The sequence below is a fragment of the Moschus berezovskii genome, chromosome 15 (assembly GCF_049115385.1).
Source record: "Moschus berezovskii isolate FMDL1 chromosome 15, NW_MosBer_1.0, whole genome shotgun sequence".
Classification (NCBI taxonomy): domain Eukaryota; kingdom Metazoa; phylum Chordata; class Mammalia; order Artiodactyla; family Moschidae; genus Moschus; species Moschus berezovskii.
Genome location: NC_142474.1, coordinates 17,237,842 through 17,378,970, shown reverse-complemented (window position 1 = coordinate 17,378,970; position 141,129 = coordinate 17,237,842). Strand labels below are relative to the sequence as shown.

The following is a 141,129-nucleotide window of genomic DNA, read 5'->3' as shown; positions in this document are numbered from 1 at the left end:
ATCTGGCACATCTCTGGTGCTCTACAGATATTTGTTGAATGTACAAAAAATCCTGAATTTGGAGGGACCTGTCACTAAAATTGCATTCTGCCCCAGCCAGGAGCTTTTTCACTCGGGATGCTGTGTGCACTAAATGGGGTTGGGTGTTTGGACTTGTCTGCCTGCTCCCATTTCTGTGGGGCATCAGAATCCCACCGCAGGAAATTATAGCACCTGAAGATTTGGCTTCTGTCAGTTTCAAATTTTCTCCCACCAGCCCTGGCCCTAGCTCAGTCACAGTCTTGACTGGCAGCCGCCTTTCCTCTGGCCCCATGACACCTGTTGGCCATCACACCCAGTTAATTGGCCCCAGGAGAGAGTTCTGGCAAAGGCAACTGGTATGCCGGCCAATCTTCCCAGGCAATTGCTTGTATGAGGCATTGGCCTTGGCTTTGAACACTGCCCTCGAAGGCCTTGGTCCACCAGGTGTTTTGGGCTACCTTACAACCCATGCTGGGTGCTGTGGCTCCTTAGTTAACAGAGGAGCTGATGGAGGGGATGGACGTGCTTTACCCCGAAAGACTGAAGCATTATTTCCAGTTTCAGGACGAGCCGGGGGTGGAGCCCAAAGCTCATGGAATCCTGAGTACCAGAGGCCTTTTGAGATGGTTAGGATGGTGGTCTCCAAGCCTCAGTTTCTGTACCTCCTGGGAACCTGTTAGAAACGCTCCACCTCATACCTATTGAACCTGAATCTCTTGGGATGGGTACAGCAATCTGTGTGTGTGTGTTTTAAATCATTATTATTATTATCTTTTAATTAAATTTTTTTTCAGCGGCACTAGGTCTGCGCTGTGGTCACGGTTCTCGCATAGCGGCGCACGGGCTCTAGAGAGTGCAGGTTCCGTAGTTGTGGCTCTCAGCTCCTTTAGCTGTGGTGCGCAGGCTCAGTTGCCCTGTGGTGTGCGGGATCCCAGTTTCCCTACCAGGGATCGAACCCGTGTCCCCTGTATTGGAAGACGGATTCCCAACCACTGGATCAACCGGGAAGTCCCACAATCTGTGTTTTCGATCCCTGGGTTGGAAAGATTCTCCTGGAGGAGGGCGTGGCAACCCATTCCAGTGTTCTTGGCTGGAGAATCCCCGTGGACAGAGGAGTCTGGTGGGCTACAGTCCATGCGGTCTCAAAGAGTCGAACACGACCGAGCGACTAAGCACAGCACAGCACAGCACACCAGGTGATTTGGCTACATGCTCAGGTTTGTGACCCTCTGCTCTAGGCTGACCCCACCAGTTTTCAAGGGAGGACCTCAATCTTCAGGAAGGTCACCTTGACGCCTCCTTTCATGCGGGCACCTTCTCTGCTCATTGCAGCATATCTGCAGCTTGCTGGTGGGTTTTTTGTTTTTTTTTTTTAATGTTTTCAGAATCATAAATAAGCTTATCACAGGCTATTACATTACCATGGCAACCTGGCAGCTGGTTAGAAAGAAACAGGTAGCACAGCTGCCTTGGGGTCTCAGTGGCACTAAAGTAATTGCGGATTTTTTCTCTGCCAGTCTCTGCCTGGCCTCTTTGTTTTTCTCCTCTTTTCCTCCTCCTTTCTTCTCTGTTTGGCCCTTATTCCTCTCGCATCTCATTAGGAGCAACATGTGTTCTAATTGTTTTAGATTTTCCAAGGGCTGCCAAATCTAACCTCTCCTTTGAAACTAACAATAACACCATGAAATGGGCCAATGTGAGCAGGGCTATTTTACTGCTTTTTTATACCCATCAAAATGCTGTATTAAAATGTTCTTGAATTGATTAACTTATATTTTGATAAGGTACCTGCATAGAGTGCAAAATTCAAAAGGTACAAAATGGCACACACTAAGAGTAAGTCGTGGACTTCCCTGGTGGCCCAGCGGTTAAAAATCTGGCCGCTAATGCAGGGGACATGGGTTTGATCCCTGATCCAGGAAGATTCCACATGTGGTGGGTGCAACTAAACCTGTGCACTGTGACTAGCGAGCCTACGTGACCTAGAGCCTGTGCTCTGCAACAAGAGAAGCCACCACGATGAGAAGTCCGCTCACCACAACTAGAGAAAACCTGTGTGCATCAACAAAGACCCAGTGCAGCCAAAAAAATAAAATAATTTTTTAAAAAGGATCCAGATCTTAGTGATCCTTCTCTAGAATTTAGAGTTGCCTCATGCTTTTTAATAACTGCATATTCCATGGCTGTAGATGTACCATCACTTATTTAAGTGGTTCCCTGTTGATAGATATTTGGGTTACTTCCAGTCTTTTGCTATTTTCATCCCCATTTTAAAGCCTGGGAACTCCATGATTCAGAGAAGGAAGTGTGGTCTGTGGAAACTCCCAAAGCAGTTGTGTGCATCTGCAGGCATTGCTTAGCTACTGAATCTAAGAAAAAAGGAAGAGTTGACTGACTCCTGAATTGCAGACAAGAAAGAGCTACCCAGAGACCTGATTTCTTGTCTTGCCCTGCTAGTGTCTTACCTAGTTCAATTAAATTCTGCTAACATTGCCTGATGCCTGATATGTAATTAAATAATTGTTTGTGAGAGTGTTTCATATCTGTCTTCCCTGCTAGGTGATAATCTTTGTTAGGGCAGGGACTGTGTTTTCTTCCCTACTGCATCCCTAGCAAGTACTATACTCCTAGCAAACACTGGGTGTACAGTAGATGCTCAACACATAGTTGTTGAATGAATGAATGGGCGGGCCAGGATTCTGTGTGGTTAAGACAAAGGGCTTGAAGGCCTGGGCTTGAATCCTGACTTGAACACTTATTAGCTGTATAATCGAAGACCCATCACTCAGCATCTCTGTGCCTCAGTTTCCTTGACGTGAAATGGGAACACACTTCCCTGGCTGTTGGGAGGATCAAGGGAGTGATTGCAGATCAAGTATCCAACACAAGGTCTGTAGAAAGTGAAGCTCAGCCATTTCTCTCAGCTTCTTCCAGGGTCATGTACGGCAGGGGAATTCTGATGGGGGAAACAAAAAAATCTTCTAAGACAATGTAATTTGAGCTGGGTCCTGGGGAGGAGTTAAGATTCCGGTTTGTGTGGCTAGGGCCAGATCTCTTTACTGAGTTCATCCAACTACAAAATGGAGATGATACACCTAGTTTCTGGCTTCCTCTGGGGAGATGGTCCCACTTAAAGCCCCAGAGAAGGAAGATAGTGCACAATTAAAAGGCACCATCATTATTCAGCTGGAAAAGTGCCTTCACAGAACAAGTGAACTGATCTCCACCAAATATGACTCTGCTTGTGTTGTGCATAATTGAACATTTAGTGTGGATTTAACCTAGGGAGCTACCTATGCTGTTTGGTTAGAGTCAAGTTTTTCTTTAAAAAAATTTTCTTTTAAATTTTGTATTGGGGTATAGTTGATTAACAAAGAGTGTTGTGATAGTTTCAGGTGAGCATTGAAGGGACATTCATATACATGTATCCATTCTCCCCCAAGGGCTTCCCAGGTGGTGACAGTGGTAAAGAATCCGCCTGCCAATGTAGGAGACACAAGAGACATGGGTTTGATCCCTGGATCAGGAAGATCCTCTGGAGGAAGAAATGACAACCTGTTCCAGTATTCTTGCCTGGAAAAACTCCATGAACAGGGGAGCCTGGGGGCCTCCATGCAGTCCATGGGGCTGCAAATAGTCAGATATGATGGAGCGACTAAACATACATTCTCCCCCAAACTCTGGTCCCATCCAGGCTGCTGCGTAACATTGAGCAGAGTTCCATGTGCTATACAGTAGGTCCTTGTTAGCTATCCATTTTAAATATAACAGAGTGTACATCTCCATCCCAAACTCCCTAACTATCCCTACCCCTCATTCTTCCCCATGGCAGCCATAATCTCCTTCATGAAGTCTGTGAGTCTGCTTTCATTTTGTATTTAAGTTCATTTGTATCATTTCCTTTTATATTGCACACATAAGGGATGTCATATGATATTTCTCCTTCTCTGTTCACCTGAAACTATCACAACACTGTTTGTTAATCAACTATACCCCAATACAAAATTAAAAAAAAATTTTTTTTAAAGAAAAACTTGACTAACCAAACAGCATAGGTAGCTCCCTAGGTTAAATCCACACTAAATATTCAATTATGCAAAACACAAGCAGAGTCATATTTGGTGGAGATCAGTTCACTTGTCTCCTTCTCCTTCTCCTTCTCTGATATTTACTTCACTCAGTATGACACTCTCTAGGTACTTTCATGTTGCCACAAATGGCATTATTTCATTCTTTTTAACGACTGAGTAATATTCCATTGTATATATGTACCGCCTATTCTTTATCCATTTCTCTGCTGATGGACATTTAGGTTGCTTCCATGTCTTGACTACTGTAAACAGTGCTGCTATGAACATTGGCGTGCATGGATCTTTTTGGATTATGTTTTTCTCCAGATATATACCCAGGAGTGGGATTGCAGGGTCATATGGTAGCTCCAGTTTTAGTTTTTTAAGCAACCTCCATTCTGTTCTCCATAAAGGCTGTTCCAATCTACGTTCCTACCCAACAGTGTGGAGGGTTCCCAGATGCTCTCCAGCATTTATCGTTTGTGGGTTTTTTGATGATAGCCATCCTGGCTGGTGTGAGGTGGTATCTTATTGTAGTTTTGATTTGCATTTCTCTGATAATGAGCGATGCAGAACATCTTTTCATATGCCTAGTTTAATGCAGCACTTCATAAAGGTGGAGGTAATTAGCACCATCCAGATGCTGGATTCCTGTGAAGTTTTTGCTGCTTCCATGGCTGAAGGATTTTCAAGGAGATGAAGCTCTGGACTCTTTCCAGACCTTGAGTACTCTGGAAGTATGAGCCCTGACCTGGCCTTTGCTTCAGCTGTAACCTCCTCCTGGAGATTGAATGTCACCTACTCTAGGATGTCCTCCATGATCAGTGAAAGCAAAGTCTGTTGCTTCTTCTGGGTTCTTATGTCATTCTACACACACTTCTTTTGTAGAAACTCAAAATATCCTATTGTGTTAGTTTGTGTCTATGTCTGTCTCTCTCACCAGAGCCTAAGATCTTATTCCCAGTGTTTCTCTGACATATAGTTGACTCTCAGTGAATGTCTGCTGGATAAAACTTTTCAGGTTTCAAAACTGTGGGAAACCTGGGGGTCTCCCAGGTTATAGCATTTGGATTAGCATTTGGATTTTCCTGGGAAGGGCAAACCCTCTGTGGTGTTGATGTGTACTCTACCTTCTGATGGAAGTTCTGTGTGATGACTTAATGAGCCCATGGGTGAACCTCTCCTCCTCTAAAGCAGACATGCTCCTGGAATATCCTAGAGCACAGTATTAGGGTCTGAGTTTACTGATGCTGAAGCTGGCGCTCCAATACTTTGACCACCTGATGCGAGGAGCTGACCTTGATGACCAATGACCATCATTGGAACAGACGTTGATGCTGGGAAAGATTGAAAGCAAAAGAAGTTGCAGAGGTTGAGATAGTTAGATAACATCACTGACTCAATGGACATGATTCTGAGCAAACTCTGGGAGACAGTGAAGGACAAGGAAGCCTGGTGTGCTGCAGTCCATGGGACTGCAGAGAGTTGGACATGATTTAGTGACTGGACAACAACAACAAACATGGTTTTATAATTTTTTAATGAATTAATTTATTTTTGGCTGTACTGGGTCTTGATTGATGTGTGTGGGCCTTCTTTAGTTGCCATGAGTGGGGGCTACTCTCTAGTTGTGAAACATGAGCTTCTCATCACAGTGGCTCCTCTTTTGTGGAGCACAGGCTCTAGAGCACAGGCTTAGTTGCTGTGGAGCGTGGGCCCAGTTGCCCCACAGCATATGGAATCTTCCTGGACTAGAGATCAAATCCATGTCCCCTGCACTGACAGGTGATTCTTAACCACCAGACCACCAGGGAAGTCCACCATGGGTTTATAGACACTCAAGTGTGAAATCTAGCTTTTAGTTCAAGTTCACACCTTGTAGAAAGCAAGAGAGCAGGCCATGAACTATCAGAGTTGGTTATCTGCTAGAAGGCTCCTGGAGGCCCCGAGAAAGAGTCCAGAATATGATGAGCCTCCACTATTGTTTAGGCTCTGCTGGCTCCAAGATGAATGTGTCCCTTGCCTTTCTGGCACATAAAGTATGTCCTCCCCATTTGGAGGAAAATACATAAAATATGCCTCCTCACCAATGGATACATTCTGGATACCAGGATGCACCACACTCAACATTCCTCGTTTCTTGCTGGAGCCAAACCTAAGGGCAGAGAAGGAGTTAATGGAACACAGCAGGACTGAAGGAGCTCAGGCAGGAACCACCCAAGGCCAGGTGTGGCCAAGATCCACTTGCTCTGAACAAGGCCCTAGACTTGGGACCCTTTGAGCTGGCACTCCTGCCTCCAGGTTCAGAAGCTGGAGTGGGAGCTTCTGATGGGTCGTGGTTAAGTTCAGCATCTTTGCTCCAGCAGGGACTGAGGAGAGGGTGTGTCCATCCCATCCATCTGCCATAGTGAGGGGGGCCTGTCTCCTCCTACTTCTTGGGATTCCCACAAATGGGGGTTCAGATTTTGGGCAGCCCAAGAGACAAATAGCAGTTTCCCCCTGACTCTGTGAACTCCATATTCTCTTCTAGTACTTTCAGAAGAGCTCCATGTCCTGCTCATTCAACAAACATTCATTTAAACCTACACGTACCCCAGGCAGGATGCTAGGTGCTGGGAGGTAGGAGTGAACAAAGGAGTTAGAAAAAAAAAAAAAAAAACAAAGGAGTTAGAGTCTATATCCTAGAAGGGACGAGACTGATGACAAGTGCACAAGACAACTTGTGATAAATGCTGTAAAGGAAATAGGCAAGAAGCTGTGATAGAAAGTAAAAGAGATCTGCTTAGAGAAGTTTTGTAATCTATTCCCCAAAACTTGGTGGCTTAAAATATCCATCCATGATTTTGTGGGTCAGGAATTCGGGAAAGGCTGGGCTGAGAGGTTCACCTCTGCTCCAAGTGGGATCAGTTGAGGTGTTTGGGGCTGAGGTGTCCCATTCCAAGATGGTTTCTTTTTTGCTCACAACTTTGTAGTGAAAAATTTCAAATATACAAAAAAAAAAAGAAGAAGTTGAAAGAATTGTATAGCACATGCTGTGCCTACCACTTAGATTCTACACTTAACATTCTCCCATCTTTGCTTTATCACACATTTATCCATCTTTCTACCTCGCCAAATGGCTTCTTCACTTCTAGGTCTGGTTCAGCTCAGATTCCCTTCCTCCCCATGTGGCTTGGAATTCTCACAGCTCACTGGTCTAGGGCTGGTCATACCTCTTAGCTGATGGCTGACTTTCAGGCCAGTTGGATGCCACGTCTGAAATGGACAACAGCATCTCTTCCATTGTACGCAGTTGGTCCAAGCAATCATAGGGCAGAAAAGACCCTGTGGGATGAACAACACTGCTGGAGCCATTTCTAGAAAAAATAACTAGCTAGAAAAGGTGATCATGGGAGACGTTTCTGAAAAGGTAGTGTTTGGGATGAGCCCTGAGTGCTGCGAATGAACCTGTCTTGTGAAGAGCAGGGAGAAGAGTTGAGGACAGCAACAAAGACAAAGGTTTGGAGGTGGAAAAGCAAGTCTTGTGCCTCACTTTTCTTTGTGTATGTGTTAACTGCTCAGTCGTTTCTGACTCTTTGTGACTTGGTGGACTGTAGCCCGCCAGGCTCCTCTGTCCAGGGAATTCTCCAGGTAAGAATACTGGAGTGGGTAGCCATACCCTTCTCCAGGGGATCTTCCCAACCCAGGGACTGAACCCGGGTCTCTTGCATTGCAGGTAGATTCTTTACTGTCTGAGCCACTGGGAAAACCCCACTTTCCTTTGCCCATATCCAAATCCAGCCCATCATCCGGGACCCACATCGTGCCACCTTCCTCATGAAGCCCTCCTGGATACCTTGTTCCCTGTTGATGCTTCCCTTCGTCCTGGAGCACTCAAGCCTGGAATGCCCACCTGGCTTGAACAGCTTGGTTAGGTAGCTCGGTGGTTATGCACACCATCTCTGTGGGGCCTTGGGGAAGTTGCTTAACTTCTCCGGTCCTACTTTCTTCACCTGTAGATGAGAATAATAATACCTGCCTTAGAGGGAAGCTGCTGGGAGAATATTGATATATGTAAAACACTGGGCACCTGGTGAATACTCAATAAATAGCAGCTATAATTAATCATTTCAAACTGGTTCACCCCGTCGTGTTCATCTAGTTTAGAAATGTTTCTCAGAGCAGACACCATGCTTTTTTGCAACTTTTTCTCTTTCATCGTGTAAGCAGTGTGCCTTGCAGAGATGTTATGGATAAGAACGAGCACGCCACAGAGTTCTCCACCGTGCTGTGGTGCTAATGAAGCCAGGTGGGGCGCAGAGATGAGTAAGACTCAGCTGGATCCCTCCAGAAGCTTCCAGAGAGTAAGGAAGTAGCTGTGCTTGCAGCGGCCGTGCTGGGAATATTTCACATTTGGATACTGATACTAACAGGTTTCAAAGCACCTGCACATCTGTATTAGTTTGCTGGGGCTGCCATAATGCAGTACCACAAACTGTGTGGTTTCAACAAGAGATAATTATTTTCTCACAGTTGTGCCGGCTAGGAATCAGGAATCAAGGGTGAGGGCTGTGGGGCGGAATCCCCTCCACAACTCTCCCATGGTGTCCAGTAGTTTTCTGGCAATCCTTGTCATTCCTAGGCTTGTAAAAGCATCACCCTGGTCTCTGCTTCCATCTTCACATGGCATTCTCCCTAAGCGTGCATGGTATCCAAATTTCTCCCTTTAATAAAGACACCAGTCATATTGGGTTAGGGTTCATCCTAATAACCTCAGTTTAATTTGATTACCTCTGCAAAGACCATGTCTCTGCATACCATCACATTCTGAAATACTGGGGTTCGTTCTCCACCAAATAATTTTTGGAGGACACAATTCAACATGTAAGACATCTCCGTCTCCTATGACCCTCCTCATCCACACCCCACCATGAGCCCCTCCAGGACAAACACCAAGTCTTATCTTAAATATCTGTACATTACTTTCTCTTTATTTTAGCCATGCTGTGTAGCTTGCAGGATCTTAGTTCCCCTACCAGGGATCGAACCTGGGCTCTGAAAGTGCTAAGGCCTAACCACTGGATCACCAGGGAATTCCCCTAAATATCTGTACCTTTCGGGCTTCTCCCCACTCTTATGCGCCAAGCCTTTTCAACAGCCTTTCCGCCTCCTACCATCCTTATGCCTCTTTAGCCTGGCAAATTCCTATTCATCCTTTGTTTCTTAGTTTAAATATTACCTCCACAGAGAGACCTTTCCTGATCACCCTTTCTTGATTGCATTTCCCATGTTATTTATTCTCTCGTGGTTTCCTCTTCTTTCTTCCTTACACATCTCATGGTTAATAATATACATTTCTTTGCAATTGATTAATGAAGGTGTCAGATAACCCCTAACCTCTAAACACAGTGAGGGTAGGGACCAACCTACTCACTGTTGCCTTCCTGATTCCATAATGTATGATTCAGAGTAGAAACAATAGATATCTGTTGAATGAATGAAGAAACAACACATCCTTGGATCCTCCATATCATCTCACACAGTAAGGGTGATAGTGGATATTGAATGAATTATAATCATTTCTGTCTCTGTGTCCTCTAGGAGAAAGTGAACTCCTTAAGGAAAAGATCAGGTCTCATTCTTGTTTTTGAATCTCTGGCATCCCCCTTCTCCTCCTTGATCTTCTCTGTACTAGTTCTATATGCTGAAAGCAAATTACCCTGGAACTTAGAAGCTTAAAATCTTTTCTATGGGTCAGGAATTAAAGAGTGATTTTGCTGTTTTTAGCTCAAGGTCTCTCAATTATATTCAAGATTTCTGCCAGGGATGCAGTCATCTAAAGGCTCGGCTGGGGCTGGAGGATCTACTCCTAAGATGACTCACACATATGGCTGGCGAGTTGGAGGTGGTTGTTGGCAAGAGACTCAGTTATCATTCATGCAAGCCTCTCCCCAGGGCTGCTTGAGTATCCTCATAATATGGATCCCTCATGAATGATGAAGAGAGGACAAAGAGGAAGAACAATATCTTTCATGTCTTAATCTTGGAACTCATACTCCATGATTTCCATAATATCCTATTAACTATATCTGTTAGCCCTAATCAGTGTGAGAAGGGGCTATACAAGGGCATGGATCCCATGATAAAGAATCATTCAGGTCCAAAGTGGAGGCTGATTACCATGTCCAACTGCACCCTTCCCCCCTCATCATTTGCCCAACCCATTCTCAATCAGGAGCTGTACCGCCATCCGAACACTTGTCACATTATATGACAGCGTGTTCAAATTGTAAGCTTTGTGAGGGTAGAGACTCCATCTGTCTAGTTCGACAGCCAGCACAAGCCATAGAGTAGGTGAATTTTTTAAATGAATTTTAATAATTTGCTTCTGTCTGAATTACAAAACTGTGCTTTTTTGTCTCCTTTCCACATTGCAGGCTCCTAGCTCAGGGCCTCACATAAAATTAAGGCATCTATACAATGTAACAGAGAAGGCAATGGCAAGCCACTCCAGTACTCTTGCCTAGAGAATCCCATGGATGGAGGAGCCTGGTAGGCTGCAGTCCATGGGGTCGCTAGGGGTCAGACACGACTGAGCGACTTCACTTTCACTTTTCACTTTCACACATTGGAGAAGGAAATGGCAACCCACTCCAGTGTTCTTGCCTGGAGAATCCCAGGGACGGGGGACCCTGGTGGGCTTCTGGCTATGGGGTCACACAGAGTCGGACACGACTGAAGTGACACAGCAGCAGCAACAGCAGCATACAATGTAAATCAACTACAATGACGTATCACCTCACAATGGTCAGAAGGCCATCATTAAAAAGTCTACAAAGAACAAATGCTAGAGAGGATGTGGAGAAAAGGGAACCCTCCTATACTGTTGGTGGGAATGTAAATTTGCTGCAGTCACTATGGAGAAAAGTATGGAAATTCCTTAAAAAAAACCAGAGTTACCAAATGATCTAGCAGTCCCACTCCTGGGCATATATTCCAAGAAAACTCTAATTCAAAAGATGCACTCCAATGTTCACAGCGCACTATTTACAATAGCAAAGACATGGAAGCAACCTAAATGTCCATCAACTGATGAATGGATAAAGAAGATGTGGTATGTATATACAATGGAATAGTACTCAGTCATAAAAAGAAAAACATTGCCATTTGCAGCAATATGGATGGACCTAGAGATCTTTATACTAAGTGAAGTAAGTCAGAGAAAGCCAAATACCATGTGTCCCATGCTTAGTTGCTCAGTTGTGTCTGACTCTCTGTGACCCCATGGACTGTGGTCCACCAGGTTCCTCTGTCCATGGGGATTCTCCAGGCAAGTATACTAGAGTGGGTTGCCATGCCCTCCTCCAGGGGAATCTTCCCAACCCAGGGATTGAACCCAGGTCTCCAGCATTGCAGGCAGATTCTTTACCATCTGAGCCACCAGGGGAGCCCAAATACCATGTGATATCACCTCCATGTGGAATCTTTTAAAAAATGATACAAATGAACTTATTTATAAAACAGACTCACAGACATAGAAATCAAACTTATGGTTACCGAACAGGATGAGGGGAAGGGATAAATTAGGAGTCTGGGATTAACAGATACACTATGTGTAAAATGGGCTTCTCTAGAGGTTCAGTGGTAAAGAATCCACCTGTCAAAGCAGGAGATGCAGAACATGCAGGCTTGATCCCTGGGTTGGGAGGATCCCTTGGAGAAGCAAAGGGCAACCCACTCCAGTATTCTTGCCTGGGAAATCCCATGGACAGAGGAGCCTGGAAGGCTACAGTCCATGGGGTCGCAAAAGATCAGACATGGCTCAGCGACCCAACAACAACAAACGTATAAAATAGATAAACAATAAGAGCACAGGAAACTATATTCAATATCTTACAACAACCTATGATAGAAAAGAATCTGGAAAAAAAATATATATATATAGCTGAATCACTTTGCTGTACACCTAAAACTTACACATCACTACAAACACACCTAAAACTTACAAACTAGTTTGTAAATCAAACTTAAAAAAAAAAATTAAGGCGTCTATAAACGTGTATAAATGTTTGCTGAAATGGGCTGTGATACAGCGCCTTAGAGAATCGAGAGAGCCTGGCTTTCACCTCCGCAGGCCTCTCTCTCCAGCTCCAAACCACAGGGTTGGGACAAAAGACTAACAACACCCGGCAGCCTGGATCCGCCAACCCTAGCAACGCTGAGGGGCGGAACCGAGCCCGCTGGTTGCTCAGGAGCGTCACTTCCGGGACCCAAGGTCACAAGAAACCACTTCCGGGGACGCGGCGCGGCGGCGCGGGAGGTGAGTACCAAAGGTCCCGCGGTCGGTCCGGGCTTCGGGGCGGGGCGCAGTCGCCTAGACTGTGGGACAGGAGCGGGGATTAGGCTCCGGCGCCTCTGCCCCTGTCCCGGAGGCGCTGTTCTGCTGGCCCGGGGACCGCTCCGTGTTTGGCGCAAATAACTTCCTGGGTCGCTTGTTCGGAAGTTACTTGAGGAAGGGAGTTTGACTCCCAGGGAGGCGGAGGGCCTTGCTTTGCTCGTGTCCAGCGCCTTAGCTCTGAGCTGGGACCAGACCCGGTGCTCCTCACAGTTGTGACCTGGCCTCTCTTTCCAAGGGCGGAGCAATCGGAGGAGCCAGAGCTCCGGAGTCAGTCTGGCTGGGGTTTGACTCTTTAGTGTACCGTATTACTCGGTAACTGTGGGCGACCCTGGTTGCTTTTCTGGTTCTCAGTTTTCTCCTCTGTAAAATGGGTGCCTAGAGTTGATTGGATGGAGAAGGCAGTGGCAACCCACTCCAGTATTCTTGCCTGGAAACTCCCATGGACAGAGGAACCTGGTAGACTGCAGTCCATGGGGTCGCTAAGGGTCGGACACGACTGAGCGACTTCACTTTCACTTTTCACTTTAATGCATTGGAGAAGAAAATGGCAACCCACTCCAGTGTTCTTGCCCGGAGAATCCCAGGCACGGAGGAGCCTGGTGGGTTGCCGTCTGTGGGGTCGCACAGAGTCGGACACTGAGGTGACTTAGCAGCAGCAGAAGCAGAGTTGATTGGAGGATTAAATAAGATGGTGAATGCAAAAGGCTTAGTAAGTGTACAATGCGTGTTTGCTGAATTTTTTCTTTTTGGAGAGGTGAGTAATGACTCTGTGAAACCACAGTTTTTCTTGTGGCAACTACACTTGCCACATGAGAATGACATTTTACAGGACATCTGCCTGTCTTTTTCAGCCCACTCACTGACTGCCAGCTTTTACTGCTCTGGGAGATGGCTTATCTTTGCATAGGACAAAATTCGAACTCAGTTTTGAGCAGTTCTTGGGAATTCGTTGTAATGGGAGGGGTCTGGGTAGACAGCCCAGGGTAGTAATTCCTGACACCGATGTTCTATTACCCATTGTGTTCCAGTTGACGTCTCAGAGCAGAATTTTAAAATCATTTCATTAGAAGCCAAGGATACCCTACCAAGATACTTGGAATCTGTGTTTTTCTGTGTTAGACAAGACTTAGTTTCTGTTTGCTAAGTCTGGACATCTATACATGTCTGAAGGGTTATTTATTTTGCAATGTCGACTTTTTTCCAAGAAACTTAATTTTAGAATAATTTTAGATTTTCGAAATTACTGTGAAGATACTGCAGTGAGTTCCCATATGTACTCCCCACAATTTTCCCTGTTATTAACATTTTACATTAGTATAATACTTATGTCACAATTAATGAACCAGGATTGGAAACAAGTCAATGCTTTCTTCAGATTTGCTCAATTTTCTCTTTGCTCAGTCTCTTTGCTCTGTCCTTTTTCTGTTCCAGGATCTCACATTACGTTTAGTCATGTCTCCTTAGGTTTTTAGGACTGGTTTCTCCGACTTTTCTTGTAGATAAACTTGACAATTTTGAGTATTACTAGTCAGATATCTTATAAAATGACTCTCGTTTGGGATTTGTCTGATGTTTTTCTTACGATGACATTGGAGTTACAGGTTTGGGAGAGGAAGACGCTGGAGGTAAAGTGCCATTCTCATCACCTCACAGGGTGTATACTGCCCTGTAGATACCTCACACCGTCACAGTAGGATCCAGACTATCAGTATACATCATCACTGTTGATTTAACCCAGACCACTAGCTTGAAGTAGTCAAGTTCTTCCACTGAAAGTTACTCTTCTCCCACCACTTTTCCATATTGTACTCCTGGAAGGAGGTCATTATGCATAGCCCATCCTTAAGGAGTGTGGAGTTAGACTTCACACTTTAAGACAGGTTATCTATGTAAATTATTTTAAATTATCCTTGGGAAGTTTGTTTGCTTATTAAATAATATCAGTACAGCCTTGAATAATTCTTTTCATACTTTGAATTATAATCCAGGGCTACTTAATTTGTTTTGCTGTGCAGATTGTTCTGGCTTTGGCAGTTGAAGTGGGTCTTGTATCCCTTTGACATACCCTGATTAATATGTTTTGTTTTTTTGAACAGTTTCTTGCTTTCTGTTACAGGCTTATCTTATATATTTCCTGCTTCAGTCCTAGAGTTAACCATTTCTCTAAGGAGCCCCTGGTTCATTTTATTGGAGAATCGTATTAGACACCAAGGTCTGGGTGCTAGGTGTGCTTATTGCTACTGTTTGGGATGCCCATGTTTCTAGGCCTTCTCAGTAATGTGTAGCAAGAGATGTATGTGTGTAGACTAGCCTCCCCCCGCCCATATATATCGCTGTCTGTATCTATAATAACCTAAATATGACTTTTACTGATATCCACAACGCTTATCCATCCACGTGGATCATCTAGCCTCCTGTGGCTAATCTATAATCTTCTACTCCCAACTGTAACAAACCTGGCTCCCACCATCTACCATCTATTTACTTAATTGTGCAATTCCAGTGTATGTGTATAGTTTCAGAATTGTTAACCTGTATCCCATGTGGAAAACAGCAGTGCCCATGTACAGTTCCTCTTGCTTTTAGTCTTCTAAATTCTATTTCCACAGTTACTGAGGTCAGCACCTCATTCCCCGTACCCCTTCCATGAAATTACCTCATCCATTTGTAATATATTTAGACTCAGAATGTCGCATTCTACATTCCATCCTGGATACCTAAATGATTTTTTAAAAAACATTTGTGTACATTCAAGTTTACTCTTTGTGCTGTAAAGTTCTGTGGGTTTTGACAAATTCCTATCTTAACTCACCATTACAGTATCATACAGAATAATTTCACTTTCAGGTCTCATTGTTAATTTCTCTCTTTTAGATTTCATCCTAGAAATCCTGTTGGCCCTCTCTTTAAAATGTATCTTTAACCTGAGAATTTACCGCCTCCACTACTGCCTGGTGCAAATGTGTCTTTTTGACTAATAACTGTTGTTTAGTCACGAAGTCGTGTCCGACTCTTTTGCGACTCCATGGACTAGCCTACCAGGCTTCTCTGTCTGTGGGATTTCCTAGGCTAGAATACTGGAGTGGATTGCCATTTCCTTCTCCAGCAGATCTTCCCTACTCAAGGATTGGTCCCGGGACTCCTGAATTGCAGGTAAAGGACTCAGTTCTTTACCACTGAGCCATCTGGGAATCCCTTTGACTAGTATAGTAACCTCTTAACTGGTCTCCTTGTTTCAGATTCTTGTCCCTCTGCGATCTGTTCTCAATACAGCAGCCACAGGGACCCTTCAAAAATGAGTCAGATGATGTTGTTTCTTTGCTAAGAACCTCCCAGTGGCTCCCCTTTGACCCAGAGTCCTACTGGTCTTACACAGACGTTCACTTTATGCCCCTCTGATCATAAAGTTCGTTTCTGCCTCAGACCTTATCCCTTGCTCTTCTCCATCTTGGGGTACCTAACAGATGTGGAAGTAACTTGTTCTTTCGCTTTCTTCTTTGCCTCTGCTAAAATGTCGCCTTCTCAGGGTGGCCTTTCCCTGACCACCTCATATAAAATAGCACCCCTTACCTCCCTCTCTGTATTTTCTCATACTACTCACTGCCAACATTATGTTATATCTTTATGTGTTTGGGTGCCTCTGATTGGATGGAAACTCCATGGCAGGGACTCCGTAACTCTGTTCAGTGAATGAATGTCTCAGACCACTGGTGTCTGACATTCACGGATGAGCCTCAAGAGGTCTGATGACCTTATGAAATTCTTTTCCATGTTCGATAATAAATGGGTCTGTGTGTGTGTGTTAGTTGCTCAGTCATGTCCGACTCTTTGCGATCCCATGGACTATAGCCCACCAGACTCCTTTGTCCATGGGATTCTCCAGGCAAGAATACTGGAGTGGGTTGCCATTTCCTTCTCCAAAATGGGTCTGTACTTTTTATTAAATTCCAGTGGGGGTATGAGTTTCCCCATGTGTAAAAAAAAAACAAAAAACTTTGCTCTTAAGCAAATCTGGAGCACCACAGGGTTAGAGACATAGCAGGTTGTTCAGCTTTGCCCTGATTCAGTGGGCGAGCCTACGTAAGTCCCATGCCTCTCAGCTCCCCCTCCTTGTTAAATGAGGCTGCTCTTTAAAGATGAGAAACAAGCATAGGTTTGATCAGTTACTAGATGTTTGTGTCAGTCCCTGGAACAAACTCAAAATAGACCCTGGGTTCCAGCTACCTCAGGAGCTTATAGTGGAACAATAAGAACATTAGATTGTGTGGTATTTCTCAAACAATGAGAAATGAATTTTGACCCAGAACATGCATGCTGGGATGTAGATGGATATAACTGGAAAAAAAAAAAAAAAAACGCTTCAAGATATAATGCTCACCCTTACTAATGTGGTATTTTCTATTGTACTGGTTAATAAAATTTGAAAGTGCCAGCAGCAGCCCCCTTAATGGTTTCCATGGCTCTCTACTGGAAACTTACATTTTTGCGAACCATTGACCCCCAGGTAAGTTTCAGTCTTACCCACCAGCTAGTTTGAATCCTGACTTTGCTACTTGTCAGCCAAGTAATCCCTGGGTAGGCCACATAATCTCTTTGAGCCTCGGTTTCCTCATCCTCATTAGTAATACCCCCTGTCCATAATGGTTGTGAATTGAATGAGTTAGACTGTAAAGCACTGTGCTCATCTGGCAAATGATCTGCAGCGACAGTGGAGGGGGTGGGGGAGCAAAGCCTGTCACCTAGTCTGAGGGTTAAGAGCCTCTTCACTGGGAGCCGAAGGATGAGTAGCACTCTTGTGACTTCTGTAGTCAGGAAAGGAAAACCCAGAAATCCAGGCAGGCGAGGAAGTAAAGCACGGGTGCAGAGAAAACTCGACAGGAATTCTAAAGCAGACACAAGACGCATAGAGCAGTTTATGTTTTCTCAAACTTTACTGCAGCCATCCTCTGGTTATACTTGTGCTGTCCAGTCTGGTAGTCCTCTAACCACTTGTGATGATTTATAAATTAAATGAAGTTAAAATGAAAAATTCAGTTCCTCAATCCTCCTTAAAGTGCTTACTAGCCACATGTGGCTACCGTATTGGAGAGCAGACGTATAGAACATTTCGGTCATTGTAGAAAGTTCTCCCGGAGAAGGCAATGGCAGGCCACTCCAGTACTCTTGCCTAGAAAATCCCATGGATGGAGGAGCCTGGTAGGCTGCAGTCCGTGGGGTCACTACGAGTCAGACATGACCGAGTGACTTCACTTTCACACATTGAAGAAGGAAATGGCAACCCACTCCAGTGTTCTTGCCTGGAGAATCCCAGGGACGGGGGAGCCTGGTGGGCTTCCGTCTGTGGGGTCACACAGAGTCGGACACGACTGAAGTGACTTAGCAGCAGCAGAAAGTTCTCCTGGGCAACATTTCATTAGACATTATAAAGTCTTACTAAGAGAGCAGATAGGGCATGGATTTTTCTTTTAGGTTATATTAATTTTTTCAATAAGATTCTCCCCTGAATTAAAACGTGTGCCCCCTTCACTTTTAATAGCAACTATTTACATTTTCTTATGGCCTCTTTTCGGAGAAGGCAGCGGCACCCCACTCCAGTACTCTTGCCTGGAAAATCCCATGGATGGAGGAGCCTGGTAGGCTGCGGCCCATGGGGTCGCTAAGCGTCGGACACGATTGAGCAACTTCACTTTCACTTTTCATTTTCATACATTGGAGAAGGAAATGGCAACCCACTCTAGTGTTCTTGCCTGGAGAATCCCAGGGACGGGGGAGCCTGGTGGGCTGTCGTCTATGGGTTCGCACAGAGTGGGACAAAACTGAAGCAACTTAGTAGCAGCATGGCCTCTTTTGATCTTTAACCAGTGAAATCACGATTTACACATGATTGCAGTGATAGTGTTTATGTAATTGTTTTCTTTTTTCATGTAATATAAATTTGCAAAGACTTTCCGCTGGCCTGATACGCAACATCTGTATTTGCTATTTAAGCCAAGGGGCAATATGCCATGATGTACCATAATTGGGTTAACGGCTTCTTTATTGTTGGACACTTGAGTTGCTTCCTGGTTTTCAGTATTATGAATAGCACTGCCATGAACTCTTCTGTACCCTAAGCCTTTTTCTTCTTTTGAATTGTTTCCTTGCTGTAAATTCTAGGAAGTGAGTTACTCAGTCAAAGGATATAATAATCACTTTTATGACTCTTGTTAGGTGTTGCCTAATTGCTATTTAAAAAAAAAGCCTAAATGCATTATAGCTTTGAATGCATTATTGTTGTTTGGCTCCTGAGAACATCAAGTCTCTAGATTGGTCCAAAGTGTAGCTAATTGGTAATAGAAGCAGTCTGTGCCCCTAGCCTGACTCTTGGCCCCATGTTTTTATTGTATTAGAAATAGTCTTAACAATGTTGCTGTTAGTAGCACTAATAAATCTAAGTATTGATAAGCCCCCTAGGCTGGTTACAGCCATAAAGGTAAAGTGTAGGGCCAAGGGCATTTTTTAAAAGTGTGTATTTATGAGGTGTAACTGAAGAAATGAGAGAATTTTATATCTTACTAGTCACACAGCATGAGGCTACAATGCCCTGTCTGGGTTGTACGTTTCCTCTAGTGAAGCTGTTCTTGCAGCAGCCTTGGAATTCACTTCAGAGCCAGTGTCTGAGCCACTACAAACAATCTGCCGAGGGTCTGGGCGTCATACCTTGTATTTGACCAAAAATGGTATTCCTGAGCTTGAGGCTTCACCTGATTCACCACCCTGGGATCCAGATGATGTTGGGTTCTTTCCAGAAGTCAGATCTTTTCTGGGAGGATAAGATCTGCCAGCTCTGAGGGTTTGGGGGTGGGGGAGTGAACCTCAGACTTTGAAAACCATTCCCAAGGGAGACAGGAGTGGTGTGGAACAATGGCCACCTTGTTGGCACAGGCGTGTGACCTTCCTAAGAGACTAGGTTAAAAGGTAGACCATGTGTATTTGCATAAATCCCCGAGCCTGTTCACTTCAAAGATCATTTTTGTCATCCTTTAGTCACTCTGCGTTCATGTTGGAAAAATGTTGCAGAGCAGTGAAGTGTCAGAGCCAAAGTGGAGGAAGCTTTTCAGGCAAATGCAGAGCCATCCATAGGGTATAATGCAGGCCATGTGTTTAGTTTAGTTTTCTAGTAGCCATATTTAAAAAGTAAGAAGAAATAGGTACAGTTTTTTGTGTGTGGTAAAGTATCCATAGCGTAAAACTTACCATTTTAACCACTTCTAAGTGTACAGTGTGTGTAACCATCACCACTATTTCCAGAACTTTTTCATAATGCCAAACTGAAACTCTGTACCCATGAAACAGTAACTCTCCATTCCCCCTCCTCAGGTCTCTGTAACCTTATAGTCCAGTTTCTGTCTCTGTGAGTTTGCCTTTCCTAGGTACCTAGCAAGTGGAATCGTACAATATTGTCCTTTTATGTCTGGCTTATTTCACTTACTGTGTTTTCACGATTCATTCATGTAGTAGCATGTGTCAGAATTTTCTTCATCTCAATATTAATAGCCAAGTAAACATATGTGTATGTGTATAATATATATAATATACCACATTTCCGCTTATCGATTCATCTGTTGATTGATACTTGGTTGTTTCTGTCTTATTGTTGTGTATAGTGTAGCTGTGAGCATTGGTGTACAAGTGTCTGAGTCCATGCTTTCAATTCTATTGGGTATATGTACTTAGGAGTGGAACTGCTGGATCATATGGTAATTTTAGGTTTAAGTTGTTTAGAATTTGCCAAACTGTTTTCCAGTTTGTCTTTCACTCTCTTGATAATGCCCTTTGATGCACAAAAACTTCCGATGCTGATGAAGTCCAGTTTATTTTTTCTTTCGTTGCCTGTGGTTTGGCATCTAAGAAGTCGTTGCCAAATCCAATGCCATAAAGATTCCTCCTATGTTTTCTTCAAGAAGTTTAATAGTTTTAGCTCTTAAGTTTAGTTCTTTGAAACATTTTGGGTTAACTTCCATTCATTCTTCTGCATGTGGATATCTAGTTTTCCTAGCACTATTTGTTAACAAAACTATCCTTCCCCATTGGATGGTCTTGGCACCTTTGTTCAGAGATCAGTTGACTGTATATGTGAGGATTTACTTCTGAGCTCTTTATTCTGCCATTGGCCTAGATTCTCATGCCAGTATCACACTCTTGATTATTGTAGCTTTATAATACATTTTGAAATCAGAACGTGAATCCTCCAACTTTGTTCTTTTTCAAGATAGATGAAATTAATAATTTATTTAGCTTAGTGTATCTTTTCAACATGCCATCAATATGGATTCAATATAAAACATTGCTAGTGAGATATTTTGCATCTTATGATCATCCTCGCTTATAAATTGAGTGTGTATGTAACTTAACAGCCATCTCAGTTTGGACTAGCTGTGTTTCAACTCTCAATAGCCGCATGATATCATGACTATGGTATCAGACAGCTTAGATTTAGCAGAAAGTTGCCTGTGGCATAGATCCCTGAAAATACAAAGGGCTGTGGAGTCAGATGGGTCTGGTTCCCCAAAATTTTCCCCTTTCTTGAGAAAATTGGAGTGGGCCAAAGGAAGCCACTCACGGGTGCTGTGGTAGAGGGGGAGCAGTTCAGTCCTACAGGATAGGAGGAGGGCGGTAAGAAAAGCATGCTGGGGAGGTGACATGAGTTCAGCCTTAGAGGTGGAGTGGGGACTTGGCCAAGTGGTTAGAGTGGGAAAGGGCATTCTTGGCAGAGTATGCAATTTGGGTAAAGGCCCAGGATTTGAAAGAGCTCAGTGCTCTTGGAGAATTACAGGCAGGTCTTTCAGCTTGATCACGGTGTTAGGAGTTGGGGGCTCTGGTGAAAGGAGGGTCTGGAGCGGTGGATTGTGACTGGACCTGCCACCACTGACCGCCGCTGCCACTGTCATCCGTGTCCCCAGCATCTCTTGTTTGGATTACTGATAGTAGCCTTCTCACGGTCTCCCCATGTCTCCTCTTGCCCCACTTAAAATGTCACTTTTCTGCTCAGAACCCTTCTGTGGCTTACATTTGACTTCATAAAGTCAGAGTGTCAGGGTGCTTCCAGGTCAGTCCCACGCCTCTCTATCTTACCTCCTCCTTCTCCCTGCTGTACTCGTCTCTGGCCATTTTGGCCTCATGTCCTTGACGAGCGGCCTCTACACTTGCTTTTCTCTCTGCTTGGGACACACTTCGCGGAGATGCTGCCCTGCCTCACTCTCAAGCTTCCTGTCTCTGCCACTTCGCCCCTGTCTTGTCTTCAGAGAGGCCTTTCCTGTCACGCTATACAAAATAAAATGATGCCCTTCTGAAGCTTTTTTTCAAAACAGTGACCACCAGCTGGCACGTTCCATCTGGATGAGTTCTTTGTCTTCCTCTGTCCTTCTGTCCTTAGAGGTCGGCCTCGAGAGAAGGGAAGACTGTTTTGCTCACCCTTCAGTGCTTGGTGTTCAGTAAGTATTTGTTGAATGAATGACTGGATGTATAAATGAATAAGTAAAGAAAATCTGAAACAGAGCAGACCTTCAGCAAATGTATGTTGATTTGAGATTTTTGTTGAAGTGTTTGCATTTATTTTCTCTAACTTCATATTTGGAAAAGGTTTAAAACATACAAGAAAATTGAAAGAATGGTTCAGTGGCTCTCCACATATCCTCCATTTAGATTCAAGAGCTGTTAACATTTCACCACAGTTGCTTTGCATATTCTTGCATGTATGTGGGCGTGTTTGTGTAAGTGGAACCGTTTAAACATCAGTTGTAGAAACGTGACATTAACTCTTTGAATTTAGAAGTTGGCGCTGGAAAGCGGTGAGTTGGAGGGGACCTCAGGCAGCAGGCAGCTGGGGCCATGGCTTCCGACCTGGACTTCTCCCCTCCCGAGGTGCCTGAGCCCACATTCCTGGAGAACCTGCTGCGGTATGGACTCTTCTTGGGGGCCATCTTCCAGCTCATCTGCGTGCTGGCCATCATCATTCCCGTTCCCAAGTCCCATGAGGCGGTGAGTCCTTTCCCCTGAGCTTCGGCTCCTCAGGCTGGGTTCTGGGTCCTAAAAATTACAGACTTCACAGCAGTGAAGACTAGCCGGGATTATGCGGGGCTTGATTGATTTAAAGTGTCTCCAAATACCCACCTGGTGGCATTGGGCCATGTGGTTCATACCTTATTTGTCTGCCTGTGTGTGAAACCGATTTTTATTTAGTACCTACTTACTGTGTGTCAGACTCTGCTGAAAGATGTGGTGTCTGCCATCAGGTAACTTCTAGTCTTTGGGAGAAGGGCAGATATGAAACAAATACACATGTTTCCCTGTGAAGTACAGGGTACTGAGAAGGTGTGTAACGGGGGAGGACCTGAACTTACACTCCCCCCCAGGAAGAAGGAACTGCATGTGTAAGGACCCAAGGAATGAAGGAATGGGCTCACCCCTGAATGCAGGTGACTGTGGCCAGAGCACAGAGGGGACGTGCTGAGAGGTACAGCCAGAAGAGTCGGGGTGGGGGCCCAGGGGTTTTAAAGAAGAGAGTGATGTAATCAGATTGACTTTCTTGTTATTTCGACTTTTATTCATTAGGTCTGTTTATTCTGTAGCTTTACAGCCTCCTTCCTCCACCCTACCTTCACTTTTCTCATGACGTTGATTTGTTGGAGAAGGTAGGTCGTCATCTACCACATCCAGGATTTGGCTGATTGCTTCTGTGTGGTGTCATTTGACATGTTCAACTTGTTCCTCGTATATTCTGTCAATGAGAAATGCAGTCTAGAGTCCTGATTCAATTCAGATCCAGTTATTTAGTGAGAACACCTCATAGCTAGTGCTGTGAATGTCTTGTTCTTTGAAATCAACAGGCACTTAATGTTTGTCTGTCATATAGAGATTCTAAGATACCTGTGGGTTCAGGCGGTTATAGTTGATCCCTCTCTTATAAAATCTTCATCCCTCTTTCACCTAAATGGTTTTAGCATCCACTGATCATTGCTTAGAGCCATTCTTTTCTTCTGCATTTTATTAGCTGGAATTCTTCAGTGAAGATCTTTTCATCATGCCTATATGATTAGTCTGAAATGCTGTTCATAGTAAAAGGCAGGATAAATGCTTGATTCTTTCCCTCTATTAGTTTTCAGAGTTGTGAGTTTGGACTCTCGCAGCCTCCAGTCTTAACCAATAAAGCTTTCATTTTTCAATGGGAACCCCATCCAGTTGTGTGAAAGACTGTCTACCAAGGGAACCCATTAGAGTGTCATTGCCTAGGGTTTTGCTGGGGACAGGTCACATAAGTACTCTCTGCCTAACACAAACCAAAATTCCAGACTTCAGCAGGAAGACAGGTTTTCAGCATAAACCATATTGTTTCCACACACAGGTTTGGCATAGTGAGCCATTCTTACCAGTTCTGGGAATTGTGGGAACCACCCAAAATCCAGTTTCCCAAATGTCAGTCAAGGGTCAGCTTTGCAAGCTGGGTTTTCTAAGGACAGCAGTTTACTTTTTTTTTTTAATGTAAACTTTGTTTAGCACACCTGAAACATACTTATTATAGCTTTCAAATAACTATGTTATTTTTCTCTATTAACAGTAAGATTTAGAATGAAATTTACGATTTCTTTATGTTTCTTTCTGGGCCCCAAAATATGTCCCAGTAGGGATGTATATTCAGAGTACTGTGTTTATAAGCCTTTTCTTCACATTGGTATACTCTCACCATGACATAACATTGATTTGCTTCATTTTGTTTTTTACTTTTAGAGGTTTTTCCTTTTGATTTAATTTAAAAATTATGTAAAGCTTTTATATTACAAACTTTCCCAAAGTCAAAACTATGTAACAGGATACAGTTACAGAAATTCCCTTGAATCTATATATCTTCCACCCTTTCCCCTTCCTCCCCTAGTAGGCACCCATTTTTATTTGATTTATCCCCCTTTTGTTTCTTTTTTCTGAAGATGTATGCAAATGGATATGTGTGTGTAATATTTGTTTATTCATTTATTTTCTCCCTTTGATGTACAAACGATACTAAACACAGTTTTACGTGTTTCCTTATTTAGCAATATATTTTGGAGATATATATCTTGGAGATGACTGTGTCTCAGAGATCCTGCTGGTATAACTGGGAGGGCCTCTGGCAAAGGTGGGTTTGGGTGAGGATGGGGAAGGCTCATTCTGGGTTCAGTTTTTAACAAAGGCCTGTAAAATGTCCAGGTGATTCCATCAAGTAGGCATTTGCGTCTACTGGTCTGTATGAGGAGGAGGGTCTGTGCTGAGTGTTGATCAACATTTGAGAGTCAGCCTGGTAGGCTGCTGTCTATGGGGTCGCACACAGTCGGACACGACTGAAGTGACCTAGCAGCAGCAGCAAGATATAATTAAACCATGAGAGAGGATGAGGTCTCTTAGGAGGGAATGTGGAGCAGAGGCAGGAGCTAGATGGGCCTCTGGGCGAACAGCTTGTTCTCCCCTCTGGACAGCTCCTCCAAAACAGCAGGAGAGAGAAGGGCTGAGCCTGCCCAGATAAGAGATAAAAGACCATATATTTCTCATTCTCAAAGTCAAGGAGACCTTCTCAACTACACATGCCCAGAAAGGCTCCTTGGAGGTAACAAGAGAGGAGATGTCAGCTTGTAGTAAGTGATGTCAGCCTACCCAAAGGCCCCTTCACTAGAATCCGTCTTGGCTAAGAGAGGCGTGGGCACACATGGAAGGGCCCTGAAATACAATGATGCCAAGTACAGACTCAGAACCAGGCAAAGTAAGATTATTGGCTGAAGGAAACCTAGAAGAAATGCCCCATAAAAGTGAGTATAATAAAACCACTGCTGCTGCTGCTGCTGCTGCTAAGTCACTTCAGTCGTGTCCGACTCTGTGTGACCCCATAGACGGAAGCCCACCAGGCTCCCCCATCCCTGGGATTCTCCAGGCAAGAACACTGGAGTGGACTGCCATTTCCTTCTCCAATGTGTGAAAGTGGAAAGTGAAAATGAAGTCGCTCAGTCGTGTCCGACCCTTAACGACCCCACGGACTGCAGCCCACCAGGCTCTTCCATCCATGGGATTTTCTAGGCAATAGTACTGCTATGAGGGTGAAATTCTCTGAGCCTACCTGTGTGTCTGTCCATACTTACTCTTTTTCCTCCTAATAAACACTTTACTTGTTTCACTTTCAGTTTTCCCAGCACCATTTATTGAAGACATTGTCTTTTCACCACTATATATTCTTGTCTCTTCCGTTGTAAATTAATTGACCATAAGAGCATGGGTTTGTTTCTGAGCTCTGTTCTGTCCATTGATCTATGTGTCATTACAATACTGATTTGATTACTGTAGCCTTATATAGTCTGAAGTCAGAGTGCATAATTGCTCCAGCTCTGTTCTTCTTTCTCAAGGTTGTTTTGGCTATTTGGGGCCATACAAGTTTTAAAATTATTTGCTCTAGTTCTGTGAAAAATACCCTTCGTATTTTGACAGGATTGCATTGATTCTGTAGATTGCCTTGGGTAGTATGGTCATTTTAACAATATTGATTCTTCCAGTCCAAGAGCATGGGATTTCTTTCCATCAGTTTGTGTCATCTTCCGTCTCTTTTGTCATTGTCTTATAGTTTTCCAAGTATAGGTCTTTTACCTCCTTAGGTATTAGTTGGTTTATTTTTAGGTACTTTATTCTTTTTGACATGATGGTAAATGGGATTGTTTCCTTAATTGCTCTTTCTGATAGTTCATTGTTGATGTATAGAAATACAACAGATTTCTGTATCATTAATGACCTCTTGCAGTTCTCTGGTGACCTCTTTAGGATTTTCTGTGTATGGTAGACAGTATCATCTGCAGACAGGAAAATTTTACTTTTCTAATTTGGATTCCTTTTATTTCTTTTTCTTATCTGATTGCTGTGGCTGGGACTTCCAGTGTTGTGTTGGATTAAAGTGGTGAGAGTAGCATCTTTGTCTTTTTCTTGATCTTAGAGGAAGTGCTTTCAGCTTTTCACCATTGAGTATGACATTAGCTGTGTGTTTGTCATATATGGCCTTTATTTAATGTTGAAGTAAGTCCTCTCTGTGCCTACTTTCTGGAAAGTTTTTATCATGAATGTTGAATTTTGTCAAAAGCTTTTTCTGCATCTATTGGGTTTCTGCTCATATGGTTTTTATTCTTTAGTTTGTTAATGTGGTATATCATGTTGATTGATTTGTGGATTTTGAAAAATCCTTGCCTCTGGGATAATCTCTCTTAATCATGATGTATGAACCTTTTAATATACTGTTGGATTTGGTTTGCTAATACTTTGTTGAGGATTTTTGTGTCACTGTGTTCATCAGTGATATTACCCTTTAATTTTCTTTATTTATGATATCTTTGGTTTTGGTATCAGCAACCTCATCTTTTTTAAAAAATTAGAATATAATTGCTTTACAATGTTGTGTTAGTTTCTGCTGTACAGCACTGTGGTCAGCCAAGTGTACACATGAATCTGCTTCCTCCTGAGCCTCCCTCCCATCCCCCCATCTCACCCCTCTAGGTCATCACAGAGCACTGAGCTGAGCTCCCTGTGCTATATGCAGCTTCCCACCAGCTCTCTGTTTCACCCATGGGAGTGTGTGTATGTCCACGCTGTTCTCAGCCCGTCCCGCCATATCCTCCCCTCTCTCCCCTCCCTATATACGCAAGTCCATTCTCTCTGTCAGTATGTCTATTTCTGCCCTGCAGATAGGCTCATCAGTACCATTTTTCTAGATTCTGTATATATACCTTAATAATGGTATTTGTTTTCTCTTTCTGACTTACTTTACTCTGTAACAACCTCATGTTTTAAAATACAAATGTGGTGCAAAACATCTCATTTTCTTTTATCTTCAAGTTTAGGGGAGTAAGGAACACAAATGAATTGTCTTTGTAACTGAAGGTTCCTGTGTTACATTTTTTGTTTCTGTTTGTTTTTTGGTTTTTCAGTGGATCAGTAGCAGAAAATATAGTACCATTAATTTGACTTTTTATTAATGCGTGATGCTCGAAAATGGTCCTCAGTTATGCAGGGATTCTATTGCTAGCTTTCCTTTACATGCCCCCATAAGGCAGGCTTTTCCCAAACTCTTAAGTAAATGGAAAGGAAACACCAAATTCTATGTGTATAAACAGCCTTACAGAGAGAGAATGAGTGCTAAGACTGTAGCTAGAGATTGTGCTCAGCAGCTAGCTGTGACTGGAATTTGGATAGGAAGGGAAAAAGAAAGGGGTTTTAACTTGGGGCTGGGGAGCTCTTGTGGAGGAAAGGAGCCTGTGTGAATGGGGACAGCTGTGGGGACTCTAGGCAGCTTGAGAGCAGGAGCGAGGTACCTGGAAGCGGAAGGTGACAAGTTGGGAGAGGGGGGATGTGGGGTGGGGGGCCCAGAGAACAGTCTTGTTCTCAGCCACATTGCTTAGGGGGAAATCATGCCTCTTGCTTAGCCTATAGAAGCAAGGTTTATTAGTGGCTTTTTGGGTCAGAAGATAATATTTTTGGCTCTAGATGATGGGAAAGGCTTTGAAAGGCAAAAGAATGTCTTTCCTGTTGTTCCAGTAAGCTGATTTTCTGCAACTAGTTTATGACTTCAGTATTTCAATACTTAGCAGATTATTTGAAAGCTCTTTTGGGGGTAATCAGGGAAGGAAAAAAGGAACACAGAAATGCTTCCCACCCCACCCCCCTTTCTTTTCTATCGTAGGAGCGAGAACTAATTTGTAAAATTAAAACCAAAGCCCCTAGAATCCTAAGCCAGATGAGAACGTTTTTCTCATTGACACCTCATTAAACTAAGACCCGAGAAAACAAACATTTATTTGAGCCTGATTGAGTTCTGGGCCACATTTAATCCAAGCATTTTCTTGTAGGCCAGGTTCTAAACTCTAAGAAGGTAGATCCTTGTACTGTTGCTGTCAGTTCCAGGATACAGCTGTGTTTCATCTCTCATGCTCAGTCTGATTGTATGGTGGCCATGGTGGAAAGGATTCTGGGGCTGCGTTTAGGCTCCAAAGTAAAGAAATTGTTGATGTCTGCCTTGAGCAAGGGACTGGCAAGCATTATCGTGAATTGCCTTTCCTTGGTCTGGTCTGCAATTCTCTATCTGGCTGTTTCCACCTGGGGGATTTTCAAAGGCCTCGGCTGCACCCGTGGAGATTCTGGTTCAGTTGTTCTCTGAAGCCTTGGATCAGAAATTTCTTCAAGTGCCCAGGTGATTCTGTTATGCAGCCACTGGTCCTTAGACTGTTTCCGTGAAGCACAAACCAATTTGGGGCACACAGGAGGTGTTCAGTTCTATGTGTGTCAAGTTTGTAATAACAGATGACATCCAAGCAGGAAGGGAAAAGCTGGGAAGAAGTTGGGGATGGAGACCTGGGGATTATTTTAACCAACATAGTATTACTTCTCGAAACCCTAAGAATGAGTTGTTAAGCTTTTCAAGGGAAATGAAGATTCAGGGAAGGCCTGGACTTGGGGCGTGCCTGACTTGCTTGAGGCAGTTCTTGTGTAGTGTAGAGATACTGAAAAGGTATGTGGTCTTCCGGAGCAGGGATGCAGCTGGGCCTCTGGAAGGGGTGGGACCCCATCACTCACATTCCCTCTGCCTCCCCTCCTGTGCGTCTCCTGTCTCTCACTTCTCTTGCCCTCCTTCCGCTGCTCGCTGTCCCTGTGATAAGATAAAACATGGCCACTAACAGATTCCCAAGTGTGCATCTTTCACCTGCGGCCTCTGGAGGCTGCCTTCCTGCTTGGTCCCAGTTCCAGAATCCCCAGAGAAGGAGCTGTACCTAGGACCCAGCTTGGGACCGCTGTGGCCAGTGTAGGGGAGGGGAGCATCCTGCAGTGTGAACTCTGGTGGGGAGTGGGAAGTCAGTTCCCAAGGGAGCAGGAGTGCCATGCAGACAAAACTGGGGTTTCCATTCCTTTCACTCTCTTGGAGATGGACAGACTAATGGGCAGAGGACTAGAAGACTGGTGGTCTTGCTGCAAACCCCTGTGTGGTTCAAGGAGGACACAGAGACTAGGCTGAGTGATGGAGGAAAGGCTGCTCCCCCTGATGATGACATATTCAGACTGCCCTCCTTCAGAGCTGGGTTTCAGTAGAACTAAATTCTTAGCTGAGTTCTGGAACCCTAGGGCGCCCCTAGATAGAGACTGCAGAAGCCTGTGCTCTTCCTGCAGTTCTGTGCAAAAACGTGATGCTTCCATGCTTAGTCACATTTTCTGGGAAGATAGCTTATCGCTTTTCTCCAAGTGGAGAGCAGTAGTTTGAATGAGGTGGGAACCACGTTCCAGGAATGAAGGAGTAGGTAATGAGGAAGTGAAGGTCGGGAGTCCTCTCCATGTTCCCCACAGCCTACCTGAGCATCCTCCCCAAGCCTCTTGGATCCGTTTCTGCTCAGAATGTTGATCGTGTCCATCCTGGGCAAGCAGGTATTGACTTTTTGTTCAGTGACTCATGTCATAGGTAGTAATAGTTCATCTGCTAGTCACAAACTCTCCTAGTAGTTTAAATGCTGACTGTTGTTGGGTCTTCATATGTTTATGTCACATGTGTCTAGCTAGCCGCCAGCCCCTTGACAGGTGCCTTCACTCCCACCCTGCCATCTTTGCGGGCTTGCTTCAGTCTCTTCTGATAATGGGGACTCTTTCAGTTGAAAACTGAGAAACTCAACTCCAGCAGTTTCCTTAGAAAGAGGCTGTAGGGGACTCCTTAGGTGGTCCAGTGGCTCAGACTTCACGCTCCCAATGTAGGGAGCTTGGGAAGATACCACATGCTGCACCTATGGAAAATCCTGCAAGTGGCAACAAAGATCCCCATGCCATCATTAAGACCCAGGAGAGCCAAATAAATAAGTAAAAGAATTTTTGAGGAGGATAGAAAGAGACTGTATTGGCTTTTAGAACTGGGAATGTCAAGGCACAGCTGGATCCAGAAGTCATCAGGGCTCCCTTTGTCTCTCCGTCTCCTGCCTTCCCGCGCGTGTTGGCTTCATTCTCGGAGCCCGCCACACATCAGCGGAATGGCTGCCGCAGCCCCGGTCTGTGTCCTTATTGCCCACGCTTTGTAAGCAAAGAAAGCCCCGTTTCTCTGCCTCTGCTCGCTTTCCAGGTCTCGTGGAAGGCCTCTGCTTGGCCCTGGCCTGGCCACATGTCTGTACTTTGCCTCATAGGTGGGAAGGGTCGTTGGGTACCATTTCTGGCCAGGCCACGTTTAACTGGCCGTGGCTGTGGTCACAGTGACTGAGAGGCCCCACAGTCACATGGACAAGGAAAGAGCATGGCCTTGATGGAGGAGGGGGTGGGGGGCAGACAAAGACAGCTGGTGCCCAGCACTGTGATCCAGCGGAGGAGAGCTCCCCAGATTGATGGCAGGAGTGGCATTCCATGCGATGTCCACGTAGACCTCACTGTCAACCAGAAGCCCCGAGATGGATGGAGCCTTCCTGAGGTAGTGGGGGCGTGGCCTGGAAGTTCCTGTTGGGATATCCAGCATGGAGGTGTTGATTTGATTTCATTTTGTTATCTTGGCCATGCTGTGTAGCAAACTCGATCTTAGTTACTCAGCCAGGGATCAAACCCGTGCCCCGACCATTGGGAGCTCAAAGTCTTAACCACTGGACTGCCAGGGAAGTCCCAGGTCTTGATTTTAAACTCAGCCCCCAATTGCCAGTGAAGGCTGCTGTAATAAATAATTAACTTGGGCAAGGTGTATACCTATTCTCAACACCTCAGGAGGTAGTCTCACAGAACTACCTCTGCAGTTCTGCCCTCTGTTTTTTTAAGCTTGGGAGGGGTTTGCACTTGAATTGGGCTGCTGCTGCTGCTGCTAAGTCGCTTCAGTCGTGTCCGACTCTGTGCGACCCCATAGATGGCAGCCCACCAGTCTCCGCCGTCCCTGGGATTCTCCAGGCAAGAACACTGGAGTGGGTTGCCATTTCAGCAGAGTGTTTTTTACTTAATGAGCTGTTCTCAAGAGATTGCCACGCAGTGGATAGGGCAAAGGTCTAAACACAGTCTTGAGATGCTTACCAACTCATGGGAGAGATGGCCGGACATGCATGAAGCCACAGACCAGCTGGTGGGCGGGGCCTGCAGGGGTGCTGAATAGTGTCTGGGGTAAGCTCCATGAAAGCTTACTCCATTCTCTCTAATCATAGCTCTCCTTGGCTGCCAAGCGCATCCTGGATTCTGTCTCTGTTCGCCTGTGGAACTCACATGAACAGCTTCCCCTGCTTGATTTCAGCTAGTCCTGTCCTCCGCTGAATACCAGTGATAGTCCCAGCCCCTCAAGGTGTCCCAGGCCCGCAAGGTGTCCCAGCCCCGCAAGGTGTCCCAGCCACCACCCTGCCCAGGGCCTCAGGCAAGAGTGCGCAGCAGGGCAGGCTGGAGCTTCAGCCCCGGGCGCCTTCCCCTTTCCGAGCCCGTGTCCTGAGCTAGAAAAGGAGGTCATCAATGCCCGACCCATGTGGTTCTTTCTTTTTTTTTTTAATAATTAAAAAAAAAAATTAGAGTATAGGTGCTTTACAGTGTTGTGTTCTGCTGTACAGAAAGTCAATCAGCCATACGTATACATATATCCCCTCTTTTTTGGATTTCCTTCCTGTTTAGGTCACCATAGAGCATTGAGTGGGATTCCCTGGTGACTCAGACAGTAAAGAGTCTGCCTGCAATGCAGGAGACTTGGGTTCAATCCTTGGGTGGGGAAGATCTAGAGGAGGGCATGGCAACGCACTCCAGTATTCTTGCCTGGAGAATCCCATGGACAGAGGAGCCTGGTGGGCTGCAGTCCATGGGGTCACAAAGAGTCAGACACCACTGAGCGACTAAGCACAGCACGGAACATTGAGAAGAGTTCCCTGAGCTATACAGTAGGTTCTCATTAGTTATCGATTTTATACGTGATCGTGTATATATGTCTGTCCCACACCATCCTTGAGGATCGGGTGAGAGCCATGGGGCTGCCTGCGCACAGCACAGGGTCTCCTTTGCCAGGATCATTTCAGAGGAGAGAAGAGCTTCAGTCTGTGTAGAATGACATTTTGTTCTGATTTATTGGACTCAGTCCACCCTGAACTGTATAATGAAAATTATAAAAATTCTGTGTGCTCTCCCTGCTGGAAGAGATTGGATGCACTGTGGCACAGATTCGATTATTTGAAGCTGATGAATAGCAGCAATTTCCTGGTCTCATAAGTGGCTGTGGAGCTGCTTCATTATTGATGAGGTCTGTGTCACGGAGGACGCCTCCGCAGACCCAGGAACTCCCCGGGTGGAGGGGTTCTTTCACTCCCTAACGTGAGATTGCGGGGGGAACTTGCTGCAGAGGAGGCGCGACTGAAAGGTGGGGCTGTCGTGTTCGGAGTCTGCTGTCTGCCTGGCTTGTACCAGCAACGCGCATTTGAAGAGAAATGAAAAGTCAGCCATTTATTCGGAGTCATTTTTGCCAGCTAAGAATTTGGAACTTGCTCTGTGTGGCTAGGACCCCAGCAGCCGAATCACGGGTATAACAGCTGCCTTCGTTTCCCTCCCTGTTTCGGGGAAGGGGCTCTTCCCCACTGGCTGAGTTGCTAAGTCTTGGTGAGCCTCTTGGTGAGGCCTGTAAAATGGGGCTCCCAGGGATGGGCTCACCAGGGTGATGGCAGGCGCAGCGGCTGATGTTTGTGAGGCAGTCACATGGCACACTTCACGAAGTGCGCCGCCTCTTGGTTTCCCTGCGCTGCCTGCCCCAGAACCTGCATGCACAGGGTGCAGATGGATGGGTTACGGGTGCGGAGCACCTGTGCAGAGTGGGAAAGACACAGAGCATCTGGGAGATACTGGCTGGCCAGCCGCCCAGAAGTGACAGAGTGGGCTGCATGAGGGGGCGTGCCCGGGGACAGGGCCAAAGCTGCAGTTGGAATAGCTCTGGAGGCCACTTGGGGGTTCTTGGAATCTGCCTTATACGACACATTTAAAGCAGTAAACAGGCTGGTCAGGATGGTTGTTTTAGGAGAATAGACTGAAAGCAGTGTGGCGGATGGTGAGGAAAACCTTGAGGTGGGCAGGCAGGAGACCGGGGCGTTGGGGTGGGCGGTGCAGGGGTCATCTGAGCCGACTCAATAGTGTGTCCAGAGGGGACCGGGCAGAGCTGAGAGTTCTGTGGAAAACCGAATGGACTGGCTATGGTGACAGATTGGATGTGGGGGCACGCCAGGGAATGGCGAGAACTCAGAAATGGCTCAGTGGTTTGTAGCTTGGGGAATTGGGTGAGTGAGCTGGAGAAGAGAGGAGGAGGCCTGGGGTGAGGAGGAGACAGATGAGGCGTTTGGATGACTCAATGACTGTGTCCACGTGCCGTGAAGAGCTGCTCTCAACTGCAGGAGCAAAGCCTGACTTGAGGAGCACTAAACCACTTTCCTGACTCCTGCCACAAGCAGGGGGTCCTGAACCACCAGTCGGCAGGATCCTGAACAAGCTGGTTTTGTCAGTCCACCATCACCCGTGCTTCCAGATTTGGCTAAACAGAAAGTAGATTCACAGTTCACTCCGATTCTTGATCTCCATCAGCCCAAGGCCCCGAGGAAACCCGAAAGAGGCTATATACCATTCAGCTTAGGTTCATCCTGGCCTTGCTGCTTACCAGTGGAGGCAGGTCACATAACCTTTCTGAATGTCTCTTCTTTAAAATGGGGCATGTTACGGCACTTTGTGAAGGAAAAATAAGACATGTCCAGACCACAGAACATGGAGCCTGGCGTGTTGTGAATATTGGCAGCTGTTGTGGCTCTTACTGTTCTTATTGATGGCTATGTCTAGATGTTGACTTAGGGTGCATATATTGGGTTTAAAATCTGCTGTGTCCTCTGTCCCTATGCAAAAAGTGAGGCCTAGTCTTTTTTAATTACTGTATTTACATTATGTTTTGGCGGTGGTGGGCTTCACTACTGTGCACCACCTTCCTTTAGTCGTGGTGAGCAGGGCCTGCTCTTCATTGGGGCTTCTCTCGTTGCGGAGCACAGGCTCTAGGGCACATGGCCTTCAGTAGTTGTGGGTACACAGGCTTCATTCCTCCACCGCATGTGGGATCTTCCCGAAGGAGGGATCGAACCCATGTCCCCTGCATTGGCAGGCGGATATTTACCGACTGAGCCACTCAGGGAAGCCCAAGATCTAGTCTTAAGTGCTGTATTTTCATGATGATAAAGCAGGAGAGAAGTTCCCATGGTTATATTGTGTGTTCTCTCATTTCATTCATTCTTTCAGGAACAGTTGAAGCCGTCTAAGGGGCTCACAGGCTGGGAGGGGAGACCATCATGAGCACGTGTAACTGGTAAAATGAGTAGCATTGTTGAGCTTCCTGGGTGCCTGGGGCGTCAGGGTGGAGGAGAGCATGCACCTGCTGGAAGAAGAGTGGAGGAAGAAGGCTAGACAGGGAGGAGCGGTGTGTTCCTGGGGGGGGGGGGCAAACCATGGGGAGGGGTTTGCTGGGCGGCCACGGAAAGAAGGGTGCTCCTCTTGCTTAGGACTGAGCAGTGGAAGCCCTGGGGCCTGGCCTGGTGTGGGGGATGGAGGAGAGGCTGGAGAGGTGGCCTCCTTAGCTGCCATCCCAGGTATGGGACATAAGACTGTGCATGATAGAAGCCACTGGAAGGTTTAAGGTGGAAAGGATCTGCATTTTAGAAAAGTTCTTTTGGCAGATACACAAGTCATGGCATAAAGAATTAGGGCCTTTGATGCTCAAGATGGTGGCCAAGTCAAGGTGGCGGAGGTCAAGTCAGCAGGATTTGGTGACTGTTGGACAGAGGGGAGCAAAGGGACAGTGGAGTCGCTGGTGGTACTCTGGTTGTTCTGCCTACTGGACGGGGTAGGGTGGAGGAAGAAGGCCAGGCCAGCTGCAGAGGGGCCATGCTCTGTCTGCGGCGCATGAGCTGGAGGTGCCTGGGAGGTGCCCGTTCCACGCTGGGCCAGGAGAGAGATCTGGGAGGTGACAGACAGGATGAGGTGCCAGGGAGAAGGTCTGTGGAGAAAAGGAAGTGCAAGGGATGACAGCTGGGTGTCCTCGTCTCTGGGTTCTGAACCGGCCCCCCTGAAATCAGAGGAGACCCCACTCTTTGCATTGAGAGTGGGGCTCCATCCCTGGAGATCCTGGCAGGCCTGGCAAGTCCCTTGTGCAGAAACCCTTTTGTTTAATCAGATCTTGTTTGCTCGGGGCACGCAGGGACTAACTGGTTTCCTCTGGCCACACAAGTACTGGACTGGGGACTGTTTCCAGTTTCCAAAGTCTCCAGAGGCGTTGTGCTTGTGAGGTTGGCCTTAAACCATTGCCCTCCTGCTGGCTCTGCAGCTGTCAGCCTGTGCACTTGACGCAGAGTCTCCTCTGAGGTTTTGTTCTCTTTGTTTTTTTAATGGGGTAGCTTTTTTTCCCCTTTTTTCTTCTTCCTTCCTTCTTCCCTTCCACCCTCCCTCCTTCTCTTTCATAAACAGCATTACTGCAAGGGGACTGGTTGAGCTCAATCAGAGATCTGGCCAGCCAGGGGCCGGCCCCCCGGTTATCTAGGGAGGGTCACCCATGGGTGCTTGGAACTGGGCTGGGCCTTTACGCCTGGTTTCCCTGCTGGCCAGCGAGCAGGGTGGAGACCTAGTGAAGGCTGATAAGAGGGAGCTGGTGCACCTTTGGACTGGGCCTTAGATGGGGACCGCCCGTCTGCAGCCACAGTCCAGCCTCTTCTGTCTGACTGCAGCTCGAGGCTGGGGCCAGAAGCCGACAGTGAGCAGAGAAGGACCGAGAGTGAAGCGAGCAGGGAGCCGGCCAGTTAGACACGAAGAAATGCTTTTCTAGAAACACCGTGCTACCTCCTTGTCTTCTGAGTCTGCTTTTTGTTTTCCCATTTTTAAACAAAAGAACACGAGTACTGAAAACTCGTTTCTTTACTACAGTGCTGGGGCCAGTGGAGTAGCGGGAGCCAGGGCAGGGGGAGGGGGCCACTGAATAAAGGGACAGCCACTGCTCAGCCCATTTCTTCCATGAGGCCAGTGTCACCGGATGTTTAAAGTTTTCAAGAAAAGCAGGGACTCCACATTGAATGGGAAATCTCCCAACTGGCTCGAATTCCTAAAAATAAACACTGCAGGCCAAGTGAGGTCTGCCTGTGGGCCCGACCAGGCCTGCGGACCGTGGCTCGTGTTCTCTGTGCTGAATGGGAACTCTAGCATCCTTCCTGCCTGAGTGTGGTTTATCACCAAGGAGGAGAAGACTCCCGACAGGACAGGGCCCACTCCAGACTCACCTCTGACATGAGCCTGTGAGGCTGGGGCAGGCCAGTTCACCTCCCCAGAGTCCATTTTCTTTATCAGCCCCTTGAAGGCCAGGGCTGGCTTTGTGGTTTTAAACCTTTTTTCAGCAGCAGAACCTTTGTTTAAACCAGATCGTACAGGGAACAAATCACAGTGTACATGACACATAAAAACCAGAGCTGCCCCGGACGTAGGGAGAATTTGGAGTTGTGCCCCGAGGCTGCTCTCTGCCCTTTCCAACAGGGCACCCCTGCCAGGCGCCGCAGAATCCTATGTAGCAGCTGCACTCTCCACCCTTCCCTGTCCCCGCCTCTGTGGCTTGAATGGGAGGAGGGGATGGCAGGGCTAGAAGGAGAGCAAGCCTCAGAAAGTCTGCCCACCGCCGCCTCCCCACCCGCACTCTGCCCAGGCCCTGCTCACTGTGTCCCACTGGCTCCTGGGTGCATTTGCATTTCCCGGATTCTTCCCAAGCATTTTTGCCTCCTCACAGCAGCCCTGCAAGGTGCTCATCACTGTTTCCATCCCACAGGTGGGTGAGCCGAGATGCAGAAAGGGAAGGGAGTTGCCCACAAGGTCACTTGACTGGACTTGGGGGAGCCTCAGTGCCCCCCAGGCCTGTGAGACTCCACAGGCCGCCCCTCCCCTCAGGCCTCCTCCTTTATCCTTCACCTGCTCCCCGGGGACAGTCCCGGGACACACAACTCCCAGGTCCCCTGGTGATGGTTTGATCCCTGGTTTCTCTGCTTCCATTTGCAGAATCCTTTCAGATGTGGTCTCATTTCGCTGGTGTCAGGCTTGATTTGTCTAAGCCGGACTCTCCTCTCTGTCACCACACAGGAGGCAGAACCATCTGAGCCCCGAAGTGCAGAGGTGACGAGGAAACCCAAGGCCACTGCTCCTTCTGCAAACAAGAGACCCAAGAAGGAGGCCAAGAAGAAGCGGTAGAAGAGGCAGCCTTAACAGCCTGGCACAAGGGCCTTGAGGGCAGCCCTCCTGGGGCACAAGGTCTCAGGTGGCTGGGATGCCCCGTGACCACAGAGATCTGGACAATCATGACAGTGCCCAGGCCCCGGAGGGCAGACCACCACTTCTTCCTTCTACCTTCCTGAGGGGTTCGGGCCAAGGGGGCTGAAATACCCTGTGAACAGAGACTGTCCTGGAAGCCTCTTGAAAAGTTGGGTCAGCTCACAGAATTCCATTTTCTGACTTAATCCCCGTGTCCTACTTTTAGTCACCCACCTTGTAGGTTTACATTATGTTTTAGAGTCCTTATCTACTGCCGCAAGCATCACCCTCTGCCATTATCCATGCCCTGAAGATCAGATCTCCTGCTAATGAGTCACCTTTGTCTCTGCTTGTGCAGAGGGAACCAGGCCAGGCCTCCCTTGTTTGTTTAGGTTAAGGCGCCAAGGCCATTAGCACAGTGGTCCCACTGGTGCAGCAACCAGACCTTAAAGAGGCCTGGTCCTCCGGCTGACGGAAGGGATTTGACTTGAATGAGTGTGTATTCTTGAGCCCAGACTTCCTGAGCATCTTAAATAGGGGGTAGGGACAGGGACTTGTCAGTGGCAGACGAACCTTTCTTCAGCCCATCACAGCACATTGAGGGTGTAGCTTTTTGCTTCTGTCTGTATCCCCTCCTCTCCCTCCAGTTCCTTCAACCCTTGACCATAGTCATTTGGGGAAGTAAAGGTCAATGAATTGCCCCGCACGCTGAGCCTCCTGTGTGTTGTCTGCGCTCAGGGGGAGCCTGGTCCCTGCCCTGGAGGGTAAGGCAGGGCACACTGCTGGAGAAGAGGGTGGCCTGAGTGGGGGACATCTGGTCAGAGCAGATCTGGGGTGAGTTTCAGGATGGGTCCGCCAACTGCTTCATGTAGCCCTTAGTCACTGTCACTGGAAAAGCTGTGAACATCCACGTGTGTGTTAGAGTTTCCGTGGGCCAGGTCCCACTCCGTCCCCGGACCGGCTGCCTGAGGAGGATGCCACTTATCCTCAGAGTGGCCTGAGGAGAACCCACTCGGAGGCCTCACGTGGCCTGGGGTGGGTCACACAGTTCTAGTCACGTGCCCTGAATCAGCCACCAGGGAGAATCCTTGACTGTGGTACCTCCAAACGCCCAGCTGATTTACAGTTTGCCAAACACTCTCCCAAAGGTCACAGCTGAGGAGGAGGAGCTTAAGGGATGAGCGCGCGTTCCTTCCTTTTCAGAGATGGGAGGCTGAAGTCCTGATGACTTGGGAGTGCCAGGACTTGAACTTGGACCCAGTACTTGGCCCCTTTCCTGATATTTAACAGCTCTTCAGTGAGCGTCAGCAGGTGGGTGCTGTGATGGCCAGTCTGCCGCGAGGGCCCAGGAGGATCCCAGTACCCCAAGTTTCAGGGGACAGAAGTGTCTGCACAACAAAGCACTGGACACAGCCATATCCCAGGGGAAGGGGCTTCTGCTGAGTGTGTTCTCTCAGACGTTTACTGAGGGTCTGACACCTCATGCCACACTAGGCCAGGGGATGCCCAAACAGGAAGCTTCCAAGAAGCCCAGTGTGCTCCTGGCCCAGTGGGAGACCAAGATGTGTACACAGGCTGGGTATGGAGATCTGTCCAGTGGGGAGCTGTGGGAGCTGGGCAGGGGCCCCCAGCTCATCCTTGGGGTGCAGCACAGCCACGTGACAGAGGGGAATCACTGAGCTGAGTCTTAAAAGACCAACTGGAGCTGAGACCAGAGGGAAATGATGCTGGGAGAGCAGGGGTCAGACCTCTCGAGTAGATCCATTCAGCTGCCTGGAGGGGAGACAGCTCTGGAATCGCAGGGCTGCCTCGGTAGGTCCAGCTCCCATAAACTGTCCCGTAGAGGCTGTTTGCCAGAGAATGGCCCTCTGCTCCCCCGTCCTCGCTCCGCACTCGCTTTGGACGGTGCTGGCGGGGTTTGGCTCTCGTGAGGCTCCCAGGACCCTGCCCGGCCCTGGTTGTCTTCCTGCATCACTGGCTCCTCCTCAGCAAAGGGACCCAGGTCTCAGTCCTTGGTCGCTCTGCCTGTACTTCCTGGGAGATCTCATCCAGGCTCATGACTAAATACCAACGTGCCGATATCTCGCCAGCAGATCCCTCCAGACCCCTTGCCCAAACTCCAGACTCATAAATCTGACTTTTTACTCAGTATCTCCCTCCGGATACCCAGCAGGCATCTCAAAGTCCTGACACCAGCTGCCCCAGGCCTGACTTTCTGTGGTCTTCCCCATCTTGGAGAGCATCTCAATCCTTTCAGTTGTTGATCCTTGACTCCTCTCTTTCCGTGACACCTCACTTTTGATTCTTAAGTGGTTCCTTGCAACTTGACCTTCAAAATCCAGAATTAGACTCATCTCACTGCTTCCCTCTACTGCTGTGGTCCAGCTGGCATCATCTCCTGCAATATCCCACAGACTCTCCAATGGAGAGTCTGTTCTTGACACAGCAGCCAGAAGCATCCTGTTAAAACCCATAAGGTCGTGTCCCTCACCTGCTCCCAACTTGTTTGGGTAAAGGTCACAGTCCTCACTGGGACCCAGAAGGATCTGCAAGAGCCAGTGAACCTTCTTCCCCTCTCTGACCTCAAGAGAGACCACTCCCCTCCATCTTTACCAGTCTCCACCTTCCTCAGACATGCCTGGCAAGCCCTGCCTCAGGGCCTTTGCACTTGCTGTCCCCTAGATACTATGCCTCATATGGTGGACAGAACGGCTCCCTTGAAGATATCCCCATCCTAATCCCTAGGACCTGTGACTATGTCACCTTACATGGCAAAAGGGACTTTGCAGGTGTGATTAAGGATTTTGAAATGGGGAGAGCATTTTGAATTATCCAGGTGGGCCCAGTATAATCACAAGAGTCTTTCTATATATATGTACACACATACGTATATATGTGTATATGCGTATGCATGTATACATATGTATAAAATTTTGGTTTGGCTATGCTGGGTCTTCGCTGCTGCTCAGGCTTTTCTCGCTGCAGCGAGTGGGTCTGCACCTCTGTAGTGCTCAGGCCTCTCACTGCAGTGGCTTCTCTTGTGGAGCACAGGCTCTAGGTGCGCGGGCTTCAGCAGTTGTGACTCTCGGGCTCCAGAGCGCAGGCTCAGTAGTTGTGACACATGGGCTTAGTTGCTCCACAGCGTGTGGGATCTTCCTGCATCAGGGATCGAGCTGTGTCTCCTGCACTGACAGGCAGGTTCTCTACCATTGAGCCACCAGTGAAGCCCCACAAAGGTCTTTATAAGGAAAAGAGGGAGGTAGGAAAAGTCAAAGAGAAGATAGATGTGATGACAGAGGTGGATGCTGGGATGATTTCGGCCTATGACCCAAGGAATGCGGGCAGCCTCTAGAAGCTCACAAAGGCAAGGTACGAATTCTCCCCGGAACCTCTGGAAGGAACACAGCTCCCCCAATACCTTGATTTCAGCCCCATGAGACCCATTTTGAACTAACTCAAGAAATGTAAAATACTACATTTGTGTTGTTTTGAGCCACTAAGTTTGTGTTAACTCGCTATAGCAGCAAGAAGAGATGAAAACACTTCACTGCCCTCAGAACATTCCTCAGGGAAACCTCTGGCCACCCAATTAAAAAATTCTAATGTTTCCTCAAAACTTCCTATCCACACCCTTTATTTACCTTTTCCTCTTTAGTATGGGTTGGGGAGAGCCCCTGGAGAAGGAAATGACAGCCTACTCTAGTATTCCTGCCTGGAGAATTTCATGGACAGAGGAGCCTGGCTGGCTTCAGCCCATGGGGTCGCAAATGACTGAACAACAGAACACACACACACGCAACGTACTGTGTATTTTACTTCCTTTGTCTATTTATTGTCTTATGCCCCAATTGGAGTGTGAACTCCAGAAAGAAAGGAATTTTATTGCTCTTGCTTAGAGATGAATCCCCAAGGCCTGCAAGAGTGCCTGGCACGTAGCAGGTGCTCATTTAATGTTTGCAGCACGGGTGACGGTAGAAGCAGGGGGTCTGCCCTAACAGGACAGCTTAGTGAAGAAACGTTACCTCTAAACATTCCCTGTGCCCGAACACCGCATTCCTGATACTGGTCCACCCTCAAAACAACCCCACAAGCCCGGTAGCATTAGCAGCCCCATTTTACAGGTGAGAACATGGAGGTGCCTGCACTTGAACTCAGGCAGGCTGACTCTCGGGCCCATTCTCTGGGTCACACTGCCATTTCCTCCCTGAAATTCTCAAGCAAGCTGGGGATTCTCTGGGAGAGAAAAGATTGGGACCAGGTGCTGGGGAACTTTACTACCTCAAGGACTTAAATCATTCATGGTAAGATTATGCTCATTAATGAGGAAAAGACGGCAGGGTGAAGTGTTTGGTTTTTAAAAAAAATTTATTGAGGTGAAAGTCATGTAACATAAAATTAACCATTTTAGGGACTTCCCTCGCAGTCCAGTGGCTCAGACTGCACTCCCAATGCAGAAGGCTCGGGTTCAATCTCTGGTCAGGGAACTAGATCCCCCGTGCTGCAACTAAAGATTTCGCATGCCACAATGAAGATCGAAGATCCCACACACTGCAACTAAGACCCGGTGCCAACAAATTTAAAAAAAATTTTATTCAGTTCAGTGACATTTATTGCATTTACTGTGTTGTGTAACCACCATCTCCATCTAGTTGCAAACCATCTTTGTCACCCCAAGAGAAAAGCCCACAGCCATTAAACAATTTCTCCGGTTCTCCTCTCCCCACAACCTCAGGCAACCACCCACTCGCTATCCGTCTAAAGGCAGATTTACCCTTTCTGGATATGTGGCATAAATGGAATCACACGCTGGGTGACCATGTATGTCTGCCGCCTTTCGCTTAGCCCAATATTTTTGAGGTTCATCGATGTTGCTGCATGTATCAGCACTTCGTTCCTTTTCATAGATGAATAAAAAGCAACTTGAGTGAGATTTTGGAGCCACAGTTGCGTTTTGAATCTAGATCCGATGGAGATGTAGCTGTGTGGTGTTAGGCAAAGAAATGCTTATCTTTGGACTTAGCTGGTTCTGTGGAAAAGAATCTGCCTGCAAATGCAGGAGACATGGGTTTGATCCCCAGTCCAGGAAGATTCCACATGCCATGGAGCAACAAAAGCCCGTGCGCCACAACCACTGAGCCTGCACCCTCGAGCCTGTGAGCTGCGACCACTGAAGCCCGTGTACCTGGAACCTGTGCTGCTTAAGCCGCAGCAGTGAAGCCCATGGCCTGCGATGAAGACTAGCCCCTGATCACTGGAGAAAGCCCGTGTGTGGCAAGGAAGACCTAGTGCAGCCAAAAATAAATGAAATTCATACCTGATGTTTAGAGACCACCAAATAGAGATCGTGTAACAACCTTGAGGGTTATTGTAAAAATACATGTACCATGCTACTAATGGAACAGAGTAGGCAGTTTATAAATGGCAGCAGTGAACATGATTATTCAATCAGGGACAAGTTTATCATTAAAACATTCTGGAAACTTCCCTGGTGGTCCCGTGGTTGACTCCCTGCTTCCTATCCAAAAAAACATTGACAGTACCAACAAGCAACAAAAAGAAAAAAAAAGTATCTAAAGATACTACAAAAGAACAAAATAAGGAGGCAACTGCTAAACTGTCTAAAAAGATTTTCACATCCTCTGTCTGATAATGAATCAATATCCAAAATATGTAAGGAAAGCCTTCAACTCAATAACAAAGCACAAATAATCCAATTAGAAAATAAACAGAAGATCTGAATAGGCATTTTCCACACACAAAAGATATATATATACAAATGGCTAGTAGGTACATGAAAGGATGCTCAACATGGCTAATCATTAGGGAAATGTAAATTAAAATCACTATGAGATATCTCTTTACATCTTTTAGTTTGCCTGTTATCAAAAATAGATAAATAGGGTTCGCTAGGATGTGGAGAAAAGTGAACCCTTGTGCACTATTGATGGGAATATAAATTGGTACAGTCACTGTGTGAAATGAGCTTCCTTAAAAAATTAAAAATAGTACTTGTTTAGCGGCTAAGTTGTCTCCGACTCTTTGCGACCCCCTGGACTGTAGCCCGCCAAGCTCCTTTGTCCCTGGGATTTCAAGAATACTGGAGTGGGTTGTCATTTCCTTCTCCAGGGGATCTTCATGACTCAGGGAGTGAATCTGCATTGCAGGCAGATTCTTTACCACAGGCTACCTGGGAAACCTCAAAATAATACTACAATGTATTAAAAAAAAAAAAATAAGACTCTGCACTTCCACTGTAGGGGGCAGGGATTTAATCCCTGGTCGAGAAACTAAAAATCACGCGTGCTACACGGTGCAGCCAAAAAAAAAATAATTCTGACTTCAAGTCAACCATGATCTCGTCCCCCAATTCATTCAAGAAGAACAAGTCCTTAGCTCCCCAGTCCTGGGAAACCCAAGTCAGCGGAGGGGTTCCAGGACTGAGCTTATGTTTGATTTTGTATTTGTAGAGCTCTTTACATTTTCAGTAGATTTGGTCATTAGTTTTCCCCTTCCTTATTTGTTCATCAGTCCTTCTGATCATAGACGGTGAAAGCTACATGGCAGCAAAGGGGAGAGGAACTACCTTGGAAAATCTTCTAAGTAAGCACATGACGGGAATTCATTAGTCATTTGGGAAATGCAAGTTAAAACCATGATGTGATACCAGAATGACCAAAATCCATAAGACTGAACACACCAAATGTTGGCAAGGGTTTTAAGTGACTAGAATGCCCATACATCACTGATGGAAATGTGAAATGATACAACCCCTTTAGAAGATCATTTGGGAGTTTCTTTCAAAGGTGCAACATACATCTACCCTATGATCTGACATTCCACTCCCAGGTGTGGAATTTCTCCCAAGAGAAATGAAAATATCAGTCCATGAAAGTCTTCTACTAAATTCTAACGAGAAGATTTATAGCAGCTTTTCTCATAATAGGCAAAAACGGGGAATAGCCGAGAGGCTCATCACCAGTACAATAGAAAAGCTGTACTGCATTTATGTGATGAAATACTACACTCCATAAAGGAAGCATCCTACTCATTCACACAGTAATAGGAATGACCCTCAAAACTGTCACGCTGAAGAAGCTAAGCGTCCCCACAAACACACAAATACAATATATACTGCCTAGTTCTATTTCTAAGGAATTGTAAAACAGATGAAACTAACCTGTGGTGTTAGAAATCAGATCTGTTTCCCCCCGACCCCACCCCACCTGGGAGAAGGGTTGCCTAGGAAGGGGCACGAGAAAACTTTCTGCGGTGAATGAAATGTTCTGTATCTTGCTATGCAATCATCAAAGTTGAACGCTGAAGATATGAGCATTTCACTATGTGTAAACCACACCTTCATAAAAAAAAAAATTCACATGGGCCAAACACTAAGCTATGTGCTTTGTACACATTATGTTATTTAACCTGTCAGCAAATCCCATGGGTAGATGTTATTGTTTCTGCTTTACAGATGAGACAATTGAGGCTCAGAAAATTTAGCAACTTTCCTCAGGACACACAGCTAGAAAAATGAGATTAGAATCCAGGTAGTGTGATTTCAAAGCCCATGCCTCGGGGGTCCTCTCTTTACACTCTATCCATTCTTTTCCCTATGATTTTACAGGTGGGGAAACTTGAGTCCCAGTGAGGAGACTTAGCTTCTTGGCATCAGAGTCAAATTAGAAGCCATATCTCTGGAAATTTCTTACTGTTATCACACAACCTCACTTGGGCAAAGAGGTCAAGTTCACTCCTGCTTCTGCCCTGTCGGGGCATGGGAGTGTGAAGGACAATTAAAAAAAAATGTTTTTAACCCACGTCAGCATTGTTGCCTGGAAAATCTCACGAACAGAGGAGCCTCGCAGTCTACAGTCTATGAGATCGCAAGAGTCGCACACGACTCGTTGACTAAACCACCACCATTGTTGTAATCTGTCGGTCAGTACTTATTAAGCGTTTCTGTGATGTGAACTTTTAATTCTGATGGTTTGGAGTTAGTTTTAATCCTTCAATTCTGTGTTTCTAGAGACAAAGGTCTTTTAAATGTTTGCCTTTTATTACAATTTTAAAACGCTTTCATGTCAATTTGTATTAGAAATACCATTCCTTTAAAGTATTTGGTTTTGAATCATGAGAATATGCATTCTTAATAAAGATCACTTATGACCCCCCTCAATTTTTGTTTTTATTAAGGTAAAAGTCACATAATGTAAAACATACTATTTTAACCATATTCCCATGGTCATGTATGGATGTGAGAGTTGGACTGTGAAGAAAGCTGATCGCCGAAGAATTGATGCTTTTGAACTGTGGTGTTGGAGAAGACTCTTGAGAGTCCCTTGGACTGCAAGGAGATCCAACCAGTCCATTCTAGAGGAGATCAATCCTGGGTGTTCATTGGAGGGACTGATGCTAAAGCTGAAACTCCAATACTTTGGCCACCTCATGCGACGAGTTGACTCACTAGAAAAGACTCTGATGCTGGGAGGGACTGGGGGCGGGAGGAGATGGGGACGACAGAGAATAAGATGGCTGGATGGCATCACCAGCTCGATGGACATGAGTTTGAGTGAACTCTGGGAGTTGGTGATGGACAGGGAGGCCTGGCGTGCTGTGATTCATGGGGTCGCGGAGACTCGGACACGACTGAGCGACTGAACTGAACTGAACTGTATAGCTCAGTGGCACTAAGTGCATTTATACTGTGCAATGCTTACCACCATCTATTTTCCGAATTTTTCACCTTCCTAAACTGAAACTCTGTCCCCATTTAAACACTAACTCCCCATCTCCCCTCCCACTCCCTATCCTGACCCCTGGCATTTACCAACGTACAAAAAGTACCATTTTTTAAAGAGTTGAATTTAACAGTTGTATTGTAAGAGACGTAAACTCAGGGCATAGATACCCAGTGACTTCGAAATAAGAGATGGGGTTATCCATCTGTCCCTGCACTGTTGGAGCAGTTCCGGTGGTTTTCTGTGAATGGTGGAAGCTCACCATTCAAGTTCACTGCAGTTAAACCATGCTTCCCCCTAGCTCCCCCAACCAGACTCACCTGTTACCTCCCTCCATGTCTTCTTGAGTTACAAGATGTCCAAACCATCCAGCAAGCTCTCCTTTGCTTGATTTAAGTGGAGCAAGCAAGGTAAGTTTCTGATCTTCCTTTTGACCATCAGAGTTCTAGAATGGATTAGTGCCAAGAACAACAAAAGCAGCCAACCTAATTTGGTTTTAACTCACATCCAATCAGTCAGCCTTCACAGTGGCTGTTGTCAGGTTCAGTCCATCACGCTGTTTAAAAAGCAATGTTGTCCTTGGTGTTCACTGAGGATGCCACCTTGCATTTTGGGACAATATGGCTCATGATAGTTTCCTTCCCTCAAAGCCTGAATCTCTGGGAGGAAAAACAAAAAGTATATATATATATCCCAATTCTGTCTCTGTCCGCTAAAGAGAAACTTAATCTTAAAATTTCTTTGTCTCCTGTTTAACAGTTGCAGAATGTATTTCATGGTCTGTCTTTTCTCTGGAACTGGCAAATGGTGCTGTGATGAATCACCCTGCTCCTTGGGAATGTTTTGCTCCAAGAGCTCAAGGGGGTACGACAAGATGATAAACAGCCTCTGGAATGATCCCTCCTCCCCTACCGTGGCGCCTGGAGTCTGTGAGTTCACAGAACTGGACTGTGGCTGAGCTTCCAGAGGCTGCTGCGTCTAGCCCAGTTTTGCAGATGAGGAAACCTAGGCTTTAACATTTCTGGGAGGAGAGCCATGGAATAGGGCCAAGACCATCTGAGCATGATTCATGTTATGCCCATGGACTGTGCCTTTTGTCACTCGGAGCTTCAGCTTCCTCCCCTGGAACATGAGCACGAGAAGCCTGATGTCACTTTCAGTTTCCTATCTTTCAGGGCCTCTGTGCCTCTGCACGTCCACTTGGTAGGGATGCTAAACCCGAAATGTGGAACTCTGCCTGGGAGCCAGAGAAGGATCAAAGTCTGTGGCCCTTCACAAGGCACCGTCAGTTCGGTTCAGATGAGATCCGTTCAACAAACATACCCACACCTCAGCTCTGTGCAGACCCTGAGCTGGGCACTGCTGTGGATCAGTTGTGGCCTCTGCCTTCAATCTGTGGAGCCAAGTGGACATGCAGACAGTCAGATAGACAATCGGATAGCAAGTCTGGTGATGTTATACCTGAGGGGCTTTGGAAATGCAAGGGAAGTCCCCCACCCAGCCTGGAAGAGAATCAGGGAAGGCTTCCAGGAGGAGGTGACAATGCCAGAGAAATAGCATCTGGTGGCACTGATGAGGGAGGGGTTGACCAATGAAATGAGGTGTTGGGCAAGACCCTTCCCCACTCTGGGCCTAAAACTCCCCGGAGCACACTTCCAGGGGGATGGCTAACTCAGCTGAGAGCTGTGGTCACTCTGGACTTTCTGAAGTGGGGAAAGTGTTTGCTAATTTCTTTCTTTTTCTTTTTTTTAAATAAAATTTTTTGGAATATAGTTGCTTTAGAATGTGTTAGTTTCTGTTGCTGCTGCTGCTAAGTCGCTTCAGTCGTGTCCAACTCTATGCGACCCCATAGACGGCAGCCCACCAGGCTCCTCTGTCCTTGGGATTCCACTGTACAGCAAAGTGTATCAGTCACGCATGTACATATATCCCCTCCCTTTTGGACTTCTTCCCATTCAGGTCACCACAGTAGATTAAGTAGAGTTCCCTGTGCTATAGAGTAGGTTCTCATTAGTCATCTATTTTATACATAGTATCAATAGTATGCATGTGTCAATCCCAATCTCCCCATCACCCCACTTTCTCTTGATGCTAAGTTTCTGAGCGTGGAGGGCGCCTAGTCCAGCAGCCAGGAGAGGCTCCTTGTTCTGGCATTTGAGCACCCTGGTCCCCTACGGGCCCACAGTCCCCGGGAAGCACCAGGGCGCCCCACAGACCTCTTGGCTCTGACAAAGCCCTGGTTTGTGTGGGAAAGCCCCGTACCCTGTCCTTGGTCCCCTGAAGAAAACCCGCGGGCGGGAGGGAGCACTCCGTGCTAACACAAGACTGGGGCACCACCGGCTGGACCATATCAGAAAGGAAGTTATTCTGAAGTGTCCATCCCTCTGGCAAATGGCGGGCGTCCCTGCCCCCAGATGGGCAGGGTGGCAGCCCAGGACTCCCAGCCCCTCTCCTGCCCTCCCCAGTCAAACTTAGATGTTGGAAAATGTGAGGCCGCTCTCTGTCCTCCTCTCCCCTTCCCGTTCCTTCCGGACCTCTTGTGATCCAGCTTGCGGCCCCTACTCCTCTGCACCCACACGGTGTCTCTATCCCCTGGACACTCTGTCATCCCAGCCTTCTCTCACGTGACCCTTGGCAACATCAGGCTGATCCAGAAGAGCCACCTTCTGGGAAGCCCAGGACTCCCTTCAGAGGCACCCCCTGCCCGTGGTCTTTTAGACATGAGGGCTTCTTGAGACTGCCTGGCTTTCTTCTCATCCTATACGCTACATCCTACTCCAAGCCTCAGTTTCCTCATCAAGGAAATGGGCATAATAACGGTACCTATTCCTAGGGGTTGATGAAGGGATTAAATTGCTTGATGCAGAATGCATACAATGAGTGTTGGCTGAAGTATTCATTTTTTTCACATCACCATGGATACTTAAAAGGTTTCTCCAACATAATTTGGCCAACGCTGAACTTGTGACTTTTTGCCCTCAGCTGGCTCCTACCCAGGCTTCCCCATCTCAGCTATCGGCAACTCCATCCACTCAAACCAAAAGCCTGGGGATTCATCTCGATTCCGCTCTCTGGGTGCGCCCACGCTCCCGATGCAAGCAAGGACTGTGGGTGCTTCCTCCACATGCAATTGAATCATGCTCTTCCCCACCTCCCCTGCCATCTCCCCTGCCCCCGCCCCCTGGGCTGAGCCACCTTCACCACCCCCCAGAGGGCGTCCCAGCCTCCTCACCCGCCTCTCTGCTCCTACCTGCCCCCCTGTAATCCCCCTCCGAGCAGCTGCCAGGGGGATATTTCAAAAACATACATTGAATCATGTCACTCCCTCTTGCTTAACATCTATAGGCTTTCCAGTGCATTTAAATAAAGTTCAAGGCTGTCACTACAGCCCAGGAAACTCCAGGCCTTTTCCAGGCTCCAGCGTCACCTTGCTGCCTGCACCCCTCAACCCCAACTGCTCCACCCAGACTAACACAAGCCCATTCTCACCTCAAGGCCTTTGCCTGAACTCTCTTCCTCCCAAATCCTTGTATGGCCACTCTGTTTATCTTTCAAACTTCAAAGCTAAAATTCATCTCCTCTGAGAAGCCCGCCCAGACCTCCTGTCGTCAGTGCTCCCCACTCTTCCCCATCACACTCTGGGCTTCCTCTCACCCTAGTAGGTAGCATGATCCGCCTTTCTATAGGTTTGTGCTCTGGCTTTTTTATCCATCACCCCTCACACCAACCAGTGAACTTCACACAGGCAGGAGCTGTGTGTATTTTATCAACCATTGTGTACCCACAAGATGATAAAGTAAATATTTCATCAACTCCCAAGTCCTTAACCAGCTCTCTGCTCCTGGGCTCTGTGACCTTGGGGAAGTTTCTCACCCTCTCTGGGCCTTGGGTTTCCTGTGCCTGGCAGGTAGATGGACCCCTTCTCCTTGTCCTGGCCCCAGGTGCAGCGGGGAGGGAGGCAGCCTGGCTGGCACCATCACCTGCTGCAGACAGGCTCCACAGTGTTTACTGAGCTGAACTGAGTCAAATAGCCCTGCCCCCAAGGTCCTGAAAACACAGATGCCAGAACCTCCAGGAATGAGAAGCCGGAAGGGAAGCTAGGCTCAAGGCCCCGGGAGCTCTCTTACCTGTTGGATGATTGTGAGTACTCAGTTGCTCAGTGGTGTCTGACTCTTTGTGACCCCATGGACTGTAGCCCGCCAGACTCCTCTGTCCATGGAAGTCCCCAGGCAAGAGTACTGGAGTGGGTAGCCATGCCCTCCTCCAGGGAATCTTCCTGACTCAGAGATCGAACCCGCGTCTCTTTCATCGCAGGTGACTTCTTTACTGTCTGAGCCACCGGGGATGATTAAATATGTTTAATTATTGGGAGGTAGATGCGGTAGAAGTTGAGGACAGACCACAGCAGCAGGAGGCGGCAAGAGACCTGGTTCAAACTGGGGTTGTGGGGAGGGGTGTCCCCAGATCCCGTCACTGGGCTGGGAGTGGTCCCAGTCAGGGAAGGGCTGGGTTCCTTTCTGGCTCCTGCTGGGATCCCCAACCCCCCGGAGCCCCTCCCTGAGCCGGCAGGAGTACGGGGAGAAGGTGAGGCCAGACTTGGAGTGTGACCTGAGTGGCTGGCCCAGTTCCTGGTATGGAAGCCTGAGTGAATGTGTTAGCCTCAGGCAGGGGCCGAGACAGGCCTGGCAGTGTTTCTGTGGAGCTGGGAAATCCAGGCCTGAGATTCCTGTCCTGACAAGCCTGGGGCCTGTTCAGTGTCAAGCCCTGCGGGTGAGGGGGGGCAGTGCTGGGGTGCAAGGATGACCCTGGCCCAAACTCTACCCGCTCGGAGCTCTTGGCCCGTGGTGGGGGAAATGGTCAACTGAACATTCCTTGTGAGACAGACAGATGAGGTTTGTGTAACTGTGACCCAGACTGGGGGAGTCACTGTATGTGTGTTTGTCGCTCAGTCGTGTCCCACTGTTTGCAACCCCATGACTATAGCCCACCAGGCTCCTCTGTCCATGGGATTCTCCAGGCAAGAATACTGAAGTGGGTTGCCATGCCCTTCTCCAGGGGATCTTCCCGACCCAGGGATCCAACTCCGGTCTCTGGCATTACCATCTGAACCACCAGGGAAGCCTAGGGGAGGTCAGGGGAGGGGCCAAAACATGAAGAGGGTTAACCTGGGAGGAGAGGCGGGGAAAGGCTCATCCCTTGTGGAATAGAGAGCAAAGGTGAGACAGAGCTGCTGGTTCAGTTCAGCCCCGGGGAGGATGCAGACCGGACTGGAGAGGCTGTCCGGCCCTGTGTGGGCTCCTTTATGGGCTGTGGCCTGAAGCCACAGGGGAGCCACTGAAGGACAGATTGTGTCCTGAAAATAGGAAGGTGAGGGCTGTTAGAGGAAGAGTGGGGGATGGGGAGACCAGAGGCCGGGAGATCATGAAGAGGCCCGGATGCTATCTGGATGCTCCAAGCCCACCTGAGCGCCGGGGGTGGGGGAGTATCCAGGATGCCAGAGTTGGGGAGGGGAGCGGGTCCTGGGGAAAGGTCTGAAGGGTGATGGACAGAAGGGTCCAAAGCTCTAGAGAGAGACACTGGGGTGAAGCTGGGTGGGTGCTCCCTTCTGGGCTCTTCTCCCTCTGGCTCTCTGGAGGCAGGGAGCAGGCTTAGTCTTGGAATGTGAGGGGGTTAACAGCCCGGGGGCTATCCCGAAGCCAAAGGGAGTCAGAAGTGAGGGACAGAATCTCCATAGGATGGACAGTAGTGGAGGCGTGTTGAGACTCATTTGAGGTCTCAGAGCAGCTGGAGCGCCTGTGGCCTCCGGCAGTGACCTGGGTCAGCCTCCTTTATTGGCCTGTCCTCTGCTGTGTCTCTCCCTGTCCCCTCCCTGTGGCTTCTGTGATCCCTTCCCAGAGGAGTGTGGCCTCAGGCTCTACTTTGGGAGAACTGGACCAAGATGGAGATGAGTGGGAGCCTGCAGACTGTGGGCTCCTCCTGGGCTACTATGGGCTGTGCCCTCAGCCGCAAACCCAGGCCCCGGGCCAAAGAGCCCCCTCCTCATTACCTGTCTCCGCACTATCCTGGAACAGCTTGTGGACATACACAGGGTGAGCCAAGGTCTAGGGAAAGGGAAAGAGCAGGGCCCCAGAACATCATGGAAGAGAACCAGGCACTTCCCCTGGGAGCCTGGCTGTTCCTCATCAGGTGGGGCCAGGAGCAAAATGAGCCACAGGATCCCAGGTGGAGGCACCTGGGGGTGGAGGGTGGGGGTGGGTCACCCAGAGTGGGTGGGGAGAGGCCAGGTGCAGGGCCAGCTCACCCTCATGGACCTTGGCCCCCAGGAGCCCTGAGCTGTGGAGTCTATGACCAGGCCTGGCCCTGGGCGTCCAGACCAGTGAGGCAGCCGATCGAGTCACAGATAATCTCTATCACTTTCTATTGCCCCTGTATCACAACCTCCACCAGTCCTGAATGTTCATTGGAAGGACTGATGTTGAAGCTGATGTGCCAATACTTTGGCCACCTGGTGCAAGAGCCGACTTATTAGAAAAGATCCTGACTCTGGGAAAGATTGGAGGCAGGAGGAGAAGGGGACAACAGAGAATGAGATGGTTGGATGGCATCACCGACTCAATGAACATGAGTTTGAACAAGCTCTGGGGGATGGGGAAGGACAGGGAAGCCTCACGTGCTACAGTGCAGGGGGTTGCAGAGCCTGACACGACTGAGCAACTGAACAACAAAAATCATGACCTCATTTTAGAAAATTTAAAACATAAAGATAAGCACAGAAGAAAAAATTATTAAGCTCGTCTGTGAGTTGCCCCCTCACCCCCTATCCCCGGGACAACTGCTCGAAACATTGTAGTGTTTATTCCTTTTATTTTCCCTACTCCCACATTTCTTTCAAAACAGAAATGGGGTTATATTGTTAATACTGTAACATTTAAATGTACTAGTAGAGTATGAACTCTTTCCTGGGCAAAATATATAGATGCACACTGCTAATTTTAAGACTGTCACAGCTGTCCACTTTTCTAATGGAACCGTAAACTGGATACACCAGAAATAATAATAACAATAGTAATAATATCCATTTGCTGAGCATCAAGCATGTGTCATGGTCCCAAAAAGAAGGCTAAGTGCCAAAGAATTGATGCTTTTGAATTGTGGTGCTGGAGAAGACTCTTCAGAGTCCCTTGGAGAGCCAGGAGATCAGACTAGTCAATCCTAAAGGAAATTAACCCTGAATATTCAATAAGGGCTGATGTTGAAGCTGAATCTCCAATACTCTGGCCACCTGATTGATGTGAAGAGCCTACTCATTAGAAAAGACCCCGATGCTGGGAAAGATGGCGGGCAGGAGGAGAAGAGGACGACAGAGGATGAGGTTGTTGGATGGCATCGTTGACTCAATCGACATGAGTTTGAGCAAGCTTCAGGAGATGCTGAAGGACAGGGGAGCCTGGTGTGCTGCGGTCCATGGGGTCACAAAGAGTTGGACATGGCTGAGTGACTGAACAACAAAAAGAAGCAGCAGCATGTGTCATGCTAATCACTAAGAACCAAAGGAAATGTGTACAGTTATCCTTGTTTACAAATGATACCAGTGAGGATGACAGGGTCAGGCGCCTTGCCCAAGGCCACGGAACTATCCAGGGAGGATTCAAAGCTCTGTCTTCATAGTTGCTCTTAATCATGATGTCTGGCCACCTCATAGGCCCCTTTCCCAGGCCCCCATGTCTGTTTCCACCCAGAAATTCCAATGAACTGAAGCCCTGAGTCTGCCTTTTACCCATTCCCCTCAGAGGGAAGATTTGTATTGGGGTCGACAGAATGGGGGGTGGTGGGGCAACCCTTTCCATCTCCCCTGCCTGTGCCCTTAATTAAGGCTCCCTGGACGTGGCATTGAACCTTCCCCTCAGCAGCTATGAAAACAACGCTGGCCAGACAAGGGAAGGGACTTGCCCAAGATCACACAGTGCAGAGGCTGTACCAGACTTCTGATTCTCCACCCCGGGTGTGGACAGAGCCTGCAGGATGCATGGGATGTAGAGCCTAGAGGCCCCCGCTGCAAAGACAGGGCTCGTGCCAGTCTTGCTCGCTGCTGATCTGCCTGCCAGGCAGGAGGCATGAATGGGTAGAGAGGATAGAGGGACCAGGAGGGGTCTCTGCAGAAGGCCTCCGGGAGAAGCTTAGGATGGGCTGAGGAGGGCAACTGGGGTTCGGACCAGCGGAGGGGAGAGGGCGGGCAATCACGGGCAGATGAATGGAGAGAGGAAGGAGAAGGTGTACTTTGGAGGGCAGGGGCGGGACACGAGACCAAGTGTCTGAGTCTTTGAGTGACCAGAGCAGATCCCAGGAGGCTCTGGGCCCAGACTTTGGGGCAGTCCCCCCAGCCAGCAGAGCCTGGCCCCGGGTAATTCCTGAACAAGAACAGAAGGAGGAAGTTGTATAAGCGACACTCAGCTGGTGAGTGGGAGGCAGGGCTGGGTTTCATTTCCACAGTCCTGGAGTTGTTCAGCTATGGCGGCCGCCCCCGCCCTCGCCCATCCCTGCTGCCTCTGCCCTTGACTCAAGGCAGTGGTGAACCTGAAAGCCCAGGGGAGGCCAGGAAGGAGTCATCAAGGCCAAGAAATGGGGAAGTCCCGTCCCATGGGAATGCCCTCAGAGAGCGGCTCGATGCGTTTCCTTCTCTGCCAGACCAGGCGGTGAACTCTGGCGGCTGGGGCTGCAGTTTCCACATCCTATCTCCCTGGCAGACTCCTTCCCATCCTTCAAGACCCAATCGAAAGGTCCTTCACCTAGGAAGCCCCCCCCAAGAAAGCCCCACCAAAGCAACTTGACAAATTGCTCCCTCTCTGAGCTCTCCAGCACTCAGACTACACTTGAAAATAAGGAATCATTGTTTATTGAGAAATTTCAGTGCCCAAAGTGCTGTATTAGATCTCCCACAGCTCTAACACCTTATTGCCTCCTCTTAGCATCACTGAGCATCAGGCAGAGAAGGTTCCATTACCAACTCCTTTCCATGAAGCAGCATCGTGAGGCTTAGCAAGGTCACGTGGGTTGCAGACGGTGGAGCTGAATCTTCCGGACATGGAAGTTCATGGCTCTCTGACTTTCCTGCTCAGGGTATTTCAGTATCTGTTTCCCCTTCTGGTTTGAGAGCCCTCAATGGGCAGGGTCTGTGTCCCTGCACACCTGGCCCAGGGGAGGTGCTGACCTATGGACAAAACTCTGAAACTCTCAAGGACCTAGGCTGGTGTCCTGTGTACAGTAGGCATTTGATAAATACCTGTGCCATCCAGAACCTTTGATCCTAGTTCAGGCTGTCATGAACTTGCATATGACCTGGGGAAAATCTCTCCCATTCCCCAGTCCTTGGTTTTCCAAGTTTTAAAAGGAAATGTTTAGTGACAGCTCTCTTGGCTTCCTGTCTTTCCTACACTTCTGTCCTTTGTTATAGAACATAACATGGCACATGGTGGCAGTGGTTTAGTCACTAAATCATGTCTGACTCTTGGGACCCCATGGACTGTAGCCCAGCAGGCTCCTCTGTCCATGGGATTTCCCAGGCAAGACTACTGGAATGGGTTGCTATTTCCTTCTCCAGGGGATTTCCCCACCCAGGGATCGAACCCTCATCTCCTGCATTGCAGGCAGATTATTTTTTACCACTGAGCCACCAGGGAAGCCCAACATGGCAAATACTCCCCAACTGGCTTCCCCTAAAACTTCCATCTTCCATCAGGATGGTAGATTTGTTCCAATGAATGAGCCAATCTCAGTGTACTATCATTAACATAGTTCATTCAGAGTGCTAAATTTTCCCCTAATGTCTTTTTCTGTTCTGGAATCCCAACCAGGATGCCATATTACATTTAATCATCATGTCTCCATAGGCTCCTCTTGGCTGTGAAAATTTCTTGGACTTTCCTTGTTTTCTATGACCTTGACAGTTTCAAGGAGAACTGGTCTGCTGTTTTGTAGAATGTCTTTGGACTGTGTCTGATGTCTTTCTCATGATTACATTGGGATTGTGGATTAGGGGGAGGAAGACCACAGAGGTGAAGTGCTATGTTCATCATATCATATCAAGGGTACATATTATCTTCGTGGCCTACCTTGTTGATATAGATCTTGACCACCTGGCTGAGGGAGTGTTTGTCAGGTCTCTCCAAGGTAATGTTACTGCCTCCAACCCCATGCCGTCCTCTCTCGGAGGAAGGAAGTCACTGTGAGCAGCCCCCACCTAATGCACTGGGAGTTATGCACCCCTCCTTGAGTTACCATTTTTTTCTTCTTTGGTATCTACTTTTCAAAGCACTCCCACAGAACCTTGCTATGTTCCATCTATCCAACAGAAATGTGAAATGTGAGAGATGGAGGCGTTCCATGAGATGGAAGCGGAGGCTCAGGGTAGGAGGGGTCAGGGGTGGTGTCCAGCTCTGTGGGTCTCGCCTTTTCCCTACTGGACGTGAAATACGCCCAAGGTCTGGGTGGGACAGAACCACAGAGCCTGAGTTTCAGACTCAGGAGGGCTTGAGATCGAGGTCCTGCCCTCCCTCCCTGGAGCACATCACCTTGCCTCGCCTCAGTTTTCTCCTCTGTACAATAGGAATAACAATAGCTCCTACCCTGTAGTGCCATGAAGAACAAACACATTGCAATGCATAGACCCCAGAACAGGGCACTGCCCAGGGAGCTCCGGACACGGTCACTGTGGGCTGTTGCGACGCTGATTATTTTCACAAGCATTCTTTGAAGCCCTCCTGTTGCAGACTGTCTCCTCTCAGCTCAGCAGGATTCTCACCCCCTCTGATGTCTGGGGGTCACAGCTCTGGCTGCAGATTTCCGCCCTGCCCTCTGCCCTCCTGTCAGGTCAGGCAGATCAAGGGCCCTGGTTCCTTTTATCTTTTCTCACAAACATTCTGAGATTATGGCGGAAGGAGGCTTGGGGTGGAGGAGGGCTGGTTCTGCTGGCCAGTGACTCTCTGTGTGACCTTGGGAGAGTGTCTGTCCCTCTCTGGGCCTCAATTGAGGGTAGTGATGTGATGAATAGCTGAGTTTCTTAGTAGGGGGGCAAGAGTCTCCCCTATTTTCACATGGGCAGCCTCTGTTCTGTCTGCAGACTCCAGGCTGAGAATAGAAGTTGGAATCACACATTTCCATCTGTGAAGTGGCCGTACAGACCCAGAAGGTGGGCCGCAAGGATTCTAAGTGTGCGGAGTGGCATTCTAAGTGTGCGGGGTGACAGCCAGCATTCGGTGGCTGTCACTTGTTGGTCTTCTCTTGGGCTCTGTCTGCTCAGGTGCTCCCTGTCTCCATCCCTCCCTGGAGGTGGGCAGATGCTGTAGGAGCCTGCAGTTGGCTGACCACCCCTCCAGAGGCCGGCCTCTGAGGACACATACGCTCACTTGCTCCCAGCTCCTTCCGGCTCTCATGGGATTGGGGACACTCCCCTGGTGTCCTGGGTCTTAGGCCTTTGGGCCAGTTTGGCCTCACTCCTTGGAATACAGGTTTGCGTCCCCCCCCCACCACACACACCCTGTAAGCCAGGGGCTCCACCTCCGCTGGTCCTCAGCTATAGTTGCCATCAGCCCAGAGGCCCCTAGACTGCTCCTCCCACCCCTCCATCTGCCCCCTGCTCAGGGCAGCACCTCTCCACCAACCCTCCATGGCTCCCCATTGCCTCTAGGACAGAAGCCAAGCCTGACATTCAAGCATCTTCAGGGCTCCCCCCAGACTCCCTTCCCCCAGCCCAGACGCCCACTGCTCATTGCACTGTGCTCCTTTAGCACCGCCTGCTCCTGATTCCAAACAGGGTTTTTAGCCACTGTGTCTTTGCTCATGCTCGTCCCTTTGCCCGGAACGCCTTCTCTGCTCATCTTTCACCTGCAACTACTTCCTTCGGCTTCTATATTCTCCATAGACAGCCTCCTTCCTTCACCCGGACTCCATCACACATGCAGAGTGAGAGCCCCTTCCTTCCAACCCCCAATGCTTGCCCATCATTGTGCCAAGCACCACACCATCACTCTTCCCTGCTCCTCCAGACTGTGAGCATCTCCAAGGCAGAGACCAGACCTGGCTTGTTCACTACTGAATCCCAGAGGTGAATGTGCAGAGCACAGATCTGAGCACATAGTAGATGCTCGGTAAATATGCACTTAGCCAGAGGCTGGCAGGTAGAGGGCATTCCAGGCAGACGGAACAGAGCAGACGCTTCAGGGTGGAACAAGCTGCTGTGATAACAGGGAGGCAGGCTTCCCACAGTCAAAGTCATGCTTCCCATAGTCAAAGCTATGGTTTTTCCAGTGGTCATGTATAGATGTGAGAGTTGGACTCTAAAGGAAGCTGAGCGCTGAAGAATTGATGCTTTTGAACTGTGGTGTTGGAGGAGACTCTTGAGAGTCCCTTGGACTGCAAGGAGATCCAACCAGTCCATCCTAAAGGAGATCAGTCCTGAATATTCATTGGAAGGACTGATGCTGAAGCTGAAACTCCAATACTTTGGTCACCTCATGTGAAGAACTGACTCACTGGGAAAGACTGAAGGCAGGAAGAGAGGGGGATGACAGAGGATGAGATGGTTGGATGGCATCAGTGACTCAATGGACATGAGTTTGAGTAAACTCCAGGAGTTGGTGATGGACAGGGAGACCTGGTGTGCTGCAGTCCATGGGGTCGCAAAGAGTCAGACGCATCTGAGAGACCGAACTGAACTGAACTGATTGAGGCTTCCCAAGCGAGGCCCGAGCAGTTGGCAAGGCTGATGCACTGGACATCTCTGTGTAAACTGTAAATTGTAGTGCCACAAGAGGTGCCAAACCCATTTCACAGCCTCAGGCCAGAGTTTGTCTTCTTTTCCACCTTGTCCTGTAGCCCTGAGCCTGGTTCTTTGAATCGCAGCAGACTATCGAGGGAATGAGAGGGCAGGTCTGGAATTTCCCACCCAGCGCCTGGAATGGGTCAGCTTCCCAGTGGCTTTCCAAGGATGTGCTGGGCTCAGGGTGGGTGAGGCGAATAGCCTGGGAGAGGTGCAGGCAGTGCTCTGATCCCATGGTATGGGAAAACTCTTGCCACGGGTCTGCTGCCAGCTGAGGAGCCAGGCCTCACCCCATATGCTCCATCCTGCCCTCAGTTGTGGCTTTGACCCAGGTTGGGGGGAGGAAAAGAGAGGAGGTTTCCAGAGACAGAGAAGTGTATACAGCTGGTGCTCACCGTCTCCACAGTGTTGACATCAGTAACATCTGTCATCTGCTGGGTGCTTGGGGTTGGGAAATTAGCCCTCTTGGCGTTCCAGGCCTGGCATGGGGCTGGGTATATTATCGGTGACCAGTGTTTGCTGTCCATGGACAAAGATGAATGATTGGCAGGTATGAAGCAATGAGCTGCTGTTTTACTAACAACCTTTTAAGCAAAATAATGTACAAAGAGTCACTTACCAGTTCCCCAGGCTAGACCAGCAAGCAACTCTTGCACCTGCATAACCCTGGTAAGGTTATTGCTCCCAATTTATTGATGAGTAAATTGAGGCTCAGAGAGGGCAGGATCACACAGTCAATGAATGGAAGAGTTAGAACTCTTGTATGTATATCCCTAATCCCAGGGCTCTCTTGGCCAGAGAGCATCGCTTGGCAGTGCCTACTCTGTGCCAGGGAACAGGCCAGAGTCCCTGCCCTCTGGGTGGGGACAGACACTGCCAAATGGCTCGGGGTGTGCCTCCAGCAGAGGATTTGTCAGGAAACTTATCCTGGAGGAGGCCACACTTACTTAGGACTGTGATGGACAGGGAGGGTCGGGAAGCTAGAGAGGTGGGGCGAGCGTTCCTGGTGGGGATCACAGCCTGAGTGAAGACCCAGAGGGGCGGTTGAAAATAACGAACTCTTCCAACGCTCAATCACGAAACCACGGTGCTGGCCACATCCTCCCGAAAGACCTCCTGAGAGCCTCAGTGGCTGAGCCGAGCCACTGGCGGCTCCAGGTGGAAGGCCACAGATGTGCTCACAGAGCCACGCGGGGTCCCAGCTGCCCCCTCTCCTCCAGGCCAGCGGCAGGCTGTGAAAGGGGCTGAGACACACTGAGGGGACATTGCTTCATGTCACGTCCACTGAAATGAGTCTTCTGAGGGGAGCACTCTCTTTAGCTCCTTTTACAGGTTGGGATAGTGAAGCTCAGAGAAACTCTGCTCCCATCAAGGAGACGTAACCATGAAGTGGCAGAGATGGGACTTGAACCAAGGTCTGTGGGTCCGAAGTCTATGCTTTTAAGCAAGCCCAGAACTTTCAACTGAACTCCTGGGGATGAATCTAGTGATGGACTGGTAAATATTTAACAACTAGCTCTCTGGAATTTAGAAAAAAAAAAAAAGCCTTGATTTGTCCTGTCTGCTGGTTTCTGCGGTGTTAAAACTTCCACTTCTGCTGACGTCAAGCTACCAGCATGATATCATTGAGTGTGGAGTTGGGAAGAGATGAACCCAGTCTGCTCCTGCATGAGAGAAGAGCCAGCTTCAGCACAGCCCTGGATGAACATCCCACCCTCCGCCCAGGCCCCCCAGTAAAGGCCTGCAGGCCTGTCTGAGGAGTGAATGAGGGCTGAGAAACCTGCTCCTCCAGCTAGGGCCCCGCCCAGTATATCCTAGGAAGCTGTGGTTAATCTTTAAGCCAGCCTTGCAAATACCTGCAGCCATTTCACCAGCCCGGGGTTGGCTTCTGGTGCTGGCTCTATTGCCGACTTGCTGTGGGACTTCAAGCAGCCCCTTCCCCTTCTGGCCTCAGTTTACCAACCATAAGCGCTTTACCTTTGTTGAGCACAACCTCTGCCACCTTCACTCTTGTCAGTTCTAACCTTCCCGGAAGTCGTCTGTGGACATGTTTACTCCTATTTCACAGGCAAGGGGACCTGGGCTGGGGAAGGTGATGGACTCGTAGAAGGTACAGCAGCTGGGCAACCAGTCTAGATCTGAACCCAGATCAGTCTCGCTTAGGGCCTTGCTCATTTCTGGTCTCCCAGATACTGTATTGTACCCTGAGGGCCTTGCTTCCCATAGTCTTGAGTTTCCCTCCCTGTGCCTCTCAGGAGAAGTCCAGGCTTCTACCATTTGACCTGGACTGGGCTTTACTTTCCCATCTGTGAAACGGGAAAACTTTCAGAGAAGGAAAATAGAGGCAGAGAGTGACATTTAAAGCTGGATTCAGGCCTACCTTCCCCTGTGCAGTAATCCCAGGAGGACCTGTGAAAAGCCAAGGGCAGGACTAGCACACATGCTCAGTTGTGTTTGACTCTTTGCGATCCCATGAACTGAATCCTGCCACCAGGCTCCTCTGTTCATGGAATTTTCCAGGCAAGAATACTGGAGTGGGTTGCCATTCCCTTCTCCAGGGGATCTTCCCAAGCCAGGGATCGAACCCACGTCTCCTGCACTGGCAGGCAGTTTCTTTACCACTGAGTATAATTGCCACTAAATACCTGCTTTGGCCTAAGGGGCTTATTCCTTGGAAGGAAAGTTATGACCAACCTAGATACCATATTAAAAAGCAGAGACATTACTTTGCCAACAAAGGTCCATTTAGTCAAGGCTAGGTTTTTCCAGTGGTCATGTATGGATATGAGAGTTGGACTGTGAAGAAAGCTGATCGCCGAAGAATTGATGCTTTCGAACTGTGGTGCTGGAGAAGACTCTTGAGAGTCCCTTGGACTGCAAGGAGATCCAACCAGTCCATTCTGGAGATCAGTCCTGGGCACGCATTGGAAGGACCGATGCTGAAGCTGAAACTCCAATACTTTGGCCACCTCATGTGAAGAGTTGACTCACTGGAAAAGACTCTGATGCTGGGAGGAATTGGGGGCAGGAGGAGAAGGGGACGACAGAGAATGAGGTGGCTGGATGGTATCACCGACTTGATGGACGTGAGTTTGAATGAACTCCGGGAGTTGGTGATGGACAGGGAGGCCTGGCGTGCTGTGATTCATGGGGTCGCAAAGAGTTGGACACGACTGAGCAACTGAACTGAACTGAACTGAAGGGGCTTACTGGAAGCCCCTTGTAAGTTCCTTATCTGGAACTTACTACATTCTTACAGTTTTTTTTTTTTTGTCTTCTGATGTACATTAAAATGAAGGCATATCTGTTAAGATAAAATGAAGGCACACTGTCCTTCCAGCAGTCCCCAGTTTGGGAAATTCAGGTCAAAGTCAGGGTCCAAGACCTGGTTCTTGTCAGGTGAGTCCCTTCTCTGTGCCTCAGTTTCTTCATCTGTAAAATGGGGGTGATCATTGGTCTACCCAGCCCACTTGGTTGGTAGGAATAGATCCTAAAGTTGACCTGAACAGCTTAGCATGGCACCAGGTAAGGAATGAGTGCTCCATCAGTGCTGCTGTTACTAATTATTAGTAATAATTTCATGAGAGGTAGATTTGGGGTCAGCTGGGTACGGGTAGGATCGGAGGAGTTGGGGAGGGTATTTTGGCTTGAGAGCTGATGGGTGGGTGCCCCATGTAGGGAGCACTCTCAGGGCGGGGTGGGGGGCGGGGCTTCCGTGGCCGGTGCCCCTGCCCTTCCATTCCCTGGCCGCCGGACCCCGGGCGTGGGGAGGCCGCGCGCGGGACTCTCCCAGGTCACCGGCGGGGACCCGTCCCGGCACGCTTCCTCCTTCCTCCCGCTCCCGGCGGCCTGCCGGGCCCCTCCTCCCTGCTCGCGCGCTCCCTCCCTCCTCCTCCCCTCCCCGGGCCGCCGCCTCCTCCTCCTCCGCCTCCCTTTCTCTCTCGATCTGTCTCTCCCGGCCCGGAATCCATTCCGGCCCGGGAGCCGGAGCGGCCAGGCCGCCGTGTGCCCGAACCCCTGGCCGTCCGGCGGTCCGTCCTCCAGTTCGTCTGTCTGCCCGGTGCGTCCGCCTGCCCGCTGGTCCAGGTGAGCGCCCCCCGCCCCTCCGCCGGCCCCGGCTCCCGGCCCGCGTGAGGGAGCCCCCCGGCCGGGGACCACCCTGGCGCCCGATCGCTGGGCCGCGGGGCTCCTGCCCCCGCTGCAACCCTCACCCTTCGAGCCGAGCGGCGATCCCGGAGCGCAGGGCGGGCGCACCGGGACTTGTCTGGCGCGGCCTTTTGTTGTGATGCCGCGGGGGGGAGGGGGCAGGGTGGAGGGCGTAGGGGTCTTGTCCGTGCGAGGACCACCCCCCTCCCGCTCACCCTCCCTCTGCGGGCCCCCTGAGAGCAGCGAGCCGGGCCTGAGCCCCCAGGCCAGGTCTAGGCCAAATCTGAAATCTGAACCAGTCGGCGCCGCCTCTGGCCGCCGCTACCCAGCCTGGCGCCCCCGACCCGGGATGGGAGGTGGAGAGGGGCCGGCAGGGTGGGCCTGGGGGCACCCGGCAGAGGGTGCCGGGCCAGGACACTAGGATCTCCTTGTCCTCGTGGGGCCTCGGGTAGGGCCTGGTGCTGCCGGCCTGGAAAGGACTGGGCCAAAATGTGGTTGGTCCCAGCTGCCCACAGCCCCCAGCCTCCTCTCTGGGCAGGCCCTACCTCCTGTCTGCTCAGAAGTTGGCAAAAGTTTAAGATTTCGCCACCAGGCCGGGTCCGTCTGCCTGCCTGAGCTGGGGATGGTAGTGGGTTTGAGTCCCAACGGGGGCTACCACTTTCTTGCTTTGCTGTGTTTCCTCAAGCAACTGCCTACCCTCTCTGAGCTGGGGGCCCTCATCAGGTCCAGCTGTGAGCCTGACTGGGCTTACTGGGCTGGTGGAAGGACAGGGTGAGCAGAAGGGGCTCACCTGTGGGGTAGCAGTTCAACCTCTGGGGCCTTCAGGCAGACTTGAGGGTGGACAGAGCCTGTGTGACCCTGGGTGAGGCGTCCCTGGCTTCAGAGACTCTGTCCAGTTGGGGCAGTGGTCTCTGGATCACCTGGGGTGACTCCAGGCCTGGCTTCAGTAAGCTGAGATCAGACTTGATTTCAAGAATGGAGCAGGCTGATGCTGTTGCTGACCCTCATCTTGGCTTTCTGGCTGGAGAGACAAGACCTAGGCTTCTGGTCACACTGGGTTACCTGGGCCAAAGGACCGCCCCTCTGAGTCTGCTTGTATGAGGTGGGGATCCCCAGGGGAAACCTGTAGGCACTTCTGTAGGTAGGGCCTTGGCATGTAGTAGGTGTTCAATAAATGAGCACGGCACTGGATGAATGGCCTGAAAAAGACGGGCATGAGATGAGATGGCTGGCTCTTGTGGGGCTTATCCCCAAAGAGGGTGGATTGGTGTCCCCAAAGCCACCTCCTAACCCCTTGAAGAGGAACCAGCCTCAGTGCAGTCTTGCCACCCAGTACTTAAGACAATTCGCTTCTCCTTCTGGCTTCAGTTTTGTTCAGTATAAAATGGGCCTATGAGAATGATAGCTGCTAACATCTATCGAGTACCTCCTAGGAGGTAGGGACTTTTGTGTATATCTCCTTTTTGCTGGGGAAGAGACAGGCTCTGAGAGCGGAAGTGACTTGACCGAGCCACACAGTTTGAAGCTGGTATCAGAGCCTACAGCTCAGAGTCCCGGGTCTGGCTGCCCTTGTTCCCTTCCTGTGATGGAGGAATGGGTGTTTCTCAGTATGGGACCAGGTACACAACAGTGTTGGAAAAGACTCCGATGAGTGATTGTGTGGAAGCCACGAGGCCCTTTGGGTGAGGTGGTGTGCCATGGTGATGTGGTCTTTCCACCCAAGGAAATGATTTACAGTGTGTCACCTCTCTCAGCTGACTGCCTGCCTAGGCCCTCCTGTGTGACCCCCTGGGCCTTTGCTCCTGAAGGTTTCCCCACGGGGAGTGCCCTCTCCTGTAAGAGCTGCTTGTCTGCTTTTGCTCTGTAAGGCTTCGTTTAAGGCCCACCTTTTCCAGGAAGGCCTCCCAGCTTTCTCCTCCTCTCCCCTAGCCTCTTCCCAGGCGTGAAGTATCCCCAGCTCATAGCCAGTTCCTGCTTTGGCTTCTACCCTGATTGTGACCTGGGAGTGGTGGGGTGGTGGGTGAGGGGAGGTTGTCTGGCTCCCTCAAACCCCAGGAGCCAGGAAGGAGATGGCTCAGTGGCCTGTGACCAACCACCCATTCCCTGAACCTCAACTGACCCCGTTTTCCCAAACCTGCCAAGATACAAGCATCCTTGGCCCTGTGTTGAGTACCTGTGATGTTCTAGGAGCTTTGATCTTGAGCTGAGCAGTGTGTGATGGGTTAGCAGTGGGAGCTGTAGGAGACCTTGGGAGGCTTCCAGGAGGTGGTGACGGGGCGGGGGTGGGGAGCAGCATTTTCCTCAACAAAGAAGGGGACACAGTACTCTTTCTTCCTTTCAGCTCAGACATGTCCCAGGGCCCCTGGGGGAGGCTCTGGGACGTGTGTGGGAGTGGTCAGCTTGGGTGGGTCCTTGCTGGGGAATTGTGAACAGTCCTGGCTGCCCAGAAATGTAAGTCTAGAGGCTGAGCCAAGTATAATAGCAAACAAGTTACCAAGTAAATGAATATATAATCACAGATGTGATAAGGGTTGAGAGAGAGGTGTGGGGTGCAGAAGAGTTGTGAGAGAAGCATGGAGGAGTCCACCAGGCATGGAGCTGGGGATAGGGCTTACCAGGCAGAGGGAACTCATGTGCAAAGGCCCTGAGGCATGGAGTGTGCACTGTTCTGGAGAAACAATGGGAAAGCCTGTGAGTTTGGAGCACAGAAAATTAAGGCCAGCAGGTGAGAGGTGAAATGAGGGGATGTTATCAGCAGGGCTGGGCCATGTGGGGCCACATGGGCCTTGGGAAAGAGTTTGGCCTCCATCTTCGCACAAGGCGCTGATTGGTGTCCCCTGTGTGAACAGCTCCAACTTGGAGACCAGGGAGGTCAGAGCTGACCAAGTCACCTGGGAGAAGTCAGCCTGTGGGCTGGACTCCACATATTCTGTGGGGGCCTAGATCAGGTGTCAAGAGGAGGAGGCACTGGAGGCTGGACTTTGCAAGTAGAGTAGGAGTTCGGTAGCAGGAAAGCAGGAGAGGGTGATAGCCTGGGGTAGGAGCAGTGCCACGCAGAGTGGCTGGAGGCTGGGAGCAGGAAGTGGTCAGCTGGGGAGATGGAGACTAAGGTACAGTAAGGGCTCAGGAGGCAGACAGGCCTGCGTTCAAGTTCTGACCATGCCTGCTTGCCATGTGTCCTTGGCTCACTCATCCTATCTTTCTGAGACTTAGCTTCCTTGTCTTGAAAATGGGAAAAGTGAATATCTCCCTATGGGATGAGGGTTCAAGGAGGGCTGTAAGCCTAGTGCCTGGAACCAGCAGGTGCTCAGGGGAGTGGGACCTGCCCTGTGCGGTGTGAACGTGGGCGCGTCAGTTGCCTCGATGAGTTGACCCTTCCCCAGCTGTCCCATGAAGGCTTCAAGGGGATGAGCTCACTAACTCTGAAGGTGCTGGCCTCAGAAAGGATGTTGGTGGCCAAGGCCATCTGTACACTGGGTGACCGGAGTCCTGCCTTGCCCTGTGTGTGTGAGGAGGCTGAGTTGGGGAGAGCTCTGTGGGTCCAGCCTGTCCCAGCTTTTGGAAAGCTTGCCTTCAGTGATATTAGCCCATTTTCCACCTGTGAATACTGAGACCTGGAGGGGAAAGACACTTGGTAGGGTCTCCCAGTTGCCAAGTGACAGGGCTGAACCTAGGCTTGGGGCTCTGGGCTCCTAGTCCAGGGCAGGGCCTCCCATGCCTCTGCAGGCCTAAGAGATCCTTCAGAGGCCTCCGCCCCCTGCCCTGGGCCTTTTGACCAGAGCCTCATTTCCTGCCTTAGCTGAGTGGCCACCCAGCCTCTATCTCTCTTGGGTTCCCCCAGCCCTTTACTTCCTCTCCGTTGCTCCTCCTCACTTATCTCCATAGTAAACCACTCTGGTCTCCACTTGAGCCCCTAGAGGGTTGGGGGCCTCTTCCTTTGGGGGCACCTCAATTTCCTCATCTGTGAAGTGGGATGGTATGAGTCATGGCTCCTGGGGTGTCCCAAGGGGACTGAAATAAAGCATTTAGCACACGTTAGCTGGATGAATGGGGCGGGAACAGCTAGATACGTGGTCAAGTCCATCGTTTTCTGGCAGCTGACACCCCCTTCCTGTGACTCAGTTTCTGAAGCTGTAAAATGGGTATGGGGCTTGCACTTAGTAGGGCCAAAAGGAGGACGAGGTGAGGCCATAACCTAGGTTCTCACCTAGTGGCTGGCTCTGTATCACTATTCCTGGGGAGGGGAGGTACCTCCCCTGTGTTCAAGGCCCCGTTCCCCGCTGTCTGTCCAAAGGCAGATCACTCAGCCTCTCTGAACCTCAGCTTGTGCACACCTCCCTCCTTAGGATTAAATCAACAAATGTCTCCCAGCGCTTGAAACTACTGGATGTCCAGTAACAATACATCTTTCTTTCTCCCTTCTCCTCCCTTGTGTGCATGGTAAGTCATTTTAGTCGTGTCTGCGTCTTTGCAACCCTATGGCTGTAGCCTGCTAGGCTCCTCTGTCCGTGGGATTCTCCAGGCAAGAATACGGGAGTGGGTTGCCATGCCCTCCTCCAGGGGATCTTTCTGACCCAGGGATCGAACCCATGTCTCTTATGTCTCCTGCACTGGCAGGTGGGTTCTTTACCACTAGCGCCACCTGGGAAGTCCTCCCCTCCCTTGGGGAGGACTCAGATGTTACCCAATCTAGGGATGGCCCTAGGACTCAATCCCCCAGACCTGGACTGCTCTGTTAAAAAGCAATGCTGAGGCCCAGTCTGAGGCTTCATGGGAAAGAGTGCTGTGATGGATTAGTAATGTTAGATATCACTGTGTATGTCCATGAGTTTGTCATTCCTGATCTATTCTGAGCTTCTCTTTTCACAGATGGGGGAATTGAGGCCAGAAAGACCCAGGACATAGTATTCAAGCAGGGTGAAAAATGCACATCTCCTATCTTTTCATCCAGGGCTGTCCCCACCCAGCCAGCTTATTCACAATACAGCCCCACAATACAATGCAGGGGTTGGGGAGGCGGAGTTAAGGAGTAGATGCTTGGGGAAGATCCCAGAGCTGGAAGTCAGAACCCCAATTTCCCCACTCCTTGCTGCAAGACCTTGAGCAAGTGACTTCCCCTCCAACCTGGGCCTCAGCTCCTCTCCTCCGCTTGAAACTGTCCAGCAGAGTTCCAGAACAAAATGAGAAGTCAGAGAGGAGAAGTAGTCCAGTGATCTTGTCCCAGCCTCTTTGAGCTCCGTTCCTGAGGTTCCTCATCTGTCTGGTGAGGGCTCTTCCCTCCTGAGGTTCTGAGACAGGGATCCTAGCAGGGGTTCTCCAGGGGCTGGCTCCGGCTGCGTCCTTATTGATGCCGGTGGGCCTGGGGTTGTCAGTGGGGCTGGGGGCTGTTGAGAGACTGTGGGGATGGGTCTTTGGGATCCTCAGACCTGCTGGGCCGTGAGGCTGGCGCAGGTGGACTCCTGCTGCTATGGGATGGAAATCGGGCTTGGAGTGGCATCCGGAAGCTTGGTCTACTCTGTCAAGGTCTGCTTATCTTCTCTCTGGGGCTTGTTTCGTTGTTTAGTCGCTCAGTTGTGTCCGACTCTTTGTAACCCTACGCTCCGCCAGGCTCCGCTCTCTGTGGAATTCTTCAGGCAAAAATACTGGAGTGGGTGGCCATTTCCTTCTCCAGGGGATCTTCCCGACCCAGGTATCGAAACCATGTCTCCTGCATTGGCAGCAAGCAGATTGTTTACCACTGAACCACCTGGGGAGCTCCTCTTTCCGGCTGCTTTATCCAAATTCTCGGTCTTGACTTTTACTCTATCTGATGTCAGTGACCAGGTCACAGCAAGGTGACTCATTCCATCCTTTGTGTCATCTGGGGGTGGGAGGAATTTTTGTTTTTATTACACAGAAGAGGAAACTGAGGCTCAGAGAGGCTAAGAGCTGGAGCCACAGTCACCCATCAGAGTGTGAGCCCAGATTTCTGGCTTCTGGTTGATGTGTAGCATCTGAGTCCCACTGAATGAGAGCTCAGCTTAGCTGAGGTCTTGCCCTGGGAATAGTGTGGATGTGTGGCTGGGCTGACAGGCAGTCCTGCCTCCCTGGGCTTCCAGCCCTGGCTGGTGGATCTCCACTCAGATCTGGAATCCTGGGACTTTCAGGGATCTCCCAGCTCCCAGGATCAGCATAGCATGGGTGCTCCATGGACGCTACTTCCACTCAGATTTTTGGAGCGAATAGATTCTGGGTTCAAGTCCTACCTGTGCCCCTTGTTTGCTGTGTGTAATTGCGGGGAAATGGTGGCTCTGAGCATGAGTCTCCCCATCTCTGAAGTGGGAATGGCAGGGCCAGTGCAACTTTGACCAGGTGGCGTGAAGGTAAGGCAAGCGAATGTGTGTCTGCTCTGGCTCCGGGCCCCCACGCAGTCCGTGCTTAGGATTTCTGAGTGCCCGTGATTATGAAGGTGATTCCCTGATGAGGCGGGAATTCTGGGTCTCTGCAGGCCGGCGAATCCAGGAACCCTGAGGCCTGAGACTGGACGCCCGTGTCCAGGCTTGTCCACTGGGGCGGGGATGGGGGCGGGGAGGTTAACTATAGACAGACAGGTTTGGTGGCCAGACCAATTGCAAGCCGCCAGCTCCCTCCAGCCTCCCTGAGCCCACCTCCCGCCTCAGCGCCTTCCCTCCTGTGGCTTGTGAAGGCCTTTGAGTGTCCTGAGCCCTGGCATTCAAGGACTCCCTTACTGAATGGGTCCATTTCTCCAAAAGTGGCTGCTGTTTGAGCACTGCGTGCTTTGCATCTTTGCCCGCTGGGCCTGGAGTCAGGGACTGTCGCCGCTCTTGTGTTTTGGGGGAGGCGCAGCTGAAGCTGAGGGAGGCTGGAGGGGCCCAGGGCCCACAGCAAGGGCTCCTGGACGCGGCGGTGGTCTGGACTGCTCTTCCCTCCACTCCACCCTGTCACCTCCCACTTTCCCCTTTCACTCAGGTGACCCGTTAGCCTTTCTGAATCATCGGCTGCCTTCCTGCCGGCCCTGGGCAGTCTAGCGTCTGAGCTTTGACTCTGCGGGTCCCGCTGCCAGGCGTTCCCGCCCTCTCCCGCCATCTCCATGTGGCTGAGATGTCTCTGCCTCTGGAAAGGCACCCTTCTGGCTGACCACCCTCTGCCCCAACCCAAGTCTACACTTTCCAAGCTCCTCTGTCCCCCCACCCCTATTCTCTGCCTTCCCTCATGGCTCTAGCACATTCTACCTTAGATGATAAGTCACAGGATTCTTCTTGCCTCTACGGGAGTACATTGATCGTCATCACTCTCAAGGAGGGTGCCACGCTTTGCAGTTTACCAAGGACTTTTCACCATCACCTTTAATCATCCCCAGCAGGGCTGGGAGGGAGACAGACCATCTATTAATCTTCATTTGGGGAATTCCCTGGTGATCCAGTGGTTCGGACTCTGTCCTTCCATTGCAGAGGTTCAATCTCTGGTCAGGAGCTTAAGATTCTATAAGCCTCGCAGCCAAAATAAAAAAACCCAGCAGATTTCATTTGGCAGGATGAAGACATGGAGGTCTCAAGGCAGCATCATGCCAGGCACTGCTCTCTCCGCGTAGGCAGGCTGAACTGAGCTGCCCTCCCTGCATACGCTCTCAGTCCTTCCAGGGAGGAGCTCCTCCCTCTGGGCCCTGTGAAAGCCTTGATTTAGTAGCAAAAGGAGGAGCCAGAAGTTCAGAGAGGTGAAGTGATTTGTCCGAGGTCACACAGCCTGGAAAGCTGGAAGAGCTCGGAGGGTTCTCTCCAGGAATTAGAGAAGAGGTAGGCTGTACCCCTTTCCTGCCCCTGCAGAGCATAGAATCAGATTCCACCCAGATCCTGGAGGAGCAGTGAGCTGTCGACCCAGCCCTGAGGCTTTTTTCCTGAGCACACAGTTGAGCCCTCGCTCAGTGGCAGACGAATGTCCATGTCCCGTCCCCACGCCGTCCCTGCAAGGCAGCAGTGCTGGCCCCATTTTACCAAATAGAGGCTCAGAGGAGCAAAAGGACAGTGGCTTGGGTGCGGACCCAGGGCCTCCTGAATACCACAGGCCTGCCCTGCCCTGTCCTCCGTTCCTCCTGCCTGACCCCTGACCTCTCCTCCAGCCCTCTCCCCACTTTCCTCTCGGGGCAGCGTGAAGGCCAGGAGACTCTTCTGGGAAGCACCCCCACACCCCCACCGCTGTCCCCAGCCCCACAGGCTTCTCTTCTGCCTCCATGCTAGCGATGTGACTTTGTGAGTCAGCTCACTGCTCCGTGCCTCAGTTTCCCCATTTGAAAAACAGGCCTGATAGGAATATCTGTATCACAGACTTGTTCTAGGGATCAAGTGAGGCATTATGCGTGATGCTTTGAGCAATGCCAGCATTTAGGAAACACTCAATATGTGTTGGCTGTTACTTTATTCTAATTGTATCAAGGCTTTCCAGGTAGCGCTGGAAAAGTGATAAAGAACCTGCCTGTCAGTGCAGGAGACATAAGAAATGCAGATTTGATCCCTGGGTCAGGAAGATCCCCTGGAGGAAGGCAAGGGAACCCCCTTCAGTATTCTTGCTTGGAAAATCCCACGGACAGAGGAGCTTGGCAGGCTATGGCCCATAGGGTTGCAAAGAGTCGGACATGACTGAAGCAACTTGGCACACATGGGGAGGAATCACAGCTCCAGTCTCCAAATAGGAAACCTGAGACTCAGAGAAAGGAAATAGTATCCACCAGGTCAATCCATAGAGGAATGTCACAGCTAGGGCGTTCCTGGGGCACATCGCACTTTCCAGATGGGGAAACTGTCCCCTTGTAGGACTCAGTTTTCTCATCTGTGCGGTGGGTCTGTACATATTTGAGGGGAGACAGTTGTATCACATTGCCCCAGGTTGGCTCCTCAGTCCTCAACCACCCTAAGGGGAAGGTCAGAAGGATGTAGGGGCTCTTGTTCTATCTGGGCCAGTGAGGTTCTCTGGCCCTGAGCTATGCCAAGTCCCCAAGGCTGGGCTGACATAGAAAGGTGAACCAGGCCCTGTCAGGCCTCTTGGGTGGTTCTCTGGCTGCCACCACCCAGGTCCCACCACCTTCCATCTGGTCCACCTGCCTCCTCTGCTCTGTGTCCTAAGCCAATGGCTTTTCTTTTTGAGCCTCAGTTTTCGTATCTGTGAGATGGGGGCAGGAGTCTTTTCCTCATATGACTTTTGGGAAGATTTGATAAGCTCATTCCCCCAGGTGCCCACCTGTGTCAGGCTTATACAAAGTGCCCAGTCGGTGGCCACGATGCCAAGGAGGGGCAGGATTCTGACTGACAGCCAGGGCAACAGCATTCTGGGCAGAGGATGCAAGTGGGCAAAGGCTGGGAGGTGGGTCAGTTTAGGGAGCACCCAGTGGGTAGGTGGGGGCAAGTGGGATTGGATTGGGACTAACCCTGAGGGAGGTGGGCGGGGTGTCTGCATCACCATCTCCAGCTGCAGTGGTGTTGACCTCCCCATTCTCCAAACTTCAGATCTCCCTTTGCAGCCTTGGGAGCAGCCACCTGCCCTCCCCACCCCCACCCCCGCCAGGTGTTCCCAGAGGCCCTGGAACCAGATGAGCCACCGTTCTATTTGGGGACAAATCTGCTGTTCCCATTTCTCTCCTGTGCCCTAGTTTTAGAAACAACGTGGGTTTGGTTACCAGTTGGCTGTTGGTGGAAAGCCCCCCTCCCCCACTCCACCCCTACCTTAGATCTGTGGGCAGTGTGGGTAAAATAGGAGGCAGTTCTGCCTCTGGGAGTTGCTCCTGGCTTTTGCCTGTGGGTTCTCCAGGCAGGGGGTTGGCAGCTGGCCTTTGGACTATCTGCCGGTGAGATCTGGGCCTTATTCTGGGTGCCGGGGCCCCCAAAGAGGCACTCTGGGAGCAGCCTACACCCCAGGGGAGCCAGACACAGACCCTGATCATGGCCCCACCACCGGGTAGATGCCATATGAACTGGGGCAGCTGTTATGATGCCAGAAAGGCTTTACAGGGGAGGTGATACCCGGCCTGAAGCTTAAAGGGTGAGCAGGAGCTCATGAGGGAGAGAAAGGGTGAGGTCCTGCCAGCAAGAAGAGACAGGGTGAGCAAAGATCCAGGGAAGTGGGGAGGTCAGATCCAGGGCAGTTAGATGGTGATGAGGTTGGTCAGGCAAGGCTTTGGACTGCGACTTCTGGGAGCAGGGCCGGCCTCTTGCTGAAGGTGTGAAGGGAGGGCGGAGAGAAGGATCAGGCTGGGCTCAGGTGCTCAGTTACTGTTGCCAAGTGAAGGAAGCCCACAGAGGCTGGGGTTCAAGATAGGGATCAAGAGCCCCTAGCTGGGACAGAAGGGAGGGGCTGGTCTGGGGTCTTGGAGAAGTGAGTCAGGGAAGACTTCCTAGAGGAAGCAGTACATATGACATCCTTGGTAGAATGGAACGGTTCTCTGGGAGCAGGTAGAACTTGTGAAAGGCCTGAAGGTACAGTGTGAGTAGCTCTACTCTTGTTGGAGTTCAGAGGAACCGCAGAGTTTTCTCCTGGCAGGTGGCTGGTGCCAATCAGTGGGGGGCTGGGAGTCCCTCCCTGGGGAGTCTACACACTACCCTTGTGCAGCAAGGAGAAGCCACAGAGGTGGGGGTGGTGGTGGTGATGGGCAGGACTGATTTGCCTGGCCCTGTGGTTAGTGCCCACTGAGGGTAGGTGTCCCGTTGGCACTGTGGCCTTGGTGAAGTGGCCCTGGTGACTGCCCTGAGAGCAGATGGGCCTGGAGAGAAGGTGGGTGCCAGGCATTGACAGGGGAGCTGCGGGTGAGGGGTGGGGGAAGACTACCCCCTGGTCTGTCTGCCCTCCCAGCCTTTCCCTGTGGATGCCTACCTGGCAGGAAGTGGTGGAAACGTGTTGGGGCCTGGCCGGCAGATTGCGAAGACACCTGGGCCATGGGCTGGGCATGGAGCAAGGGCTCTGGGTCCAGAGCCTGACCCCCTCCCTTGCTGGGTAAAGCTCCAAAGGGCAGTGGTCTTCTGCTACAGGTGAACGGCCAGGTGTGGTTGCCCACTTGTGCCTCCAAAAAAGGCGCCTCCACCCTTCTGAACCCAGAGACAGGGCGAGTTGAGAGCAGGGGCTGAAGATGCTAGTGCCAGGCGGGCTTGGGTCTGAATCCCGGCTTTGCTCTTTGCTGGCTGGGAGACCTTGGCCAAGTGACTTTGCCTCAGTTTCCCCATATGTAAAAATGGGGGTCATCCTAGAACCTCCGTCCTACGGCTCCCAGGGAGGATTAATGAGATTTTAGAAGGCTGTGCTCAGTACCATGCCAGCCCCTGGGATCCGGTTTTGGAGCTGTTAGCTCAGCTGACCGGGGGTGCTGGGACCTGCTGGGTGGCTGAGGGGCAGCTTCCGGTCTGCCCCGGGCTCTCAGCACTGAGGACAAAGCCCCTTTGTGGTGGGACAGATGGAGCCTGGGAGCGCCCCCCTCTTTGGGAACCAGGGGGCCATCTGCCCCTCCTCCTCACTCATTCCCCGGGGTGGGGGGTACGGAGCTTCCTTAGACCGAGAGGATGGGAAATGAAAGTCGGGCTGTGCAGGAGCAGAGACTCCAGCTGCAGAGCCTGACTGGTGGGCTAGGGTGGACCCTTCCCTTCTCTGAGCCACCTTCTCAGAGCCCTGGGCATCTCTGGTAAGTCCCAGGCCCATGGTGTGTTCACTTATTCATCCATCCGTCCATCCATCTATCATCCACCATCCCTCCATCTGTCCATCATCCCTCCATCCATCCATTTGTTCATTCATCCAGTAACTACCAAGTACCGACTCCATGCTAGGCCCTGTACTTTGTCCATTCCGACCGGACGGCCCAAGCATCCCGGCTGTGAACTGTTATGACTGTTACACCCACTGCCGAGTATTTGGCTGGGAGTGAGACGGAAGTGGCCCCGGTCCTCCTCCTCAGACATAGACTCATCCAGTGTGTTATGTCATCACAGCTACGGTCCCCGCTAGGAAGGAGAAGTTGAAGGTTCTCACTTGGGGGAGGTCAGAGAGGCCTCCTGTGAGGAGGTGGCTTTTGAAATGAGACTCAAAGAGAGAGCGGAATTGGCTGAGTGTGTTGCTGTTTAAACTGGTGTTTGGGACAGGCCTCTTTGAGCAGGAGACGTCTGAGTAAGGCCCCTGAAGGAAGTAGGTGCTGGTGGAGGGAATAGCAAGTGCCAAGGCTCCGAGGCAATTGTGTATCGGGTTCTTAGGGAAAGGGGAAGTGGCCAGTGTGGGCGGAGCAGGAGGAGGGAAGGGGCGTGGGGTGGGAGTGTCCACTGGGGGACCTTGGAGGCCCCCGTGAGGACTTTGTCTTTTGTCTTGGAGTGTGGGCTGTGAGGGGCGTTAGGCAGGAGTGATGGGTTCAGATGGACATTTCAGAGACACTCTCTGTAGGGAACCGGCCAGCCTGGGGGGTTGACCTGAGGGGTGACTCTGGTGGGAGGGAAGGAGGTGGATTCAGGCTGTGTTTGGAGGTGGGAGTGACAGGCTTGGAACTGGGTTTCGTGAAGCGCAGGAAGAATCATCCTTCCTCTTGGGCTGCTGGTGATGCGGGGCTGAGTCTACATCGCACACCACTGGGCTTCCTGTTCTCGTTCACTCCCCTCCCCCCGATCCATCTGAAGGCACGGAGGCCAAGCAGCTTCTCCACCTTGTTCTGAGGGCTGGACTGAGTCTTCCGGCTCCAAGCTTTATTTATTTTTATTTGTTAGAAGAGGGAATTTATTTATTTTTAAATTTTATTTTAGTTTTGAAAATATTTGGGCCATACCATGCGGCATCTTAGTTCCCAGACCAGGGATCGAACCCGTGCTACCTGCAGTGGAAGTCTGAAGTCTTAACCACTAGACTGCCAGGAAAGTGCCTCCTTTCTGTGGCTTTCTTTAAACAATGGTATACCTTAGGCTAACCTGGCAGGATCCTACCCATTTTATAGATGTGAAAACTGAGGCTCAGAATGGTACACCCATGACCTGGGTGACACAAAAGGGGCAGGGTTAGGGTTTGGCCTCTCAGGACTCAGGAAGGCCTATGGATTTCGGAAATATGGACCCTGCCCACCTCCTCCAATTCCAGTTATAGATTTCAGGAGTACCTGAGATTTCTTTCCTATTTTGATCTCTCTTGGGGAGAGAGAGGCTGCCCGTGTGACCTCGGGGTGGGGTTGGGGACCTGGACTCCAACTTGCCATGTGATCTGGGCCTCAGTTTCCTCTGCTGGGAAATGGGCACAGTAACGGTCCCTACCTCACAGTGTTGTCGGGAGGACCAGATGAAACAGGGCCTGTAAAGCCGGCATGGCAGGCACAGAGTAAAGTGTTCAGTAACTAGCAGGTCTGTTTATTACTGTTGTTTCTGTGAGGAGTAGGGACGTGAGTGCAAGTCTAGGCTCTGGCCACGTCCACCCCAGGGGTGGGCTCTGGGAGAGGGCTGGAGTCTCCAAGGTGGCCTCTTCTAGATAACTCTGCAGGTTGGGATGGCAGAAAGTCCCTGGAACCCATGCCCAGCGCAGCTTTCCCCCTGGGGAAATGGTCTGGACCCACCTGTATTGGCCCAGGGCCGTGCTGCACCTGAGTGCAGAGCGGGGCTTTACACCAGGTTGCCTGCTGCCTTGTCGAGCTCTGATATTGCCTCCTTCCCCATTTCAGGCTTCCTGGCTGAGGACAGGTCCTAGGGCTTGGAACTGGGTTTCATGGGGCACAGGAAGAATCGTCCTTATGGGCTGTTAGTGATTCAAGAAGGGACCCCGCCCTTTACAGAGCAGGTCAGGACCTAGGATCTGGAAAGGGGGTCTCCTTCCTGTCCAGAAAGAGACCTGAAAGCCACCTGGACTGGAACAGTTCCATTTCCACAGGGCCGAGGTTAGTGGGAGCAGCACGATCCGCTTGCTGAACCATCATCCTCCCGGGGCAGTGGGTTCCCGCTCAGGCAGCGCCCCTTGATCTGCCCGCCATGCCAGCCTGAGCCTGCAGTGCCCACCCCGCCCCGGCCGCACTGGCGGAGCCGGTTTGAGGTCTGACAGCTGTGCGTGTGCTTGCTCCGGGAACACAGGACCAGACTTGTCCTGGCTGCCCTGGCCCATGGATGGCCCCTGGCTCACGCTTCAGTAACCCCTGGCTCATGCAACAAGCATCCCTGGTACCCAGTCCGTGCCTGAGCCATGTGGGGTGGGGCTCGGGGCTTAGAGCTGTCTCACCCTTGCACACTGTCCCGTGTAACCAGGGAGGTCAGAGGCTCTGCCCCGGGGACAGGCCAGGCAGTGGCAGGAGAGTGCTGTAGTTGGGGCATAGGTTGTGGGGCTGGGCAGACCTGGGACGGAGGCCTGTATCTCTTTATCTTAGGGGGCCCTGGATAGGACCCATTCATCCCTCCCTCCCTCTGTTTCTCCCTTCTTCCATCCCTCCCTCCATCTACCCCTCCCTCCCACAAATATTTACTGAGCACTACTGGGTGCCGGGGGGCTTCCGTGGTGGCTCAGATAGTGAAGGATCTGCCTGCAGTGCAGGAGACACAGGTTCGATCCCTCGGTTGGGAAGATTCCCCTGGAGGAGGAAATGGCAACCCACTCCAGTATTCTTGCCTGGAGAATCCCATGGACAGAGGAGCCTGGCAGGCTACAGCCCATGGGGTCACAAAGAGCTGGACACGACTGAGTGACTAACACACACTATATGCCAGACAATGTTCTAGAGGTTGGAGATTCAGCAAAGAAGCAACGAGGCAAAAATCTGTGCTCTCACAAAGCTGACCTTCCAGTTGGGGAGATAAAAGCAGAGCAAATAAGGAAAATATGCACATGGTCTGTAAAAACTTGATAGGCTCAGTTGTGTCCGACTCTCCGTGACCCCAGGGACTGCAGCACACCAGGCTTCCTTGTCCTTTACTATCTCCCAGAGTTTGCTCAAACTCATGTCCATTGAGTCGCTGATGCCATCCAACCATCTCGTCCTCTGTCATCCCCTTCTCCTGCTTTCAGTCTTCCCCAGCATGTCATGGGTCAAACATAAAGCTGGGAAGACTGGCTGGGATGGAGAATGGGTTGTGATTAGCTGATTAGATAGGATGGTGAGGGATGGGAACACGTGGGGAAGACTTCTCCCAGAAGTCTGTGTGGGAAGCAGACTGTGGGGACTGAGGATGGAGCCCCCAGACCAGAGCGACGACTTCTGCATTGGTCTAGTGAGTGGAGAGTGTGACAGTGGTTGGCCTAGCCTGGGGGCAGTTCACGGCAAGGGGTAGGGGCTCAAACTTTGTTTTGTATTATTTTCTTTCATCTTCCTGTTTGTTTTTTTCTTTTGGCCATGCCGCATAGCATGTGGAATCTTAGTTCCCTGACCAGGGATCGAGCCCATGTACCCTGCATTGCAAGACACATTCTTAACTACTGGACCGCCAGGGAAGTCCCGACAACGATTCTTTTTAATATCTACTTTATAAGTGAGGAAATGGAGGCACAGAGAGGTAGAGTGACTTTCCCAAGGCCACACAGCTAGGAAGGGTCAGAGCTGGGTTTTGAACCCAGGCAGTCCAACTCTTAATCTCTATGTGATGGAGGCTATGTGAGCCCAGAAAAAGAGGGGTACCTCTCTCAGTTGAGGGCAGGCGGGGTCAAGTATGGCCTGTGGTCAGGCTCAAAGAGGGCACTGGAGTCCCTGGAGTTGGCTGGGGTCGGGGATGTGCTGCTTCAGGAGGAAACAGCAGTGTGCAAAGGTCTGGAGGCTGGAGCGTAATTCTGAGTTCAGGGAGGGTCAAGGGGGTGGGGAGGAGGGAGCTTGCAGCAGCCACCCGCCCGCCTCCACTCCATTCTTGGCCTTGATCCCGTGAACAAATTGTAGGAGCTTTAAAGGTTTTGGCCATCTTGCTACCTCTGTCCTTGGCCTCAGGCTCAGACTCCCTCTCCCTCAGAGACCTCCCAGAGGTCCCCATTTCATTGATGAGTAAAGGGAGGCCTGGACCTTCTGGAGGTTACACGTCCAGAGTGGCACCTGCGGGCTCTGAGTGTGGAGGGTTGAGTTCAGGGCCGGCCGTGTGGAGGGGCCTGGCCACCAGCTGCTCCTGCCCACCCGTGTCCCTGCGGGGGCTGGGGCGGGGGTGGGGAGGAAGGGACACTGTGTGTTCCCAGAGCAGGGACGCAGCCAGAGCTGCTGGCAGGAGTAGCGGGCGCCGTGGGCAGGGGCCGGCTGGCAGCTGTCTCCCCCGAAACCTGTCAGCCATCAGCCAGTGGGGCTGGGGTGCCCTGGGAGGCATGACCTTGGAGAAGCTGGGACAGAGCAAAACTCGTCACCTCAGTGTTTCCTGTGGTCACTCTGATGCTGAGGGGGGTCTGTTAAAGAATCCTTGGCATGCCAGGGCCTCTGCCCAGGTGCAGATGCTGAGGCTCATGAGTGGGTGTGATTTGCGGAGATCACATGGAGATTTGGAGGGAGGCCTTCTGCTTAGCTATGTGGTGGCCAAGCCAGGTGGTACCTGGCTGGGTCCCTGAGACCAGACTGATGTGTGGTCCTTGGGGCCCAGCATCTCCTCTTCCAGCTCCTCCTCACCCCAGTGCCCTTAGGCCTGGTGCGCCAAGAATCTTCGGTCCAAGCCCCGTCCCATACGCTCCTTCAAAGGCCCACCTCTACCTTGCTGTGTGGCCTGAGGCTGAGTGCACCCCTCTCTGAGCCTCTGCTTCCACATCTGTGAATGGGAATCTCTTACAAAGCTCTCTGAGATTGGGACTGTGGTCTCCTGGCCCATCAGCTGCCCTCCCCATCCACCTGCTGGGCAGCCTGGCCTGGACTGTGGGGTAGAAGGGTAGGGGGTGGTCAGTGAAGCCTCCCAATCCTGCCAGCCTCAAAGATGCTCCCATGGCAGGAGGACCGGGTGCCAGTGCCCTTCCTCTCGGGTAGGGGCCTTGGGGAAGGGAGGTGGTAGGAAGTGGGGGTGGGGGAGATAGAGGCGCCCACTGTGTGCCCTTCTTTCCTCCCCCCATTTTGCTGCTGGAGAAACTGAGGCCACATGACTGAAACTGACCTGGCTCTTTCCCTTTCTTTAAATGGTCCCACCTCTGGGAAATGGCAACCCACTCCAGTGTTCTTGCCTGGAGAATCCCAGGGACGGGGGAGCCTGGTGGGCTGCCGTCTATGGGGTCGCACAGAGTCGGACATGACTGAAGCGACTTAGCAGCAGCAGCAGCAGCTGGGCCTTTGGCCAAGCAATTGCTTCTGCCTGGATCACACTTCCCCTTCCTCTTTTCATAAACTGCTTACCTTTGGACCTCAAGTAAGATGTCTGCTCCTCCTGGAAGTCCACCATGGTTTAGGTGCTTCCTCTGGAGCTGGAGATCACTGTACTCTGACAGGATCGCTGTAGGATGAAATCTCAATAATCTGCCCCCATCCCGCTCAGCATGCTCCAGGGCCCTAGAAAATCTTCATGGGCTTCCCTCTCAATTTTTCAGGTCTTTATGACCTAAATTGCTGGACGTGTCACTCTTGGGGCCTCCCTCAGACCTCCTCGTGCCGGGGCCAAAAGCCTGCAGCGACCCAGTTAGGCTGGAACCCAGTCAGTCCAGACCTCTCACTCAATAACCCCCTGCACACCTGACCCTCCTGACTCAGGGCCTTTGCTTGTGCTGTGTCCACCTCCTGCACGGCCCTTCCCATGCCTCCTGGCAGGTGCGGTGGAGAGAGGGTGGGCTTTGGTATCCTTGGGCCTGGCTTGGCATCCTGGCTCTCCACTTTCTGGCTGGGGCAGCTTCCTGGAGCCCCCCATGTGCTGACATGTAAAGTGAGTGACATGTAAAGTGGTTCCAGGGCTGTTGGGAGTATGGAAGGAGTACTGTGAGCCCCAGGTGGGAGGACATGAGGGGGAACAGTGCAGATCTTCACGCTGCCATCAGCAGGCCCCATTCCACCCCTCCAGCCCGCACTGGAGCAGCCGATGGCGGGATATTTTAAAAAATTACTTATTTGACTGTGCTGCACGGCAGGTGGGATCCTAGTTCTCTGATCAGGGATTGAACCTGTGCCCCTTGCTTTGGAAGTGCCGTGTCTTAACCTCTGGACTGCTAGAGAAGTCCCAAGAGGTGGGATTTTTTTAAAAAATATATTTATTTATTTGGCTGCACCAGGTCAGTTGTGGCACGTGGGGATCTTTAGTTGCAGCATGAGAACTCTTAATTGCGGCATGTGGGATCTAGTTCCCTGACCAGAGATGGAACCCGGGCCCCTGCATTGGGAGCGCAGAGTCCTAGCCACTGGGACCACCAAGGAAGTTCCTCCCTCCTTCTTTTTTTTTTTTTTTTTAATAAGAGGTGGGATTTTAACCACATTATTTAACCTTTCTCTGCATCCACTTCATCTGTAAAATGGGTTGAAAAGCATAGAACACAGTAGGCACTAAATACGTATTAGCTGTTGCTTCCCCTGTTATCTTATTAGTGTCATTATTCATTTTCCCTTCTCTAAAGCAGGACTTTTTTCTATATTCCAAATCCACTTGTACAAAAACACATCAGGTGAGCAGGTCATTCTTTTGAAAGGCTGAAGGAAAAAGGAGAATGAGAAGATTCTTGCCACGTGTGGGAGGTCCCTGGGGAGGCAGGCAGGGGTGGCAGCCCCCATGTCAGATGGGCATGAGGGCTGGCCCCTCTCCCAGGCTCCCCCAGACTCAACTTCCTCCCCTGTGGACACAGCCAGTGCTGATGGTGCCTGCCCCGCCTAGGGCTGTTGTGAGGAGGCAGGGGGCATCAGCTGGGGATCCAGCCTTGGAGGTTCAGAGGGCTGAGAGGTTCATTCCAAAATAAGGGTTCTTCTTGGGCTGTGTGGACCAGCCCATTCCCCATGTTTCGGCCTCCATTCCCCTAGATGGAAATGGACTGGCTGAGGACCCTGCTTAAGTCCCTGGTGTAATAACTCCCTGCAAGAGCCCAGCTGGGACTGGTGCCCTTGGGGAGAGGGGCCACAGTAGCCTGGGGCCAGGAGAGCCAGGGTCCCCAGCTGGTCCTCTGCTGTCTTGGATGGTGGCCTGGGCACCTGGCTTGGCTTTTCTGAGCCTCTCTGTGTTGCCTTTTCTGGGAGACTGGGCTGATCTTCTCTCTGAAGCCGGGTCCTGGTGAGAACTGGAGAGCTTAGCAGTAACAATGGAAACTGTAAGGTAGCTATGATGGTTGGAGCCCCGTTTATGCAGCTTGGCCTGCATGCCCAGGGCACACGTGGCTTGCTCCTTTGCCTTTATAACTGTGCCAGGATCCTTTTGGGTGTTTTCATGGTACTGAAGAGCCGACTCATTAGAAAAGACCCTGATGCTGGGAAAGATTGAAGGCAGGAGGGGAAGGGGACGACAGAGGACGAGGTGGTTGGATGGCCTCACCGACTCAATGGACGTGAATTTGAGCAAGCTCTGGGAGTTGGTGAAGGACAGGGAAGCCTGGCGTGGGGCAGTCCATGGTGTCGCAAAGAGTTGGACATGGCTGAGCAACTGAACAATAGCAATGGTACTGAAGGAGGCTTTGGTTGACTTGCTCGGAGTCCTCCCATGGGTTGTGGCAGGACCCGTTTTAACAAGGATGCTGCACCCCACCCGCCTGGCTCCGGCGGGTACCCGATGGGGCTTTTGTTGCCCCCTTCCCTCCAGAGGCACGACTCAGACGGGCTGTGCCCCTCTCCCACCTCCCCCGCCTTCCCCCGCCTCTATCCCCACTTTCCCCCAACAACCTCCCCTCCCACACTGTCCTGTTATCAGGACACATTCCTGGACTGGCTGAGAACAGCTTCCACCCTGGGCCCTTTTAAGAAGGGTGTGACTGCTGATACAGGCCCTGGCAGTGGCTCCCTCGGGGGATGGGCCCTGGGCGTGAGATTACAGAGCCCAGATAATCTGCCTGCTGATTCGGTCTCTTTTGAGCTGTGTGACCTTAGGCTAGTCACTTGACCTCTCTGGATCTCAGTTTCCTCATCTGTGAAATGGGACTGACCACGTAGGGCTGCAGAAGTTTCACTTGGGCTTGTGGACTGTATGTACTTCTCAGCCTGGTGCCTGGTACACAGGAGCCTCTCTGCTCGTCAGCCAGGTGCTGTTATCATCTGAGAACCGGCTGTCCCTCCTCTTTGTGATGACCCCTGTAGGCTTCCTCTTCCCCAGGCCTCTGAGACACAGGGAGGGTGGAGCTGGGAGAGGCCCTTTCCGGAAGTTGAGACGGTGCTGTGTGATCTTAGGTGGCCTCTCTCCCTCTCTGAGCCTCTTTTTCCTGGTCTGCTCTATGAGCACTTGGACCTGGGTGTGGCTGTGCCCCAGCCCTTGTCCCCACACACTCTGTAATTCCTCCCTCGGCTGGTCCAGCTACTTGACTTTGTCTGTCTGTCCCATGACAGTGCCTGGTGCGTAGTCAGTATTCAGCTGAACTTGTTGAAGGAGGCAGTGAATGCACGATTGCGCAAACATCCAGGGCTTTCTTACTTCAGGCTTTTGCCTGCGAGACTCTCTGCTGGATGCACCATCCCCAGTCATCTCTGCTTGAGGACCTCCTTTTCGACTTTGAAGTCCTTTTCACATGCTGCCTCTCCCAGGAAGCCCTTCTGGTTTCTCCCAGGTGGAGGGGATTGCTGATGCTCTGAACACTTGGTCTGAGGCTCTCTGGTGGCACCTGTTACAATCCACCTCGGCATCCATAGTGACATATTAATAACCAACGCGGACCACGCCCCTACCACTAGGCGCCAGAGACAGAAACAATGGGGGCCCTGTGCATGCCTGTGGGGCCTTGTCTTAATCCTTCACCACAACCTTGTAAGGTGGAGACTATTATTAGCCCTCCCTTTGCAGAATCCAGAGGTTCAGAGAAGTGAAGTGACTTGCCCAGCTATGAGAGAGAGCGACACCAGGATCTGAAACCAGGTAAGCCTGTCTTTTTTCTTAAAAAGGAAAGAAAAAGCATTAACACACAGAGTAAAAAATAATTCAAGCAGTACAGAGGAAGGCAGGGAAAAGCAAAGCCTCTTTGGCACTCAGATCTCCTTGCCAGAGGCAGCCATGGGGAGGTGTTTCCAGTATGCCCTTCCAGGGCGTATATGGAAGCATGTGTGTTAAAAAAAAAACAAAACCACAAATGATCACACATGGTGTATCCCCTAGTCTACATCTGACTGCTCTTGACAGTGTGCCTCGGAGATTGTTTTCTGCTGCTGCTTTCTTTACCCTGTTTACATAGTATTCATTGTGTGGATGGAGACAGTGCTTCCTTTAATTAGTGAAGATTGCTTTGCTTATTACAGATCATTCTGTGATGCATACCTTCCACTGTACGCTTAGTGGCCCTGTGTGAGGAACACAAGATAGTCCCAAATTGCAGGGTCGGAGAATGTGTGCGGTTGTAATTTTGGTAGATGTGGCCAGATGGCCCTTCATGGAAGTGGTGCTGAGGGACCTTCACAGCCCACCCTCTCTAGCTGTTGCCAACACAGGTTGCTCTAGAGTTTGGGAACCTGCCAGTCTAACAGATCAATCTTAATAGATGGCCTCTGGTGTAGTGTTTTGTTTTTTTAATATCACACCTCTCTTGGACTTCCCTTGTGGCTCAACTGGTAAAGAATCCGCCTGCAATGTGGAGACCTGGGTTCGATCCCTGGGTTGGCAAGATCCCCTGGAGAAGGAAAAGGCTACCCACTCCAGTATTTTGGCCTGGAGAATTCCATGGACTGTATAGTCCATGGGGTTGCAAAGAGTTGGACCGGACTGAGCAACTTTCACTTCTCTCTATTGGTTTAGAATTCACATACCAGACAATTCACTAATTTAAAGTGTACAATTTGTGTATTTATTTACATTTTTATTGGAGTGGAGTTGATTTGCGAGGTTGTGTTAGTTTCTGTTGTACAGCAAAGTGAGTCAGTTGTACATATATCAACTCTTTGTTTTAGCGTCTTTCCTCGTAGAGGTCATTACAGAGTCTTGAATAGGGTTCCCAGTGCTATACAGTAGGTCCTTATTAGTGATCTATTTTATATATAGTAGTGTGTATACGTCAGTCCCAATTTGCCAATTTATCCCCAGCCGGAAGTGTACAATTGAATGGTTTTTAGTATAGTCACAGAGTTGTCCAGCCATCACTGCAATCAATTTTATCACAATTTCATAACCCCTCCCCCGAAGAAAGAGACTGTGTAACCCATTTAGTCAGTCCCCACTGCCCCTCAAACCTATCTCCCCCAGCCCTAGGCAATAACTAATCTACTTTATGTTTCTATAGATTTGTTTATTCCGAATCTTTCATGTAAATGAAATTATGTAATATGTGGTCTTTTGGGTTTGACATCTTTCACTTGGCATGTTCTGAAGATTCATCCAAGTTGTAGCATGTATCAGTACATCATTTCTTTTTCTTGCCAAAGAATATTCTGTTATATGGATATACCACATTTTATTTATGCATTCATCAATTGATGGACATATGATTGTTTCCACTTTTTGGCTATTATGAACAATGCTGTTATGGACACATTCAAGTTTTTATGTGGATGTATGTTTTCTTTTCTCTTAGGTATATTCCTAGGAGTGGGACTTCTGGATTATATAGCAACTCTGTTTAACCTTTTGAGGAACTGCCAGACTGTTTTCCAGAACAGCTACACCATTTCATATTCCCACCAGCAATGTATGAAGTTTCCAATTTCTCTACATCCTCTCCAATCACTTGTTGTTTTCTGTCTTTAATTATAGCCATCCTAGTGGGTGTGAAGCTATATCTCATTGTGGTTTTGATTTGCATTTTCCTGGTGACTAATGATGTTGAGTATCTTTTCACACAGTTATTGACCATTTGTATATTTTCTTTGGAGAAATGTCTACTTGAATCCTTTGCCCATCTTAAAATTGGGTCATTTCTCTTTTTGTTTGTTGAGTTGTAAAACTTATTTACATATTCTAGACACAAGTCCCTTATCAGATACATGACTTGCAAATATTTTCTCCCATTTGGTGGATTCTTTTTATTCTCTCTCTCTTTTTTAAAATTATTTTTAATTGGAGGTTAATTGCTTTACAGTGTTTTTTGTTGGTTTCTACAATCCATCAGTGTGAATCAGTCATAGATATACACATGTCCCCTCCCTCTTGAATCTCCCTTCCACCTCCCACCCCATCCCACCCTTTAGGTTGTCACTGAGCACCAGGCTGAGCTCCCTGTGCTATACAAGCAGCTTTCCACTAGCTATCTGTTTTACACATGGTAATATATTTGTTTCAATGCTACTCTCTCAATTCATCCCTTCCCCTCCTTCCCCGACAGTGTCCATAAGTCTGTTTCTCTTTTTCTTTTTAAAAATTTTTTGGTCATGCCATGCAGCTTGTGGGATCCCTGACCAGGGATTGAACCTGGGCCCTCAACAGTGAGAGCATGGAGTCCTAACCACTGGACCGCCAGAGAATTCCTATCTTTCCATCTTTCTGGATGGTGCCCCCCCTTTTTTTAATAATTAAATTTATTTCTCTTTAATTGGAGGATAATTGCTTTACAGTATTGTGTTTGTTTCTGCCAAACATCACCATGAACAGCCATAGTATACCTATGGTTGATGGTGCCCTTTGACACACAAAAATTTTTAATTTTGATGAAGTCCAGTTTTATCTGTGTTTTTCTTTGGTTGCTTGTGTCGTGTCTAAGAAACCATCATGATCCAAGGTGTTGAAACATGCCGGTATTTTCTTATAAGATTTTTAAAGTTTTACCCTGTACATTTAGATTTGTGATCCATTTTGAGTTAATTTTTGTGTAGGGTTTTGAGGAAGGTGCTCAGCCTGAGTGTATCCAGTTGTTCCCGCAGTCTTAACTGAAAAAATTCTTTTTTCTCCATTGAATTATATTGGCAGCCTTGTCAAAAATCAATTGACCATAAATGTGAGTGCTTATTTCCGGACTCTTAATTCTCTCCCATTGATTTCTAAATCTGTCCTCATACCAGTACCAGACCGTCTTAATTACCAGCGCTTTGCAGCAGGTTTTGAAACTGAGATGTGTGGGCCCTCAACTTTGTTTTTCTTTTTCAAGATTGTTTTGGTTTTTCTGGGTCCCTTGACCGTCGGCATGAATTTTAGGATCAGTTTGTTTTTGCAAAGAAGCTAGCTAGGATTTTTTTTAAGGGTTGTGTTGACGCTGTAGACTAGTTTGAGGACTTTTACCATCTTAAAATGCATGGTCTTCTGATCCACGAATGTGAGCTCTCATCCTGTTTATTTAGTTCTTTAATTTCTTTCAACAATTTTTGTGTTTTTCAGAGTATAAGTTGTGGACTTCTTTTGTTAATTTTATTTCTAAGTCTTCTTTTGATATTATAATTTATTTTCTTAATTTTTGGATTGTTTATTGTGCTAGTGTATACATTTAAATTTTATACATTAATTTTGTACTTTGCAACTTGCTGAACTTGTTTATTTAGTTCTCCTAATCTTTTTAGTGTACACAGGAATTTTTATATACAAAATTCTGACATCTATGAATAGTTTTACTTTCTTGTCAATCTGATGCCATTTTTGTGTAGTTTAAATATGATTAATCTGGAACTTATAGGCATGTGGAGTGAGATCAAGATCCAATATTGTTTCCTGAAGGGAGATTGTTGGTTTCAACTCCGTCTTAAAAATAGCCTACCTTTTTCTCACTGTTATGAAATGCTACCTTCATAATATATTAAATTCCCGTATGTTTGGGGGCAATTTTTGGACCCTTGTTCTGCTCCATTAATTTGTCTGTTTTTGTACTGATATCGCACAATTTTCCTTATGTAATTTTCAGTAAGTTGTACTCTCCAGTTGGTCTATTTGCTCTTTGCTACTCTTCTTTTTATGAGTTCCTGGCTATTTTTATACCTTTACTCATAAACTTGAAAACTGACCTGCCTAATTAGAAAAAAAAATCCTGCTGGGATTTTCATTGAGATCACATTCAATGTTTAGATTTACTTAGGAAGAATTGATATTTTTGTAATGCTAAGCTTTTTTTCATTTTATCTCCTGATTACTGTTGATGTGTAGCTACATTATTGGCTTTTGGATATTTACATTTAATTTCCTTCCGTTTTACTTAATTTACTTTTTCTTCAATAGTTTTATGGCAGATTCTCTTGGATTTCTCAGATATACATTGATAACATCTGCATATGATGATACTCGTCTTCTGTTTTCCAATTCTCTTTATTCCTTCCATTTCTTTTTCTTAGGTCATTGCACGGGCAAGCATCTCAGAGCAAAGTTAACTTGTAGATATGCTTGTCTTTTCTGGACTCTTTCCCTATAAAGTGGCTTCTGTAAGCCTTAGCTCCAATGGGTTCTACCAGATACTCTGTCCAGGGTCATGCATAGGGCTTGGCACATAGTAGGAATTTTGGAAGCCGTTGCCTAATTATAAGAGTGGTTAGAAAAGAGAACAAGGATATGAAAAGAAATCTTCCACAGTAATGATAATAATAGCAAGTATTTAGGAAGCACTTCTTGTGTTCCAGGCACTGTATGAGTATTACCTCATGATTTCTTCTTAAGCTTAATCATGTAGGTGCAATTATAGATTCCCATTTTTGATAAGGAGTAAACTGAGGCCCCCTGGAGACTGTGTGGCTAGAAAGTGGCAAATTGGCTTCTGAATCTGGCGTTCTGGCTCCAGGCCTTCCATAATGCTTCTTCTTCCCTGGAGGATCCAGAGATATGGATGGTGGTTCGAGGTTGACCTCTGACCTGAGTTGCCTCTGTGTTAAGGAGGTGGAGATGGAGTGGTGGGAGTGCCTGGGGTAGTCAGAGCATCAGCGGGGCCCCAGAAGTACCTTTTGACTGCACTTCCCTGAACCTGAGCATCTCAGCTCACCTGCACTCAGCCTGCTGTGTGGCCTCAGGCAAAGTTCTGGCTTCTCTGAACTTTGAGCCCATCTGTAAAGAGGGTGTAGTTACAGTCTCCCCCTTCACTGTGCTGCCGGGACAGTTGAGTATGGACTGCAAGCAAAGTCCTCGGTTCTGTGCTTGGCTTTCAGGGCCCTGCCATCTACTCCTGCTTCATCTTGCTCTTCGTCCTCTTGTCACCCGTAACGGTAATAACAGCAAACGCCTGTGAGTGCTGTTTATTGAGCACTTATTCTCTGCCTGGCACATGGACTCTCTCACTTAATTCTCAGATAGTAAGTTTATTACTACCCCCATTTTATTTTGTTTTTTAAAAAGACTCGCCATGCCGCCCTGGTGGCTCAGATGGTAAAGAATCTGCATGCAATGTGAGAGACCTGGGTTCGATCCCTGGGTTGGGAAGATTCCCCTGGAGAAGGAAACAGCTACCCACTCCAGTATTCTGGCCTGGAGAATTCCACGGACAGATCCTTGGTGGGCTACAGTTCATGGGGTGGCAGAGAGTTGGACACGACTGAGCGACTTATTGAGCACTTATTCTCTGCCTGGCGTGTGGACTCTCTCACTTGATTTCAGATGTTAAGTTTATTACTACCCCCACTTTATTTTCTAAAGGATATTCATCTATTTATTTTATTTTTGCTGTGTTGGGTCTTTGTTGTGGTACACGGGCTTCTCTTTAGCTGTGGCGTATGGGCTTAGTTGCCCCATGACATGTGGGATTTTAGTTCCTGGACCAGGGACCGAACTTATGTCCCCTGCATCGGAAGGTGGACTCTTAAGCACTGGAGCACCAGGGAAGTCCTACCCCGCCTTTCAAAGATGAGGAAACTGAGAGGTGAAGTGACTTGCCCGAGAAGATTTAGCTAGTAGACAGTGGAGCTGGCTCCATTGGGATTTGAATCCAGGTCTGACCGGAGTCCTCACTCTCCATTCCTAAGCTCCTGGCCTTCCTTCCACCCTTAGAGGAGGTGGAGGTGACATCCTTCAGTCGGGAAGGAAGGAGTGGGTATGTCCTAACTGAGCTGCAGTCTATTTTGGACTCTTCTGGATGTTGTGTTTGTGTACGTGGCAGAGGGGCACAGTTTACGCAAAGGCCGGGAGGTGAGAGTGTGATGCCCTCCTGTAGGCGGCTGGGGGGCGGGCTGCAGCCCCACTTCAAGGGGCTGCGTGGACTCAGGTGAAGGGTTTAGGCCTCATCCAGAGAGGATGATGAGAAGCGCTTATATGTTTCTTTAAGTCTCATTGAAAAAAAAATGATGAGAGAGTAATTTCTAAATGTCATGTCTGACTCTTTGCGACCCCATGGACTGTAGCCTGCCAGGCTCCTCTGCCCATGGGATGCGCCAGGCAAGGATACTGGAGTGGGTTGCCATTCCCTTCTCCTGGAGATCTTCCCAATCCAGGGATCGAACCCAGGTCTCCTGCATGGCAGGCAGATTCTTTACTGACTGAGCCACCAGGGAAGCCCAAGTGATACAACACTTAACATAAAGAAGGGATTTTCCTTTCCCTTTTTCACACCCTTTGGATGAAATATTGTGAAGAACTTGGACTTCTTCCAAAACTTTCTCTAAACCTCTCTAGCACGTGTGTGTGTGTCCGCACATACACATTCACATGTGAATTTTCTTTACAGAAATAATTGGAGTTTCTGTGTACTGTATACCAGGCACCCCACTAAGCCCTTGCCTGCATTGTGTCTTTAATCCTTCCACCAACCCTCTGACCTAGGTAGCACTATTGTCCCCATTTTCCAGATGAGGAAACTGAGGCCCCTGATGGCCCAGAGGACCTTCTACACTGCCATCTTCCTCTTTTCACTTAATAGTGTGTGTCATGAGCATCTTCCCAGGCCACACGGAGCACTCATTCTGTTTATTTAGCTGCACAGCTGTGCACTCGGTGACTGGACCGTCCCTTATTTATCCAGTCCCCATCTGATAAACACTTAGGTCGTTTCCGGTTTTCCGTGGACAGTGTTGAACAAAAGCCCCCATTTGTTTGTGTGGATTACAGAGATGCCGCTGGCTTTTGGAGGAGGGGTCCCCACTGCTGACCCAGGTCAGGATGACAAGGGCCTGGCCTCGAGGGAGTGGAGACAGGGTGAGGGGAGGGATGTGTATGAGGAAGATTGGAAGGAAGGATGCGTGAACCAGCCCTGAGACGGAAACATGGAGCGCGGGGTGGTCTTACAGGAGGATGCTAAGTCAGTTTGGGGCCCACTGAGCATGAAGCCCTGGGTACACTATGGGGAGGCTGTAGGGCAGGGGTCCCCAACCTCCCGGATCTAATACCTGATGATCTGAGATGGAGATAATGTAATAATATTAGAAATAAAGTTCACAGTAAATGTAATGGGCTCGAATCATCCAGAAACTATCTTCAACCCCCGACCGCGGTCCATGGAAAAGTTGTCTTCCACGAAACTGTTCCCTGGTGCCCAAAAGGTTGGGGACCACTGCTGCAGGGCATCCTGGGGCCTGTGACAGTATTGATAGTGCAGGTCTTCTGTCCTGAGCCTGTGGTCAGGGGCAGGTCCCCAGAGGAAAGGGACCGCCTTCCTCTGGGAGCCTCACACATCCCCAGTATGGAGCTCTCCCCACTTCCTCTTGAACCCCAGGGATCTATCTCTGCCTGGGAGTGAGCAAGTGGCGGAAGAGATATGTGGAGCTAGCCCTTCTCAAATGGGCAGCTCATGGTGACTTAGCGTTTGGGCCCTGAGACAGAGTCCTGTTTCAAGAAAGGAGACCACGGTCCGGAAGGGTGGTTGGTCCCAAGATGACACAGCCCAGTAGGGACTGGACCCCTCCCGAAATGTGCTGTCCTTCTAGCACACTCTGATATGTCAGAGCTTGAAATCTTGGGTCTTCCCTGGTGGTCCTGTGGCTAAGACTTCACGCTCCCAATGCAGGGGACCTGGGTTCGATCCCTAGTCAGGGAACTAGATCCTACATGCCACAACTGAGAGCCACTATGTAGCCAAATAAATAAATACAATATTTTTTTTTAAATTGAAATCTTGGTCTTTCTAGAGGAACGGGGCTAGGCTGCCTTATCCGGTGATGCCCCATCTGCCATGGGCATCCATCTGGCTGTTTGTGTGAAGGAGAGGTCCGGAAGGCAGGAGGTGGACTCCATGAGCAACCCCTGATTCCTACCTGCCCAATGTGGTTTCATGTCCCCACTTCTTTTTGTTCTCACCCTCGCTGTGTGACCTCAGGCAGGTGCCTCAACCTTTCTGTGCTTCTGCTTCTACATCAATAATATAGCGACACTATTAATGTCTACCTCCCAGATTATCACGGGGATTTGATGAGTCAATATTTGCAAAGTGCTTAGAGCAGGGCCCAGTACAAGGTCCAGGCTCCAGGAGAGTTTGAATATCTCAGATACATGGTCTTGACCATGTGGCACTGCAGGAACAAAGCAGGATGCAAAGTGTTTAGTCTTTGCATTTAGTCTTTTCTCTCTTCCACAAATATTTCAGAATACCTGGTGGGGATAAGGAAATGGATCTGACCTGGTCCTGCCTGCAGGGAGCTTGGAGTCAAGCACACTAGCTCAGTCCCTGGATTCAGTCTTCTGTTTATATGACACTGGAAGGAAGTCCACCGCCATGCCCAGGGGCTGGCCCTCTGGCGGCATGTTGCCAGTGGGCCACAGCATCCCCAGCATCTTCCGTGTACTTCCTCATGGATCCTCCCAGTGGCCCTGTGACATGGTACCAGTGTTATCCTCAGTTGGCAGAGGAGGAAACTGAGGCACCAGGTCCTACACTGGGCTTGCAGGGCTGGAATTCACACAGATGTTCTTGCCCTTGACCTCAGTCTGCCCACCTCTCTCCAAACACACAGTACTTGTATAATCATTTGTATAAGAAAAACCCAAACCCCACCAGCCAACAAACATTGCAGTCAGAGGCCCCAGGCCACCTTAGGCGAGTCTTGAAGGCCCTCTTATGCTTTTTCTGAATGCCTCAGTGGGGAGTGGTCCTCTTGGTCAGTGTCAGAACTTAGAGGCCAGGAGCTTTTTTCCTTGCTCCTTCCCAAGAGGGCACATGCATCCTCTTGGTGCTGGAAGGGCCTCTGAGGTGCAGCCCTGGCTGTCCCTTGCCCTCCATGGCACGTCAGTCAGAGGACCCTTTTTCTTGTCCTTGATTACTTCTAGTGACAGCAGGCTCATTCTTCATCATTTAGTTCCTTCTAAAGACAATGTGGGCTTTTAGAAAGTTCTTCATTAAAATTAAAAGAATACTTTTATATTTTTCAGTCAGTTCAGTCGCTCAGTCGTATCCGACTCTCTGCGACCCCATGAATCACAGCACGCCAGGCCTCCCTGTTCATCACCAACTCCCGGAGTTCACTCAAACTCATGTCCACAGAGTCGGTGATGCCATCTAGCCATCTCATTCTCAGTCGTCCCCTTCTCCTTCCGCCCCCAACCTTTCCCAGCATCAGAGTCTTTTCCAGTGAGTCAATTTGTTGCATGAGGTGGCCAAAGTATTGCAGTTTCAGCTTTAGCATCAGTCCTTCCAATGAACACCCAGGATTGATCTCCCCCAGAATGGACTGGTTGGATCTCCTTGCAGTACAAGGGACTCTCAAGAGTCTTCTCCAGCACCACAGTTCAAAAGCATCAATTCTTTGGCGATCAGCTTTCTTCACAGTCCAACTCTCACATCCATACATGACCACGGGAAAAACCATAGCCTTGACTAGACGGACCTTGGTTGGCAAAGTAATGTCTCTGCTTTTTAATATATTATCAAGGTTGGTCATAACTTTCCTTCTGAGGAGTAAGCGTCTTTTAATTTCATGGCTGCAATCAGCATCTGCAGTGATTTTGGAGCCCCCCAAAATAAAGTCTGACACTGTGTCCACTGTTTTTCCAACTATTTCCCATGAAGTGATGGGACCAGATGCCATGATCTTTGTTTTCTGAATGTTGAGCTTCAAGCCAACCTTTTCACTCTCCTCTTTCACTTTCATCAAGAGGCTTTTGAGTTCCTCTTCACTTTCTGCCATAAGGGTAGTGTCATCTGCATATCTGAGATTATTGATATTTCTCCCAGCAATCTTGATTCCAGCTTGTGCCTCTTCCAGCCCAGCGTTCCTCATGATGTACTCTGCATATAAGTTAAATAAGCAAGGTGACAATATACAACCTTGACACACTCCTTTTCCTATTTGGAACCAGTCTGTTGTTCCATGTACAGTTCTGACTGTTGCTTCCTGACCTGCATACAGGTTTCTCAAGAGGCAGCTCAAGTGGTCTGGGATTCCCATCTCTTTCAGGATTTTCCACAGTTTATTGTGATCCACACAGTCAAAGGCTTTGGCATAGTCAATGAAGCAGAAATAGATGCTCTTCTGGAACTCTCTTGCTTTCTCCATGATCCAGCAGATGTTGGCAATTTGATCTCTGGTGCCTCTGCCTTTTCTAAAACCTGCTTGAACATCTGGGAGTTCACGGTTCACATATTGCTGAAGCCTGGCTTGGAGAATTTTGAGCATGACTTTACTAGCGTGTGAGATGAGTGCAATTGTGAGGTAGTTTGAGCATTCTTTGGCATTCCCTTTCTTTGGGATTGGAATGAAGACTGACTTTTTCCAGTCCTGTGGCCACTGCTGAGTTTTCCAAGTTTGCTGGCATATTGAGTGCAGCACTTTCACAGCATCATCTTTCAAGATTTGAAATAGCTCAACTGGAATTCCATCACCACCACTAGCTTTGTTCGTAGGGATGCTTTCTAAGGCCCACTTGACTTCACATTCCAAGATGTCTGGCTCTAGGTCAGTGATCACGTTATTGTGACTATCTTGGTCGTGAAGATCTTTTTTGTACAGTTCTTCTGTGTATTCTTGCCACCTCTTCTTAATATCTTCTGCTTCTGTTAGGTCCATACCATTTCTGTCCTTTATTGAGCCCATCTCTGCATGAAATGTTCCCTTGGAATCTCTAATTTTTTTTGAAGAGATCTCTTGTTTTTCCTATTCTGTTGTTTTCCTCTATTTCTTTGCATTGATCACTGAGGAAGGCTTTCTTATCTCTCCTTGCCATTCTTTGGAACTCCGCATTCAGATGCTTATATCTTTCTTTTCTCCTTTGCTTTTTGCCTCTCTTCTTTTCACAGCTATTTGTAAGGCCTCCTCAGACAGCCATTTTGCTTTTTTGCATTTCTTTTCCATGGGGATGATCTCGGTCCCTGTCTCCTGTACAATGTCACGAACCTCCGTCCAGAGTTCATCAGGCACTCTATCTATCAGATCTAGTCCCTTAAATCTATTCCTCACTTCCACTGTATAATCACAAGGGATTTGATTTAGGTCATATCTGAATGGTCTAGTGGTTTTCCCTACTTTCTTCAATTTAAGTCTGAATTTGGCATTAAGGAGTTCATGATCTGAGCCACAGTCAGCTCCTGGTCTTGTTTTTGCTAACTGTATACAGCTTCTCCATCTTTGGCTGCAAATAATATAATCAATCTGATTTCGGTGTTGACCATCTGGTGATGTCCATGTTATATTTTTGTTTCCTCTCAAAGTCCTGCAAACACGTCCACTGTTAGACCATGCACCCCCGCTGAGACAGGACCTGGCCAGTCCATCTCTGTGTCCCTCTGTGGTGACTGGCAGAGGGCTTGCTGCACAGTTGGTGCTGTGAATACTGTTCCGGGGACCAGGTGAGTGGGAGGTATGGTGGTTGGGGCTCAGCTTCCATCAAGCCTGGGGCTGTGGGCAACTGGGTCAGTAGGTCCCACAGGACGGCAACCATATGAGCGCTGCTGGGCATCATGACCTCAAGGGATTGAGTTGCCATAGAAATCGGCTTTCCCAGGCCCATTGGCATGTTGCTCCCTTGGTGATCTTTTGAGCAGGTCTCCCCAGGGCCTTCCCAGCCCCACATTCTCTGAGCTGGTTGGCCCCCAGGGAGCATGCAGGCCACACCCCTGTTGTGTAGATAGGCAGCCTGAGTCCCAGAGGGTTAGAGGCACTGGCTAAGGTTCACCTAGGGAGGGGCATCGCACAGCTGGGCTTAGTGCTTAGGGCAAACAGTCTTGCCTGAGGCCCCAGCCAGTCATGGGGACTTCTCCCCATTCATGGGTTCCTAGAGGAATTCTGGACTGATTCCAGGACCTGCAGCATCCCCGAGGGAGTAATTGGAACTCACGTTGCCAGTGTGTCCAGAATCACAGTGTCAGTAATAGCTGCTGTGGCAGGGTGATCTACTGTGTTCCGAGGACTCTGCCTTGCCTTCAGTTGTCACAGTCATTTCCTGATGAAGAAATGGGGCACACAGAGAAGTTAAGTCACTTGCCTGAGGTCACACAGCCAGTTACGGGCAGAGCTGGGATCCAAGACTGGGGAGTCTGGCTTTGGAGCCCACCATGCTATACCCAGCCTCACTCTCTCTTGCTTTGAGAAGAATGAAGGATCTTACAGGTCTGGGGAGAACTTAGCACTGGCCCTGCCAGAGTCAGAGCTAGATAAATCGACCCAAGTGTCAGAGCCTTGGCAATTTCTCTTTCTAAAATCGTTATTTATTTGGCTGTGCTGGTTCTTAGTTGTGGCACCTAGGATCTGAACCTGGGGTCAGATCCCAGGAATCGAACCCAGGCACCCTGCATTGGGAGCGCAGAGCCTTAGCCACTGACCACCAGGGAAGTTCCTGATTTTTCTTTCTCATCATATCCCCTCAACAGTCCTGAGAAGTCTGCTTTATCCCTACTTTGCAGATGAGGACACTGAGGCCCAGAGAGGGGAAGTGACTTGCCTAAGATCACACAGCAGGCAGAGGTGGAGCAGGGCCTCTAGTCCACGACCCCTGACTCCACACCTGGTGTTCGTGCTGTGACCTCAGGCTGCTTCCCAGGTCCTCTGGGATAGCCTCTGCCTTCCACCAGGTGAGGTGATGACCCATCGGGGCTGCCAAGATGAGGGAACTGTGAGGGGTGGCCAAAGTGGGTGGGGAGATCCTGGCTAGGCTTGGTGGGAGTCAGCACCTGTGGATGGGGACACAGGCAGCAAAAGGGGGTGGTGGGGTGATGGTCATCACTGGGGAGTTTGCAGCTTGAGTGTCTTTGTGTTTCCTGATCTCCAGCCCACCCAGACTCCTGGCTTAGACATCTCCTAACTCTTGAATAGTCACACATTCACTCATTCGTTCAGGTGTTTATTGAGCACCTACTGTGTGCCACTTTTAGGTACTAGGAGTGCAGCAGTGTGTCTAATCACACACACACACACACACACACAGGGTCACGTGACCCCACAGACTATAGCCCGTCAGGCTCCTCTGTCCATGGAATTCTCTAGGCAAGAATACTAGTGTGGGTAGCCATTCCCTTCTCCAGGGGATCTTCCCAACCCAAGGACATAACCTGGGTCTTCTGCATTTTAGGCAGACGCTTTACTGTCTGAGCCACCAGGGAAGCCTCATGTTATCAAGAAGAGGCACAAAAGGAAGGGAACTTAAACCAATGAAAGTAGTTCAGGAGCACATCCAAAGGAGGTGGATTTTTTTTTCTCTTAAGAGCATTATTGAAGTATAATTGACATACAGTAAACTGCACATGTTTAAGGTGTGCAGTTTGATAGATTTTGACACATGGGTGCACTCATGAAACCATCCACATAGTCAAGATAATCCATCACCCCTAAACGTTTCCCTCCCACTCCCCACATGGTACCTTTGGGCTGAGAACTGAAGGACACATGAGTTAACTGCTGAAATAGTCAAGGAAAAGCATTCAGGTGGAAAGAATGGCATATGCAAAGGCCCTGGGGCTGGAATGAGCTATCAACCATCTCTCCTTCTTCCAGCTGCCTGCTATATCCCTGCCCTGGTTGCAACTTTTAGCATCTCTTTCCTTGGTGTAGGACAATTTCAGCCAATCATGTATTCACTCAACAAACCCTCAGCCCTCTCCTGGGTGTCTGGAACACACACATGCCTCAGATGCTGTCCCTGTCCAGGAGGGATGGACACAATGTCTCAGGGGAAGGTGGTGGGGGTGCAGTTAGGGGTTCTGATTATGAGGGATTTCTTCTGTGCTTGACCCTATACCAAGAAAACCCTTTATGAGTGCCATCACTATTCCCATTTTGTAGATGGAGTAACTAAGGTTCTGAAAGGTAACTTACCCAAAGATATCTCTTTGGGTCTCAGTTTTCCCATCTGTAGAATGGGTGGAAGTGCGGGCTAAGGGGCCCAGGTAGCCCTGTCTGCTCCCAGAGTCCTTCACCTCAGGGTCCTCTCTAGTCTCCAGGAACATGGGCAGCAACAAGAGCAAGCCCAAGGATGCCAGCCAGCGGCGCCGCAGCCTGGAGCCTGCCGAGAACACCCACGGAGGCGGTGGCGGCGGCGGCGGCGGCGGCGGTGGGGGTGCCTTCCCCTCCTCACAGACCCCCAGCAAGCCAGCCTCCTCTGATGGCCACCGCGGCCCCAACACGGCCTTCGCCCCTGCAGCCGCTGAGCCCAAGCTGTTCGGAGGCTTCAACTCCTCGGACACAGTCACCTCCCCACAGAGGGCGGGGCCCCTGGCTGGTCAGTGTGCTTGGGAGTGTGTGCCGGGTGGCCCTGGCCCCTTGGGCTGTGTGCCGGGGGGGCAGGGATGCCCGCTTTCTGGGCTGCTGTTTCTTTCTCTTAATGACGGGGAGGAGTCTGGGGGTTACTTGGTCTTAGGGGCTATTGGGAGTTTTTTGGAGGCTTTATAAACTGGAAAGTATGGTGCACACGCCATTTCCTTTAGGGCTGAATTCTGATGCACAGTATAAAGGGCCCTAGAGATAAAGGGCTGCAGGTGGAAACTGAGGCTCAGAGAGCCGGGGGCTTCTTGGGGAGGCCCGGGGACCAGGTCTGCGTTTTTGCTTTTCGCTCTCGTTAGCCTGGTGATGGATTAGGACTGGAGGCGGTGAGTGGCCAAGGGGGCGGGGCGGGTTTTAGAAGGAGAGAGCGCTCGGGTCTTCAGAGGCCCGGCCCTGCGAGATGCGCCCCTGCACCCTCTGCTGGTATTGAGGGGGTATAGCAGCCCCGGGGGAGTGATGCTTAGAGACGTAGATAAGGTTCTGGAGAGGTAAGACCCTCACACAAACATGGGCATTTCTACCGGGACACCTTCAGACAGACACACACACTCAGTCGGCAACTCATTCAGAGACACCCAAATAGGCCACGTGCACATGTTAGGCTGAAGATGCCATCGTAAACGCAGACACACCATGGACACAGAGACACACTCAGGGACACAGGAATGGGCACCCTCCAGGCACAGGCACACACCCAACGCAGATGCACACGAATACAAATGCACAGACGCAGAAACGCCTCCTCTTCCCAGATGGAGACACAGACACGTGCAGTCAGAGCCCTTCAGAAGTGCACACACGCTCAGCTGGAGCCCACGGACTCACAGATGCACGAACGTGCGGTGAGAACACACAGACACACACCCAAGCGAGACAGACGGACCCACAAACACAGCCATTCATTTGTTCAAGAGACAGTCGTGGCGCCCCTCCTGCGTGCCAGGTCTGGTGTCAGGAACACAAGCAGTGTGTAAAACAGACAACACCCTCCTGGGGAAGAGAGGCGAAGAGCGAGTTGTGTAAACTCTGCTGTGTGTTTGTGAGTGGTAACTGCTCTGAAAGAACACGGAGGACAGGGAGGGGCCCTGGGGGATGTGTGGGTGGAGGCTGTGACTTAAAATAGGGCACAGAGGGGGCTTCAGGAGGGACAGTCACCTGCAGCCAGGATCTTCCCTGATGGCCCGAAGCACCCGGAGTCACACAGAGAGCAACAGAACCACCTCCCCAGGGGCAGTTTCCCTTCATTCGCCTCTTCGTTCATCCCGTGGTTGTTTCTTGAACACCTGCTACGCGCCAGACTCTAGGAACAAAATAAAGATGCCTGTTACTGGGGGCTTCAGGTTTTGGGGGGAAGACAGATGCCAAACAGAAGCCAACACCCAGCATCACCTGGAGCCCACTGGTGATGCTGGTTCATCACCTGAACTCACTCAGACGCACGGGAGAGACCCACATGCTTCCTCCGTGCCCTCACAGGTGTGCCAGATACATAGACACAGGAGCATGCGTAGAAGCCCACCGTCTGTAAATGAAAGCAGGCCTCTGGGCTGGCAGTGGGGGACCCACCCCCACCGCCGGGGTGCAGGGCTCTCCTCCGCCAGCCAGGGCCTTGGCTGTTCTGACACGCCCGTCTTCTGAGCAGGCGGAGTGACCACCTTCGTGGCCCTCTATGACTATGAGTCGCGGACAGAGACTGACCTGTCTTTCAAGAAAGGGGAGCGGCTTCAGATTGTCAACAACACGTGAGTGCCCCCTGGGGACCCCGATCCGGTCTTGGGCCAGAGCCACTTCTGAGCATCCCAGAGCCAGCTTGACGGGCAGCGGGCGGGGCTGGACGTCAAGGCAGCCGAGGTCCAGGGAACCCGTCCTGAGCATCCTGGGGCCTGTGGGGTGATGAGGCGGGCACCCCGATGAGGTGGGTGGGGCTTCAGGAGGGCTCCAGGGACAGGGATCTGGGCTCGGTAACTGGTCCACAGAGCACAATGCTCCAGATCCCAGCACCCACAGAGGGGCGTGTGATCAGTGCAGGACTGGGCCTGGGACCCGGGGCTTCAAACAGCAGGGCCTTTGTACTTGGAGGCTGTGCCCCCAGAGGTGCTGGAGCACCTGGGGCAGCTCAGAAAGAGAGTCTTCAGCTGTAGAGGGAGGGCCCTGCATTGGCTGGGTTGGGGGACCCATATTAGGGACCCAGCGTGAGAGGGGTCAGGATAGGGCATGAGGAGGGTGGGGGCATAGGATGGGGGGACAGGGCACCCTAGGGTGGCATCCACATCCCCCTCCAGGGACTCCAGCCTTGGCATGGGGCATCCCAGGGCCAAGCTGTGAATGGGGGGGCTGGGGGCCCTGCCAGACTCTGGGGCCTCTGTGAGTGATGAACTGAGGAGGTTGGGGCTTCAGCTAGGGGATGGGGTCCTTCCCCGCCCAGAGTGCAGTGGGGAGTGGGTGCAGCACCTGCCATGGAGGGTGGGGAATGCAGGCTGTGGGTGCCATGGCCCGGGGTGATCCAGTGTGGGCGGAGCTGCCAACAGAGGGCGGGGCACAGCTCCACACCAGCTGCCTTCCTGCCCTTGGACGGCCTGCTCTCCCCTCTCTGCCACCTCCCATCCCTCCCCCGACTCCTGGCCCGTGCTTGCTCCCTCCAGCTCTCTCTCAGCTTCTCCCTCTCTGCTTCTCTCTTGCTGGCCCTAGGAGGAAGGTGGATGTCAGGTGTGTACACGCTCCCAGGGCGGCGGGCTGGGTGGGGGTGCTTCACTGGTGGGGGTGGGGCTGCATGCGCTTCCACCTGCACCCCCTTGGCTGCACCCACTCCGGCTTCCCCAGCTTCCGTCCTCACACCTTAGAGTTGGACCAGATCCTGACCTGCACCCCCAGGCTGAGAATGGGGAATGTCCCCCCATCACCCCGTCACTCCCCGTCACACCTCCTCCCCATCCACCTCCTGCTCGCTCAGCTCCCTGCCGAGTGCCAGCTGCATGCAGGGCCAGCGCTGGGCCCAGGGAGGCCTGGGTGGAGAAGGCCACGTCCTCCTGGGGCCAGAGTGTAGCGGGACTGGCCCTAGTCCGGGTCCCGTGGCCGGTGGAGGGCGGGGCTGGGGTCAGCTTGGGCTTTAGGGGGCCGTGCTGTGTGCCCACCTCTGGTGGTTACCAGGGACTGGGAGGCTCAAGCAGGACCTCGAAGGAAGCACAGTGAAGCCGAGGTGCTAGAGCAGGGTGGTAGATGGCAGCCCCTCTCACAGAAGGGCAGCTCCTGGGAGGGTGCAGTGCCGGAGGGGGTTACATGCCTTCAGGGCTATGGAAGGGTGAGAAGGTTCTAGAGGGTAGAGTGGGATTGATCCCGGAGCATCCTCGAAGGCCTGGCTAAGGAGGTCGGGCATCTCTACCGTCTCCAGGCATTTCTTGCTTGTTCGTGCCTGCCTGCTGTTATGCATGTTGTTCCCTCTGCGTGAAAGGCCCCTTCTCCCATCAGTCTGGCAAACTCCTACTCATCCCTCAAGATCCAGCTCAGAAGTGCCTTCCTTGTGAGGCAAGGGGGAAAAGAGGGGTAGGCATTTTCACCCGCGTCCTTTACTCTGCTGCCATTCCATCAGGGCTGTAGTGATGGGGGAGGGGCCATCGCCAGATTGATTCCTCATATGGAATGAGGAAACTGAGGCTCAGAGATGTAAAGGCCCTTGCCCAAGGTCACACAGCTACCAAGTAGCAAAGCCAGGACTGGAACTTGGGCAGCAGCTCGCTCTCTCCTTTAAGCTGCTCTCCCGAGGGGAGGGGGCTTTCCCAGCTCCCCCAAACCCCTGCTGTCTGAGTCCCAATGCCACTCTAGTTCTCTTACGGTTCCAGCTGTTTCCATCTGCCTACCCCCAAACTGGAAACTCGTTGAGGGCTGCTCTTGTGCCTGCCACGTTTTGGGGCCCCCCCATCACCCCATGTTCCTCACCCCACTGGGGGTACCCAGGTGGTACTGGCGCACCAATTTTTGTGCCCTGCTTGTGGGCCTGTGCTCATGCTGACCGCTTTCAGTTGCGCTGTTTTATTTAAAAGGCATCATAGCCCTGGGAAGTGGAAATGTTTATTGGCTCCATTTTACAGATGAGGAAACTGAGGCCCAGAGGGGTGAAATGACTTTCTCAAGGTCACACAGCTAGTAGTGGCAGAGCTGGGATGGGGGTGGGGAGGTAGCATGACCCTGAGCCCTTGGAGGAGGGGCTCTATGTAGCTGCAGAGGAGCTGGGAGAAGGGAAGGGCCCGAGCTGGGTGGGATGGTGCCTCAGGCTGGAGACTTTGAAGTGCTGGGGAGATATCAACCTGCAACGATGGGAAGGGCTTCTCAGGGGGCTCACAGCTTGAGCAAAGGTGTGGCCAGAGGACAGTTCTGGAAACTTTGATCCTGCCTCTTTCACTCGTCCTTTGCCAACCCCTTCCTTTCCTTCTTCTTGCCTTCTAGGATGGGCTGGGGGCTGCCAGGAGGGCTGGAAGTGATGGAGACCTGTCCATGGGAAGCCCATGGCGGGCAGTGAGGTGCCCCGATTGGAAGGCGGGGTGGATCGGGAGCCCTTCCTTATGTTACAGCACTCAGCTGCTCCTCTGCCTTAGAAGTCGGGTGATGGTGGAGTTGGGGGGAGCTGGCATTAGAGGAAGAGGAGGGCTAACAGGATCGGGGATGGGCAAAGGAGTATCCCTGTCCTGCATCCCATAGTGGAAGATAGGCTACCCACGTGTGAGGTTTCATGCCTCACCCCAGGACCACCCCGCTTGTCCTTCTACCATTATTGCTTAAGCTCCATTATTGTGAGCCCCCTCCACCCACCCAGCACCCTGCAGGAGTGAGGGACTTTCTGAGTCTAGCCTGTGGCTGGGCTGGGAGTCGGGGAGGGAGAGCTTAAGGCCGAGCCTGTTGGGGCTGGGCTGGGGCTGGCTGGGCTGGTGTCCTCACAGTAGCTGCCTGGAGACCCTGCTCCCTGGATCTCCATGCCACGTGGTCCTGGACCTAGAGCTCTGGGTGCTGTGTGGCCTTGGGTCAGAGGAAGCCCATCTGAGGGGTGACTGCCCTAAGCCCCTGTCCTGGTTCTCTAGGAGCCAGAGCCCCTTGGGTCTGACTTTGGGGTGCTTCCCAAACTGCCGTTTCCTCCCACCCAGATTATTCCACCAGCTTCTCCAGCAGGCACTGACCTCTGCCCCCTTGCCCTGGGCTCTTCAGTTCCATTCCCCACCATGGGACGAGGGACCCCTTCCTGCCCTCCTTACACAATCTGCCTCGGCCTCACCCTGCTATCTCCCCAAGGACCAAGCAGGGGTCCAGGCCTCAGGGCTTGGAAACTTCACTGTCTGTGCTGTGCCCAACTGCCCTGGCTCGCCTGCAATCTCCAAATCGCTTCTCTGGTCAGTTCCAAGAGCCCAAATGAGTTAAATAGAATGATGCAAGCTGCCCTAATTCCCCAGGTTTCAAAGCTGCCACCCTCCCAGTCCACATGCCTGCCTGAATTAGCCACAAGGATTAGGCTCTAAAAAGGATCCTGAGGCTCAGAGAGGTGAGGTCAGTCGCCTGAAGTCACACAGCTAGTGACAGACTTGGGGTGTAAAATCATAGTTCGGGGACCTCCTGGTCCAGTACTTTCTTCTCTGGCCACATGAAGGAAGGTGAGGGTTCAGGCCGGGAATGTGATTACCTTCCTTCCCTTCTTCCTGCCTATCTGATGGGACCCAGGCCCCAGGAAAGGTATGAGATGCAGTAAATGTGCTCAGCATGTTAGGTTAACACCACCGTCACTTCTGAGTTCAGATCAGAGTCCCCACCAGACTGGACTGATCTGGGAAGCTATGGGGCCCCTCATTGTGAGGGCAGTCCCTGGCCCTCAGCAGAGCCAGCTCACAGACACCTGAGGCAGGTTTGAACCTTCCAGACCATTGGCAGTGGAAGATGGGGCTTGATATTTCCATCTCATAGGTGGGCACACTGAGGCTCAGATGATAATCACAGTAATCCACTTACCCAAACTTGATGGCTTGATGCTGACTGATTTACACACTTTGCCTGCAAGGGAGATTTTGTGACTATTATCTCCTTTTTATAGAGGTGCTGAGAGGGTAGGGAACTTGCCCAAAGTCACACAGCAAATCCTTATTGGAGAGTGGAACTGAACTGCATGCTGGTTTTTAAAGCCGTGTTGGAGAGTGGGGAGGGGTACCATAGAGATGCAGATTTCATTCTTTTTCTTTTTTAGCCAAATCAAGATACTAACAGCTCATGCACATTGAGCACCTACTGTGTGCCAGGCATAGTGCTGGGATTTTACATCCTCAGAGGTAGGCATGAATATCCCCATCCTGCAGGTGAGGAAACCGAGGTAGGGCCAAGGTCATGCCTGCAAGTGCTGAGCTGGGCTGGCGCCCGGATGCTTAGACTCTGGCGCTCAGCCTTTTCGAAACCTCTCAAGCCAGGGCCAGGCTGAAGCTGGACCTTGGATCCTTAGTGAGATTTCAGCACACCTCCATCCCTGTCCTTGTGAAATAAAACCCTCAGATTGGCCTGTGAGCCCAAACTCACATATGGGCTGGTGTCGGGGAACTGGAGGCTCAGCTGGCCCAGTCTGGGTAATGTCAGCAGAGCTGAACCACCACTTCAGGGGCCTCTGGGGCTGTGCTTGACCAGCCTCTGGGCACGTGCTGCTGCCAGCCTTCCATTGTGAGTAGGTGGCTGGGGCCTTTCCCAAGGCCAGCCAGCCTGCAAACTCTGCTTTGTCAATCTGCCCCATGTCTCTGACCTAGACTTTGGCTCAGTCCCCTGCCCCCAGCCCTGCTGCCTCCTCCTCCATCTTCCCCTGGTTCCCTTGAGGGTCTCTGAGTCTGAGGGGCCTGGGGAGGGCACAGGGGTCCAGGGGGCCGGCCACGACTGGCTGTGGGCACACAGGGGCCCTGGTTCTCACCCTGGCTCTACTGTTGATTCGTTGTATGTCTTTGGGCAAATCATCGCCCTTCTCTGTGCCTTATTTTCCCCCTTTGAAATGAAGGCTTTGGACCGGAAGATCTCTGCTAGCTTTGGGGAAGTCTCTGCCCCGTTCTGTGCCTCATTTTCACCAACTCTACAACGAAAGTGCTGGGTTATTCCATCCTGGGTGTTGTGTGTCCTTGGGCTGGCCCCTAGACATCTCTGAGCCACGTTTTCTTTATCTAGGGGCTGAGGCCTGCCTTTTTTGCAGGGTGGTCTTGAGGGTCAAGTAGGACAGACAGTGTGGACCCCCCCATCCACTGTGGGTACACATAGAGAGGTAGATGGAGGTCCTGGGCACCTCCAGGCTTCTTTCGTTGAGATGGGCATCGCCACCTTACTCTGGGCCCTCTGTCTCCTGCCAAGATTCCCATGCAAGCCTGTGCCCCCACCTGAGTGTGCATGCGTGCAATGACTGTATATCTGAGTCAGCCCACACAGTGCCAATTTCACTCCATCCAGAAGGGACTCACACTCTCTGGTCGAGCCTGGGCTCACCTGGCTGACATTGGGATGCTCACCTGTACTCATCTGTTCTCAGAGAGCTCCCCCAGCCCCACTCTCTCCTGGCCTCAACTTCTCCATCTTCAAAATGGACTGAAGAGCACAGGTGGGACAGCTCAGAAGAACCTGGAGCCAGGGATCCAGGTTCAAGTCCAGACTTGGCTGTGGGCAGGGGCCTTTATCTCTTTGGATCCTGATCATGGGCAGCAGGGAGCACATCCATTGGCTGTGTGTCTTCTCAGGGTTGTGATGAGGTCAAAGGCAGCCTTGGGGTGAGAAGCTCAGCAAGGTATCAAGCTCTACAGCTCCCTGTAGGGAAGGATTCCTCCTCATCTGGGAGTTAGGAACCTGGGCCTGGCTGTGTGACCTCGAGCAGAGGCCCTTGCATCTCTAGCCTCAGCCTTCCCATCTGTACAGTGGGAATTGGAGGGGGCTGGGCCCTGTTTCCCAGGCAGCCTTCCCCATCAGCCTCCCCTCCCTGCCTCCAGTGATTGCTTTGGATGCGAGGCCCCTGTGGCTGCCGCCTTGCCCCCTCCCCGCCCCCAGCACCGCCTGCACTCCGCTCTCCCCCTCGCTCTTTCTGCCTCTCTCTCTCACCACCCCCATCTCTGCCTCTTCTTTCCTGCTGGGCCCTCGCTTTCTCCTCCCTCCTCTGTGTCTCTGGACCCCCGCTCCAGCCAGACCTGGTTCACATTCAGATGGCTGCAAAGGTACTTCTGCCCCTTCCCCGCTACCCCCCGGACCCAGGGGACCCACCCTGCTGGGGGCTTCTCCTGCCCCATCACCTTGTCCCCTTCATTCTCCCTGCCTCATGGGGAAATCAGTGTAGAAGGGCCCTGGGCACTGGGGCTCTGCTACTTCAGCTCCCTCTGACATGACTCGCTGTGTGACTTTGGGCAAGTCCCAGCCCCCTCTGGCCTCAGTTTCCCCATAGCTGGGTAGGCTGCAGGAGGAGGCCTGTAGTTTTCAGTCAAGGAGCCTGGTGGGTGTGACCCATGATTTGTGACAAAGGCAAGCATTGCTCCAGCTGCAGTGGTAGCTCTGCAGAGAGCGCTTGGATTGTCACCAAGCCCCAAAAGGACCACTTTTGCCTCCACTCAGGTCTCATCAGTTCCCAGGCTTGGGCTTCCAAATCTCAGGGCTTGGGGAGGTTTTGAAGGTCTGATTCGCCATCCATCTCAGGCAGGAAGCTTCTCCTGTTACAACTTGCTTGCTCCCCAGAGACAGGGAGCTCCCTCCCTAAATCCCAAGGTGGGCTCTTGGCATCTTGAGATGGCTTGGGGTATGTGCAGGGCAGCTGATCACTTCCCATCTCAGGACTCTGCCCCTGTGAGTTCGGGCCTCATCGTCTGAGTCAGCTTTGGCCAGGAGGCTTCTGGGATAGGGAGGGGAGGAGTCCCAGGCCAGCTCAGCTTGGCTAGGGGCGAGTGGCCTGATCTCCGTGTTCCCTGCACCTCACTCAGCTGTGCGAGTCCCCAGCACAGCACCTCTGAAGACTCACGCACCGAGGCCCGTTGCTGATGGTTTCCTTCTCCTTTGCTCCTTCCCTCTCCCCCTGCTCAGAGAGGGAGACTGGTGGCTGGCCCACTCGCTCAGCACAGGACAGACGGGCTACATCCCCAGCAACTACGTGGCGCCCTCTGACTCCATCCAGGCTGAAGAGTAAGTATTGACTCTGGCCTCCTGTTTGCTCACCATCATCACTGCTGGTTCAGAGCTCTCCTGGGCTAGAGTTGGGGGGCTGGCTGCCCCAGCCACATCCCAGGAAGAGGCATGGTGGGTGGGTGGAATCCTGGACCACCAGCACCATCCCCCTCCCTCCCACCCCAGGTGGTACTTTGGCAAGATCACCAGACGGGAGTCAGAGCGGTTACTGCTCAATGCAGAGAACCCAAGAGGGACCTTCCTAGTGCGAGAAAGCGAGACCACGAAAGGTATGAGTGCTTCTACTGGGAACTGAACCTTTTGTGGGTTATTTGAGCTGGGTATTGAGGAATGAATAGGACTTTGGTATATGGAATGGGATGGGAAGAATTCTCTAGCTGGAGAAAAAGCCAGGATCAACTGCAGGGAGGTATATTTGAAGAGCACTGAATTATCTGTGGTGAGCAAAAGATGCCTGAAAAGGTCCAACAAAAGAGGCCAGTCTCTCTGGCCTCAGGTTTCTCAGATAAGGAATGGACACAGATTATCAGGAGGCCTGAGGGTCAAAGAGCCAAAGGCTGTTCCCAGGGAGGGTGCTGATGCAATGGCCCCCCTCTTCTTCCCCTTCCCCAGGGGCCTCGGGGGCTGGACTGGGTACTGGGACCTGGCTTTGCCCTTCTCCCAATAGTCCTGGCCTCTGTTCGTCTCCTATCCTTCCCCTCTGCCAGAGAATGATCATCCCTTTTCTCTCTAGCCCCTCTGCAAGCGGGTTGCAGACTCCATCACCATGGCGATGAAGCTCCTGCCTCCTGTGGGCCTGGGGCTCAGTGGGAGATGGGAAAGCAGAGTGTCCATGTCATGTGTGTGCATTTATGAGCAGTCATGTGTCTGTGCATGCCATGTGTGGGTCCAGGCATGTGTGTGTGTGCACCTCGGGTGGCGTTGTCTGTGTGATGCTGTGTGGGAGTGAATTGTTGTGGGTTTGTCCTTGTGCCTGGGGGCCTGGAGAGCATGAGCCTGTGTGAGCATATGGCCACCAGACACGGGCATGTTTGTAGCGTGTGCACACGTGGTCAGGGCTTGGCCTTAGATTTAGGGTTGTGACTTCTATATGCACATGGCCTGGGCCATCTTCAGAAAGTCATGGTTGTCCAGTGAAGGCTTTAGAGACCCAGGCACAGGTTCTGTGTGTGTCTGCATTGCTGGGTGGGTGACCTGAGGCTAGCTGCTTTCCCTCTCTGAGCCTCATTTTCCCTTTTGACACTGGAGCTCCTGTTTCCCTGGAGCTAGAAAAACAGGGAGGGGGCCACCCGGACTGGCCCAGCTGAGTCTTGGCACCCTTCAGGCCACGCCCAATATGTGGTCTTCTGCCCAGGGCAGCCCGGCCTTAGCCAACCACTGGCTCCTGCCTAAGCCTGGAATCTGCAGGGAGGGGCGGGTCCTGGACACCACTCCAGTGGGCAGACCCAGAGAGGAGAGGCAGTTAGGCCAGGGACACACAGCTACCTGGGGCCATTCTTATGAGGCTCCCCACAAACATTTACTGAGTGCCTATTGTGTACCCGGCCTTCTTATATGTGGTCTCCCTGAATCTGCCCAGCTGCCTGGGGAGTAGCCTGCTTGTGCAGAGGAGGAAACTGAGGCCCAGAGAGGGCAAGTCACTTGCTTAGGTCACAGGGCTGGGATGCACATCTGGGCTTCACAGGTCAAAGGTACATGGATAGATTCTTGAGTCAGGTGCCCTTTGTCACTTGACTCTGCCCCAGTGGCCGCCCAGGCGCTGGGTGCTAAGAGACAGGCTGGACCAGACCTGGCTCCGTCTGTGCCTGCCTCCCGTCCCGCGTCGGGTAGGTGGGCTCAGTGCTGCGGCCGTGGGCGAGCGGGCGTGGTGGTCACGGCCCCTCTCCGGCCTGTCCTGCAGGCGCCTACTGCCTCTCGGTGTCCGACTTCGACAACGCCAAGGGCCTCAACGTGAAGCACTACAAGATCCGCAAGCTGGACAGCGGCGGCTTCTACATCACCTCCCGCACCCAGTTCAACAGCCTGCAGCAGCTAGTGGCCTACTACTCCAGTGAGTGCCGGCCTCCGGGCTGCCAGCTGGGCGCAGTGGGGTGGGGGGAGAGGCCCCAGGAGGGGGTGGGAGGCGGGGGTCTCCATCCACACTGCAGACCCCGAGCTGGGGGCTCTGGAGCCAATCAGGTCCAGGACTCCTGTCACCCCGAGGATGAACGCTCCTGTTCCCCTCCTCCTTCCTCCTAGCCCCGTTTCTCCCTCCTCCCACTCCCTCCTCCCTGGTTTCCCTCTGCCCTCCCCACCCCCTCTCACCCCTCCATCCTATGTCGCCTCCTCCGAAGCTGCCTGCTGAGGAGGGGGCTGCCTGGAGCAGTGAGCCGGGAAGGAGTGGGGCATAGACTGGTGTCATTTGTCCCTGCAGCCTTAGGACCGGTTAGAACTGGTTACCAGGAGACGAGGAGGGGGCGGCTAGATCGATCGCAGCAGAGAGGGGGAGAGCCAGTGGCAGGCGGGGAGCTCACAGGCGCAGGTTGTGGGCGCGGGTTAGGCCGTGTGTGCAAGGCTGTGGCCAGTCCGTCTGGATATCCAGGGCTGCCTGGGTGGACTCCAGAGGTGTCATGGCCTATGTGCTCCCATGTGGACAGGTCCTGTGGGTACCTGGGTGTCTGTGGCATGTGACCATAGCCTTTCACGTGTGGCCTTTCCTGAGAGCACCAGCTCCTTCTCCTCTGTCAGCTGAGCCTCCTGACTCCCTCAAGGATCTGCCACTGTCCACCTCCATCCCTTTGGCCACCACTGTATTTATTCTGAACCCAGTTCCCCCAGATGAACACCCTCTAGAGGTTACCTTGGAATTTTAGGAGAAAGACCCCCATGTGGCCTAAGGTTTTGGGTGGTCTAAACCCAACTGGCCTTCATGCCTTACCTGGGGCCCTCCTTCCCCTACTCACTCCTTGGCAGCCCTTTCCACCCACCTCGGCCTCCTTTTGGCTCCTCCAATCCACTGGCTTGTTCCTCCCTCAGGGCCTTTGAACATGCATGAGGCAGTGTGCCCTCTGCCCAGAGGGCTGTTCCCTAGTTGACCACTTACCCTCCTGCAGATACAAGCCCAGGTGCCACCTCTTCCAGGAAGCCTTCCAGGATTCCACCCAGCCCACCTGCTATCGCATGTACAGCTCTCCTCTGTCACACTCGTGGTCCTGGGAATTGATACGGGAAAGTTAAATGCCCCCCTGGACTGGGAGCTCCATGAGGGCAGGCTTCCACTGGCTCCCTGGCACCCCCTTAAAGTCTGATGAATGAATGAATGAATGACTCGGGGAGCAGATGCATGAGGCAGTGTGGGCCCGTGTTGGGGGCAGTGCATACACACAGGTATGGACGCCTGGCCTCGAGGGTGTCCTTTGTGGCCCCGAAGCCTGTGTGCATACAGTGTGTGAGTCTACACACACACCCACACACACCCCGTGGGACACGGCGACCCTGCGTGGATGCCAGGCCTGAACTCCACCGCCCTATCTCTGTCTTCAGAACACGCTGACGGCCTCTGTCACCGCCTCACCACTGTGTGCCCCACGTCCAAGCCGCAGACTCAAGGCCTGGCCAAGGACGCCTGGGAGATCCCCCGGGAGTCGCTGCGGCTGGAGGTCAAGCTGGGCCAGGGCTGCTTCGGAGAGGTGTGGATGGGTAAGGCCATGCCGCCCGCACTCCCACCCCTGCCTTGCCCCACTTGAGAACCAGGCAGATATCTGTCCCATGTGGCTGCTCCAGGCCCCACGAGTCCCCCCTTTGCTTCCACGATCTCATCACCTCTGTGAACTGTGGGTCCTGCTTTCAACATGGAACTCCTCCAGTGGTGAGCAGCAGCAAGCTGGGCCCCAGCAAACTGTGCCTCTGGCTGCCGTGGCACCCGTTTTCTGGGAACTGCTTGGGACTGGGCATTGTGACTCCCCAGTGATGTGCCCTGTGGTCTGGGCCGGGTGGCTTCCCTCTGAGCCTTGATCTTCCCACCTATAATATGGGGCTGGGGGTAATAGGACCCCCTGGGGGATTGAGAGAATTCCGGCCCCACATGTGTCCCCACGTTAACTTCAGCTGTGGGAAGAGAAACCTCAGCTCCTAGATGGAGCTCCAGGAGGTACAGAGTCTAGAGTGCTCCTGGCCTGTTAAAGATCTCCTGTTTCACTCTGGAGAAGTGGCCAAACTGTCCTTGAAAACAAACGCCGTGCAGCCCTGACAAAACCCAGGCCCCCTTCTGCTGACTGGTTTCTGCAGACATGGGTCGCGGAGGTCATGGTGAGGGAGGCCTGGCCGTTGCGAGCCCGCACGTCTGGCAGAGAGATGACCGTGTGTGGTTTTCAAGGTGGTTCCATCTGAACTCCAGCATATCATTGCCTCCACTTCCTTCCCTTCAGAGGAAGAGGTGATGGAGGAGAGCAGAGGGGCTTCCTGGGAGGCTCATTGCAGGGACAGAGGCCTGCAGGCTGGAGGTCAGGCCAGGTCAGGAAAGGGGAGCTGCTGGCTTTGAGCTGGGGAGAGGGGACAGGGATGCAAATCACAGACACAAAGAGAGGACCTGATGGGACTTCCCTGGCAGTCTGGTGGCTGAGATTCCATGCTCCCAATGCAGGGGGCCCAGGTTCAATCTTTAGTCAGGGAACTCGACCCCGCAAGCCACAGCTAAGAGTTCACATGCTTCAACAAAGATCAGAGATCCCATGTGCCACAACTAAGATCTAGTGCAGCCAAATGCATAAATAAATATTAAAAAAAAAGAGAGAACCTGAGCCAAACGGAGAGCATCAGCCATTCTGGTGGCTGCAAAACTCCTTCCTGGCTTGGCTGTGCGGTGAAATCAGTGGAGGAGGCTCTTGCTCCTCCCTGGACGATCCAGGCAGACTTACGAAGAGCCTGGTACATATCTCCAGAGGGCCTGTGCTGGAGGACCGCAGACATGGGCCTGAGCCCCAACCCGCAGGTGGAGGCCCAGAGATGGTGAGGCATGGGCCAAGGCCATTCATCAAAGGAGCCTCAGGCCTGACTGGGACCAAACTGGGATTAAACAAACTGGTTTAAAACATAGCTTTCCCTGAGGCATCACAGTTTGAAAAACCAGATAATAATAAAATGACAGCTGCAGCTTTAACTGTGTGCTCACGGTGGGCTTAGCAGCCCCATTTTCCAGATGAGAAAATTGAGGTTTAGAGGGGCACTGACTCACCTGTGGTCTCACTGCTGACAGTGGGCAGAGGTGGGAGCCAAACTCCTGCCAGTCTGACCTCTGAGTCTTTGTACTCGGTGTGAGGCTTTAATTACTTTTTGGCGAGTGTGGCTTGAGACGGCTTCTTGTTCTGGTGGCCCTGTTCTGAGGCCAGCTCTGTCTCACCCCCAGCCCCGACCAGTGCACACCCGCCATCTATGAACACCTAGGTCACCTTTTGGTGTGTTACCCAGAAGGAACATGACCACCCTGAGGAGGGCAGTTGAATTGATGAATGTGCTGCTTTTGGGGACATTTCTAATCATAAGCGTCCTAAGAACAGCTAGTTTCTTGAGCGTGCCCTGTGAGGAGCGTCCTGCCCATTTTGCAGATGGTGACACTGAGGCTCAGAAAGAGGCTGGGCCTTGGCTGGGCTTGTCACCTGGCCTGGGAGATCAGAGCTGACATTGGTACCCAGACAGGCAGATCCTGCATCCCTTTGGGATGGGAATGGGGGTCCTCCCCTGAGGCAACCTGCATGCCTGTCCACACAGGAACCTGGAACGGCACCACCAGGGTGGCCATCAAAACCCTGAAACCTGGTACAATGTCTCCGGAGGCCTTCCTGCAGGAGGCCCAGGTCATGAAGAAACTGAGGCATGAAAAGCTCGTGCAGCTGTACGCCGTGGTGTCCGAAGAGCCCATCTACATCGTCACGGAGTACATGAGCAAGGGTGAGGGAAGCTGGGAGGGCCCTGCTGGGGGTCCTCACAGCAGGGCAGGCGGGGTGCGCCTTACTTCCTGCCACATCTAGAGTGTGTGCCTTTATTTTTTAAAATTTTTATTTATTTATTTTTAACACCAAAAACATTTTGTGTTGGGGTATAGCCAGTGAGCAATGTTGTGACAGTTTCAGGTGAAAGGCACAGAGATTCAGCCATACATATGCATGTATCCCTTCTGCCCCAGGCCTCCCTCCCTTGAGCTCTCCCATCCACCTGGTTCCAGGCTGGCACATAACACTGAGCAGAGTACCCTGTACTATCCAATAGGTCTTTGTTGGTTATCCATCTAAAATACAGCAGTGTGTACATGTCCTTCCCAAAGTCCCTAACTATCCCTTTCCCCCAGCAACCATAAGTTCGTTTTCTAGGTCTGTGAGTTAGAGCGCATGCCTTGAAATGAAATGAAAGGTGAAATGAATGAAAAGAATCAACTTCCCATGTCCATGGAACGTTAAACCGCAGGTTGCCTTTCTCGGTTCCTTTTGTTTTTAGTGATGTCCCACAATGCATCAGTGTCCCTCTGTCTGCTGCTTTTGTAAAGCTGTTTGCTATTTCTAGGGCTGGAAGGAAAATTCCCTGAATCCTCCAAGCTGAGCCACATCTGGGTCAAGTTCCTGGCTTGACTTTTACCTAGTTTTGAAAATAATTATTTTTCAAAATTCCACTTTTGGAGGTATAACTTACATATGATAAAATACACCCATTTTAGGGGACTTCCCTGGTGGTTCAGTGGTTAAGACTGCCTTCCAATGCAGAGGATGTGGGTTCAATCCCTTGTCGGGGAGCTAAAATCCCACATGCCTCATGGCCAAAAAACCAAAACATAAAGCAGAAGCAATATTGTAATAAATTCAATAGAGATTTTAAAACTAGTCCACGTTAAAAAAATCTTTGGAAAAAAAACACCCATTTAAAATGTGCAGTTCAGTGAGTTTTAATGAATGGATATGCTGTGTATCTCTTAGCATAGTCGAGATAAATATCTCCATCACCCCAGAAAACACCTTTGTATTCCTTTGCAGATAGTACTGTACAGTCCCAAACCCATACAGCCACCGATGTGCTTTCTGTCTTCATAGATTTCTTTCTTCTAGAACTTCATATATGAAATATTTTACATCCAAGGGTTTTCTTTCTTGTTGTGTTTATTAGTAGTTTCTTCCTTTTTTATTGCTTAGTAGTATTCCATTATGGAGAAGGAAATGGCAACCCACTCCAGTGTTCTTGCCTGGAGAATCCCAGGGACAGGGGAGCCTGGTGGGCTGCCGTCTATGGGGTCGCACAGGGTTGGACACGACTGAAGCGACTTAGCAGCAGCAGCAGTATTCCATTATAGTATGGCTCTACCACAGTTCTGTTCTCCTAGAGGTGAACATTTGGTTGTTTCCCATCCTGCTTGCCTTTTGAGTGACAAACACAGACTTTATTCAGAGATGGGTTTACATAAAATCTGCCGTATGGTTAAAGCAAGACTGGCCTGCCCCAGTGGACAAGATCTGGGAATCACTGCTTCCTGGCTCAGGGAGGGCAGAGCGGGAGCTCGAGCTGCTTTCTCTCTGCCCAGGGAGTTTGCTGGACTTTCTCAAGGGAGAGACAGGCAAGTACCTGCGGCTGCCTCAGCTGGTGGACATGGCTGCACAGGTGAGTCACCCCTCCCACCTCCTACATCTGGCCTTGAGCTCTCCCACCCACCTGGCTCTGCCACATCTGGCCTCTTGAGTGCCCCCTCCAAGAAAGTTGTCTTGATTGCCCTCACCCTCACTGATCTCATCCTGGGTATTACTGGAACCACTTATAGATGCTGTGAGTGGTGGTTCTGGGCAGAGGAAAGAGCCCTTACCTGGACATGAGGAGTCACTGACTTGCTATGGGACCTCTGACCTCAGTTTTCTTCTCTGTCAAGGTCATTCAGTAACTCAACAAACGTGTATTAGTACTTGCTTGTTGTAGGCAGTGCTCAACAGCCACTTTTTAATCCTTATCACAATCAGGGGAGGTAGGGATGACAGATGAGAAAACTGAGGCTCAGAAAGGGGACTTGAGACAACTGGCAGGATCTTGTACTTATCTGTGTATCTGGGAGCATCTGGGGTCTCTTTCGTGGTCACCCCACTTCCCTGGTTGCATCTTGTCTTGTGCCTCCCCTTTGCCCTATGCTCCCTCCTTAGGCCAGGCACTGGTTCCAATTTTTGTGCCAACAGGGTTTATTGTAAACTGGTTTCATTGCTTAAAAAACTGGGAAGGGAAGCGCATTTGGTTGGCTGTCCACTCCTGGGGATGACCCCATCCCTGGGCATGTGCCCTGTGATCTGGGAAGGGCACAGGGTGGCCTCTGAATCAGGCTCCGGGGTTCTGCCTGCAGATAGCCTCAGGCATGGCTTACGTGGAACGGATGAACTATGTCCACCGAGATCTCCGGGCTGCCAACATCCTGGTTGGAGAGAGCCTCGTGTGCAAAGTGGCTGACTTCGGGCTGGCTCGACTTATTGAAGACAACGAATACACAGCCCGGCAAGGTGGGCAAGCACCCAGCAGATGCCGTGTGGCCTTTGGGAGTCACGCCCCTTCTCTGAGCCTCAGTTTCTTCCTCTGTCAAGTGGGTCCAGAATGGTGCCCGACAGAGAGGTAATGATGTTCTCCTGAGCTCCCCCGACCGTTCTTGTTCCTACAGGTGCCAAATTCCCCATCAAGTGGACGGCTCCGGAAGCTGCTCTCTATGGCCGGTTCACCATCAAATCAGATGTGTGGTCCTTTGGGATCCTGCTGACGGAGCTCACGACAAAGGGACGGGTGCCCTACCCTGGTAAGAGAACTCGCCGCCGCCCATCTTTAGTCCGTCTGCCCCTGCCCTGGTCACCCCCCTGCTCAGGAGAACTTGGGCACGTAAAAGCCCCTCCTGGGCTTCAGTTTCCCCATCTGCATAACAAAGAGGTGACCCTCTGATCCTAGGCTCTGTCGTTGTTCAGGGCTCCCAGGCTTGGGGAGGGCCTTACCTATGGTCACAGCCACCCTGCCCCTGAGCAGGAACCCCTCTTGGTTGTCCCCACCAATGTCCCTCTGCTCCACTTGCCTCCCCTAGCGCCTCACGCCTCTGTCTGCCCGCAGGGATGGTGAACCGGGAGGTGCTGGACCAGGTGGAGCGGGGCTACCGGATGCCCTGCCCGCCTGAGTGTCCCGAGTCATTGCATGACCTGATGTGCCAGTGCTGGCGGAAGGACCCGGAGGAACGGCCCACCTTCGAGTACCTGCAGGCCTTCCTGGAGGACTATTTCACGTCCACCGAGCCCCAGTACCAGCCCGGAGAGAACCTATAGGGCGGGGCTACCGGGCCAGACTGCCTTCTCGGCTTGGATCCTGGGCGGGGTGGCCCCTGACGCGGGGTCTTGCCTGCCTCCGCCTGCCCGCGTTCCGCGGAATTGCCAGTGACGAGGCCCCGCCCTCTTCCGTGGTGGGGCGGGGCTCGGGGCCGCCCTGGGGGCGGGGCCTGAGGCTGCCAGTGACTGTGTCCTGGCTCCGCCCACCAACACGCCCCCTCCCTGCGTTCTCTCCTGGAGCTCTGGATGTCTCAGTGGGAGGCCCTGGGAAGAAAGGCTGGGGCTGAGGGTGCCCTTTTTTTAGCCTCAGTCCACCTCGCGCACTGGCTCCTTCCCACTTCCACACCACCCCAGGTCTGTCTGCAGAGCTGGCCAAAGAGCCTTTCCAAAGAGGAGTGATGGGCCTGGCCCCCGGCCTGCCTGCCGCCCTGGCCCATGCCGTCCGTTTCTGAATCGCCTGTTTGCGGAAGGCTCCTGGGTCCAGTCCTCTCCGCTGTGGTTCCCAGGCTGGTGAGGCCTAGCTTGACTTGATGATCGTGGGTGGGGGTGAACACCCTCCTCAATCCCTGCCCTTCTTAGGCTTGAGGAATCCTCAGAGATCATCAATTCCTTGTCCCCGTATTACCTATGGGGATACTGAGTCCGGAGAGAGGATGTGACTTGCCCGAGGCAGCAGAGCACTTCAGGATTGAGGTGGAATTGGAACCCGGTGCTCCCTCTGTCTTCCTCAGGAACCAATGCAATTGTCCTTGGAGGCATTGTGGACAGACTGGGGCAGCCCAGGGAGCAAGGGGCCTGAGAATGGCTCAGAGATAGCAGAGTCCTGCTGCCACAGCTCGCTGAGTGGGGCTGTTGGGGGGGGAGAAAGTGGAGGTGGATGTGGGGCTGAGCTAGAAATGAAGGTATAAGGGTAGGGAAGCAGGTTTCAATCAGAATGTGGGTGGTTTTTATCTTTGGCACTAGCCAATCATGAAAGGGAGCTCACAGGCTCTGGAGGCAATCAAGCAGAAGTAGAAGATCCAAGTGGTTGCGAGACCCTGGCCTCAGGACGGAACCCCAGGTCCTCCTTCCCCCAGTTCGTCCTATGTTGTTTCAATGCCTGGTCCCTGCTCTCCTCTCCAAGTTGGCACCCTTAACTCATGAGTAGGGAAAGGAGTGTGTAGGCTGGGGTGAGAGAGGACAGATTGTCTATTGCCACATACCAGGACTGACTGTGTGACCTCAGGCAGCCCCTGCTGCTTCTCTGGGCTTCAGTGTCTGCCTCTCATGGCTTCAGTGTGGCCATGGCCTCTGCAACAGCTCCACTCCTGTCCAGACCCTATGGCCTGGCATCACGTGGTGAGTCCAGCCTGTGGCGTCAAGAGACCATCTTTTGGCCCTTGGGCTGTGTGGTGGCTTCTCCCTGGGCCTCATCATTTCCTTCTTGAATGGGGCAGCTGACAGTTTTGTAGGCATTCTGCCAAGGGCCCCTGTGTGTGTGTGTGTGTGTGTGTGTGTGCGTGCACGTGTGTGTTCCTCCATGTGTGTCCATATTTAACATGTAAAAATGTCCCCTACTCTGTCCCCCAGCCATGTACATTTCACCCCCAGCCCCTCATCATAGCAATAACGTTCCTGCTGCCAGGGATTCTTGAGCCAACCAGGCCCTGCCAGTGGGGAAGGAGGCCAAGTGGTGCCTGCCTATGAAATTTCAATTTTTCCTTTCATACATGTGTATTACCCAAGTCTTCTCCTGTCTGTCCCAGTCAAAATCTGGGTTCACTCCAGCGTGCTCTCAAATCCCCTTCCAACTGCGCAGCACCCTTTGTATAAGGTATCCTAATACTGTCCTTTTTTTTTTTTAAAAAAAACAAACAGTGTTTTGTAGATTTCAGATGACTATGCAGAGGCCTAGGGGACCCCTGGCTCTGGGCAGGGCCAGGGGGTCCCGCATTCCATGGCCCAGGCCTGGGGTGGGGGAGGGGGGAATTTGGAATTGGTTGTAAATACTTTGCATATTGTCTGATTAAACACAAACAGACCTCAGAGTTTGGCCAGTGGTTTCTTGAGTATCTATTGTGTGCTGGAGCGTGATAGGGGGTGGGATGGGAGGACAGGCTGTGTCAGAGGAGCCTTTGTGCAGGCAGCACCTGTGGCTGGATGGCTTCAGGCCAGGGAGGGACATAATCAGATTGGAGACCTCTGGAGTGTGGCTGTGTGTGAACATCTGTTCCTGTGTTTGGGGAGTGACCATGCCTGGCATCAACCTTGCTTGTGTCTGGGTGAAGCCTAGGACTCTCCAAGTGTGAGCAGTTGAGGACTCAGATGCCCTGGGTGGATGGTGGCAGTTGACACTCTGGGGGCCCCACAGGGCTGTCATGTCCTTGTGGAGTTGTGGGTGTCCCCATGGGGAGCTGTGGCTGTGTATATGCTGTATGTTTCCCAGGAGTACCTGGGAGAGTGGGAGTGGTGAGACTGGCTCAGCAAAAGCCGTAGGTATTCTGGAGAAAACTCCAAAGACTACTCCTCTGTTCCCTTGTCCCCTCCACCAGGGCACACAGCCTGGGAAATTCATTTGCAACAGTCTATAGGAAGAAATGTATTTTTTATCAGATCACACACCTATCCATGTGTTACCTCTGGCCTAATGACACTGTTTAATCTGTTTAATTAAAAACAGATTTCAAAATCAGGATGTTTCTCTGTTTGCTGTTAGTTCACAAGCCAAACACCACAATGTCCGGATCTGAATGGACATCTGGAGACTCCATGGGTGTGCGTGTGTCTTGGGAGCAGAGGTAGGAGCATGGGTGTGAGTGTGTGCTCCTGGGAGTGTCTTTGTGCTCATGTGGGTACACCTGTGGGCCTGTTTGCTCATGAACACCTGTGCTGGTGTGTGGACATGTGTCCAGGTGGCCTGTGAGTCTGGGCTCCTGGGGTTGTGTGTGCAAATGTGTGAACCTGCTTTTTTCCGGCTGTAAGGGTGCGATTTGTGAGTACTGCGTGGACACCACTTCAGGAGGTTCTGCCTCAATCTGTGGGCTCCTGGGGCCAGGACCCCGAATTGAATGGCGGGGCTTCTCTTGTCTGCATGGTGCATCATGTGTGTTCACATGGAAGCTTGTGGACTCGTGGACTCAGGACGTGCACAGAATGCCGGCCGCTTGGCCACGGCCAACACACATAGTGTGTGTGTAGGGGGGCGCAGGGACACGTGCTAGCAGCCCGGGACGCGCTCCAGCCCCGGGAGTGGTCAAAGCGCCTGTTCTCGGCATCCTCAGTGGGATGAGGGTTGGGAGTGCGCCTGCGCAGCGCGGCTCTGGGCGGAGGGTCGAACCCGGGAGAAGCCCCAGCCCCTATTCTCTCTGTGCGATTCAGTGCCCTGTGTTTCTTTATCTGTGTCTCTCCAACTCTCTGACTGTCTTGACAGTTTTCTGTGCTTCTTTTCCTTCCTTAACCCCCCACCCTTCCCCCACACCACCAGCACTCTTGGTGTTTTTCTGTGTGTTCCTGTGCGCTGCTGATTGTCTGTCTGTATGTCTGTGTGTATCTGTCTCTCCCTGTTGCTAGTTTCTCTTTTTCTCTGTGCCTCGCGGCCATCTCTATTCCTCTAGTCTCTCTATGTGTGTTTCTAATTTTTTTTTTTTTTTACCAATCTCTCAAAGCCTCCGGTTTTTCCCCAAGCCCTCCCGCCACTCGGTGCCTCTGTCCAGGCTCTTTCCACTACTGAGAATGCCCTTTTTTGCCTCTTTGCAACCTGGCAAACTCCTATTCATCCTTCAAAACACATCTCAGAGGCCACAGGTCACCTCTGGAAGCTCTCTTTGATTCCCCTGGAACTTGCAGAGGTTGTCACAGTGGTTCACACAACTCTCTCAAGAGAATGAAAACAGGGCTGGGGAAATTCTGGCCGAGACACCCAGATGTGGCTCACAGAGGTGCTATCTGCTCAGGGAAGCGAGGCAGAGGTTCAGGCTGTCTCTCCCCACTATTATCCCTGGTTCCTTCTCTGCTTTTGACTCTCTCACTCTAGGCTTCTGTTCAATTTGTTTTTTCTCGACCCTTCGAGAGAGACAGTGAAAAGGCTCATGACATCCACTCTGCTGGGACCACCGTCTCCCCACCCCTCTGCTTGCTCCTCCTCTGCTGCCCTCTTCAGTTTTCCAACTCTTTTTGGAGACCCTGGGACCTCCTCACCCCTCCGCCTTCCCATCCAGGTTTCAGTGGTTTTTCTCGTTCTGCATGCATTTTTTTTTTTTTTTGAGAAAAATAAGATGTTTGAAAAAAAAAAAAAAACATTCCTCACAGCAGGATAGGAAAGATACAGAAAAGCACATCAAAAAAAAGTGGTAATTGGGACTTACCTGGTGATCCAGTGGTTAAGACTCCGCTTCCACTGCAGGGAGCATGGGTTCCATCCCTGGTTAGGGACCTGAGGTCCTGCTTGCCATGCGGCAGGAAAAAAAGAAAAAAACACAGTAATTTGTGCTGTGTACTCCCTCCCACCACGTAGAGAGGATGGAACAGGTTTCTGGGTGTGTGTGCATCTGGGACTCTCGCTTGTCCTCTGCCCACTGGCTTCATTGTCTGCTTGTCTCTTTCTCGCTGTCTCTTCATCCTTGGCCTATCGTTACTGGCTGTCACTCTGGGCTCTTGGGCCTGATTCTTGATTCTTTCAGACATTCACATGTAAAACTTACATTAAAGATGGACCCTGGGCCCAGTCCTGCCAGGCAGCCTTGGGAGTGCAGGCACTCCCCTACTCCCCTGTGTGTCTGTCTCAGCTCCACACACCTGCTACGTTCTGCCTCTTTCTCCATGTTTTCACTGACCTCCTTCCCACCAATTGCACTTCCAGTGTGCAGTGTGTGTGTGGCGTGTGTGGTATGTGGTGTGTGTGGTATGTGGTGTGTTATGAGGCTTGTGTGTTCCCTTTCCTTCCAGGCTGCGCCCCGCCCCCCAATCTGCTATTGGTCCTTTTGCTCATCTTCCGCTCCTTTCATCCCCTCCCTCCTAAAAGTCCAACCAGACTTGTGTCGGACACACACACACACACACACACACACACACACACACACAAGGCCCCTCGTCTTTTTCTCCCGTCTCTGTCTTCTTTTCCCATTTTTCTCTCCGGGCCTTCAGAAAGCTCTGGTTTGCAGAGAGGAAGGCAGAGAGAGACCTGCAGGGAGAGAAACAGAGATGGAAAGATGGAGGTGGAGGATGGTGTGGTGGGGGACCTGGATGGGAGAGGAAGCTCTGTCCATCTGTCCATCCCACTCTCCCCAGCCCTCCCTCACTGTTGCTCTTCCCACCCACTGCCAGACCTGTGCTTCCCTCAGAGTATGTCCAGTAGGACCCAGGGCTCTGCCTTCTGCCCATCTGTCCATCCGTCTGGATGTCTGCCTTTGTTGCCCTGCCTCCCCCTTGCTGTGGTGTCATTAAATGCCTGTCTCTTTCTCTGATTGTCCTGTCCCCGTGTGCGTGTGTGTCCGTGTGTCTGCGGTGGGTCTCTGTACCACTGGGTTTCTTTCTCTACCTCCCACCTCCATCACCCTGCAGATTTATTAAATATCCTTCTCTTCTTCCCCTTCTTGTCATTCTGTGTGTGTGTGTGTGTGAATGAACCTCCCCCTGCCCCCTTTCCCCTTTCTGGGGCTCCTAGGACTTGGTTTCAAGGGTCACTTTCTGCTTGCTCCCCATCCTGGCCTCAGACTCAACCCCACGCTTCCTGCAGCCTCCATCTCAAGGCAACCATCCCCAGGACACTGCCCAATCCACTCCAAACTCAACTCATGTCTGCTCCCTCCCTGATCCTGGGCCCCACTCAGCCATCACCCAGCCTCGTCCTGCCATGGTCTTTCATTTTCTCTTCCCACTTCTGGCCAGGCTCAGAAGAATCCTGTCTCAGGTGGAGGAAGCCTCATCTCCCTCACGATTGCCTGACATGTCCTTCCTTCAGCCTGGACGTCCACCTCCTCTGGCAAGGCCTCCTAATTGCCCCCTCCCTGGGTTCCCTTGGCTTCAGCACTCCCTTCTGTAGGGTCTGTCCTAGCCTTTGCCTTGTGTTACCGCATCCCAGGCTGGGCACTCAACCAGGGCTCCATGATGACTTTCATGGGCCCTGGTCAGTTTTGCCTTCGTGGGCCCTTTCCTCCATAAAGATACCCAAAAAAATGGTATTTTACAACATTGATATAAAGTGGAATATGTTAACATTATATATGAAAATATTTTCTTTGAGTTAAAGTTCATTTTTTTCTCCTGATTTTGAAAGAAATTAAAACATTTTTCATGGGCCCCTAAAGGTATTGTGGGGTGTAGATGTACTGAGTGCCCTCTCTGTGCTGACCCTGGGCAAAAGCTGTTGCTGACAGGCTCTATGTCTCCTGCACCTTCTACCCTTTCTGGATCTTATGGGTTCCACCCTGCCCCCTGAGGTCTATGCCTGACTTCCATTTGAGAGCATCAAAGCCACATGGTATGTGTAGCACCCCTGCCCCCTGAGTCTCTGTCCCTCCCTGTCCATTTCTCTCACCTTGACAGGTTTGTCTTTTGCTCTGGGGTCCCCTGTTCATTTATTCATTCCCCCAACAAACACGCGTGGCCCTGGCATCTGTGTGTCTGCCAGGGAGCAGGGGTCTAGCTCCCTGTCTGTCCCCCAGGCCACCTGCCCAGATCTGCAGGCTTATTGAATTTCCAGTGTGGGCTCTCTCCCTGCAGCACCCCTCTTGCTGAATGCTGGGGGTGGGTGTTTAATTTCATTCCCTGGGCTCTTCAGGCTCTTCATAAAGCACTTGTTATGAAGCTGCTGCCCTGCCTGTGTGTGTGTGTGTGCATGCGTGGATTAGCCTGTACCCACCAAGTGCTTCACCCTTCACCCACTGCCCGCCAGCTTCCAGGGCTCTGCCCCACCCCCATACCTCCTTTTAGATTATTCCAGGTGTGCCTGCCACATCTTTCCGGCCCCGCCCAGGGCTCTCCCTCCCTCTGCTTCTCTTTTACCCTTGGCTTTTCCCTTCCACATTCATCCTAACGCCTTCCAGCTCTGCTGTCACTCAGGTATGTAAACTTTCATTGCACACGTGGCCACTGAGCACCTGTGTGCCTGATCCTGGTTGGGGATTGGGGTTCAGGGGTGAGAAAAATCTGCAGGGGAGCAGCCGTGGACCAGGCGCTTAGTGTCCAGAAGGACAGATGAGCAGAACAGATGCAGAAAGGCCCCCTGTCCACGGAGAATAGAGCTGGGGTCCTGAGCTTGAACAGAGGCCCGGAATGCACCCTGCCCAAGAAGGGCTGAGTGAGGCCCGGGGCAGCAGGCAGAGAAGCCAGGGAGGAGGTGCGGAAGGGGAAGCACTCCGGGGGCAAGAGGAGGGAGCTGGCGCGCTGGGCTGGGACAGTCACCCAGCCCCTCTTTTCTCTGCCCCTGGTTCGCCCCTTTTCTGGAGAGAGTGATTGTGTGCTGGGGGGTGGGGAGGGGCCAAGAGTGAGTGAGAGGGAGACGGACAGACTTACAGACTGACCCCAGGACGGGGAGAGAGGCGCCTGGAACCCTGCCCTCCCTGCTCCTCTCCTGCTCTCTCCTTCCGCCTTCTCGTGACCTCTCGAAACCTTGTCTTCTCTCTGGGCTTCCTGCGATTTTTCATGTGTTCACACACCTGTGTGGTGTGTATGGGCCATGTGTGTGTTGTGTATGTAGTTCAGCATGTGTTGTGTTGTACGGTGTAGTATTTGTGAGATGTGGGGGGTGTGGTGTGTGTGATATGGTGTGTTATGTGTGATGTGTGTTGTAGGGTGTGTTATGTGTGTGTGGTGTGGTGTGTGTCATGTGTGATGTGTGTTATATGTGTGGTGTAGTGTGTGTGTGTATGGTGTTATGTATGTTGTATGGTGTGATATGTGTGTGTGTGGTGTGGTGTGTATCATGTGTGATGTGTGTTCTATGTGTGGTGTAGTGTGTGTGTGTGATGTGTGTTTTATGGTGTGATGTGTGTGGTATGGTGTGTGTTATGTGTTATGTATGTTGTATGGTGTGATATGTGTGTGTGGTGTGGTGTGTGTCATGTGTGATGTGTGTTGTATGTGTGGTATAGTGTGTGTGTGTGATGTGTGTTTTATGGTGTGATGTGTGTGTGGTGTGTGTGGTATTGTGTGTGTTATGTGTGATGTCTTTTGTAGGGTGTGGTATATGTGTGTGGTGTGTGTGTGATGTGTGATGTGTGTTGTGTGTGTGGTGTGGTATTTGTGGTATGGTGTGTTATGTGTTGTGTATGTTGTATGGTGTGATATGTGTGTGGTGTGTGTGGTATGGTGTTATGTGTGATGTGTGTTGTATGTGTGGTGTAGTGTGTGTGGTATGGTGTGTGTTATGTGTGATGTGTGTTTTATGGTGTGATGTGTGTGTGTGTGGTGTGTGTGGTATGGTGTTATGTGTGATGCGTGTTTATGGTGTAATGTGTGTGTGTATGTGTGGTGTGTATGGTATGGTGTTATGTGTGATGTGTGTTGTATGTATGGTATGGTGTATGTGGTATGGTGTGTGTTATGTGTGATGTGTGTTGTAGGGTATGGTATATGTGTGTGTGGTGTGGTGTGTGTGGTATGGTGTGTGTTATGTGTGATGTGTTTTATGGTGTGATATGTGTGTGTGGTGTGCTGTGTGTGATATGGTGTGTGTTATGTGTTGTGTATGTTGTACGGTGTGATGTGTGTATGTGTGTGGTGTGTGTGATATGGTGTGTGTTATGTGTGATGTGTGTTTATGGTGTGATGTGTGTGTGTGGTATTATGTGTGATGTGTGTTGTATCGTGTAATGTGTGTGTGTGGTGTGTGTGGTATGGTGTTATGTGTGATGTGTGTTGTATGTGTGGTGTGGTGTGTGTGGTATGGTGTGTGTCATGTGTGATGTATGTTTTATGGTGTGATGTGTGTGTGTGTGGTGTGGTGTGTGTGGTATGGTGTGTGTTATGTGTGATGTGTGTTTTATAGTGTGATGTATGTGTGTGTGTGTGTGTGGTTTGGTGTGATGTGTGATGTGTGTTGTATGTGTGATGTAGTGTGTGTGTTGTGTGTGTGGTATGGTGTGTGTTATGTGTGATGTGTGTTTATGGTGTGATGTGTGTGTGTGTGGTGTGTGTGGTATTATGTGTGATGTGTGTTGTATCGTGTGATGTGTGTGGTATGGTGTTATGTGTGATGTGTGTTGTATGTGTGGTGTGGTGTGTGTGGTATGGTGTGTGTCATGTGTGATGTGTGTTGTATATGTGGTGTGATATATGTGTGTGTGTGTGTGATATGGTGTGTGTTATGTGTGATGTGTTTTGTAGGGTGTGGTATATGTGTATGTGGAGTGGTGTGTGTGGTATGGTGTGTGTTATGTGTGATGTGTGTTTTATAGTGTGATGTGTGATATGGTGTTATGTGTGATGTGTGTTGTATGTGTGGTGTAGTGTGTGTGGTGTGTGTGATATGGTGTGTGTTATGTGTGATGTATGTTTTATGATGTGATGTGTGTGTGTGTGTGTGTGGTATGGTGTGTGTTATGTGTGATGTATGTTTTATAGTGTGATGTGTGATGTGTGTTGTATGTGTGGTGTAGTGTGTGTGTGGTGTGTTTGGTATGGTGTGTGTTATGTGTGATGTGTGTTTTATGTGTGTGTTTTATGGTGTGATACGTGTGTGTGTGTGGTGTGTGTGTGATATGGTGTGTGTTATGTGTTGTATATGTTGTATGATGTGATTGTGTGTGTGGTATGGTGTGTGTTGTGTATGTTGTATTGTGTGATATGTGTGTGTATGTGGGGTGTGTGTGTGGTGTGTGTGGTATGGTGTGTTATGTGTGATGTATGTTTTATGGTGTGATGTGTGTGTGTGTGTGGTGTGGTGTGTGTGGTATGGTGTGTGTTATGTGTTTATGTTTTATAATGTGATGTGTGTGTGTGTGTGGTATGGTGTGATGTGTGATGTGTGTTGTATGTGTGGTGTAGTGTGTCTGTGGTGTGTGTGGTATGGTGTGTGTTATGTGTGATGTATGTTTTATAGTGTGATGTGTGTGTGTGTGGTATGGTGTGATGTGTGATGTGTGTTGTATGTGTGGTGTAGTGTGTGTGTGGTGTGTGTGGTATGGTGTGTGTTATGTGTGATGTGTGTTTTATGGTGTGATACGTGTGTGTGTGTATGTGGTGTGTGTGGTATGGTGTGTGTTATGTATGTTGTATGGTGTGATATGTGTGTGTATGTGGTGTGTGTGGTATGGTGTGTGATATGTATGTTGTATGGTGTGATATGTGTGTGTATGTGGTGTGTGTGTGTGTGGTGTGTGTGGTATGGTGTGTGTTATGTGTGATGTGTGTTTATGGTGTGATGTGTGTGTGTGTGGTGTGTGTGGTATTATGTGTGATGTCTGTTGTATCGTGTGATGTGTGTGTGGTGTGTGTGGTATGGTGTTATGTGTGATGTGTGTTGTATATGTGGTGTGATATGTGTGTGTGTGTGTGATATGGTGTGTGTTATGTGTGATGTGTATTGTAGGGTGTGGTATATGTGTATGTGGTGTGGTGTGTGTGGTATGGTGTGATGTGTGTGTGTGGTGTGGTGTGTGTGGTATGGTGTGTGTTATGTGTTGTATATGTTGTATGGTGTGATAATGTGTGTGTGGTATGGTGTGTGTTGTGTGTGTTATATGGTGTGATATGTGTGTGTCTGTGGTGTGTGGTGTGGTGTGTGGTATGGTGTGTGTTATGTGTTGTATATGTTGTATGGTGTGATAATGTGTGTGTGGTATGGTGTGTGTTGTGTGTGTTGTATGGTGTGATATGTGTGTGTCTGTGGTGTGTGTGTGTGGTGTGTGTGGTATGGTATGTGTTATGTGTGATGTGTGTTTTATGGGGTGATGTGTGTGTGTATGTGTGTGTGGTGTGGCACATGCCTCCCTTGCTGACCCCCCGGCTGCCCCCTGAAGCCAGCCAGCTGTGCTGAGGGTCCCTCCCATCCATTCAGGCACCTTTCTCTCACTCATTCCTTTGCTTATTCTGCCGCCCTGGTGGCCCGGGGCCTCTCCGTCTTCTGCTGCTCTTCCTCTCCTCCATTCAGCCTCCATCCCGGTTTTCTCCTTCCAAACCCCGCTCTGGGTGGCTCCTCTGCCGTCCAGCCGTCTGTGTGCCTCTTGCGTCTGTCTGTCCCCTCTCCATCCACACCCCGCCTCAGCGCCTTTCTCCTTTTCTCTGTTTTCCTGTCTGTGTGTCTGGCTTTCTGCTTTCTTTGTCTCTCTGTCTCTGCCTCTCAGTTTTAGCTCCACGTGTCACCCAGGCTTCTCCGGTGGCTCAGTGGTAAAAGAATCTGCCTCCAATGCAGGAGACGCAGGTTCGATCCCTGGGTCAGGAAGATCCCCTGGAGGAGAGATGGCAACCCACTCCAGTATTCTTGCCAGAGATCCGTGGACAGAGGAGCCTGCTAGGTTACAGTCCTCAGGGCTGCAGAGAGTCAGACACACCTGAAGTGGCCGAGCGCGCATGCACTGCGTCACCTGCTTCCTCTTGGTTTTAGGTTAGCTCTCTGCGTTACCCACATGAATTCATTTTTTCTGCCGAGATGTGACTTCACGGTCATCTGTGTGCGTGTGTGTCTGGGTCCCAAGACGTGTCCCCACACTTGCTTACCCACCGCCCCGCCCCAAACACTTGTGCGGGGCCCTCAGGCTTCTGCGTGTGTCCGTGTGGCCGAGCTGGGCTCTAACCCATCTGACCCCTGAGACTCTTGCGGGATTCCCAGTGTGGGTGGCTGCCTCCCTCACTCTACTCTGGGGGTCCCTGCCGTCGGAGGGGGCTTTGTTTCCTTTCACATCTAGGCTCTTCCTAGATCACTCATGATAAAGCAGCTGCTCCTTCCCTGGCAGGTGTGTGTGTGTGTGTGTGTGTGACAAGCCATCTGTCGCTGTGTCCCCTCGGCCACTTTACCTAAATCCTCTGCTCCCACGCTGAGGGGTAGTTCCTTTGTATTTTCTCTTGGTCAGCACACACTGAACACCTCCTGTGAGTGTGAGTGTGTGTATCAGTGAGTGTATGTGACATTCCCTTGCACCGCTTGCTCCCTGCTCCCCCTCCTTTTCTCTGGCTCCATTTTGCTTTTCCCACGCGTGCCGACCTGCCTCTCTCCCCACACCCCTCTATCTCTCTCTCTTGCTCCTTCTCCACCCTTCTCTGAGACTCTGTCCAGCGTTTCCTTTCGCTCTGTGCCTGAGCGCCTCCCTCTGTCCATCTGCCTGTCTGTCCGATCTTACTTCTGGGCCCTTTTCCTGCCTGCCCCCCTGCCTGGCTCGACTGCGGTCCTCGTCCTGCTGGGCTGTCTCGATGCCCACGCCTCGCTCTCGGCCTCTGAGTTGTGAGCTCCAGACCTGAGCTCACCGCTGCTCCTGGGACCCTCTGCAAGCTCGGCCCCTGCACCCCTCAAGTCCACCCCAGACTCAGCCCCTTCCTCGCCCCCTTCTCCCCCACAGGCTTGCTTCATCCCCACCGCTGATGACCCATCCTGGCCAGGCCGTTTCACAGCCGGTGGTGGACACCTGCCCTGGGAGCCCCCACCCCCAGCACCTCCAGCTCAAAGGGCCAAAGTTGCTGATTTCTTCCATGCCCTGTGGACCCTGCTCCCAATTCAGGACTCTCTGGGGTCTCTCTCCCCGTCCATGTGCGGGTTTAGGCATTGGGCTTTCCCTCTCCATCACACTAGCTTTTTAATTCCTTTCTCGTCAGACTTTGTCAGGGTTTGTTTTTACCTGGACACCGTTACATAGTGTGTGCGTGTGTGTGTGTGTGTGTGTGTGCACGCACGCGCGTGCATCTGTTCCTCTCTTGTCTGACATTCATCTTTCCTTCCCTCTCCTATCAACTCTTTCTCTCATTAGAAAAAATTGGGGTATAACTTGCATACCATGAAGGTACAAATCTTAAATGGTGAATTTTACAAGGGTCTACACCTGTGGATCCACATCCCGGAGCAAGAAACAAATCATCTCAGCCCCCAGCAGCCCCCTTCTCGCTCAGGACCACTGCCAACTGCCAAGCGAACCGGTTGTTCTGACTCTTTTACTGTTTATTCTCATTATTTTAAATCCAAAACGCGATTGGGAATTTTTTTTTTTCTTCTCACTGTGCGTGCGTGTGACATTCTGTCTATCCGCTTCGGAACTTTCCCAGGCATAGCTTTCCTTCCGAGAGTCCCTCATCTTTGTTCCTTCATTCGATCAACAATTATTGAATACCTCCTGAGATGGGCTGTGTGTGTCTAACCCACTCCCTCTCTCCCTCCTCCCCCGGCTGCTCCCTCCCCACTCGCTCCGCTCTAAGTCCTTATTGAATTCTGCTTCTATTCTGTGCGTCACTGCAGGAGTGTATGTGTGCATGAGAGTGTGTCTGTGTGTGTCCTGCTTGCCCACCACCTCCCCCTCGCTCCTGCTTGCTTCCCCCACTTCTGCCTCTCTCTCCTCCTCTCCCACTCCTAGGGGCTCCATCTAGAATTTTCCAGGTGCACCTGGCTCTGTTTCTCCCTCTCTCTCTCCTCCTTTCTTCCCTCGCTGTCTTGGAGGGTGGGTGAGCACTGGCCAGCGCTGTGTGTGTGTATGTGTGTGCGCGTGCCTGGCCTGGCCCCCCTCACCTCCTGCCCCTTGAAGCTCCCCAGACCTCTTTGCAAACTCTATTTGCTCCACGACTAGCTGCCATCGGGGTCTCTCACCGAGCTGAGCCCAGGATCTGTCCACCCGCCACTGGTCTGTCTCCCCATCCTGCAGAGCACCCCCTCCTGTTCTCGGCTGTCCCAGAGCTGTGTCTCCGTGCATCTTCTTCTCATCCCCTGGCTGTCAGCATTGTGTTCCTGAGCCCCTGAAATGACTTCGCCATTTCCATGGCCTCTCCCACTCTCCAGCCAACTCTGACTCTGCAGACAAGTCCATTCTCTGAACCCCGAGGACACCGCGTTGCTTGACACTACCCCTCCCTCCCTGCTGACTCCTCCGTGTCTGGCCCTGTCACCTGTCACCTGTTGCCGTGCTCCAGCCTGCATCTGGCAGCAGGAGAGTTTGGTCGACAAACACGGTTCCTGCTCCACGACGGGGTGGTGGTGGGGGAGCGCGTGAGGGAGACAAAGGACGCCTCCACCCCTCAGCCCCCCTGCTGTGGGGTAGACCTTAGAGTCAAAAGGGCATCCGTGGCTGGGCTCCCTGGTGTGGAGGGGAGCCCCCAAGCCCGGTTAGGCTGCAGTCCGGGCACCTGGCCTCATCTCCATCCTCTCGTCTCCACCGACTTCCCTGTCCTCCCGTCTCTCTCCACATGTCAGTGTGTGTGTGTTCCCGTCTGACTCAGGTTGAGGGTCTGTGTGTCTCTGTCCCTGTGAGGTCTGTCTGTTTGTCCCCGCGCATTGGAGCGTGTGATTATCTGGTTGTCCTGTCTGTGTGTCTGTGGATGCGGCTGTGTGTGTATTTATTTGCCTGTCTGGTATTTGTATTTGTGTGTGTATATATATATCTGTTTCTCTGGGTTTGTGTGTTTATCTGATGGTCTGTGTGTCCTGACCTGGGATTCTGAATGTCTCTGCCACCGAGAATGGGAGTGTGTGCTGGTCTCCTTGTGTGTGTGTGTCTCCTGTCTGTGTGCGGTGTCGCGTGTGTGTGTGAGGTCCATCTATGTGTCTCAGGGACAGTCCTTCCTGGTTGTATCTCCCTGTGTTGTGAGAGTCACTGTGTCTCTGGCTGTGTCTCTCTGATTGGAGGGGTCTGTCTGGATGATTTTGTCAGCGTGTCCTTCCCTCTCTGTCTGGGGGCTCCTTGTCTGTCTGGCCCCAGATCCCCCCAGTGCCGGGCTATACAGCTCACGTGTCTCCCGCCCCCTCCCCTCCCTTCTCCGCGTCCCCCCTCCTGGGGGCTTTGACGGGATATCACGTCATGGCCTGTGCCCGGTGGCCTGAGTGGGCTGCGTGTCACACCTCACGCCCGCGTGGGCTGACAGCGTGCGTCATCCCGAGCCCCTGGCAGTGTGGGGGTCTCGCCTGGCCGCTTCCGCTTTCCCTCTGCCTCCCTGCTCTCCCTTGGAGCCTTTCTCGAGCTTTCTTCTCCTTTCTTTCTGCGTCTGGCCTGCGTCTCTGTGAGTCTCTCCTTGCTCTCGCCCCTCCCGTTGCTTTTCTGTTGCTGAGGGAGTCTGTTGGGGAAACTTTCAGGGTTTAATCAAGTCTTAATCGACCAACCCTGCAGGGGGCAGAGTCAGCAGGGCTGGGGCCTGACAGGTCCTCCCTGTCCTTCTTATCCCTGTTCTCATTAGGGTCCATCTCCCTGGGGGACACTCCCCTTGAGAACCAAGGCACCCACTGGCACCCACAGGAATGGCCCTTGGCTGCAGGCAGGGCTCTGCTACCCTCTACTCCCCCAGCCCCTGCCCACTGCCCTTTTGCTCCAGCCACCCCGCCCTTGCCTTTCCTTGAATGAGATGTGCTGCCCCACCCCAGGGCCTTTGCATGTGCTGTTCCAGATGTCCAGGGTGCTCTCTCCTGAGATCTGTGTGCTTGCTCACCTCTCAGACCTCTGCTCCATTGTCTCCCCTTCAGGGAGGCCTCCCTGACGACTGAGCCTCACACAGAATCCTCCTTTTTGGCTTTCCTTACCTTATTTTTGCTGTCTTTGTCTTCAGAGCACTCTTCACTGCAGCTGTCATGTTTAAAAATTTATTTATTTATTTTAAACCTTTTATATATATTGGGGTACAGCCAATTAGGAGCTTCCCTGGTGGCTCAGATGAGAAAGAATTTGCCTGAAATATGTGGGAGACCCAGATTCGATCCCTGGGTCAGGAAGATCCCCTGGAGAAGGGCACGGCAACCCACTCCAGTGTACTTGCCTAGAGAATTCCATGGACAGAGGCAGCTGATGAGCTACAGTCCATGAGGTCGCAGAGTTGGACACGACTGAGCGATTAACACACACACATAGCCAATTAACCAACAATGTTGCGACAGTTTCAGGTGAACAGGAAAGGGACTCACCCAGGCATATACACGTATCCCTTCTCCCCCAAACCCCCCTCCTATCCAGGTTGCCACATAACATCGAGCAGAGTTCCATGTGCTATACTGTAGGTCCTTGTTGGTTATCCATTTTAAATATAGCAGTGTGTACATGCCCATCCCAAACACCCCAACTGTCCCTCCCCTCCGGGCAACCATAAGCTCATTCTCGAAGTCCTGCAGCTATCATCTTATCCATGAATTTCTTGGTTTGTTTTCTTTCTCTCACACCATCCTCTCCACCACTGAGCTGTAGGCCCCCGGAAGAGGCAGGGAGTGTCTGTTCATTGCTGTGTCTGCAGGTTCAAGAACACTGCCTGGCCTGGGGAAGGCCCTCATACATGTTCTCTGACTCATCAAATGACCTGATGTCTAAGCCCAGCCTGGCTGGGATGCAAGGAAGTGCCTCTTCTTGTCCATCCAGTTCTAGGGAGGCAGCCCCCAGCTCCAGCCTTGGGGACCCCATCAGCTGTCACCTGTGCCTAACTGGTCCCGAAGTCCCGGGGCCTTGGCTGAGTACCCCCTCCACCCCAGTGCCTGCTGCTCACAGCTCATCAGCCCCCACTTGAGTGACTGATGCCCGCATCCTCTCTGGTCTCCTCCAGTCTCTGATCTTACCCTGGGGACCCCCTCTGCCCACTTGGGGGATCAGTCACAGCTCTGCAGAACAGCTCCTCTCACGTGCTCTCCTACCTCATAGGTCTCTATGGCACTTAACCTCCAAGAAGCATTCAAGCCCTCCCCTCTGCCCTGTCCTCTCCTCTCCTCTGGCTTCTAAGCTCCTCCCCCTGCCACACCTTCTCCCACCGCCACCATGTGCCCACATGCCTCTCCACCTTTGCAGGTGCTGTTCCTGCCACCTGGAAATCCCTTTCTGCACGTGCCTGCTTGGTGAAATTTTCTTTTTTTTAATTCTATTTATCTATTTGGTTGCACTGGGTCTAGTTGCAGCATGTGGGATCTAGTTCCCTGACCAGTGATCAAACCCTGGCCCCTTGTGTGGGGAGTGTGGAGTCTTGCCACTGGGCCACCAGGGAAGTCCCTATTTTTTAATAAAACAAACTTTTTTATTGAGGTGAAATGTGTATAAAATGAGCCATTTTCAAGTAAAAAATTTAGCGGCATTTAGTATATCCACAATGTCATGCAACCTCTATCTAGTTACAAAACTTTTTTTTTTTAATCACCCCCCCGAAAGAACATTCTCTGCCCATCAAGCAGTTGTTCCCTTTCCCATCCCCCTTCCTGTCCCCAGTCACAACCAATCTGTTTTCTGTCTTTACTGATTTATCTAATCCAGATATTTCAGATAAATGGAACCCTACCATATGTGACCTTTTGAGTCTGATTCCTTTCACTTAGTGTAATGGTTTTGAGGTTATGTTGTCCCATGTGTCAGGACTTTGTTCCTTTTTATGGCTGTATAATATTCCAGTGTAAAGAGAGACCACACCTTGTTCACTTTGCTTTGTCTTGGGATACTGACCCTCGCTTGCCTGGCCCTCCTATTCCTGGGGGTGATCTGGGCTGCCCCGGGCTGGCTGCATACCCTGGACTCCCCAGGCTGTGTCTCCCTTCCTCCTTACCTGAGCTACCTACTATGGCCACCTCTTGAATCTCACTGCCTTTCCCCTTTGCCAGCCTGCCTCCTGCTGCCCCTTGGCTGGCCAACCATCCCCTGTTCCCCCAGGTCAAACTTTCTAGACACCAGCTCCTTCTCCAACATGCCTCTGACCACGTCTGTCTACCAGGTCTGTCCAGCACCATTCATCCCCCGCCCCATCAAAGTCCAGGCCTCACCTCCCACTTGTCGCTCCTCCAGCCCTCCACGCCAGCTGCCCAGACCCCTCCTGTGGAGCTCTCAGCGCTCTGTCCTTAGTGTTGCTTTCTGACCTGCCTCAGAGCTCCAGAAATCAGATCCAAGTCATCTCCCCCACGGCCCCCAACCCCCAGTGGAGTGAGTGTCTTCAGGAAAGAAGGGGCTTCCTGAATAGCTCCTGCCCCACTGTGTGCTGATGGCATCCTTTTGTCAGTTCAGGCTCTGGGTCGCCTGTGCCCAGGGTGGTACCTCCCCCTGTGGGGACCCCTGCCCACTCCTCTGAGAGCCTCCTGCCCTGTGTTCTCTGCTACCTTTCTCTATGAAGCATTAGGTGCCTTTATGCTCCTTTCAAGCGTCATCTGCTTTGTCGTGTGTGTGTGTGTGCGTGTGCGTGTGTGTGTTGGTCTGTCTGTCCATCTGACTGCCCGCCACGCTGTACTCCTTGCTTTCTGTCTGTTTCAGCCCCGGGGGTCATTGTCATTCTTTGAACGTGTGTGTCACACACACACACACACACACACACAGCGAGAGAGAGACAGAGATAGAGGAGCCCCCTGCTCGGCCCGGCCCCCTCTCTGCAGGGTTCTTGCTTTTGTGTTCATTCTGCGAGTCTCCGTCATTCAGCCCTCTATTCAATCAACACGGCTCCAGTCTCCTGTGCGCTGGGCTTTGTGTGTGTGTGCATGTGTGTGTGTGTGTGTGTGGCTCTCTCTCTTCCCCTCCCTCCAGCCGGTTCCCCCTCTGTCTCTAAGGCGTTAGTGAAGTCTGCCTGGGCTCTGGGAGAAGGAGGTGGAAGGAGTAGGGGCGCCCCTCCGCACTTCCCTCCCCGCTCTGGTCTTTCTGTCCCCACTGTCCATCTCTCAGCCTCCGTTAACTCGGGGTCTCTTCCGCATCGCTGGCTCTTCATCCCTCTTCCCCGTCTGCCCAGCACCGTCTCCCTCTCTGCCTCTCTGCTCCCGCCACACTCGGCCTTTTGTCTGTCTCTTGGCCTCCCTTTCCTTCCTCCTCGACTTTTCCAGATGTGCCCATGTCTGACTCTGTCTCATGCCACGTGTTTTCCTCGGTCCCTCCTCCTTCCTCCAGAGCTCTGTCTGTGTGTGTGAATGGATGTGTGTCCGTGAGTGTGTCTGCACACCCGGGTCTTCTATCCCCTCCACCTGCCCCTAACCTGCTGGAACTCCCGGGGGCACCCTGCCTGGGGACCAGTGTCTTCCCGATGGCAGCACCCCCAGATGTGACTTCACTGCCTCCTGGGGCATGATGCTTGACGGGGTCCTCACACCCTCACATCTGGCAGGTGCCACCAATCTAACCCCTCCCTCCCAAGCCCTCTTGGAGTTGGGGTTCTCCATCATTCCTCTAGCTGTCCTGGTCAGCTGGGCCCCTCTCCCCCCATAGAAACCCACCCTGCAGACCCTGTCCTCCAAGCAGCTCTCAATTCACCCGCCCCTCTCACTCCCTGGTCGGGGCACCTCGTCTCTCTCTGGAAGGCTCTCCTGGCTTCCTTTCTGTTCTTCTGGCTTCTGCTCCCATCAGGGATCAGAAACAACCCCCGACCCCAGATCCCAAATCCCTTCATTCTCATCATGCAAAGATCAAAGCCAGCTTCTGAGGGCTTCCAGGCCCTCCGCTCAGGCTGCAGAGCCCCTGCCTCCTCCTTCTGGTCTCTGCGTCTCTCTCCCACCAGGCACTGTGCCCCTCCAAGCCTTTGCCCTGTGATCAAGCATTCCCCCTGCCTACTGAGCGAGGCCCCCTTTAGCCCCAGGCCTTCTGCCCCATCTGTTTGGCAAACTCTGCTTCCTCCCCCCACCCCACCCCGGACCTTGCTTTGAGCTCCTGGGCTCTGGGACCCTTCTCTGGGAGATGCTCCCTGCCCAGGCCTCGGGGTCAGCCCAGACTTGCCCCCCCAAAGACTGCAGCAGGCTTGAGGGGACCAACTGAACCCTGGGCTCACAGTTGGTGATCAATCAATGCACCCCAGTCTCCTCCAGAAGCTTGTTCTCCCTGTGTGAGTGCTGGTGTGTGTGGAGGTCTGGGGCTCAGAGCCTCAGTTTGCCTATTTGCCCTGCCCCCACTGCTCCCTGCTCCCCTTGGTAGGGGGTGCTGACCTCAGTCCCAGGACGGGGAGGGATGGTGGGGGGTGTGTGTGTGAGTGCGCGCACGTGGATGTGTCTGATCACTCCTCTGCTTGTTCTCTGTAGCTTCATCTCCATTCAATCTCTGTACCATTTTTTCTTTCAAGGCACATGTTTTCTCCTGATCCCCAAAGTCATACATCCATCTTCATGATTGAGCGATTAGAAAATACAGAGAAGCCTGGAGAAAACAATAGAAGTCTCCTATTGATCCCATTTCCCAGAGGCGCGCCCTGGCCCCAGGGCTGAACTGTAGCCCCCTGCACCCCTTCCTCTGTCCCCGCTTCTGTCTCCCACTCCCTGCCCCTCTCAGCCTGTGTCGCTGTGTCAGACTCGGAGCCCCTCTCCTGTCCGTCCCTCTGTCTCTGGGTGCCTGTCTGTCTGCAGGGGCTCTGCTTTCTCCATGGGGGCAGGTATCTCCCGCATCCACACTCCTTCATTCATAAAGCCCGTCCTGAAGGCCCGGAGAGCATATCTGTGGGATTGCAGCTCCCCTCCCACGGCTCAGGTCTCCTGGAATTTTACCCCTAGTCTCTGTGAGCTCGGGGGCAGGAGGCGTGTTGCGCTCGTGTCTGGCTCCCTGGACACCCATCTGCCTGATTGTCTGCGTGCCACCTCCCTCCCCACAGCCTTTTAAAACTGCCATCTTGCTCTTGCCCTGTTGCGCGCGTGCGCTCGCGGATGTGAGTGTGTGCCCCCTTCGCAGGCTCTCGCCTCTCTCACTCCCTCCTCGCAGTTTCCTCACGGTGTGCTCTCCCCGTGTCTCCGCTGGTCACTCCCATTCATAAGTTCTTTGGCTCATTCAAAAAAGAGAGCATCATTTTTTTCTAAATTGTCTGCAAGCAACACAAATTATGTTATTACCATTGTGATAAGAAAATCTCGCGGAACCACAACCACCATCAGAGTGATGAAGGCATTAGGGGCCCGTTGTCAGTGGCCGTGCGGAGTCATGTCCTGGGCCAGAGGGTCGTTGTGTGTGTGTCTGTCTGTCCGTCCATCTCTGGCCTCCCTGGCTGCCTCTCCTTCTTCCTCCTTCCCATCCTTTTCCTTCCTTGGAGACTTCTGGAATTTCACTCTGGCTGTTCACGCTGTGAGCATAAAAAATGGGCCTGTGTGAGAGCCTGTTGGGGGCAGTACCTGTGAATGTGGAGCGGTGTGTGAGCCCGTGAGTGTGCAGGCGGGTGTGGAGTATGTGTGTTTGCGTGTGGTCCACGGTCTCGCCGCTTCTCTGCAGCTTTGGCAGGCTTTGTTCCTCCCCCCGCCCCGAGGACGTTTTCTCCCTCTCAGAAATGACGTTTATTGTTTTCCTTTGGTTTCAGAAGTAATATGTGTTCACCGCAGAGAAGGTGGAAAAGACCAGAAAGAACGTGCAGAAGAATATGAAATAAAAATCCCCTGTAATCCGAACTCCTAGGGAGAAAGGAACCACTATTCACATTTGGGGATCTTTCCACAACCTTCCTTGTATCTGTGAACCGTTTTTTCCCTCCGTGTGTGTCTTTCTCTGCAGATTCAGTTTCACTGTGTCCTTACTTACCTGTTATTTTGGAAGCATTTGGGGGTCCCCGTTTGGGACACCCCCGAGTGTCTTTGTCAGCTGGTCTGCATGGTCTGAATGTTTTTGTCTGGGAAGGTCTGTCTGTCTGACAGTCTCCTCCCTCTGTTCCTTCCTCCTTCTGGGGCTTTATCAGATGTGTGTCCGTGTATGTGTTTGTATATGAGATGGGGGAGGAGAGGACGCTAGACAGAGAAACCCAGAGAAAAAAATAGCAGGGAGCGGGGGATGCTGATTAGACGCAGAGACAGAGAGACTCATCCTCCCTTACTCTCCCTGCTCTCTCTCCTGCTGCCACCATCAGGAGGCCTTCTGTGTCCCACCAACCCTTTTCCTGCCCTGTCCCTTTGTTCTTGGGTTTCTTAAGTAAAGAATCCACCTGCAGTGCGGGAGACCTGGGTTCGATCCCTGGGTTGGGAAGATACCCTGGAAAAGGGAAAGTCTACCCACTCCAGTATTCTGGCCTGGAGAATTCCATGGACTATACAGTCCATGGGGTTGCAAAGAGTCAGACACGACTGAGTGACTTTCACTTTCACTAAGAATGTAGGAGAGCTGGTGGGTGGGGGTAGGGGTTGGGTGGATGCCGCAGATGGAGGGCACAGCTTCCATCAGCCATTGGAGCTGGGAAATGGGATGGAGTTTCTAGAAGCTTTCCTTGTGCAGCTGGGGAGAGGAGTGTGGCAGAGAACCAGGGGCCTGGGCATGGAGGGGCTTCACTCTTGTTTCGGCCTCGCAGGGGCTGGGGGCCGGAAAGTGGGATGCAGGCAGCAGGAATGGGGTGCTCTGAACCCTCCCAGCCTCTTCCTGCGGCCGGCTCAGAGAACTCACCCATCTTTTCTCCCCTTGGCTCTGCCTCTGTCTCCTGCCTCTCATCAGGACACAGTAGATAAACAAGCCTCTGGACTTTGGTTCCAGACACCTGTTCACATCTTACAGTGGTCCTCAGAGCTCAGTGTCCCCATCTGCAAAATGGGGATAATAAGAGTTCGGAGGCTCCATGCAATGACTCATGTCAAGGAGGCTCAGCATGGGGTAGGCATGCGGCAATGCCCAGTGAGTGCATGCTGGTCAGCTCTGCTGCCACTGTGTTGGCACCCTATCTCTTCTCTGGGGTCTCTTCTCACCCCACCCCATAGGCCCCTTCTATCTGTTCTTTCCTTCACTCCCTCCTGCCCTCCCACCCAGGAGTGGCTCTTCTGAGTTGTCCAATAGATACTCAAGGAATTAGGGAGCAAGAGGAGTCACGGAGGCCTGTGGGCAGCAGGGACGGAGGAGGGAAAGTTGGGGACATGAGTGACCTTCATAACATGGGTGCCCATCTTGAAGGCTTTGGCTGTGACTGCGCCCTGCCTGGGTTGCAGTTCTCCTTCCCTTGCCATTCCCTTTATTTGGCTCCCTCCTCTGCTCCTTTTTGGTGTTCTGCCCATAACCTTCTGGGCACATCCCCATGGCTGCTGGTACCACATTCTCTGATCACAGTCTGTTTCTCCCATGCTTGCCTTCCCCGTGAGACTGGGGGTGACGTGAAGAGAAACTGGTCTGGTACTCAGGCCCTCTCTGAAGCTTTGGCCGCCAACATTCACACAAGGCCAGGCATGAGTGAGGCGCTTAGGGAATGCTGGAGAGTGGCTAGAAGAATGAATAAACCTTTCCTCTCCACCTGCAGACTCGTATGCATCCTTCAAAGCCCAGCTCAAATGACCCTTCCTCACTAACATCTTTCCTGACCCCCTATTAGTAAGTGGCTTCTTGGGCTCTCTCACCAGTGTGGCTGGTAAAAAAATCTCAGGTCACGTCACTGTTCTCTTTTTGCACATCTGCCTTCCTAAGGGCTGTGGGTACTCAGGGGCAGAGTGAGACAGAATGTAACCACACCTGAAAGAATAACAGCGCATCTTGTACAGTGCTTACTACATGCTTGAAACTGTCCTAAATGCCTCACGGGTGTTTTGCATTTAATCATTACAATATGATTCTTGATACTATTCTTATCCCCATTTTACAGATGGGGAAATCAAGACTCAGGTTAAGTGACTTGTCCCAGCTCACGCAGCAAGTAAGTAGTGGAGGTAGGATTTGAAGCAGGCTACCTGGGTCCAGAGTCATCCTCTAAGTGATACAAGGTGGTACTTGTTCAGCACTTTTTCTCGCAGCAGTTTTCTCCAGGGCCCTGAAATCTCTCTCTTATCAGCTTCTCCTGTCCTGCCCAGAGCCTGCTGTCTCTTCACTCTGC

At 51.0% G+C, this 141,129-nt stretch overlaps 2 protein-coding genes across 14 annotated transcripts; both read left to right on the top strand.

Moving 5' to 3' along the window:
* The first annotated feature begins 12,335 nt into the window (after window positions 1–12,335).
* Window positions 12,336–38,470, top strand: MANBAL (mannosidase beta like). 9 transcript variants are annotated; one of them, XM_055437074.2, is made up of 4 exons: window positions 12,342–12,390; window positions 21,884–21,941; window positions 22,280–22,488; window positions 37,516–38,470. In XM_055437074.2, exons 3-4 carry the CDS (start codon window positions 22,339–22,341, stop codon window positions 37,702–37,704), a joined length of 339 nt encoding a protein of 112 aa, XP_055293049.2. In that variant the 5' UTR covers window positions 12,342–12,390; window positions 21,884–21,941; window positions 22,280–22,338; the 3' UTR covers window positions 37,705–38,470. The 9 variants fall into 9 exon arrangements, with proteins under 9 accessions (XP_055293090.2, XP_055293049.2, XP_055293064.2 ...); XM_055437083.2 differs by lacking the exon at window positions 12,342–12,390 and adding an exon at window positions 12,409–12,735; XM_055437097.2 differs by lacking the exon at window positions 12,342–12,390 and adding an exon at window positions 12,753–13,222 and having other exon boundaries at window positions 22,283–22,488.
* Window positions 38,471–63,083: 24,613 nt separating this feature from the next.
* Window positions 63,084–119,202, top strand: SRC (SRC proto-oncogene, non-receptor tyrosine kinase). Of its 5 annotated transcripts, none has more exons than XM_055437127.2 (15): window positions 63,084–63,402; window positions 84,276–84,347; window positions 95,881–96,018; window positions 97,072–97,239; window positions 98,598–98,882; window positions 100,566–100,665; window positions 107,972–108,070; window positions 108,239–108,342; window positions 109,974–110,123; window positions 111,596–111,751; window positions 113,819–113,998; window positions 115,614–115,690; window positions 116,412–116,565; window positions 116,721–116,852; window positions 117,155–119,202. In XM_055437127.2, exons 5-15 carry the CDS (start codon window positions 98,609–98,611, stop codon window positions 117,361–117,363), a joined length of 1,635 nt encoding a protein of 544 aa, XP_055293102.2. In that variant the 5' UTR covers window positions 63,084–63,402; window positions 84,276–84,347; window positions 95,881–96,018; window positions 97,072–97,239; window positions 98,598–98,608; the 3' UTR covers window positions 117,364–119,202. The 5 variants fall into 5 exon arrangements, with proteins under 5 accessions (XP_055293102.2, XP_055293110.2, XP_055293120.2 ...); XM_055437135.2 differs by having other exon boundaries at window positions 97,039–97,239; XM_055437145.2 differs by lacking the exon at window positions 84,276–84,347.
* Window positions 119,203–141,129: the final 21,927 nt, after the last annotated feature.

What these genes read in the sequence shown, in the direction of transcription:
- MANBAL (XM_055437115.2), top strand. Translation starts at nt 22,339, where the DNA reads ATGGCTTCCGACCTGGACTTCTCCCCTCCCGAGGTGCCTGAGCCCACA. An exon ending in TTCCCAAGTCCCATGAGGCG is followed by an intron (nt 22,489 to 37,515) that starts GTGAGTCCTTTC and finishes TTCCATTTGCAG; the next exon opens with AATCCTTTCAGATGTGGTCT.
- SRC (XM_055437161.2), top strand. Translation starts at nt 98,609, where the DNA reads ATGGGCAGCAACAAGAGCAAGCCCAAGGATGCCAGCCAGCGGCGCCGC. An exon ending in CTTCAGATTGTCAACAACAC is followed by an intron (nt 100,666 to 107,971) that starts GTGAGTGCCCCC and finishes CCCCCTGCTCAG; the next exon opens with AGAGGGAGACTGGTGGCTGG. An exon ending in GGGACGGGTGCCCTACCCTG is followed by an intron (nt 116,853 to 117,154) that starts GTAAGAGAACTC and finishes GTCTGCCCGCAG; the next exon opens with GGATGGTGAACCGGGAGGTG.